The following is a 144179-nucleotide window of genomic DNA, read 5'->3' as shown; positions in this document are numbered from 1 at the left end:
TCCACGTCTGGTGGTGTGTTTTGGGGTGTCTGTGGCCTTATTATGATTTTAGGCAGCCTCTCTACTAATGGGTGGGGTTGTGTTCCTGTCTTGCTAGTTGTTTGGCATAGGATGTCCAGCACTGTAGCTTGCTGGTCGTTGAGTGAAGCTGGGTGCTGGTGTTGAGATGGAGATCTCTGGGAGATTTTCACCATTTGATATTATGTGGAGCTGGGAGGTCTCTTGTGGACCAGTGTCCTGAAGTTGGCTCTCCCACCTCAGAGGCACAGCACTGACTCCTGGCTGCAGCACCAATAGCCTTTCATCCACACAGCTCAGAATAAAAGGGAGAAAAAGTAGAAAGAAAGAATTAGTAGAAGTAGAGAGAAAGAAAGAAAGAAGGAAAGAGAGGAGGGAGGGAGGGAGGAAGGAAGGAAGGAGGGAAGGAAGGAAAAAAAGAAAGGAGATAAAGTAAAATAAAGTAAGATAAAATGTAATAAAGTTATTAAAATAAAAAAATAATTATTAAGAGATAAAAAAAGAAAAAAAATTAAAAAACCAAAAATAAAACTGACAGAACCCTAGGACAAATGGTGGAAGCAAAGCTATACAGACAAAATCTCACACAGAAGCATACACATACACACTCACAAAAAGAGGAAAAGGGGAAAAAATAACAAATCTTGCTCTCAAAGTCCACCTCCTTGATTTGGGATGATTGGTTGTCTGTTCATATATTCCACAGATGCAGGGTACATCAAGTTGATTGTGGAGCTTTAATCCGCTGCTCCTGAGGCTGCTGCGAGAGATTTCCCTTTCTCTTCTTTGTTCTCACAGCTCCCAGGGGCTCAGCTTTGGATTTTGCCCCGCCTCTGCGTGTACGTCGCCGGAGGGCGTCTGTTCTTCGCTCAGACAGGACGGGGTTAAAGGAGCCGCTGATTCGGGGTCTCTGGCTCACTCAGGCCGGGGGGAGGGAGGAGCACTGCGTGCGGGGCGGGCCTGCGGCGGCAGAGGCCACCGTGACGTTGCACCAGCCTGAGGCACGCCTTGCGTTCTCCTGGAGGAGTTGACCCTGGATTCCGGGACCCTGGCAGTGGCGGGCTGCACAGGCTCCCCAGAAAGGGGGTTTGGATAGTGACCTGTGCTCGCACACAGGCTTCTTGGTGGCGGCAGCAGCAGCTTTAGCGTCTCATGTCCGTCTCTGGGGTCCGCGCTTTTAGCCGCGGCTCGCGCCCGTCTCTGGAGCTCCTTTAAGCAGCGCGCTTAATCCCCTCTCCTCACGCACCAGGAAACAAAGAGGTAAGAAAAAGTCTCTCTCTTGCCTCTTCGTCAGGTCCAGACTTTTCCCCGGACTCCCTCCCGGCTAGCCGTGGTGCACTAACCCCCTGCAGGCTGTGTTCACGCCACCAACCCCAGTCCTCTCTCTGCCCTCCGCCGAAGCCCGAGCCTCAGCTCCCAGCCCCGCCCGCTCTGGCGGGTGAGCAGACAAGCCTCTCGGGCTGGTGAGTGCCGGTCGGCCCCGACTCTCTGTGCGGGAGTCTCGCCGCTTTGCCCCCCGCACCCCTGTTGCTGTGCTCTCCTTCGCGGCTCCGAAGCTTTCCCTCTCCGCCACCCGCAGTCTCCGCCCACGAAGGGACTTCCTAGTGTGTGGAAACATTTCCTCCTTCACAGCTCCCTCCCACTGGTGCAGGTCCCGTCCCTATTCTTTTGTCTCTGTTTATTCTTTTTTCTTTTGCCCTACCCAGGTACGTGGGAGGTTTCTTGCCTTTTGGGAGGTCTGAGGTCTTCTGCCAGCGTCCAGTAGGTGTTCTGTAGGAGTTGTTCCATGTGTAGATGTATTTCTGGTGTATCTGTGGGGAAGAAGGTGATCTCCGTGTCTTACTCTTCCGCCATCTTCCCGGAAGCCCTCCTATTTTAATTCTTAATAACTTAACACGTCAATAATCTCTTGGGATAGAAATTTCTGGATAAAAATGCAGATGTCTAAAAGTTTTGAGTATTTCCTTAAAGATGATAAGTACTCAATTCCATACCTAGTTTAGAGATTATTCTTTTTCATTTGGTATAGTTATGCTATGTGGTAGAACTAGAACAGTGCTTTTCTTTCCTTTTTTTTTTTTTGCGGTACGCGGGCCTCTCACTGTCATTGCCTCTCCCGTTGCGGAGCACAGGCTCCAGACGCGCAGGCTCAGCGGCCATGGCTCACGGGCCCAGCCGCTCCTAGGCATACGGTATCCTCCCGGACCAGGGCACGAACCTGTGTCCCCTGCATCAGCAGGCGGACTCTCAACCACTGTGCCACCAGGGAAGCCCAAGAACAGTGCTTTTCATATTTATTTTATTGAATCTCAGGACTCTTAGTATGTTGGCCAAGATTCATTGGTCAGGTCTATAGTCGTTAGTATTGAATACATCTTGTAACAGCTATTTTCAAGATAGTCCTAAATTCTCAGAGGATTATGTTAATTGTTTATCATCATACATAAGGGTTAATTTCTGATTTGTAATCTTAACGTAATAATGAAGGTTGGTAAAGTCCACAGTTACTGAGATGGAGCTTTTCCTTATGTTACATGTTTACCTGGGTCCTTACCAGTTACTGTATCTCATTTGATTTCATGAGTAGCTGATGTTTTCTTTCTGGTTGTGATTTTAGTGGGGTTTTTTTTGTTTTTGTTTTATGTGCGTTTTTTTTGGCCATGCTGTGCAGCATGTGGGATCTTAATTCCCCGACTAGGGATTGAACCCTCACCCCCTGCAGTGGAAGCATGGAGTTTTAACCACTGGACTGCCAGGAAAGTCCTGATTTTAGTGTTCTTGATTGCTGCCATACATATGTCTGTTAGCCTCACGCAATTGCTTGTGTTACTGTCAGGCTATAACCAGTGCATTTTAGGATGTAAACTGTACTTATGTCCAGTGATCAGTTTATAGAGGTAGTAATCACCCAGGTTTATACTTGACAGCCATATGAATGGCTCATGTGAACAATTCTTTTTTTACTTTATTATGTGATATGCAGAGTATTTTAGTTGTTAGGTTTAGATGTTGCAGAAGAAATGTTGCCATTTTTACACGGCCTCAGTACCTTTTAGAATTTGCTTGAAACTTTTAGAATGTAGTAAAATAGTAACATGGTTTATGTATTCCTTTAACTTCATTGCTTTAACTGAGAGGTTTTAATGTTATCTCCACAGGAAAACAAAATGTTTTTCAAGAAAATGATAATAATATTAGTAGCATTAGTATCAACAGTCATCATTGTTTTTGTAAAAGTTTAGTGGCCAACCCTAGCCATCTAATTTAGCACATTTTGTTGTAACATAAAAGAGAAACTATGAGGAAAAAAAATCTCAATAATTTATATGCAATAGATTTGTTTTACTATTCACCTCTGAGGTCTCTTGTAATTTGACCTCTGTGGTAACTATAAAATATTAGAGTAAAATAAGATCATACTAAGAATATTTACCTAAGGCAACACATAATTTTAGAATCAGTTTTAATGTATACATTATAATAATAAAATAAGAAAAATCTCCTTGTTATGGTGATGACTTCAAATGCTAATTACAAACATTAATTATTGTTAGCTGCCAATTAATTCTAGGATTTAACCTAAATTTTTCCACTTCATGTTCTTAAATGAAAACAACTGTCACTTTAAGGGATTCTATTCTGTCTCCATATGATTGTGATAGAATTTCCTAAAAGGAAAGCAAAAATTTTCTGAAAGGAAATTGATTGCTAAAATATACATTCAATAACATTGAATACTTATTTTCCCGGTCCTTGACAAATCATGAGGGAATGAATAATAACTGAATGTCTTCTCTGGGTCCAACCCTGCTCTAGGCATGGAGGCTGTAGTAGTAAACGAAGCAAAGTGGCTGCTTTTATGAGCTTCTGTTCTATAGCTAAATGGTTTACTGTCTAACACTTGCCAAAACTCCAACTGATGGAAGTGTTGTTTAAACTACTCTAATGAGCAGCTGTTTTCCCAAGGGGAAACTCTGACCAATGGCTGATTTCAAATTGCTGCATTTTTAATGACATGAAAGTTGCATTTGGAATTAGATCGCAACCCTGTGGTCATGATGGAGAGTCTCCATGGATCCCTATGGAATGAGTTTCTCATCAGAGCTCTAGATGGTCTACATCAGTGGTTCTTAAACTTTAGAATACATATGAAACAACTTTGGAACTTGTCAAATTCAGACCTCACCTGGAGAAATTCAGTTTCTTTAGATTTAGAGAGGTGCTTAAGAATCTGCATTTTTAACAAGCAGCAGGTGGTTGTGATGATGGTGGTACTACGATCATATTTTGAGAAACACTTGTATTTAGATTTTATATATGTGGCATTTACTAATATTATAAACTTAATCTAATTTTACTAATTACTACTAACATTACAAACTTATAGACAACCTTAGCTGTTCATTGGTGTAGATGAGATATATGACCCATGTGAGAAATTAATTTTAGCATGAGATGTAGGAAATGTTTATTTTCCCTGGAGAATTATTTTATCATAGTGGAGAATTATTTTATCATAGTGGATAATGTTAAATGTGTAACTTACCATGCTTCCTTTTCCATTTTGACATTCAGGTAGCTTTGTATTAAATTGATAACTGAAAAATAGTCATAAATTTGATCATCATAGGTATTCTGATTTCTCCACATCACCCTCCCTTAATGCCACCAGTTTCTAATTGTCTCTTCCAACTCTTCTCAGTGGTTCTGATGATAAATGTTTATTCATATTTAGCAATTACACTCCATAAGGAGCTGCAAATACTCTGTGATAAATGAGATATATTATAAGCAAGACACTTTGTAATTCAGACTTTTATTAATACAGACAAGTATTTCTTCCAATTTAGTTTAATTTATGTATTACTCTGCTAAAGAGAAAAGCTTGTTTATTCATTTTGCAGTAATTATATTTTTGAAATTTGTATTCATTTAGGAAATACTGAGAATGTGGATAATAAATATTAGCAATTTTAATAACAATCATGCCTGGGAATACTTGATTATGCAAAAGTGATATGAAACAGGCAGTACGCTGAAGTGGAGTCCTGGACCAAGAGTCAGGAGCATGGGATTTAGTCCTAGCTCTATTTATTTTAATGACATGAAAGCTGCATTTGGAATTAGATCACAACCATGTGGCCATTCTGATTATATAGTCATAATAATCACCTTATGACTCTGGAGAAATTGCAACCTCTTTGAACCTCTGTTTTTCCCTCCATGAAATCACATGGCTTTGAGTAAATAATCTCTGGGCTCTTTTAAGGCTTATTTGCAGATTATTATAATTTCCTTAAGATTTATATGATATAAATTCTCTTTAAGTATGGCTTTAAAAGAACAGATAAATGCAAATATCTAAATGGGATATTTTTTAAAGTTGGAAAATCCATCCTCAAGAATTGATTCTGACATTAAGAAATGGGCCAGACTCAATTTTGTGTAAGATGTTTCTTACACATGAGACTGAAAGTGCAGATAAACTGTTGGTGATACCCCCTCCTCCTTTCTTTTTCACAGTAGCTATACAAAGGAGGATATAGGTATGTGTACATATGCTATCAAGAAAATTAAATTATATTCAGACAAATGTAAAGTTTTCATCTCCAGATTTGTCTCAGTACCTTTCTGCCCACTTCCCCTATATCCTGTCTACCTTTCACGCACTTTATTCTCCTCACTCACGTGATTCTTCAGGATAGACCTGAGGTGGAGATGACAAACTACCGACATGGTGATTTTCTAATGCTAACTTCTGTAAAACTAAAATCAGGCTGGAGAATGTTTATCTCTCATAATTGCTCACTTAAAAGATTAGACTTTTAAAAACATTTTTGGATGACTAAAAAATACACTTCCATTTTGCAGTGTTATAGCCTTGATGAGAACCTCAAAGTATTGTAAAATTCAAGGCCTCCTGATAGAATTTGCTGAACACACGATGCAATCTTGTTGCCTAGAGAAGGAGAGAAAAGACATTTTCAGCACTTATAATGGCTGGAGCATCCTTTTGTTTGTTTCTTCTATGATAAACCTGCAGCAAGTTGAAGCTGTCAGAATATGTCCAGAAGCAGCACAGTTTTTAGACGTCTGGTGAGTAAGAATATCTCTAATCATGAACACACAAACCAGAACCAGCACTAATTAGTCTTTTTTTTCATTGCACTGGGACAACAGGAATTATCATCAACAAGAATGGCCATCAGATATTGTATTAACATGTGCATGTTCTTTGTCAAGCTTATAATTTTTAAGAAATGTTTGTCTTAATGTAGTCCTAGGGACCACATTAGAGGAGTACAAATAATAGTGGCTGAAATTTATGGCCCATTTTTTTCCATTTCATAAAAGATATTCATCAATGATTAGATAGCAGACTTTTCCTTAAAAACTGTCAGGAGTTGGCTTTTAGCGGACCAGCAGGGACAAACACAACTTTTATTCAAAAATTATTTTGAGCCTATGTATCCCCTATTGCACTGTGTACAAAGATTTGTAACACATGGTCTCAGCCCTTAGGGAACTGGGAAGACAAGGTATCAGTTCATAAAAGTGTGACTAGTTTGTTAAAAAGAAAACTACAAAGGATATCTTCAACAAAGATAGTGTAGGAAGTGCTAAAAGAATGGTTTAGACAATAAATCCTGAATGTACAGGATGGACAAATTACTGTGGGTAGGAGAAATCAGGAAGGCATTATTGAGGAAGGTGAACTTCAGCTGCTTGTGATTTTATGGCCATTGAGGAAGGAGTGCGACATTTCATACAAACAAATAGTTTGTGTAATATTAAAGTGAGGGCAAGTAGAACTCTAGGAAATAGATTAGACCCACTTATAGAATAGGGTTTGGTTACTGTAGATGGTTTCTGGCAGACAACATTGGAAAGATAGATTGATGTCAGAGAATGATATCTTCTTTAAAAGCTGGCTCAGTAGTTGGAACTCTGTAATATAGGTGATGGAGAACAATCAACAAGCAATCATTTAGGAAAACCTAATTGCAAGATACAGGAAGACTAAAGGAACAGTTTTCAAAGTATGGTCCACAGACCCCTGGACATCCCTCAGATTTTTTTAGGGATCTGTGAAGTGAAATCTAATGTTCATGATAATACTAAAATCTTGTTTACCTCTTTCACTATGTTGACATTTGCACTGATATTACAAAGCAGTGATGGGTAAGACAGAGGTGGGTGGCATCTTTGCACGAATCAAAGCAGTGACACCAAATAGTGCTAATAGTCAGTAGATTCTTTGTCACCACACACTTGCAGTGTGAATTTTGCTTAAGAATGTCCCTGACAAAGCTGTAAAAATGATTAATTTTATTGTCTCACTCTTGAGTACACATCTTTATGTTCTTTGTGACAAAATGGAAAGTATGCATAAAGCACTGCTGCATACTGAAATATGATGGTATTGTTAAGAAAAAGCACTTGCTTTGAGGTAAGCTGACCTAGCCACTTAAAAAAAAAAATAAAACATCATTTTCATTTGAGATAAAGGCAACCTATGGTCATTCAGAGGAGGTACTTGGTAGACATGTTCTCAGAGACAAAATGGATGGGTAGGTTAGTTAGCTTGATTGGCAGAATCATTTCACAATGTACATGTACTTCAAAACATCATGTTACATATCACGTTTGTTTGTAAATCATACCTCAGTAAAGCTGGAAAAAATAAAGTAAAATTGGTTAATCAAAACAAACAGACAAACAGAGTGAGCCTGTCATCTCAAAGAAGACAGCTGACAACATTTGTTGCCAATTACAGAATTTGACCTTTCAGGTGAAAATTAGACTTTGGAAAACTTTTGTCTGCCACACTGAGATCGACAGCTTCCCAATACTTGGACACATTTCTGTTGAGATCAGTATCGATATTAACTAGTGTGATTTATATTATGTAGAATGAAAATTGTCAATATTTGGAAGACCTTTATAACTCACTGAAGTAATACTTTCAGTGGCTAGTGCATGTTGTTACAAAATAATGCATGGGTAAAAAAAATCCATTTAAAGTTCAAGACAAACCAATGAAGTTTAGTGTATTCAAGTTAAAAAAATTGATATGATTTCAGATTCCACATTGCAACTAACCTTCAGGAAACTACCACTTTTTGAATTTTGCTGGTAGTATTAAGGTAGTATCCACAATTGCCTCCTTTTTTCAACTGCTTATCTGTGTGAGGATGGATTTTCTTCATATATTCAACCACAACAGCATATTGCAGCAGATTGAATGCAGAAGCAGACGGAAGTGTACAACTCTCTTTTGCTAAGTCATTCGCTATAGAGATTGGCAAAAATATAAAACAATAGCAATTAAGATATTTTTTTTGCTTGGAAAAAGTAATTATTTTCATAAAAGTATAATTTGTGTTTATATATAATAGATCTATTATTTTTTAAATGAATTAAATTTTTTTAAATGAAAATTTTATACAATTCTCAGTTTTAATTTCCTATATAATAAATATCAATAACTATCACCTAAATAGTAGGACGTACCCCAAAGAGTTATTGTAAGGGTTAAATGATTTAATATATGTAAAACCTTAAGAAAATGATGGTGCAGAGTAAAGACTTCATAAATGTTTTAAATTATTATTATGTCTCTTTTTACTACTTGATCAGCTCCTTAAGAAATGGGTAATTTGCAGACAAACTCTAAGGGATTCATGTCTTTCAATGGTCATGTATCTGCCCACATAAATAATAGAGTGAAACAGTTGCTTCTGTTTTTCTTTTGCCTTCTAAATGTCATGAGAGCATCTCTCCCTGGTGTATTATAACCCAGAACCATGCCAGCAAGGGATTCTGCGAAATATTGTTCCCTGGCCTTCAGACCCTGTTGTGTAGGAGAGTGGGGAATGGTGCTGAGTTGCTAACAGATAATATGAAGCACAAGGGTTAACAAAATTAAACACAATTAAAATAATTAATTTGGGATTTCTTAAAGTCTTAACTATGCTAATAGGCACTGTAAAACTCCAAAGGAGATTAGCTTAGGTTTTCCAAACATATTTGACACAGAGCTTTTTTCTCCAGATTACTTATTTTCCATGGAGTACCTGGGCCGGGAAGAGTCTATTGTTTTCTCTGAACATACTGGGCTCAATAAAGCATTATGACACATCTTGGCATTGATGAACTAGTCATTAAGGGCCAAATGTCATAGAATCAGTGCTTTAATTCTTGTGATGCTATCAGTTTCCTAGGAACATAGGACATTTCAACACTTGGAACCACTGGGAAACTGCCAGAGTTTGTAAATAACCTCCCATCCCCTGAAGTTTCTCAACTCCAAACTACCCTGTTCATCTTTGGTATGTCATGTGCAAATTTTAGAACAGTCAATAATAATATAGAAATAAATGAGAGTCAACTGATATAACCTTCATAAAATATGTTACTACAATTGTGAATTTTGAATAGTCAGAGGTGCTTTATCTAATTAGTGAGTTATCAGTATGAATCAATTATCAGTGTCTTCATCCTTTCAATCCTCAATTGATGTAATGCATACATACATGTTTGTATGTATGTGTGTGTGTATATAGAGAGATAGAGTCCAGATATGGTGCTAGACATGGAAACATCACATTAGTAATGAAAACTTATCTTTCTCTCAAGGACTGTACAGTAAAGTTTAGTGGATTTCCTTTTCTTTTTCTTTTTTAATTAAAAATTTTTAAAATTTAAGTATAGTTAATTTACAATGTCGTAATAGTTTCTGGTGTACAGCAAAGTGATTCAGTTATACATACACATATATATATTCTTTTTCATATTCTTTTACATTCTGGTTTATTACAGAATATTGAATATAGTTCCCTGTGCTATACAGTAGAACCTTGTTGTTTGTACCTGCTAATCCCAAACCCCTAATTTACCCCTCCCCCACCCCATTTCCCCTTTGGAAACCATAAGTTTGTTTTCTATATCTTTGTTTCTGTTTTGTAAAAAAGTTCATTTGTATTATATTTTAGATTCCACATATAAGTGAGATCATGTGGTATTTGTCTTTTTCTTTCTGACTTACTTCACTTAGTATGATAATTTCTAGGTCCATCCATGTTGCTGCAAATGGCATTATTTTATCCTTTTTTATTGCTGAGTAATATTCCACTGTATATATATACCACATCTTCTTTATCCATTCATCGGTCAATGGACATTTAGGTTGCTTCCATGTCTTGGCTATTGTAAATTATGCTGCTATGAACATTGAGGTGCATGTATCTTTTCGAATTACAGTTTTCTCTGGATATATGTTCAGGAGTGGGATTGCTGGATCATATGGCAACTCTATTTTTAGGTTTTTAAGGAACCTCCGTACTGTTTTTCACAGTGGCTGCACCGATTTACATTCCTACCAACAATGCAGGAGGGTTCCCTTTTCTTCATACCCTCTCCAGCATTTATTATTTGTAGACTTTGTAATGATGGCCATTCTGACCAGTGTGAGGTGACACCTCATTGTAGTTTTGATTTGCATTTCTCTAATAATTAACAATTTTGAGCATCTTCTCGTGTGCCTGTTGGCCATCTGTATGTCTTTAGAGAAATGTCTATTTAGGTCTTCTGCCCATTTTTTGATTGGGTTGTTTGTTTGTTTGATATTAAGCTGTATGAGATGTTTGTGTATTTTGAAAATTAAGCCCTTGTCAGTCTTATCATTTGTAAATATTTTCTCCCACTCTCTAGGTTTTCTTTCCATTTTGTTTATGGTTTCCTTTGCTGTGCAAAAGCTTATACGTTTGATTAGGTTCCACTTGTTTATTTTTCCTTTTATTTCTATTGCCTTGGGAGACTGACCTAAGAAAACACTGCTATGATTTATGTTAGAGAATGTTTTGCCTATGTTCTAGGAGATTTATGGTGTCGTGTCTGTGTCATGTCATTTCTTTTTTCTTTAAACACTGTTGATTTTGTTGTTTATTGAAAGTTTAGTGGGTGGACCAGAGGACTCTCAAAGTGTGACTAAAGTAAGATTCCTTATAACTTTTTTTTTTTATACGTGGAAAGATTAGCCATTTTCATTAAAGCAATATAGAAATCCATAGGGGAGACAATACAAAATTATTGAATGAAATAATTTTTTTGCTCCTTTATTATGTTACTTATCTGTGCTTTTCTTGTCTCCTGTTGCAACTGATATGAACTTCATTTTTTGAAAGAGTCAAACAGGTGCATTTTCTACTTTTTATTACATTAAAATTACTGTCATGAGTTAGTGCGTCTATGATAGCATGATAAATTCTGTTGGTGTTTGTACCAGTAAACTTAAAACTCAAGCTGTATGAATTATATTCCTTCTACAACTATATATCTACAACTATATGGGTGCACATCTGTAAGAAAATTTTATCAATGGGGCTGCTATGGACTGACTCGTGTCCTCGCAAAGTTCTTATGTTGCAACCTTAATCTCCAGTGAGACTGTATTTGGAATAAGGAAGCAATTAAAGTTAAATGAGGTTATGGGGTGGGGACTGGATCCAACAGAATTAGTGTCTTTGTAAGAGGAGACACCAGAGAGCTTGCTTTTTCTCTCTCCGCCATTGCCATGTGAGGACACAGTGAGAAGATGGCTGTTTGTAAACCAGGAGGAGAGATCTCACCAGAAATTAAATCTGCTAACATCTTGATCTTGCACTTACTAACCTCTAGCACTGTGAGAATAAATTTCTGTTGTTTAAGCCATTCAGTCTATTGTATTATGTTACGGCAGCCCTAGCTGGCTAATACAGATTTTGATAGTGAGAAGTGGAGGTGCTGCTGTAACAAATACCAGGGATGTGGAAGCAGCTTTGGAACAGGGTAATGGGTAGAGTTTGGAGAAGTTTTGAGGTGCATGCTAGAAAAAAAACTGGATTGCTGTGAAGGGACTGCTGGTAGGAATATGGATGTGAAAGGCATTCTGGTGAGGGTGCAGAAAGAAGAGAACTTCAGAGAAAGCCTCCATCTTTTTAGAGAATATGTAAATAATCATGAACAGAATGTTGGTAGCAATATGCATGGTAAAGATCATTCTGGTGAAATATCAGATGGAAATGAGGAACATATTGGAAACTGGAGGAAAGGTGATTCTTATATAGTGGCAAAGAACTTGGCTGAACTCTGCTGTAGTGTTTTGTGGAAGGTAGAACCTGCAACTGATGAAAGTGGATATTTAGCTGAGTAGATTTCTAAGAAAAGTGTTGAAAGAGGGGCTTGATTCCTCCTGCCTGCTTGTAGTAAAATGTGAGAGGAGAGAGGTGAATTGAAGAAACATGTGCTAACAAAAGGGAGCAGAAGTTAACGATTTGGAAAATTCTCAGCCTGTCTGTATTACAAAAAATGAGAAAGTATGTTCTAAAGAACAACAAGGTTGTAGCTGGATTATCCTAATGAAGAGCTCATAGGATTATGCAAACAGAAACACTGCCAGTTTGAGAAGGAGACAGAGAGGGGTACAGTGAAGGAAGGCTGTCAAACTTCTTGAATTATACAGGACAAGATTATAGAGCTATTTGGGTGTGAATGTGCACTATTCTTCAAAAAAAGGGAAAAATGATTCTGAAGACAATTTGGAAGTCATCAGGGCTACCACTCCCATCACAGGCCCAGGGGAGGCTTTCCTCTTCAGTTTCAGAAGACAAGGCCCTGGCAAAGCTGTATAGGTGGGGGGGCCCTTCCGAGTCAAAGGGGTGGGGCCACCCCAGTAAGCTGTAGAGGTGATGCTGTCACCCGGCAGGACTGGAAGGCAGGGCTTTGAGCCAAATAGGATTATTCTCAAGCCTTAAGATTTAACTGAATGTGATGTTCTAGGTTTTGAACTTACTTGGGACCTGTCATCCCTTCTTTCTCTATTTTTCTCTTTTAGTTTGGAGATGTCTATCCTATGCCTGTCCCACCATGGTATTTGGAAGCACGTAACTTGTCTGATTTCACAAGTTCATAGCTGGAGATGAATTTTGCCTCAGGATGAATAGTATCTCAAGTCTCTTTCATACCTGATTTAGATGATATTTGATAAGACTTTGGACTTTAGACTTCATAGAGTTAATGCAGGAATGAGTTAAGCCCTTTAGGGTTGTTGGGATAAAATGAACGTATTTTGCATTTGACAGGGACATGGATTTTTGAGGGCCAGGGCTGAATGCTATGGACTGAATTTTGTCCTCCCAGATTCATATGTTGAAGTCCTAACCTCTAATGTGATTGTATTTGGAATTAAGAAGTAATTAAGGTGAAATGAGGTTTTAAAGGTGGGGCCCTGATTCAATTGGATTAGTGTCCTTATATGAGGAGACATGAGAGAGATCACTCTTTCTCTTTTGACACGTGAGGACACAGTAAGAAGGCGCTTTGCAAACCAGCACCAGGAAGAGAGCTCTCACTGGTAACCAAATCCCCAGCTACCTTGATCTCTGACTTCCTAGCCTCCAGAATTGTGAGAAATAAAATTTGCTGTTTAAGTCACCCAGTTTATGGTGTTTGATTATAGCAGCCCTATCTGACTAATACAGGGGCCAAATAGATAAAATATTTACCTGTGAAGGTTGAAAACAAGGAAATCTATAATCTTGTTTATTCTAAGAGCCAATGCCAGTTTAAAAGGGATTATTATTATTTTTATTGTGGTAAAAAACACATAGTATTAAAATTACCAACTTAACCTTTTTTTTTTTTGTGGTACGCGGGCCTCTCACTGTTGTGGCCTCTCCCATTGCGGAGCACAGGCTCCGGAGGCGCAGTCTCAGCGGCCATGGCTCACGGGCCCAGCCTCTCTGTAGCATGTGGGATCTTCCTGGACCGGGGCACGAACCCATGTCCCCTGCATCGGCAGGCGGACTCTCAACCACTGCACCACCAGGGAAGCCCAACTTAACCATTTTTAAGTGTACAGTTTAGCAGTGTTAAGTATGTTCACACTGCTGTGCAAAAAATCTCTATAATTTTTTCATATTGCAAAACTGAAACTCTATACCTATTAAACACTAATTTTTCCTCCCCCCCAAGCCCTTGAAAACCATCTTTCTGTTTTCTGTTACTATGATTTTGACTACTTTAGGTATTTCATAAGAGTGGAATCATACAACATTTGTCCTTTTGTGACTGTCTTATTTTTTTTAACATAATGTCCTCAAGATTTATCCACATTGTAGTATGTGAAAGAATTTCTTTATCTTTAAAGGCTGCATAATATTCCATTACATGTGTACACCACATTTTCTTTATCCATTCATCTCTCAAAGGACATTTGGGTTGCTTCCACCTTTTGGCTATTGTGAATAATGCTGAATGCAAAGGGGATTATTTATCTCTTTATTCCATGAGATGATTTTGGAGAGTATGCTATTTCTAAGGGCAGTAGATTATTTTACGTTTTCATGTCAGTGATGATGATGTATAATAAATGCCTGTCAATACTATGATGACTAAATAATTGGAGGTGTGAAAGAGGACTTTAAAAACAAATATAGAGAAGAAACTGCAAAGATTGTATTTATTGGCATAATTGACATAAATCAATTATACATCAGTTCTTGTCATATAATTCATTTGAACTTTTGTAACTGTTGTCATAGACAAGCTCCCAATGTTTTTCTGTCAATGATAATATGATTACTATAATGTATAAAGTCATTTATACATTATAGTAATCATAGTTCTTTTCTGCTAGTTTTCTTTGGAGACATTAATTGGAAATGAAAGACTCAGTTATTTGCATTCTTTTGCTTCTCTCTCTGTCTCTCTCTCATCTTTGTTTTATCCTGTATTATACTCAAGTACATTTTTCTTATAGGGGTCCTTTTGCCATGATGGAATACTCCAGACCCAGTCTTTTTTTTTTTTTTCATCTTTATTGGAGTATAATTGCTTTACAATGTTGTGTTAGTTTCTGCTGCATAACAAAGTGACTCAGCTATATGTATACATATATCCCCATATCCCCTCCCTCTTGCGTCTCTCTCCCACCCTCCCTATCCCACCCCTCTAGCTGGTCACAAAGCACCGAGCAGATCTCTCTGTGCTATGTGGCTGCTTCCGACTAGCTATGTATACAGACCCAGTCTTTGCACCTCTTTTCCATCTTCACTTTCTCATCCAGTCCCATGGTTTTAAATATCATACATATGGTAATAACTTATATATCCTATTCCTGCCTCTCCCTTGAACTGATACCCCTGTATTAAATCTCTACCTCAGTTTCTGTAGCAACCTCCTAACTGGTGTCCTTGCTCCAAACTGTTGCCAGTTCAATCCTTTTTTAGTTTTTTTTTAAATAGACTTTATTTATTAAAGAAGTTTTAGGATCATAGCAAAATCAAGCGGAAGGTACAGAGATTTTCCATATATTTATTTTCCTGTTTGGAATCCCCCATATCATATATAGATTAAAAGCCACACTTCTCACCTACAAGGCTCTTCATGACCTGAACCCTGGCTACCTTTTCAACTTCCTTTCCTGTCATTTTTCCTTACTCTCGAGCTACTCCAGCTACATGACTAGCTATTTCTCAAACACACTAAGTCCATGCCTGTTCCTGGACTTTTTATTTGCTGTTTGTTTCGTGTGGACTGCTCATTTGCCAGAATTGTACATGGCCCCCTACCTCACTTATTCAGGTATCAGCTCATTTGTCACGTTGCTCATTTGTCATTCCTTGGCAATCTTCTCTAAAAGAGCAACCCCTGTCACTTTCTATCCTCTTCCCCTCACTACCTGACATTATATTATATGTTACTTTGTGTTTATCTGACTCCCCCAGTAGAATGTAAGCTACATGAGAGCAGAGACGTTTCCAGTTTGTTTTCAACTGAATCCTCAGTTGCCGAAAACAGTGCTTAGCACGTAGAAGGTTCTTTATACCAACTGGTTGAATGAATGAATATGGATAAATTTTGTGCTGTTGTTTGAATGTTGATTAGTTCCATGTTTTTATGCTCAACTGTTCTGTCTTTTGCTCTCCCTTTTTATTCTTATAACAAGTAGTTAGATTTTGCAGCAATGGGTTTTGGTTCATTGGAATATTTCTTTGTAATTTAACGGCATGCAATTTTGATATTCTTATAGTTATCTCTAATGACTTGCTATTTCATTCCCTCTTTCACTACCCATGATCAACACTTCCTACCTTTATATTTGTGGATTCCTTAACCCATCCAACACACTTCTTAGAATATTTTCTCACGTATCCAATGAGAATATAGGTGCTCTTATGTATGAATTCCCTCATGTTCTTTGTTCTTTTAAACCTCAAATTGTATTTACTCCTTATTTAAACTTTCTTCTTTTCCTCTTACAGCAGAGAAAGAGGGCTCCAAGCCTTTTTCGAAGTTTAAGCTTTCTTAATCCTTCTTTTAACTCTCTTTCTTGCCATCTCATCTCCACTGCTCTTTCCCTTGAGCTCAAATATGTTTACCAAACTTCTTTGTATCAACTCTTGTCTGTTTTCTTTTAAGCCACTGCCGTAGCTTACCTTCCTCATACCCATATTATTTTATCATAGGATATTGAATATAATTCCCTGTGCTGTACAGTAGGACCTTTTCGTTTATCCATTCTATATATACCAGTTTGCATCCGCTAATCCAAACTCTCAATCCAATCCTCTCCCACCTGCCTCCCCCTTGGCAACCACCAGTCTGTTCTTATGTCCCTGATTCTGTTTCTGTTTCATAGATAGGTTCATTTGTGTCATATTTTAGATTCCACATATAAGTGATATCATATGGTATTTGTCTTTCTCTTTCTGACTTACTTCACTTAGTGTGACATTTATACTGTTTTTTTATATCCACAACTTTTATCTCAAAATCAACTGTTATCTTCTAATTATCAACTTTAATCATTTCTTCTTCATCTTCATGTCATATGACCTTTCTTTGACATTTGACTTTTTTGATCCATCCTATATCTCACAATCCCATCTCATTTCATAACTTTCTTTAGCTTCATTGTTTCTCTTCACACATATTTGGCTATCATATGTAATTTATTTCACTGGTTCTTGTTTTTCATATTCAACAAAAAAATGGGTGCTACCTGAGGTTATATACTCAGATATTAGTGATAAAAACCCAACTCAGACCAGTCTAAGCAATAACAGATTGTGTAGATGTGGGCCTGACTACGGGCTCTAATATTGTCGTTAGAATCTCTCTATTCTGTATTCCTCCATTCTGTGGGCTCCACGTGGTGGCAAAGTTGACCACTGACAGCTCTAGCTTACAGTATTCTTATAGTTAACAATTATGGTGTAAAGAGAATGTCCCTTTTCTGATAACTTTTTATATATCTAAGATATGATACTTACTGGCCCAGCATGGATTCTGGGATTATCCCTGAATCAATCGCTACAGTCAAGGAAAGGAAGGACTGGAATTACTAGGCCTAGATCACAAACGCCTGTAAATTGGGATTTTTGTCATATGCCTGCCTGAAGCACATGGCGTAAGAATGGGAGAGAGAAATACTGAACATCTTCTCTTCCTATTCTTTACATTGTGTCCCTGTGCTATCATGTCCGCTGTTACAAATTCTGCTATCTTTATGCTGATACCTTGCAAATCTCATAATACAAATAAGCCTTTCCTGTAAAGCCATTGGAAAATTAAATGAAGCTGGAGTTACTGCTCTAAATGCAATGGCTGGTCCTGATGAAGAAAACTAAAGGCACAGCGTCCAAAGTGAATGCCACGTTCATGCCTGGTTTGTAAAGTATTGCTACCCGGATCTGGCAAATGAATTAAATAACTGAGTAGGTAGGTATTACTCAAATCTAGGTAGACTTGGAGGACTTCTTTCCAGTCTCATCAGGAAGCCCACCCAAGGCAGGTATGAAGCAGGATCTGACCCTGCAGCTGAGGGAAGACTGGCAGTAACCAGATGGGGCTTCAGGGCCCTACTCAAGCAGGTTGGTTTTCAGTATTACACCCTAGTGCTGAGGCAGACTAGCAAAGTATATAGATTCACTGGGAAGAGCATAGGATGGTGGCAAGCAGGAGTCTAATATGGATGGGACCCGTACAAGGCGGGGAGGGGAATTGGGAAAGCAGTGGCTTGGCATCTACACCCAGGTCTTATTCTTGTATAACAAGTACCAGGTGTGGTTGGAAATAAAACTTTGCTTTAAACCCAAAATATTGTGAATGCTCAAAGATAGGTTGTTTTTTTTTATTTGTTTGTTTGTTTGTTTTTGCGGTACGCGGGCCTCTCACTGCTGTGGCCTCTCCCGTTGCGGAGCACAGGCTCCGGACGCGCAGGCTCAGCGGCCATGGCCCTCGGGCCCAGCCGCTCCGCGGTATGTGGGATCCTCCTGGACCAGGGCACGAACCCGCGTCCCCTGCATCGGCCGGCGGACTTCCAACCACTGCGCCACCAGGGAAGCCCAAAGATAGGTTTTTGAGTACTTCTGTTCCTACCATTTGCATTTGTATTTTCCTCTTTGTAAATAATGAATTACAAATGAAACAACTAGGTTGAATGAACTAATCTCTATCTTCCCAACTATACAAGTATTGATATCTTCCCAACTATACAAGTCTATTATTCTAGGAGTATTCAAGAATATAATTAATAATTTAAGTAAAGGCAGAGATTTTGTCTGTTTTTTCCCCATTAATTCATTAACCTAGAACAGTACCTTGCAAAAAATGATAAATATTTATTGAATTTGAAAGAATGTTGTACATGGAAAAATAAAATGTAGTCTACTTCTTTCACTCTGTATCTTGGAATTGAAGAATATTAAAAAAATTTTTTTTTTGCAGTATGTGATGTGAAAGGGAGATGCTAACAATTTGACTGGAAACATGGAGAATTCATCACTATTATAAGAAAACTGTGGGGCTTCCCTGGTGGCGCAGTGGTTGAGAGTCCGCCTGCCGATGCAGGGGACTCTGCAGGGGACCGATGCAGGGGACTCTTCCCCTGTCTGGGAAGATCCCACATGCCGCGGAGCGGCTGGGCCGTGAGCCATGGCCGCTGAGCCTGCACGTCCGGAGCCTGTGCTCCGCAACAGAAGAGGCTACAATAGTGAGAGGCCCAAGTACAGCTTAAAAAAAAAAAAAAGAAAAAAAAAGAAAACTGTGATAGAGACAGGTCAATTCTTAATGTTGATTTTCAGACAGGTTTGCTTTCAATTTATTTGAATAGCTCTTGGACTTACCTTAAGGGAAGAAAGGAGGTAGTTAGATTCATAAAACAAAATGTTTTTGTTTTAATATTTATTTTCAATTAGCTTTAATTCTAAAAAATAAGACCTTTATCCAGTACCATTCTGTGGAAGACTTTTACCATATGATGGCATAAAGTGAGAAATTTCCTCAGAATCATTAATTTAGGTAGGAAACTAAGAATTTCAAGTTGTCTTTTTCAGAGCTGAAATCATTATTCTTGGTATTGTCAAGCTGTAAGACCAAATTATATCACTAGGTGGCATGAGTTGCAAATTGAAAAGCTGTAGTGTTACCAGATATGAAGTATAATAGCTGATATTTACCTGCACCCTAGCTTATCTTTGTGTGTAGGTATATTAATCTTGGAAACTCTCACCAGGGAGAATATACATTTTGTTTGGATCTTCACTTACGAGCTACATATAATAAAATAGAAAACAGGCATTAAGCTCTTAGTTTAAGAACAATTAAAGAATACAAGAGCTATAGTTTTTATTAATCAAAGTCATTCACTACTGAGTTAAAAAATGAGGGGGCACCATAGGGTAAGTAAAGTTATCCCCAGGCAAAACTGCAGAGTGGTGGATTAATCCCTCTCTCTGTATCCTGTAGGACCAAAATAGATAGTTCTCTTTTTTCCCCATTCGCTTTTGGAAAGTCCCTTCTCCCAGCTGCTGCTCTTCTTGCTGTCCCAGCTGCTCTATGTTCACCACTGTGGGCACTCAGCAAACTCATTTTACTCGTACATTTATCAAAACGTGCCTATTCTATGTCTCATCCTCTTAGAGTCAGAACTTTGAGTTCTTTCCATATATTTGCTAATCAAGAAACAAACCCATGCCCATGTATGAACGGGAATTAGGTTTTAATGGGAGAACTGGCTCAGCTTTGTTTCATTCTCCTCTCTTAGATAAAGTGTATTTTCATAGAGGTTCTAGTGGTCAAGATTTGAACGGGAAACAGAAGGCATACTCAAATGGGGTAAGTGGAGAGAACATCAAGTAGTGGTAGGGACCCACTCTGGGACTACTGACAGTGATAAAACTATTACTATTCCCTTTGCCATGGACTAGGGGCATCCCACAAGGAGCTGTGGACATAAATAAGACAGTCGCTATAAACTCGAGGCTCCAGGCTGCTGCTGCTGGTGTGTGTAGGGGGAGGGCCAGGATTAAATATTCGGGTTTTTCTTTCCTTTCATAGTCTAGTTTCCTGATGTTGCTTCCCACTGGGGAGATCTTAACCAGAAGCCAGAAGTCAAGGGAGCCTGTGAATGTGGTACATAGAGGTCAACATCTCAGGTCGCAGAATGGGGCAGAGAAATTGGAAAGTGATTGTGGAGTGGCAAATGAAAGCATCCAGCACAGGGGACTTCTGAAAACAGTACTTCTTTTTCTAGACAGGGTCTCCAGGTTGGGAATTTCAACTAATCAGCTTGTTGGCAAATGGGGCCTTAATGTATTACTCAAGTTCCACAAATATACCTTTTTTTAGTCGTGAACTATACTTGCTAAATGTCACATAGCTAATATCTATTTATTCATGATTGTCTTTGTACATCAACAAACAACTAGATAATTTATCAGGATATTTGATTCCCCAAAGAGATATTTTTGGAAGTGCTTTCTTCCACCTTCATTAGTGTTTCTTAGTATATCAAAGAACATAGTGCCATATACTCCCATCTTCTAAAAAATAGTCTTGAGAATACTAATACAAGCAAGTATTTTGTACCACAAAGATTTTACAGTTCCAGTTTTTATACAATATGCCCCCAACTTTTTCTAAAGTAAGAAACCTTTAGGCCAGAATATGTTTTATTTATATATGTATATATATATCAATACAGGCAATTTCTACTGTGCTAACTCAAGCTTGTTCAGGTGGCTGAGTTGTAGTTTGAGCCCCCTAATAGGTTAATTCTTTTTTCTCCCCATGCAAAATAGTCCTGGCACTTTTACAGTGAGGAAATAACATGGCCATGAGAGGGACTGAAGCAGGGAGGAATTTGCCTGGGACATCACCCAGGATTGATTTGGAAGATTCCATAAAGGATTGAGCCCAAACACAGTTCAATATTCTGCATACAACAGGCAGTTCTGCTCTGCTGGGTCTTAAATAAAAATAATTAAAACACAAAGTGAATTTTCTTGTTCTTTTTTCCCTCGCCCAGATTGCTTTTCTATGAGAAGAGATTAGAATGCCCCCAGAGAATCTGGTAGCAAAGATTTAGAAATGCTGTACCACCTCAGACTGCTAGTTTACTGAGGAGAAATTGTACAAATGATTAGGATTTTGGTCACCCTCTGACTTAGATCCTTAGATTCTCCTGGTACTTCGCTCCAGGTTGCTAAGCATCTGAGGTAAAACTAGGTCATCCTTGGCACTCTTATTCTTTTACTTTAAACATTCTCCAGGCAAATTTATGTGAGCCCATTGCCCCAGCTACCAAATATACACAGATGATCCTTAGCTAAAACATTCTCCTCAGATTCAAACACAACTGCTTTATAACCTACTTTCTAATCTTTTCAGATAATGCCACTACAATCTACCTGTGAGTAATCCTGCATGCCACCTCCTTCCTTGCTTCTCAGTAAGTCACTAATTTCCCTTGACTTCTTCAGTACTGCTGGAACAGTCTTTCCTCTCTCTACTCTTTGCCACTGCCCGTAGGTCAGATCATCATTTCCCCACATGGGTCCTGTGCTCTGGTCATTCTGAATTACTTGCTGTTCTCCAGACTAGCCACTAATAGTCTCTCATGCCTTTGTGTTGGCCTCTCAATCTTATTTTATCTGCTTTCATTAATTAGCTCAATTCTTCTGTGATAAGTGTCAGTTCCTCTGTGATATGAGGCCATGACTGAATTAGTTTCTTTCTCTTGGTTCTTATAGTGCTCTGTACATATTTCCAATATGTTATAGCAACTACTATTGCACTATACTTGCTTATTTCTATATATGTCTTCTCAAAATCCTGACACTCTTTGAGAGTTAGGACTTTGTCTTAATATCTAAGTATCTCTAATCATAATCAGCATTCAATAAATGTGAATTACTAAATAAATGATTATATGTGGTATAGAACCATCCCCTTGTCATGGAAATGAAACACTATATTCTATTGGTGAGATCTAGTCAAATGGCCTCACTTAACATAGGGGAGGGCTAGAAAATATAGTCCGACTGTAGTCCAACATTTGGTGAATAGCTGGCCTGTCTGCCATAGGAACAGTGTTATTGGGAGGATACATATTTGGAAATATTGGATGCTCCTTTATAATAAAAAAACTTATTATGTAGTGAATCTTGATTGTTCTTTTTACCTTAAGATCTCTCTTTGTCTGATATTAATATAGCCTTACTAGATTTCCTTTGAGTGATTTTTATCTGTAACATGTTCTTTATTATTAAAAAAGCTATATCTTTATGTTGATCATATATATATGTCTTGTAAACAACATCTAGCTGAACAATTTTTGTAAACCTAACATGACAATCTTTGTTGGTAAACTTAAATATTTATATATGAATTTTATACTTAATGTAATTTATGACATATTTGGATTTAATTCTTCCATGTTATTTTATAGTTTTTTTTTTTTGCGGTATGCGGGCCTCTCACTGTTGTGGCCTCTCCCGTCACGGAGCACAGGCTCCGGACGTGCAGGCCCAGCGGCCACGGCTCATGGGCCCAGCCGCTCCGCGGCATGTGGGATCTTCCCGGACCGGGGCATGAACCTGCGTCCCCTGCATCGGCAGGCGGACTCTCAACCACTGCACCACCCGGGAAGCCCTATTTTATAGTTTTTATTTGTCCCTTTTATATGATTCTTTTCTCTTTTCCTACCTTCTTTTGAATAGATCAAGATTTAAAAAATTCCACTTTCCTTTCAACCAGAGTATGTGCATCATTACTTTCCTAGCTGATGCCAAACTGTTTTCCAAAATGACTTTACCAATTATATTCCCACCAGCAGCACATGAGAATTTTCTTTGCTTCCATTCTCACCAGCACTTGATATTGTTCGGCTTCCTTTATTTTTGGTAATCTGGGAGGTATGCAATGGTATTTCAGGGTGCTTTAATTTGCATTTATCTGATGCTAGTGAGGCAGATTATCTTTTCATATATTTAGTGACCATTAAGATCCTTCTTTTCTAAAGTGCTTAATCTTTAGCCCATTTTTTCTATTAGGTAGTTTGTTTCTTTCACATAGATTAGTAGCAGTTCTTTATGTCTTCTTTATACTAGTCCTTTGTCAATTATATGTGTTGCAAATGTCGTTTTCCACTTTTTTGCTCATCTCCTCTTTCTGTGGTGTCTTTTAATGAAGAGTTTTTAGTGTTAATGTCATTAAATATATCATTCTTTTTTTTAATAGTAATTTTTGTATCTTTAGATGTCTTTCCGTCTCCTGAAATCTTGAGGATATTTTCCTATATTATCTTCTGAAATCTTTCTAGTTTGTTTTCCTCATAGGTCTCTAACTTACTGTGAGGTGACATTAGTCTGTGGCAGGAGGCAGAGCTTTTTTAAATGAAGGTACCCAGTTACCAGTACCCAGACCCTTTATTTATAATTTGTAAAACACCTCTGTCATATGACCCATTTCCCTCAATTGGTAATAACCTCTCCCTCAATTTGTAATAATGCCTCTGTCATTTATATATGTGTGTAATTTTTGGATACTCTTTTCTGTTCTATTGATAATCTAGTTATCTATACCTGCAGCATTACTAAACAGTCATATTTATCTAGCTATATAATAAAAGTTGTTGTCTTGTGGCAAATTTCTTTCTAATCCATCCAATGTAGCCTTAACACGTAAGGCTCTAGGTTCCAGGGGTCAGCACGTATCCTCAGGACCGAAATCATTTGAGTACTAGTTTATCACACTGTATTTCTGCTTACTTTTTGGATTTTTAGCTATGTATTTAAAAGAATCTTTAGTGCAAGTCATCTCGCATTGATGTTTCGTCTGGAAGGATTTCTCAGGATATCTTGTTCTCCATATTGCCAGAGGCCAAAGCCTCCTTCATTTGGCAAGGAGAAACAAAACCTGCTTTAAAGAGCATTTCCAGATTTTAAGAGGAAATATTGCTCAAAAATTTTTGTGTGAATATGAACAGGGAGAGGAGGATGGAAAAGAGAAGTTTAATTTTATGACTTATCCCCATCATCATGCAATCAGTTATTTTTAGGTCTCTATAGGCTCTATAAATTAAAATATTACATCTAGCATTAAATATTTTCATAGAAATATTTAGTAGCCTTAGTAGCCTACCATGACTTTTTTTTTCTATAACAAATACTTAGTAAATTCTTCTTGGTTGACTGATGGTAGTATCTCAGAAAACAACTTAAAAAAAACATTTATATAATCCTTAGCATGTGCCAGACACTATTTTAAATGGTTTATAAATATTAGCTCATTTTATACTCATACAACTTGGTGAAGTAGGTAGTGTTATAACAAACGAATTAACTAAGATACGGAGTAATTAGTTAGGTTGCCTCACATCAACAGCTGGCAAGTGGTGGAGCAGGGATTTGAATCCAGACAGTCTGGCTCCAGAGTCAGCACTTTTAACCACAATACTATGCAAAATTCAGCTCATGTTTCTATGGAGTTTGTTGTCTCTCACAGGTGATAGAAGTTTTAATGATAAAACATGATAGTAAACTCTGAAGAGAGAAATAAAAAATCATCTAAAGTTATTTCACTACCTATATTTGACATGATTTACAATAATTTGGCAGTGAGATGTCAAATGCAAGCATGATTTGGAAGTGGACCATAGCATATTTTATTTTTTAAATAAATGTATTTATTTATTTATTTATTTATTGGCTGCGTTGGGTCTTTGTTGCTGTGCGCGGGCTTTCTCTAGTTGCGGCGAGCGGGGGCTACTCTTCGTTGTGATGAGCGGGCTTCTCATTCCCGTGGCTTCTCTTGTTGCAGAGCATGGACTCTAGGTGTGTGGGCTTCAGTAGTTGTGGCACATGGGCTCAGTAGTTATGGCTCACGGGCTCTAGAGCACAGGCTCAGTAGTTGTGGCACGGGCTTAGTTGCTCCGTGGCATGTGGGATCTTCCCGGACCAGGGCTTGAACCCGTGTCCCCTGCATTGGTAGGTGGATTCTTAACCACTGGCATCAGGGAAGCCCCACATTATATTTTACTCATCAACATTTTTGAGTACCAATTATGTGGCAAGCATTTTGCTACATCCTGGGGTTAAAAATATGAATAAGATATGCCCTTCCTCTTTCAATTCTCACTTCTAGAATCTAGCAGCAATTTCTCCAGAATGGCAGAAATGGGTTTCAGTGAACAGAAGTACATCTCTGTAGGAACTTTCTTAGATAAGTACAGTTTGGGGTGGGAAGTGTAAGAGAAAAAGGTAAATATATATAAAAGAAACAAATAAATAAAAAGAAGCAAGCAAGAAGATGGATTGATGACCACTGACGGACTTGTTCCTATTTTACCTATACTAGTGGCCTATTTCTAGGTTTCTGAGACAGTACCCAAGGATTTTTTTCCTCTGCTTTGAACATTACAGATAAGATATGGATGTGCTAGGTAATTTTGAGCATGTTAGTTTCCTTCCATCTTAGTGAGGAAGGAAAAAGATGACACATCTCAGAGTTCACTAATTGTCATTTTTCCTGGAATGTGAAACAGGGAAAGCAAAATTGCAAAGTGTTATAAGGTACTAAGGCAAAAGATTATCTGCAATGTGATTGTGGCTGCTAAGACTTCTCATTCCAGTTGAGTAATCAACTTGTATGTGACCTTGAACAATTTGTGCTTGGGGATTTTTCACTACCTAATTCTCAGAACTGTAAAATAAAAGCAACACCAAAATGGAATTCAATCAAAGTATCAAAAACCAAAGTTGATAATTAAGTACAGTTTCTCTGAGTTTTTAAGTTATTGTTTAGTTGCAAATTTTGTATTTTTATACTGCTTTGTGAACACTTTCAAGTCATGTAAATACTTGCAGAAAAATCCACACAATATATTCTTTATATAGAGCTAGCTCTACTAGTCCATGATTGGTAATATAGTTTCTTGGGTTCCTCTTCAAGCAGGGGATAGTTCTATATTACTCTTTCCATTGTTTTCTTTCTCCTGGCTCCCTTCCCCTTTGTGACAAATACCATGTAGAAGACCATTTACCTGGTATTCTGGTGAGATAAAGCATTTATGTAAATTGATTTAATTAGAACATAATTACTTTATTGATTTTTGTACTAAAGAAAATGTTTTTATCATTGCGTTTGTTACATGTCATATTAGAAACCATGTAGAAAACTTCTAGAAAAATGAAGAATTAGGCCAAGGCTTTCAAAGAAATATATATTAAAATAGCAATTCTTTAGGGGATATTAGTAAGAAGATTTATAGGTGAGATGAAACAAAAAGAGATCAGTAGCATCTTAATAATCAGGACAGTGAATGGAACTCAGGTACACATCATTATAAAAGCCTTTTAAAGGGCTGGGAAGCTATCCCACTTGGAGCTTTGTGCTTGATTCCGAACCTTATATGATAGGTATAGTAACGAAACATCAATAAAGACCGCCATGATGATAAAGGATCTTTAGGTCATATGTCCTTGTGGAGACCAAAAAAATGAGATGAGTGTTCATTTTTGAGAAGGACATGAAAGGTGAACATGACTAATGCAGATAAAGTTTCATGTGTAGGGCTTCCCTGGTGGCGCAGTGGTTGAGCGTCCACCTGCCGATGCAGGGGATACGGGTTCGTGCCCCGGTCTGGGAAGATCCCACATGCCGCGGAGTGGCTAGGCCTGTGAGCCATGGCCACTGAGCCTGTGCATCCGGAGCCTGTGCTCCGCAACTGGAGAGGCCACAACAGTGAGAGGCCCGTGTACCGCAAAAAAAAAAGTTTCGTGTATAAAAAAGGTATATAAAAGGAAACTCTTCAAGGATATAATAGTTCAAAAGCAAGAGGGCATGAAATAGAGTACAAGGGACTGATGTTTGAAGAATGTTATTAAGACAGTGCAGTTCATATGTGGAAATAATGGCCAAAGGACCATGGAGTTTACCATTTAGGGAGAAGGAACTTATTAGATAGGTAATATCATGAAACAAATTGGAGGGTGTTGCAAGTATGACCTGGATGTTCTTTCATGAAGAATTTTTATTTTTTTAACCTCTTTACTGGAGTATAATTGTTTTACAATGGTGTATTGGTTTCTGCTTTATAACAAAGGGAATCAGCTATACATATACATATATCCCCATATCTCCTCCCTCTTGTGTCTCCCTCCCACACTCCCTATCCCACCCCTCTAAGTGGTCACAAAGCACCGAGCTGATCTCCCTGTACTATGCAGCTGTTTCCCACTAGCTATCTATTTTATATTTGTTAGTATATTTAAGTCCATGCCACTCTCTCACTTCGTCCCAGCTTACCCTTTCTTCTCCCCGTGTCCTCAAGTCCATTCTCTATGTCTGCATCTTTATTCCTGTTCTGCCCCTAGGTTCTTCAGAACCATTTTTTTTTTTTTAGATTCCATATATATGTGTTACCATATGGTATTTGTTTTTCTCTTTCTGACTTACTTCACTCCATATGACAGACTCTAGGTCCATCCACCTCACTACAAATAACTCAATTTCATTTCCTTTTATGGCTGAGTAATATTCCATTGTATACATGTGCCACATCTTCTTTATCCATTCACCTGTTGATGGACACTTAGGTTGCTTCCATGTCCTGGGTATTGTAAATAGAGCTTCAGTGAACATTGTGGTACATGACTCTTTTTGAATTATGGTTTTCTCAGGGTGTATGCCCAGTAGTGGGATTGTTGGGTCATATGGTAGTTCTATTTGTAGTTTTTTAAGGAACCTCCATACTGTTCTCCATAGTGGCTGTATCAATTTACATTCCCACCAACAGTGCAAGAGGGTACCCTTTTCTCCACACCCTCTCCAGCATTTATTGTTTGTAGATGTTTTGATGATGGCCATTCTGACTGGTGTGAGGTGATACCTCGTAGTTTTGATTTGCATTTCTCTAATGATTAGTGATGTTGAGCATCCTTTCATGTGTTTGTTGGCGATCTGTATTTCTTCTTTGGAGCAATGTCTATTTAGGTCTTCTGCCCATTTTTGGATTGGGTTGTTTGATTTTTTGATATTGAGCTGCATGTAAATTTTGGAGATTAATCCTTTGTCGGTTGCTTCATTTGCAACTATTTTCTCCCATTCTGAGGCTTGTCTTTTCATTTTGCTTATGGCTTCCTTTGCTGTGCAAATGCTTTTAAGTTTCATTAGGTCCCATTTGTTTATTTTTGTTTTTATTTCCATTTCTCTAGGAGGTGGGTCAAAAAGGATCTTGCTGTGATTTATGTCATAGAGTGTTCTGCCTATGTTTTCCTCTAAGAGCTTGATAGTGTCTGGCCTTCCATTTAGGTCTTTAATCCATTTTGAGTTTATTTTTGTGTATGGTGTTAGGGAGTGTTCTAATTTCATTCTTTTCCATGTAGCTGTCCAGTTTTCCCAGCACCACTTATTGAAGAGGCTGTCTTTTGTCCATTGTATATTCTTGCCTCCTTTATCAAAACTAAGGTGACCATATGTGCGTGGGTTTAACTCTGGGCTTTCTATCCTGTTCCATTGATCTATATTTCTCTTTATGTGACAGTGTCAGACTGTCTTGATTACTGTAGCTTTGTAGTATAGTCTGAAGTCTGGGAGCCTGATTCCTCCAGCTCTGTTTTTCTTTCTCAAGATTGCATTGGCTACTCGGGGTCTTTTGTGTTTCCATACAAATTGTGAAATTTTTTGTTCTAGTTCTGTGAAAAATGCCATTGGTAGTATGATAGGGATTGCATTGAATCTGTATATTGCTTTCAGTAGTGTAGTCATTTTCACAGTGTTGATTCTGCCAATCCAAGAACATGGTATATCTCTCCATCTGTTTGTATCATCTTTAATTTCTTTCATCAATGTCATAGTTTTCTGCATACAGGTCTTTTGTCTCCTTAGGTAGGTTTATTCCTAGGTATTTTATTCTTTTTGTTGCAATGGTAAATGCGAGTATTTCCTTAATTTCACTTTCAGATTTTTCATCATTAGTGTATAGGAATGTAAGAGATTTCTGTGCGTTCATTTTGTATCCTGCAACTTTACCAAATTCATTGATTAGCTCTAGTAGTTTTCTGGTGGCATCTTTAGGATTCTCTAAGTAGAGTATCATGTCATCTGCAAACAGTGACAGCTTTACTTCTTCTTTTCCGATTTGGATTCCTTTTATTTCTTTCTCTTCTATGATTGCTGTGGCTAAGACTTCCAAACTATGTTGAATAATAATGGTGAGAGTGGGCAATCTTGTCTTGTTCCTCATCTTAGTGGAAATGCTTTCAGTTTTTCACCCTTGAGAACGATGTTGGCTGTGGGTTTGTCATATATGGACTTTATTATGTTGAGGTAAGTTCCCTCTATGCCTACTTTCTGGAGGGTTTTTATCATAAATGGGTGTTGAATTTTGTCGAAAGCTTTTTCTGCATCTATTGAGATGATCATATGGTTTTTATCCTTCAATTTTTTAATATGGTGTATCACATTGATTGATTTACATATATTGAAGAATCCTTGCATTCCTGGGATAAACCCCACTTGATCATGTGTATGATCCTTTTTTTTGGTTTTTTTTTTGCGGTACGCGGGCCTTTGACTGTTGTGGCCTCTCCCGTTGCGGAGCACAGGCTCTGGACGCGCAGGCTCAGCGGCCATGGCTCACGGGTCCAGCTGCTCCGCGGCATGTGGGATCTTCCCGGACCGGGGCACGAACCTGCGTCCCCCCTGCATCGGCAGGCGGACTCTCAACCACTGCGCCACCAGGGAAGCCGTATGATCCTTTTAATGTGCTGTTGGATTCTGTTTGCTAGTATCTTGTTGAGGATTTTTGCATCTATGTTCATCAGTGATATTGCCCTGTAGTTTTCTTTCTTTGTGACATCTTTGTCTGGTTTTGATATCAGGGTGATGGTGGCCTTGTAGAATGAGTTTGGGAGTGTTCCTCCCTCTGCTGTATTTTGGAAGAGTTTGAGAAGGATAGGTGGTAGCTCTTCTCTAAATGTTTGGTAGAATTCACCTGTGAAGCCAACTGGTCCTGGGGTTTTGTTTGTTGGAAGATTTTTAAGCACAGTCTCAATTTCAGTGCTTGTGATTGGTCTGTTTATATTTTCTATTTCTTCCTGCTTCAGTCTCGGAAGGTTGTGCTTGTCTAAGAATTTGTCCATTTCTTCCAGGTTGTCCATTTTATTGGCATATAGTTGTTTGTAGTAATCTGTCTTGATACTTTGTATTTCTGCAGTGTCAGTTGTTACTTCTCCCTTTTCATTACTAATTATATTGATTTGAGTCTTCTCCCTTTTTTTCGTGATGAGTCTGGCTAATGGTTTATCAATTTTGTTTATCTTCTCAAAGAACCAGCTTTTAGTTTTATTGATCTTTGCTATTGTTTCCTTCATTTCTTTTTCATTTATTTCTGAACTGATTTTTACGGTTTCTTTCCTTCTGGCTAACTTTAGGGGTTTTTTTGTTCTTCTTTCTCTAATTGCTTTAGGTGTAAGGTTAGGTTGTTTATTTGAGATATTTCTTGTTTCTTGAGGTAGGATTGTATTGCTATAAACTTCCCTCTTAGACTGCTTTTGCTGAATCCCATAGGTTTTGGGTCGTCGTGTTTTCATTGTCATTTCTTTGTAGGTATTTTTTGATTTTCTCTTTGATTTCTTCAGTGATCTTTTGGTTATTAAGTAGTTTATTGTTTACCCTCCATGTGTTTGTATCTTTTACAGATTTTTTCCTGTAGTTGATATCCAGTCTCATAGCATTGTGGTCGGAAAAGATACATGATACGATTTCAGTTTTCTTAAATTTACCAAGACTTGATTTGTGACCCAAGATATGATCTGTCCTGGAGAATGTTCCATGAGCACTTGAGAAGAAAGTGTATTCTGTTGTTTTCACGTAGAATGTCCTATAAATATCAATTAAGTACATCTTGTTTAATGTATCTTTTAAAGGTTGTGTTTCCTTATTTACTTTCATTTTGGATGATATGTTCATTGATGAAAGTGGGGTGTTAACGTCCCCTACTGTGATTGTGTTACTGTTGATTTCCCCTTTTATGGCTGTTAGCATTTGCCTTATGTTTTGAGGTGCTCCTATGTTGGTTGCATAAATATTTACAATTGTTATATCTTCTTTTGGATTGATCCTTTGATCATTATATAGTGTCCTCCTTTGTCTCTTGTAGTAGTCTTTATTTTAAAGTCTATTTTGTCTGATATGAGAATTGCTACTCCAGCTTTCTTTTGATTTCCATTTGCATGGAATATCTTTTTCCATCCCCTCACTTTCAGTCTGTATGTGTTCCTAGGTCTGAAGCTCGTCTCTTGTAGATAGCATATACAGGTCTTGTTTTTATATCCATTCAGCCAGTCTATGTCTTTTGGTGGGAGCATTAAATCCATTTACACTTAAGGTAATTATCAATATGTATGTTCCTATTACCATTTTCTTAATTGTTTTGGGTTTGTTATTGTAGGTCTTTTCCTCCTCTTGTGTTTCCTGCATAGAGAAGTTCCTTTAGCATTTGTTGTAAAGCTGGTGTGGTGGTGCTGAATTCTCTTAGCTTTTGCTTGTCTGTAAAGATTTTAATTTCTCCATCGAATCTGAATGAGATCCTTGCGAGGTAGAGTAATCTTCATTGTAGGTTTTTCCCTTTCATCACTTTAAATATGTCCTGCTACTCCCTTCTGGCTCTCAGAGTTTCTCCTGAAAGATCAGCTGTTAACCTTATGGAGATTCCCTTGTATGTTATTTGTTGTTTTTCCCTTGCTGCTTTTAATATTTTTTCTTTGAATTTAATTTTTGCTAGTTTGATTAATATGTGTCTTGATGTGTTTCTCCTTGGATTTATCCTGTATGGAATCTCTGTGCTTCCTGGACTTGATTGACTATTTCCTTTCCCATATTAGGGAAGTTTTCAACTATAATCTCTTCAAATATTTTTTCAGTCCCTTTCTTTTTCTCTTCTTCTTCTGGGACCCCTATAATTTGAATGTTGGTGCCTTTAATGTTGTCCCAGAGATCTCTAAGACAGTACTCAATTCTTTTCATTCTTTTTTCTTTATTCTGCTCTGCAGTAGTTATTTCCACTATTTTATCTTCCAGGTCACTTATCTGTTCTTCTGCCTTAGTTATTCTGCTATTGATTCTTTCTAGAGAATTTTTAATTTCATTTATTGTGTTTTTCATCATTGTTTGTTTGCTCTTTAGTTCTTCTAGGTCCTTGTTAAATGTTTCTTATAGTTTCTCCATTCTATTTCCATGATTTTGGATCATCCTTACTATCATTACTCTGAATTCTTTTTCAGGTAGATTGCCTATTTCCTCTTCATTTGTTTGGTCTGGTGGGTTTTTACCTTGCTCCTTCATCTTCTGTGTGTTTCTCTGTCTTCTCATTTTGCTTAACTTACTGTGCTTGAGGTCTCCTTTTCGTAGGATGCAGGTTCGTAGCTCCCGTTGGTTTTGGTGTTTGCCCCCAGTGGCTAAGGTTGATTCAGTGTGTTGTGTAGGCTTCCTGGTGGAGGGGACTAGTGCCTTTGTTCTGGTGGATGAGGCTGGATCTTGCCTTTGTGGTGGGCTGGACCATGTCCAGTGGTGTGTTTTGTGGTGTCTGTGACCTTATTATGATTTTAGGCAGCCTCTCTGCTAATGGGTGGGGTTGTGTTCCAGTGTTGCTAGTAGTTTGGCATAGGTTGTCCAGCACTGTAGCTTCCTGGTTGTTGAGTAGAGCTGGGTCTTAGTGTTGAGATGGAGATCTCTGGGAGAGCTTTCGCCATTTGATATTACTTGGTGCCGCGAGGTCTCTGGTGGACCAATGTCCTGAACTTGACTCTCTCACCTCAGAGGCACAGGCCTGACACCCCACTGGAGCACCAAGACCCTGTCCAGGTACTGGGGAGTTTCTTGCCTTTTGGGAAATCTGAGGTCTTTGGCCAGCATTCAGTAGGTGTTTTGTAGGAGTTGTTCCACATGTAGATGTATTTCTGATGTATTTGTGGGGAGGAAGGTGATCTCCACGTCTTACTCCTCCGCCATCTTGAAGGTCTCTCAGAATTTTTATTTTATATTTTGGAGTATAGCTTATAGTTTGCTCAGAGGTAAAAGATCATGTCTATTGGGCAGCAGGTAGTATGTTACGTGCTGCATTTAATTCAATGCAATCAATTATTGTAATGTGAAATTACATTTTAAAGTTTTTATTTACAAGCACATTTATATGCTGGTATAAAAAGAAACCTGTCAGTGGAGAAAGCTTTAGCTTACTAACAATATAATTATAGGAAGACATACATAAGGGCTACTCAGGTAGATATGGGAGGAGACCGAGGTCAGTTTTTCCAATTAAGTAATACTGGATGTACATGAATCTTATCTTTTCCTGAGTTAATCCAGCTTAAGGGTATAAATGTACTTATGTTCATTACAGTAAATTGTGCTTTTTTTCTGGATATTTTACTATTTAGTATTCCATTGTTTACATAACCCCTCATATCTCTTCTATACATATCGAGGGTATATAGGTACATCAACAGGGGGTGTCTCCTGTGACCTCACAATTATTTCAATTATTTGTTTTAAGCAGTGCTACTTATGTAAGGTATTTAGCTAGTTGTTTCTGGTGCCCATGGCCTCCTACTCGGCACTGCCACTGGGCACCACCACCAGGTGCCACTGCTGCCCTGGGATGTCCTAAGGCAGCACCGTGCTATGTGAGACCTCAGTGAAATATAGGGCCCTCATCCACACTCAGCTTCCCCCTGCCAAAGTAAGAGGGTGTCTCTTTTCCATGTTGGGTTTGTTTCGTCATGTGGATGTCAAACTGGTGCTGCCTTGGTCTAGGTGCCTTACAAGTTTTAGTGAAAAGATTACACATTAATGTAAACATAACTGGGACTGAGTCAATGGGTCAGGGCAGATGACTTATGGTATACACTTTGCTTTCTCTTTGTTGGTGACTAAGGTTTTCTTATTGGACCAAATCATTTATGTTTTTTGAACATATTCCTACCCCAGGTGCTTGCTTCTCAGTCCTGAATGTAAATGGATTTCTATATTTCTCTCCTTCACCCATTTCCCCGTCTGTCAGAACCTTTAGTAATGCCTGCAGCCTAGAAATGAACCATTTAGGTAAGAGCTGGGAGATGGGGTTGAATGAGGAATCTTCAAAACAAAAAACAAACACACAAGAAACAATAAGGAGGAGAAGAGGTAGAGAAGTAGATGGAGAAGGAGAAAAGGGTAAAAAAGAAAAAAAATAAGAAGGTGAAGATACTCCATTTTTCCATACTTGGTCTTTCATTAATACTCTGACTCTGATGTTCCTTAGTTTAATATTCAACATTTCCCTTCTATTGATATTAAAATCTGATATTTCTTGTCAGATAGGATAAGTTAGATCCCACCAAAATCTTTACATTTTACACTTTAGAGAGTAGATGCAATTTCATGGTTCAAACGAAATTCAGTTTTAAGCATTGGCTACCTTACCAGCATCTAGCTTGATTCTCTTTTTATTTCTGAGAGAATGCCAGAAGTGTACCCCTTTGGTTACTGAAGAGAAATTCTCTTTACAGCTCTTTCCAATTCTCATTACCCCCTGCTTTATGCCAGAATATTTTCGTTGGTGGCTGGCTGCATCTTTTTAATTTTCCATGGCATAAAATATTTTTTCCTTGGAATGTAAGTCACCGTTTCAACCCAGTCAGACAGATCCTTTTCACAGATGTTTCAGTGACATCAATAAAGCTGTGAGCCATGGAACACTGGCAGGGCATGCCATGTGGACTTTGATTCTTTTGATCTCTGGAAGGTAGGGCTGCACAACCTTGCAGGCAAGGTGACGCAAGCCTCCAATACTGGGACACAGGCAATTTCTAAGGCCAGAATAGCTTTCTGTTCTCAAAGAGTAGAAGCATGTCCCGTTCATTTGCTGATGACTTTAGCTGCAGAGTCAACATTGACTGTAAACAGCAAAATTAAGAGGGTGATGGCAGGTTTCTATGGCGTTAGTAAAACCTGTTGGAGAATTTAAGGTAGTCCGGTTTTAAAATTGAGATAATTATAATTCACATGCAGTTGTAGTAAATAATACAGAGTGATCTCTTGCACATTTTGCCTATTTTCCCCCAGTGGAAAACTATAGTGGAATAACAACCAGGACATTGACATGGATACAATTTGACAATCTTAGATTTCCCCAGTTTTACTTATACTTGCACACAGCATGCTCTTGAATGAATGCGTGCATATTAAGTCCTATGTAGTTTTATCATCTGGTATCCACCACCACAGTCAAGACACTGAACAGTTCCAGCACCATAAACATCCCTCGTGTTGTCCTTTTATTACCACATCCACCTCCCTCCTGCCCCCATGTCCCCCTTAACCACTAATCTCTTCCTTATTTCTATATTTTGTCATTTAAATAATGTTATACAAATGGAATCATACACTAGGTAGCCTTTAAAAGAAATAGACTTTATTTTTTAGAACAGTTTTAGGTTCACAGCAAAATGGAGCAGAAAACACAGAGAGCTTCCATATACCCCCTGCTCTCCCACATGCACAGCCTCCCGCATTACCAACATCCCTCACCAGAGTGACACATATATTACAGTGGATGAACCTACACTGACATATTATCACCCAAAGTCCGTGGTTTATATATAAGTCCATAGTTTTTATATTTTACATAGCATTCACTTTTGGTAGTGTATATTCTATGGATTTGGACAAATGTATACTGACATATGTCTATTATTATAGTATCACACAAAATAGTTTCACTGTCCTAAAAATCCTCTGTGCTCTGCCTATTCATCCCTTCCTTTCCCCAGTTCCTGCAACCATGGATCTTTTTATTGTCTCTATAGTTCTGCCTTTTCCAGAACGTTATATAGTTGGAATCATAATATCATAGTTGGATTTTGTAGTTGGCTTTTTTTTCACACAGTGAAAGAGAGTCATCCAGGTTGTTGCATGTATGCATAGTTTCTGTTTTTTTTTTTTTTTTTTTTCGGTATGCGGGCCTCTTACTGATGTGGCCTCTCCCGTTGTGGAGCACAGACTCCGGACGCGCAGGCTCAGCGACCATGGCTCACGGGCCTAGCCGCTCCGCGGCATGTGGGATCTTCCTGGACTGGGGCACGAACCCGTGTCCCCTGCATCGGCAGGCGGACTCTCAACCACTGATCCACCAGGGAAGCCCTCTTTTTTTTTTAATTGCTGGTAGTATCCCACAATTTATTTGACCATTCATCCGCTGAAGGACATCTGGGCTGATGCCGTTTTTTGGCTGTTATGAATAAGGCAGCTAGGGATGTTCGTGTACAGGTTTTTATGCGACTGTGTTTTCCTTTCTCTGGGATAAAAGCCTAGGAGCACAATTATTGGATTGTATGATAGTTTAGTGTTTAGTTTTACAAGAAACTGCCAAATTGTTTTCCAAAATGTATGATTGTAATACCACCAGCTATGTATGAATGATCCAGTTTCTGAAAACAGCTTTGCTAGCCTTTGGTGTTGTCACTTTTTTATTTTAGCCATTGTGTCAGATGTGTAGTGAAATTACATTGTAGTTTTGTTTTGTTTTGTGTTTTTGGATGCTTCTGTTTTTTAAATTGAAGAATAGTTGATTTACAATGTTGTGTTAGTTTCAGGTGTACAGCAAAAGTGATTGCAAAAAGAATCTGAAAAAGAACATATATATTCTTTAACCATTATAGGTCATTGGTTATTACAAGACATTGAATATAGTTCCTTGTGCTATATAGTAGGTCCTTGTTATTTATCTATTTTATATATAGTAGTGTGTATCTGTTAACCCCAAACTCCTAATTTAAATTTGTATTTTCCTAATAGCTGATGATGTTGAACAACTTTTCATGTGCCTATTGCTGTCTGCTTATTCTCTTCTCATGGGCTTTCATAGAGAAAAATTTTAAATTTTGATGAGGTCCTATTTATCAGTTTTTCTTTTTAGGGATTGTGCTTTTGGCACCAATTCTAAGCCTACCTCTAGATTCCAAAGGATTTCTGTATATTTTTTCGTAAATGTTTTACAGTTTCAGGTATTATATTTAAGTCTATGATCTACTTTGAGTTAATTTTTGTATACTGTGATCTCCTTTGAGTTAATTTTTGTATAAGGTATAAATTTAAATCAAGGTTTATTTTTCTTTGCCTGTGGATGTCCAATTGCTGCATAATCATTTGTTGAAAAGGCAATCCACTGAATTGCTTTTGTAGCTTTGTCAAAAATCAGTTAAGCTTATTTATGTGGGAGCATTTTTGGGTCCTCCATTTTGTTTCATTGATCTATGTGTTTATTACCAAAGTAGTCTATTTTTGTCATCTAATTTAGAGATGAGTGCATGCACTTTAAATGAATTCACTCAGGTCATTCCAGGTTTTTCATGTTTTTAAAAACTAAACTGGTGAATCCAAAAGCTGAGAAAATGAAAATGACTAAAATTTACTGGGAGTGTATTATTTGCCAGGAACTACTCTAAGTAATTTTTTTCTTTTTTGTATTATTTAAGTTGCACAACAATGCTAAGCTGTAGGTACTATCTTTATTTTATAGATGAAGAAACTGAAGCAGAGAGGAGATAAAGGTTATACTGCTCTTAAGTCAGAATATGCCCTATGATTCTGGAGATAAGACGGTTATTCACAGTGTTTGACAAGTTCTTACAGAGGGTACGTATTTATACCTTGTAGGATCGCAGATGATATTTCTCATGAAAACTAGCTTTTAATGCCATTATGAAAATTTGCACCTATATTTTGCTAACAAGCTGACCTACCATAAGAATGAGGATGTAGTTTAAAAACAAAATGTGACTACCTGAATAATTTTCTGAAAGCCACCTTTGAATGACGTTTTAAAAACTTTGTTTACTTTCCCTTGCTATTTGATGACCTTTACTTTGATAATATCCACCCATAGTTATACTAATTATAATCAAAAGACATGAAGAAAAAGGTTATCATCTCTGGGACTCTAGGCAGTGTATTGCCCTACTGTGATTACTCCATGGCTTTATTTAAATTACGCCTTGTATACGTAGAAATTGTTACATTAATCTTTTTGTAAGTGAGGTTAGATTTTTTTTTTTTCTGTGGTACGCAGGCCTCTCACTGTTGTGGCTTCTCCCGTTGCGGAGCACAGGCTCCGGACGCGCAGGCTCAGCGGCCATGGCTCACGGGCCTAGCCGCTCCGCGGCATGTGGGATCTTCCTGGACCGGGGCACGAACCCGTGTCCCCTGCATCGGCAGGCGGACTCTCAACCACTGCGCCACCAGGGAAGCCCAGATTTTTTTTTTAATAGTGAAAAGAAAAGTGACTTTTCATGGAGCCCTTCCCACTTGGGTGTTTAAAGAAAAATTTATGAAACTCTTTAAATGTAGTCAAAGAATTGTATTGTCAATATTATGAAAATATTGTTATTTTCTTAAAAAATAACTCTTTTAATGACTGTTTTTGTTACCTTTTTATTGTGACTATAGTAGTTTCTTTCACTTTCATGGTGGTATTGACATATGGCATTTTTCTGTTATTATATACTAGGGGCTGTGGTAGGCCAAATAATTCCCGACCAAAGATATCCATGTCCTAATCCCTGGACCCTGTGACTGTCACCCTATATGGCAAAAGGGCCTCTGTAGATGTGATTAAGTCAAGGATCTCCAGATGCGAAGATTATTCTGGGTTATGTGGGTAGGCCCTAAATGTAATCACAAGAGACCTCATAAAAAGAAGGTGGAGAGGGTTTTGTGAAGAAGTAAATGCAATGATGGAAGCAAGAGATTGAAGTGATTCAAGGGACAAGTCATGAGCCAAGGAATGTAGATGGCCTCTAGGAGCTAGGAAAAAACAAGAAAATGAATTCTCCCCAGGGCCTCCAGAAGGAATCAGCCCTGCCAACACCTTGACTTTAGCCATGTGAAACTGATTTCAGACTTCTGGTCTCCAACACTGTCAGAGAATAAATTTATGTTGTTTTAAGTTATCAAGTTTATGGTTACAGTAACCATAGAAAACTATAATCATCTTACACACAGGTAGAGTGATGGAATATTGCAAGCATAGTCTGATTTGAAACACGTCGAAGCCAGAAATTCCTGAAATTTAGCTTAAGGTGGTTGGTTGATTGCACTCTTATTTCCCTTTTGATACAGATATCTTTAAAAAGGTGGTCTGCTCCACCTTTGAGTCCAGGAAAACCAGTGAGAGGAGAGCCTATGGGATGCTATCCAAGGGAAAAGTTGGCATGGCAGGGATCAGGACAAGCCAAGAAGGAACTTTCAAGATGCAGTTCAGGTGAAGAGTTCTTTATGACAAGTCAAAGTCTTAAGGAGGAAGAAACCTAAAGGGCAAGGTGAAGATGGAAGAGAAACACAAAAAAAGACTAACAGGATCAGTGGAGGGAAAAGCTGAGCTAGGCAAGGTTATGAAAGTTGGTGTTAGTTAAAGACCCACCAGAACCATGAAGGAAATGGCTCAAGGTTACTTTCACTTTGATTGCCTAGATGAACTATGTAAATTATGTCCACCAGAAAAGTACACAAATGAATGTATGCAATCACCTGATGCCTCCCTTGTTACTTAAGGATCTGCCACCTAGATCCTGTGATCAGTGCTGCCTATGGGGAATTTAAAAGCCACCAGTTTAGAGGAGATGAGAAACCTCAGGCCTTTCTCTGACTTTTAAACACTTAGTCTGGGTGTGGGGACACGAAGCATAAGTGGTCCACTTACTGCTGCTAAAGACATTCCTACCTGTACCTCAGTCACATATGTCTGTGTTTTATTTTTTGTTGTGTTTTGGGCCTCTAGCAGACCTGGACATGACCTGCCACATAAGATTTCCAAGTGTTAAAGAATAATATTTAATAAAATTTCCATTTCACAGTCTCATTTATTTTTTAGTAATTGAGTCTATGTTGTAACTTTCCTCCTTTATTTACCGATAAGGGAAAGAGGATCTGTTCACTTTTGAACTTGTCTGCAGTTCCTGTCAGATAAAAAAGGAAAGTTGAAAACCCTCTGTTATGGGTTGAGAGGGAGAGGAAGAGAGAGCAAGGGGTAAAACAAGAGTGTCTTGTTTCTTCCTTTTCAGGGTGTATATTAGGAAACTCTCAAGCCCCTTCTCGCATTCTGCGTGGTACCAAAATGACATGGCACTGTCATAGTGGGAGATTAGAGCTGGTTGAGGACGGTGTTGGGGGCTAAGGATGGAACATACTCAGAGAGAAGTCTGATGTTATCAGGCTTCATATGGGGGATAAGGAAGTCAGCTGTAGCCTAGAAGAGCCCTGTGGTTGAGGCAAAGAGGATGCAGTGTGGAGCCTAGAGATGCTATAGAAAAAGTCATATTTTATCAGATACCAGTGCAGCAGATGTAGCATATCATGTGAAATGAAGGACATTTTTCGAGGAGGTGAGGAAGATCTGAAAAGCAGAGACAAGAGTATATCAGACATCCCTGTACTGGTGCCACAATAATAAGTAAGGTCCCAAGATTTAGATCAAGCAGAAAAGGGAGGACCTAAACAAGTGATCCCTGAGATGACACCCCTGAAGACTAATCTGAAAGAGGCTGAATTATTCTAAAGACTGAGATAACTTAAGTGGTCAAATGAAAGTTTTTGTTTTGTTTTGTTTGGCTACTGTATAGGAATGGGGGATCAAAACAGAATAAAGTTAGTTATAAAAATAAATTTACATTAAATTTTTTCGTGCAGTTGAGTGGGAGGGTGCAAATTTTGACCCTTATCACCCAAGGTTAATCCTTTAATTTGTATTCTTAAATCCACTTTCTCTATCTGCTCCAGGACTGTATGCTTTACCTCTCTGCCTTCTTCCCCACAAACTCTAAGTACTTCTTAGTTATCTCAAGATTAGTCATCATTGACTTCATACTTGCCAAACCTAATGTTCTCTCTATGTCCTTTTCTATATAATTCCTGTGCTGGTCCAGGGACTATCTGTCCTCAGATTCCTTCTCGTTCATACCTGGTCTGTGTTGTAAGCTGGGGTCTGAACCCTATAGGCTGTTTTCTAGTCTCCCATAGGACTCATTTATGGCTGGGTTGAGACAAGGGGAGGTGATGTCTGAAGACTATAAGGGAACATTTCTGCTAATTCCAGTATCTGAATCATCCCTGGATCTGCTCTGATTGTGTTTTTTATTCTCTTGGTTTTCAGACACATTTTATTTTTTTTCCAAAGATCTATAAATTTTTATTGTTGCATTATGTTACAATGGACTATTCACTGTCTTCTCTATCCCCAACCTAAAAAGTATGTTTCTTAATGATTGCACAGCACTTCACTTATAGAGAACAGACTTTAAATGTTGATTGGCTGAGACATGGAAGCAACCTAAATGTCCATTGATAGATGAATAGGTAAAGCAGATGTGGTACATATATACAATGGAATACTACTCAGCCATAAAAAGGAATGAAATAATGCTATTTGCAACAACATGGTTGGACCTAGAGATTATCATACTAAGTGAAGTAAATCAGAAAGAGAAAGACAAATACCACATGATTTCACTTATATGTGGAATCTAAAATATGACACAAATGAACTTACTTACGAAACAGAAACAGACTCACAGACATAGAAAACAAACTATGGTTACCAAAAGAGAAAGGGGGTGGCGGAGGGATAAATCAGGAGTTTGGGATTAGCAGAACACACTACTATATATAAAATAGATAAACAACAAGGTCCTACTGTACAGCACAAAAAACTATATTCAATATCCTATAGTAAACCATAATGGAAAAGAATATGTATATATATGTATAAGTGAATCACTTTGCTATACACCAGAAATTAATACATTGTAAATCAATTATACTTCAATTAAAAAATACATGTTCATTGGCTAAATGAATAGGTAGAAGAATGGAATGAGATAATAGAGACACTCCCTCCCCCCTCCTGAGGGAATGATCAGTCAGCTATTTGCCAAGATTCTGACATCCTGCTGAGAATCACTCTCTATAAGTGTTACTTATGGAAGAGTGTCTTATCCCCAGGTGTATTCATGCAGAAAAAAGGTAAGAACCATTGCCCTATGGAAATGAGAGCTTCCTATATAGATCTGTTTCTTGACTCATTGGAAAGTAGTAGGACTGGACTGAAAATTAAATTCATCCCCAAATAGTACAAGTATGGAGATAGTACTTCTCAAAGTTTTCCTCCTAAGCATCCATCAGGGTAGAGGAAGGTAAATATATACATCTGGCACTTCCCTGGTGGCGCAGTGGTTGAGAGTCCGCCTGCCGATGCAGGGGACGCGGGTTTGTGCCCCGGTCCGGGAAGATCCCACATGCCGCGGAGTGGCTGGGCCCTTGAGCCATGGCCGCTGAGCCTGCGCGTCTGGAGCCTGCGCTCCGCAACGGGAGAGGCCACAACAGTGAGAGGCCCGCGTACCACAAAAAAAAAAAAAAAAAAAAAAAATATATATATATATATATATATATGCATCTGGACCTGACCTGGAGGTGGTATGGATCAGGAAGCCAATCTGCCCTGAACTGAGAGTTTATCTCTAGAATTAATTTTAAAGTAGATACTCTGCTTTTGTGTTTATTTTAATAGCAAAGTCTTCTACTTTGAATCAAGTTGACTTTCTCAATGCATGGCATGAGTTTTACTCTGAGAGTTTCTCTACCCATAGCTACATTGTTCCCCAGCAGCTGCTCCATGTTCTTTGTTGAAAAGTACAGATAGACAACTTGCTGGTAGCAGATCTCTTTCTAAGACAACATTTTGATAGAGAAAGAGAGCTGGAGGCCATTAGGTGCTTGTAATGAGGGGCAGGAGAGAAGAGTTTGTCATGGGGGTGGGAGAGGTCATTGAAAGGTTAGGGTGGATTCCCTTTGGGTTTTTTCTTAACCTAGTCCCGATGTCTTAGAATTGGGATATTGATTTTGATTAATACTAGTCACAACTTTTCCCTTCAGTAGTTCTAAATGCTCCATCATCCTGTTGAATATACTGCCAGTAAGAGAAAATCTTGCTAGATAACCTGTGTGTCCTGCCCCAAACAGCAACTGTGAATCTAACTGCAGCTTCACCATCTGCTTAAACACTGTTACTGTGATCCCAGAGGATGACAGAAAGTCACATATATGTTCCCTTTATTAAGGCTGACATTCCTTGCTGTGCACTTTACCTTTGCTCTTACCAGATATGTACAATCTCATTTAGGAGAGAAGTGCTGAGATGGGGGAAATAGAAGCTTTGAATACACGGTAAAATCTGATATGAAAATTTTATCACAGTTGCACTATTTACTAAAGTTCATTTTGAGGCACTCTGAGATGTGCCTGAAATTTTAAGGGGAAAACAGGATGTTGTCTACTGAATTTAGAGGCCCTGCAGAATAAATGAACCTGCTTGTTTTCTTATTACCAAGGGAATTTTAAATATAAAATGGAAGCATAACATAACAATTGTAGTATATTATTTGTACTGGGGCATAAACTATACTTGGAGATGAGCTACAGGGTAAATGGGTCTATTGCAGCATAGGTCAAGCTAATAAAATAAAAAGATGTTAAGTTCTGTCTATTTGTACTCTTCTGTACAAGAGTGCCTTGTACTTCTTGGAGAAAAGATTATCTTATTTCTTTCTATCTACCTACCTATGTATCTATCATCTATCTATCTATCTATCTATCTATCTATCTATCTTTTCAAACTCTTTGAGATTTCCCCAGCCATAGTTTACTACTTCCTTATCAAAACTCATATTCCATAAATCTGCAACAATTATTTGGCAATTGGTCTTATGTTATTTTAAAATTGATATTTAGATTATGTATTGATATTGTTGCACAGCTAGTATATTTTCTTCCTAACTGGATCATAAGCCTTCAGAGAGCAGGGACTATGATTTCCTTTTTGTATTACCCAAAGGTGCTAATGTAGTGCTCAGTGAATATTTTATTGAGTTTCAGTTATAGGCATACCTCATTTTATTGTGCTTTGCTTTATTGTACTTCACAGATACTGCGTGCTTTACAAATAGAAGGTTTGTGCCAACAAACCTTGCATTGAGCAAGTCTATCGGTGCCATTTTTCCAACAGCATTTGCTCACTTCATGTCTCTGTGTCACATATTGGTAATTCTTGCAATATTTCAAACCCTCCACCAGGAAAACGATTATGACTTGCTGAAGGCTCAGATGATGATTAACATTTGTTAGCAATAAAGTATGTTTAAATTAAGGTACCTATATATATTTTTTAGACATGATACTATTTGCACACTTAATAAACTACATTATAGTGTAACATATATGCACTCGGAAACCGAAGCATTTATGTGACTCATTTTATCGCGACATTTGTTTTATTACAGTAATCTAGAACTGAACCTGCAATAGCTAAGAGGTATGTATTGATATATGGCACATTTTTTAAACCAATAAAACAAAACAGAGTTTCTAAATATTTTGCAATTACTCAGTAGCCAGGTGTATGAAGTCAGATTATTTTCCTGTTCATGGATAACTACCCATGCCAATTCATTTCATGAATATTGCTGAGAATTTAGCTTTTAAGCACAGTTATGCATAGTGGCAGGTAGCATGGGTAATTTTTTTTTTTAGTTCATGAAATTATTTTATATTTACACTGGGCATACAGGAAGACATATTTCCCTTTATTTTCTTGACTCTAGGGACTGTGTCACCGAGCTCTTCCAATGGAGGGTGAGTGGAAATGATGTGCCACTTCCAGGCCTGGACATAAAAAGTCCCTATGCGATCTGCCTTGATTTTCCCCCCAACCATATAGTAGGAAAAGGAGACTTTTGAGATGGTGGAACACACAATAGAAATATCCTGAATCCTGAGTTGACTGCTTAAAGAAGCCGCCCAGGAGATCTCCTGGCCAGGAACTTCAGCTCTGGATTTTATAAGAGCAAGAATATTGTATTGTTGTATAAAGCTGCTGAGACACTGGGGTTAATGTTGAATAATACAGTAGAAAAATCAGTGATAGAGATTGAAAGGTTAAGGGCTGAAATTAAGGACTTCCCTGGCAGTCCAGTGGTTAAGACTCCATGCTTCCAATGCAGGGTGCCAGGGTTTGATCCCTGGTCAGGGAACTAAGATCCCACATGCCGTGCAGTGTGGCCAAAAGATTAAAACAAAAAAAGAGCTGGAATTAGAGGAAAGCAAATGAGAGGAGAGAGGGAGGGAGAATGGAACCAAATAAGGTGGTCTTCAGTTGGGCTCCATGGAAGGGATGATCAGAAATAAGACATTGCAGGGACTTCCCTGGTGGTCCAGTGGTTGAGACTCTGCACTCCCAATGCAGGGGGCCCAGGTTCGATCCCTGATCAAGGAGCTAGATCCGGCATGCATGCTGCAACTAAAAGATCCTGCAATCGGCAACGTAGATCCCATGTGCTGCAACTAAGACCTGGCACAGCCAAATAAATAAATTAATTTAAAAAAAAAAGAAATAATATATTGTTGGAGGTGTTAATGTCTGTAGGAACTTTAAGAATGGAGGTGCCAAATATTTAGTTAAAACGTTTTTAGAAAGTAATACTTGATACATATAAAAGAATATACATACAGTGATATATAGTTTAATTTTTGAAGGATAATAATAAAAGGAACACTTGTGGACCTATCACCCCCTGCCTAAGAATCAGAACATTATCATTATTGTTGAAGCGGCAACTGTATGGATACATTTTAGAAACATGAACTAAAAAAGCAAGTCTCAGAAGATTATATACTAGATAGTAACATTTTTTATAAAGCTCAAAAAGTATAACAAAATAATGAGATATTCAGGGATACATACATGTTTAGTTTTTAAGTTGCTATGCTGTGGTATTTTGCCCTAAACCTTCAGCAAAACCTTTTTGGAATTTTGTTGGTACATTGGGAGGATAAATTGTGAAATTTAATGAGGGAAGAGAGATACATAAACAACTGATTATGGTTTTATTTCTCAAAGTATGTTCTGTGGACCTGCAGCCTTGGCATAACTTTGGATCCATTAGAAATGGAGAATCTCAGCACCAATGAGACCTACTGAAACAATCTGCATTTTAACCAGGTCCTAGGTGATTTGTGTGCACATTATATTTGAGAAGCTCTGGACTACAGCACACTCTCCAGAGTCATCATTGTTTCCCTTCTTCTGAATTGGCTCCATATATGATGTTCATCAGATAGTTCCACAGGGCACAAAAGAATGGGGCAGGAGGAACTAATGTCTATTGAGTACTGATCTAGAAATACAGATATATCTAGGGTTATCCTTCTTTTCTCTTCCCCCACAGGCTGATTCTCTATTATAATCAGGCTTATGGTAGCAGGAGTCACTGACTCAAGTAAACCCCAAATCACTATAATTGCTGTTTAGCCATATGTCTGTGGCATGCCTACTTCCAGGGAAATAGCAGTTGGAGTACCTGTTATTGGTTATACTCCCACCGAATGACATACTCCTGAAGAGGATCATGTGTTACAACTTGGGTTAGGGTGCAGGAGTGATTGGGATGAAGCAGTAGTGTGTTCCCTTCTCAAGTGGCACCTCTGTCTATTTGAAATGCTTCGTGTATTTCAAACACTAGTGAATGACATTGCTGGCTGCTAATGAATGCCAGAAAGCATGAATTTGATCCAGTTTTTACCACGTGCTGATGGATCCTGTCAGGAATAGGGCTAAAAGATGAGATTAGACATTTCTTTAACTAGATTTTAAAAAAGGACACTCTCTTTAATTCTGTAAAATGAGTTGACATGTGACATTAAATTCATGGCTGTTATCTGTCATTGGGTTTTCTGAGAAGAATAATGAATGCTAAACTTTATTAGAAATATAGCTCAATCTTAATATCACAAATGTGTTGGTAGACCAGAAGGAATGTAATTGTTTTATCAGAGTAACTTTGGTTTGTGGAAGTATAATTAATGGAAGGGATAGTTTATACCATCAGAATTTCCCATTTAGGTTTTAAAAATCTAACAAAAACTAACAATGAAATATGCCAAAAATAAATCATACTTCAGAATATAAAAGAGATTGAAGAATAAATGAGGTAACTTATCATTAAGCATGTTAGATAGCATATATGCATTCACTACCACCTCCACTGAAAACTTTGTAGAGATTAAAAAAAAAAAAAGTTGTAATCCTAAGGACAAAAAGACTAAGAGAAGGGACAAGTACAACATAGTTTGGAAGTGAGAAGCAGATGGTTCTGGTTATCTATGTCTGCAAAATTAACTATCTCAAAAGTTAATGGATTAAAACAAAAACTATCTTGTACTTCACAATTTTCTATGGTCAAAAACTTGGGCAGAGTTAAGTTGGGTGATTCTTCCATTTCATACAGCATGACTATGAGACCTCAGGGCTATTTATCTGGCAGCAGGGCTGATCTGGACTATCCAAGATACTTTACTCATGCACCTTAGCAGAGGCAGCTGGGAGGCTGGGCTCAGCTGGATCTCTTTCCCTCTCCGTGAAGTCTCAGTCAGGGCCTTGCACATTGCCCCTCCTGCAGGGTGGTTGGATTGTTCAGCTGGCAGCTCAGGGCACCTACAATAAGTTTCCAAGAGATAGGATATGGAGGTGTCACACTGTTAAGGCCTGTGTTTGACAAGTGGCACAGCTCCACTTCTGCCATATTTTGTTAGTCGAAGTAGTAGTCTCAATAGAACAATGAGGCAAAACTTCATGACCATCTTTAATCTATTACCTAGATATATGAATAATAACAGACTTAGGAGACAAGAGGAATCTGAAACCCAAGGTAGCAGTGATGGAAACACAGGGTCAGCTGAGTCTGCCACAGAGCCCTAGAAAGGTTTAGGTATTTCAGGTACTTCTGAAAAGAGGAAAGGGGTACAAATAGGGTTGAAAATATAAGGATTGGTTGAAAGTCCATATAAAAACAGTTGGATCCCCTGATCCCCTCTCACAGTTTGCTGAGCCCCTTCTCCATGCTGATAGAAGACTAGAGGTTTAATTTCCAGAGAGGTTGGACCAGACTCTTGACTTGGGCACAACTTAAAGCAGAGGAAGCATACAGAAAACAAATACATTGAATTAAAATCTACATATTGTGCCATGACATTCCCTTCCTCTCATTTCCTAAATCAGCTCTGATAATACTGCCAGACTCTTAGGTGAACTGGAAGTTCCTCTCTGCTGAAATTTACCAGTCCAAGAGAAAATGTCTACAGATGTTGACGGTTGGAGGCCCAGTGAAATGGCACCATGAGATCCACATCAATGAAGCAGTCAACAAGTCCCATCTACACACAGACTGTCTATCAGCTTTTAGTGCCTCACTCTTAAAATGAGCAGGCAATCAAGGATTGATAGACATTTGAGGCAGCTCTTAACATGCAGAGCCCAAACCAAATAAGCAGAAATAAAGAACATAGGGTAAATAAAAAATGTAAAGAAGAAAGATAAGAAAACTGTAATATCCCAAAATAGGGGTCTTCCCTGGTGGTCCAGTGGCTGAGACTCTGTGCTCCCAATGCAGGGAGCCCGGGTTTGATCCCTGGTCAGGGAACTAGATCCCACATGCCTCAACTAAGACCCAACACTGCCAAATAAATAAAAAAATTCTTTAAATACATGACAAAATATATTCTATACATGAAACAAAAAGGGACATTGAGTAGACAAACTAGAATTCTTAGAAATAAAAACTATGGAATTAGAAATTAAAAATTCAATAGAGGGCTTCCCTGGTGGCACAGTGGTTGGGGGTTCGCCTGCTGATGCAGGGTACACGGGTTCGTACCCCGGTCTGGGAGGATCCCACATGCCGCGGAGCAGCTGGGCCCGTGAGCCATGGCCGCTGAGCCTGCGCGTCCGGAGCCTGTGCTCCGCAACGGGAGAGGCCGCAGCAGTGAGAGGCACGCGTACCGGAAAAAAAAAAAAAAATTCAATAGAATGATTGAAAGGTATATTTGAGGAAATTTTATGAGTAAAACAAAGAGGTGAGAAATAGTTGAGAAAGTATAAAAAAATTAAATAGTAAGTCCAAGGGGTTCCCTATCTAGATAATAGAAAAAACAGAACAGAGAAGACAGAGGGGAATAAACAATTGGGGAAATATATCAGGAAAATATATCTGAAGGATATGAATTGCCAGATTGAGAGGGACCACCAAGAGACCACAGAACAAAGGTTGAGGCAAAGATCCACATTATGGTACATCATCATGAAATTTCAGAAAACCAGGAATAAAGAGAAACTCCCAAAAGCTTACATGGAGGAAAAAAAATTGACCAGGATTCAAAATTGCACACTTCTCATGAGCAACACTTAGATGCTAAGAGGTAATGGAGTGGCATTCAAAATTCTGACTGAAATGATTTCCAATTTGGAATTCTATGTTCAGCTAAGCTATGAATCAAGTGGATAGAAAAAAGGCATAGTGCTTTTAGCTGGTTAAAATGTGATAGAATGTGTTCAGGATCCCTGAAAGTTGAGAGTAATTATTTCTCTTTAGTATGCATTCCCAGCCTCAATTAGACTCTACGGTTCCCAAGGCATAGAATTTTAATTTTTAATTTGCCCTGCATAACGTCTGTGTAAGGTAGGCATTTATGAATGGTGTTTATGAATACATGGACTCTGCTCTACTTTAAGTCATATTTTTTTGAAGTGCTGAATAAACAGCATTGCTTTGAAATGTATGAAAGTAACTTATTTCCTTAGTTGCCATTTTTGATATCATATCTATTATTTATTCTCAGATTTTTTTATCTCTGTTTAGGAAAAAAAAGATCTTTTGTTTTTTTATTCTCTCATTTGGTCCAATAGCTTAAAGGATTTTTTTGCTTGACTCTTCAGGAGGAGGAGTAGAATATGATGCTCATATTTGTTATAATGAAATACTTTCAGAGCCTTTTATTATGATCTTGACCTGAGAACAGCTAGTACCAATAAACTAAGGACAAAATATGAATTTTTCCCATTGTAATTACTATCCAGACCAGGAAAATCAGGTGTTTAATTACTCCCAGCATTATTGTTGTTATATATTGGTATATATACCAATAGGAATATATATAACCAATAAGAATAGGAGCTGGTAATGAATAAGGGAATAAACTGATTGGTTTATATAGTAGAGACAGATGGTTCTGGACCCTGAGAAATGGCTCAGAGAGAACGTGGGAATCTGTATGAGGACCTGGAAATCAAAAAAAAAAACATTAGCTAGAGTTGTCCAAGAGGGATAAGGAAAGGGAAAGTCAACCTGGATCAGATGTAGAAATATTTTGGGTTTTGAGAGACTGTGGACTTCAGAATGATAGGAAGTGAAACTGACCTCAGGTGGCTGAGCAGAATCAAAGGATATAGGAAATCACTCATTAACCAACACACACCCATTTGTTTTTATTCTGCATACAGGTAACTGTGTATGATTCTTTCTTTTTGTAGTAAAGTTATTTATTTTCCCTTGTGTGCTTTTAGGAAGCCTGACTTATGAATGTGGGATATTTGCTTCCCATTGAGATAATTATAGAGGATGTGGCAAGAATTTTACCAAGAGTCCAAAAGAGAGTCTTCTGTGACCTCACTTATTACTTACAATTCCAAGGCCATGCCAAGGCTGATTGTTAGCACTGTGTGTTCACCCCTGAGTTAATCATTGGCACATGCTTGGTGTGCTGAGACCTGTCCAAGTGCAAAGACTGGAACATGTGGGACGTGAAGAATGAATGCCTTTATGGTGGAGATGCCAATCATCCTTTCCCTACACACACCCCTTCCTTAGGGAATCTGGCTTCCTTTAATCCCTGGAAAGGGTAGCCTTCTGTACCACATGAGTTAATTCTCTATGCTGTGGCTGATTGGACCGTAGATGGACCTCTGACCCAGACTGAGCCTGGAATTTGGAGTTGAGCAACAGAGCTTGATTCAAATAGACAGTGGTAGGCACTGGACCCAGGAGATCTTGTAAACTTGGGACTTGTTGCCTTGTTGGCCACATGTAGTCATGGAGAGGGAGGGAGCAGAAGAAAGAAGGAAAGACTAAGCTAATGCTTGTGTGACTGCTGCCTGATGGAGTGTGTGATAGTGACTGGCTTTTCAAGTCCAGTTCTTATTCTTGGAATCCTGACCTACTTAGATACTTTGAGGATGTAAACTTAAAATACCCTCCAATCCCCATAGCTTGAGTGGGATCTGTCCTTTCAACAGTCAATTCACATTCATTATTCCATTCAATTTTTCTATCCCAGAAATAAGGCTGACTCACCTGCAGACCAGTTAATATATGTTTAGAGAATGCCCAGTTAATTGCAATCACACAATTTCATAATTACTTGGGTTTTATGTCTCATTTGGATGATTGTGAAGTTCTTGAATTGCTTCATATAATAGGGGGTAATTGCTTTTTGAAATTGGGCATTGATGAACTGTAGTAAACTTAGCTTATGAGAACATGCTTTCTCATAAGGGAACAATATTCCTAGCACTAACTATTGGCATGTTTTCAATAAATCCCCTTTAAAGTTTTATTTATAGGAAAAACTAAGGGTGTGTGTGTGTGTTGTGTGTGTTACAATGTGAACATCCTCTGACCCAAACTATTGACTGTATTAAGGATATCAGGTCCTTTGTGACTCAAGGAGGAATCAGTTCTGAGGTCATCAGCCTGCCTTTCAACAGCAGGAGTGAGGAGGTGAGCCTGGCAGTGTATAGCCAGAAGCCTTTGGTCATTATGGTTCCCAAAGAGCCGTTCTGATTCCAGATGGTGTGTATGGCAGATGGTGGGCTTCTCCAGCTTAAAGAACATTTGGGTAAGTATGTATCACTGTAGATATAATTATTTGGCAATTGTTGAGTAAAATCATATTTAGAAAATAAACTGTCTTTAGAGCTAGTTTTCGCATTTCCAAATTAAAAAAAATAGCCTAGACAGTAACACAAGTGTAATATCATTTAATTAGGCTGCCTATTGACTTTCCCAGGAGACTTTTTTCTGGCTTTTCCTGTAATACGTTATAACATTATCATAATGGGACTTTATTATTTATTTTCCACATACATTGCTCTTATAAGTGGAAAAAGTCAGAAAATTCAGCTATTGAAATAAGTGACCTTTACATTTGGAAAAGTAATTTGTTCGACATAAATATAGGAACTCTCATCATGCCACTTAAAATACATAGAATTAATGGTCAGTTTAATTTTTTTTTTGGTTTGTAATTACTAAATTTTAATCAATCAATTCCCCTGAGTATTCTGAGACTACTGTTAAAATACTTTTTGAATTTTATTTTATTATTTTATACAACAGGCTATTATTAGTTATCCATTTTATACACATCAGTGTATACCTGTCAATCCCAATCTCCCAACTCATCACACCACCCCCCCGCCACCGCCTTCCCCCGTTGATGTCCATACGTTTGTTCTCTACATCTGTGCCTCAATTTCTGCCCTGCAGACTGGTTCATCTGTACCATTTTTCTAGGTTCCACATATATGCGTTAATATACGATATATGTTTTTCTCTTTCTGACTTACTTCACCTTGTATGACAGTCTCTAGTCTCTTATAAAAGGAAATTGTTTACTTAGTCAAAATATGCATAACATATCTTTCTCTGTTTTCTTTCAGTCACTCATTCTATTTTTTTGTCTCCTCCTTCCCAAGTTTAATATGTTTTCGATATTTATTTTTGCATTTGAGATTTTAAAGATTCCAGATATAAGCAGTAATAATGTCCAGGAAATTAGCAGCAAATGGGTTATAATGGGTATAGGTTGGAGAGAGAACATGATTTATTCACCTTCTAACCCAAGTTCCTCCCAGACTTACCATCAAGAAGCACAGTCTTGGGCTTTAGGAGGTCTTGTTCTTTTCTTCTTCTTTTTTCTTTAAATTGCAAATTACATCAATTTGTACATTTAGAAAGCAATAGTGTCCTAGAACTGGTTCCTTAGTATTTCCTTACTTCTATTTTAGCCTCTCAGGCCCTAGGTTATTGCCTTGTTTAGTTTTCAGCCTAGTCCTTGGCTATTTTGATGAGGGGAAGATAGCATTTATCTATAAAAGGACAGCCAGACCTGAAGGCATTACTTCGACCTCTCCAGCTGTGGGCGGGAACCACTGAGAGCTCCTGGAAGCCAACGTCTCTTCCCATGGGCCTGAGCTGAAGGCTCCAGGAGTGCCAGGACTAGTTCCAACAAGCATTCCTGCTTACCTTCAGCTTTACCATTAAAAGATGAGGCCTCCCAGATTATCCATCATTTCAAAACAATTCTCCTCTTCTTCCTCAGGACATACCCTGGTTTGATGCCATCTCCTGCCTTTCCCTGTCCATCCAAACACTCCCACTCTTCCCTCAGGAACCCAGGGTCTATCATCTGGAAACTGCTCAACATCCTCCAGCCCTTGTCTGATTGTTCCTATCACATTCTTGTTCAAGTGACAACAGCTTGTACTTCCTCTGCAATCACTTCAGGAGCAACTGTGTTTTCTCTCATACTCAGTGTGAACTTTAGGGTCTGACAGTGAGTAGATGGCCTCTTATTCTTCATCACTGCCTGCAAACCTTCCTCTCTTTCTCATTTCCTTTTTAGCTCATGGCTTCAGATTTTACCATAGCCCTCCTTGCAGCTGCTTCCTCTCACTCCTGGATGAACATAACCATGGCTTACTCCTTTATGTCTTCCACTTCCCTTGTGGCTATGCTCAGTTGCTTTTGACTTTCTTAGCTCCAGGAATCTCTCCTTCCTCTCCAACTTCCTGACTCATGCATACAGTTATATGCACACCGGGTATCACTACTGACTTTATCACCTCCAACATCCCATTTTCCCCTCCGACTTTGCCTCCCAGCCTACTAACTCCCAACTCCTGTACTTCCACTTTGGTAATTCTACCCCTTAAAGATTTCTTATCAACTGACCCTCCACATTTTTGTTATTCATAACCCCTTAATGTCCTCCTTCCCCTTTTTACCCAACTTAGATTCCATATTTTGACACCATAACCATTCTGCTAAAATCTTTAATTCTCCTGACTTCCCTAATCCTTCCATTGTATGCACCTGACCAAACTTCAGCCCTCCTTAAGCCTGGTTATCTGTGCATCCTGGCCCTATACTGGAGCAGCTGAACAGTGCTGGCTAACAATCACAGTACAATGCTGGTTGGCCTCGCTGCAAATTTATGACCCCAGATCTCAAAACACTGAACACTGTCAGAAAATCCTGTTTTCCTTTTCTAGTAAATTCACCTTCATCCTCCTTAGGTGACTATTTGACACCTTCTCTTCTTCCCTCCAACCTCAAAACGTTGCTTATTCTTTGTTACTCTCAATTGATGACTTGGTCTTATCTTTCCTAGAGAAAATAGATGCGATCAACAAGAATTACCTATTTTTTCTACTACCTGCCTGTCTTTATATCCACATACTCTGCCTTCCTCCTCTATTACTCTTGGCTTGTATTCTTGATCAGTTTGCTTTCTCAAATTGTTCTTAGGTTTGTCATCTCCATTTCTTTAGCACATCTCTAAATGTTAGAGTGCCCCAGAGTTTATTATTTTTTTTTATTTTTTGCGGTACACGGGCCTCTCACTGCTGTGGCCTCATCCATTGTGGAGCACAGGCTCCGGACGTGCAGGCTCAGCGGCCATGGCTCACGGGCCCAGCCGCTCCGCGGCATGTGGGATCTTCCCGGACCAGGGCACGAACCCGTGTACCCTGTATTGGCAGGCGGACTCTCAACCACTGTGCCACCAGGGAAGCCCCCATGCACAACTTTGATAATACTTGACACCCACTGTTTCCAGTTATTATATCTCTTAGCCCAATGCTGTATGAACATACGTGTAATTTGGAATCTTATCTATCTGTATTTGTATAATTTTCTTTCAAGTTTTTTTTTTTCTTTTAGTTTGTGGTACTTTTTTCTCAGGCTGACCCTCATTTTGTATCACTTGATTGTACTCAATCATTGATTCTAGTAATCTCTTTAGCTCTCTTGAAATAAAGATCTTATCACTGTTGCTGCAGTGACTACAGTCCTAGATTTAACTAATTCTAGCCATGCTTATTCTCTGGTAACTGTGAAATTTAAGTGACAGTATCCTGCTGAAGTCTGACAATGTCTGTGATAACATCACCAGGATTGGGGAACACAGACAAAGATCCTGATCATCAATGTTCTGGTCTGACTTTTGCAATATAGTTGACACAAGAAGATTTCTCATGTTTGGGATTTCAGTTCACGTTTTCTCCTTGACTTCCAGTAAAAACTTTTGAGGAGGTGAGAGTGGCTTAGCAATTATATTTTTAGTTATTATCCAAGAGTTAGCAACTGTGCCACCTGACCCGTATAAAAAGAGTACATTTCCCCCAGTTTTGCTCCAAGTACCAGTAAGGTCAATGCATTTTAATGCATGTATGCTATTTATTACATGGATCACTCATATGTCAGAAATAAGCTGATATTTTTCAGAGGCAGTACCACACAGTAGAAAAGGCCCAGGCATTCAACTCACTTATTGTTAGTACGGTTTTTAACAATTACCTTGTACTTCAGTTTTTACATATTTAAGATGGGAAAATGTTCTCCTCACAAGCTTTTTGTGTTAAACGGGATACTAAATGTAAAGTTCCTAGTGTAGTGCTTGGGACAGAGTAGTATTTTTACTAAATTGTATTACTACTGGCTTGATGATGTCTACTATCATCATCATGCATCCTTATCACCACCACCACAACCACTACCCCTGCCTGGGAAAGCACTGTTCATCTTTACCATTCTTCCCCAAGGAAGAACCTAACACCATAGCAAAACCCCAAGTGGTTTATAACAGATCCCCAAAAAAGCTTTAGGCTCAGCTTTTGGGTACTCTTGTAACATGGACTGAGAAGGTTAATAGAAGTAGATATCTTTACTAGAATTGTCTCTCCTTATTTTATTTATCTCAAGGACCTTCCTATCTAAAAGCTAGTAGAAGGTATTCACCACACACACACACACACACACACACACACACACACACACACACCCCTACAATCTTTTTGTTCTGTCATTTCAAGTTGAACTTGTGCCCCTGAGAAGCTCTCCTGCTACAGACAATGTTTAGAAACTGTCCTGAATAATTGGCTCCAATCCTGGAGAAAAAAACCTTATAGTTCAGAAAAGATGGTCTAAATCATACATCTGTGTGTCCTAAATTATAAACTGATCTGTTTGTTGAATGTTCATGCAAACCTTTGAGCAGATTTATCATTATTGAGCTAATTTTGTTCTCTTTGAAAATTGAAACTTTTCCAAACTACTTTACACAGGAAGATTAGATTGGGGTGATGGGTATTTTGGAGGAAGACCACAGAGGTGATGTGCCATTTTCATCACATAATATCAGGAGTACCTACTATCAGCACGACTTATTACTGTTGACATCGGCCTTGACTACATGTCTAAGGTAGTATTTGTCAGGTTTCTACCCTGTAAAGTTGCTCTTTCTTCATCCCCCTTTCCATATGGTACTCTTTGAAGAAAGTCATTATGTCCATCCCACACTTGAGGAATGGACAGTTAGCCTCCATTGCCTCGAGGGCAGAGTATCTATGTACATTATTTGGAGTTTTTCTGCGTGGGAGATGTATCTAATTTCCCCCATTCATTTATTTATTCAATCGTTTCAGTTGTATTCATACTGGTACTCATGCATATTATATTGAATTTTTACATTATTGTGAAATAGAAGACCCAGGGTAAAGCAGGAAAGATGAAATTAAGAAATACCTAGTAGTCTCACTGCAAGTTTATTCTCACTTTAAGTACTAATGAGCAAAAGTTCAGAAATATTCTCTTTTTTCTCTACCAGTCAGGCAGATGTGTGTAGGTAATTTTCACTTTACAAAACTTAAAGTATATGTAGGGAGCTAGGATTTGTGTTTTAAAATAAAATACTTCTGAGGACTCATCTCCTTAGACATTCACTGTCAGAAAATATTGGGAGCATAAGACAACAGAATATAACAACTGTAATTTGTATCAGAATCTTTGATGTTATCTTAACAAAGACAGTAAGAAGTTTTGTATATCACCAGGTACAGTAGACATTTCCAAGCAAGGGCAATTTGCTTCACTACTCCTGAAACAAAAATCTAGTAATTGCTTCATAATTTCCCTTTCAAGTTAATTCTCAAAGGGGAGACTTATAGTTCTGATTTCATATTTTTTTTCACACATGCACACTGTATTTTATTTTTACAAGAGATAAATAAACTGACACCAAGCATTGTAAATGGATGGCCACAACAAAAGCAACGATTGCAATTACCAAACACGAAACACACTCATACTATATCATAATATTGACATTCAGTCCAGTAATCCTCCACTGTAACAGCTCCTTTACTTTGCAGTGAAAATTGATTTGTATATTTTTTGCCTCTGAGTCCTTGTGGGAGTTTTTTTTATTCAAACAGAAAGTCACAAAAATTATAATCATCCTCATCAGTTCACTCAGTCCCATGTAATTAATTTTTTTTATCTTGATCTTTTGTTAGCACTTTTGTGAATTCATCAGTTTCCCATTAGAGTTCTGAAAATGCTTATTCATTCAGTTCAGCAGTATAGTCAGTTACCAGAAACCTGTACTTGTCAGAGTCTTTTCCATGAATTCCTTGAAGCTGAAACCCTTTTATAGGAACATTTTTACAAAAGCATCAGAGTACACCCAGAACTGTCTGTAAATGACAAAAGACTTAAAAATGACCACGGTTAAAGATTTGATGAAAGTTCATAATAATGCAATTGACAAGGAAATTTAGTTATTTCTGAGATATACATTTTAAAGTAATAACTAGAATTATGACTTATAACATTATACCAGAACATATAAGAGTTTTAGAAATTTCATGTAATGTCTGAAACATTTATATTAACATATTTCCATACAAATAACCCAAAGAAAGTTTAGTATTAGTTGCTTTTTTGTTTGTTTGTTTATATTGCAGGTTCTTATTAGTCATCAATTTTATACACATCAGTGGATACATGTCAATCCCAATCGCCCAATTCAGCACACTACCATCCCCACCCCACCGCGGTTTTCCTCCCTTGGTGTCCATACATTTGTTCTCTACATCTGTGTCTCAATTTCTGCCCTGCAAACCGGTTCATCTGTACCATTTTTCTAGGTTCCACATACATGCGTTAATATACGATATTTGTTTTTCTCTTTCTGACTTACTTCACTCATATGATAATCTGTAGATCCATCCACATCTCAACAAATGACTCAATTTCGTTCCTTTTTATGGCTGAGTAATATTCCATTGTATATATGTACCAAATCTTCTTTATCCATTCGTCTGTTGATGGGCATTTAGGTTGCTTCCATGACCTGGCTATTGTAAATAGTGCTGCAACGAACATTGGGGTGCATGTGTCTTTTTGAATTATGGTATTCTCTGGGTATATGCCCAGTAGTGGGATTGCTGGACCATATGGTAATTCTAGTTTTAGTTTCTTAAGGAACCTGCATACTGTTCTCCATAGTGGCTGTATCAATTTACATTCCCACCAACAGTGCAAGAGGGTTCCCTTTCCTCCACACCCTCTCCAGCATTTGTTGTTTGGAGATTTTCTGATGATGCCCATTCTAACTGGTGTGAGGTGATACCTCATTGTAGTTTTGACTTGCATTACTCTAATAATTAGTGATGTTGAGCAGCTTTTCATGTGCTTCCTGGCCATCAGTATGTCTTCTTTGGAGAAATGTCTATTTAGGTCTTCTGCCCATTTTTGGATTGGGTTGTTTGTTTGTTTAATATTGAGCTGAATGAACTGTTTATATATTTTGGAGATTAATCCTTTGTCCATTGATTCGTTTGTAAATATTTTCTCCCATTCTGAGGGTTGTCTTTTTGTCTTTTTTATGGTTTCCTTTGCTGTGCAAAAGCATTGAAGTTTCATTAGGACCCATTTGTTTATTTTTGTTTTTATTTCCATTACTGTAGGAGGTGGATCAAAAAAGATCTTGCTGTGATTTATGTCAAAGAGTGATCTTCCTATGTTTTCCTCTAAGAGTTTTATACTGTCCGGTCTTACATTTAGATCTTGAATACATTTTGAGTTTATTTTTGTGTATGGTGTTAGGGAGTGTTTTAATTTCATTCTTTTACATGGAGCTGTCCAGTTTTCCCAGCATCACTTATTGAAGAGACTGTCTTTTCTCCATTGTATATCTTTGCCTCCTTTGTCATAGATTAGTTGATCATAAGTGCATGGGTTTATCTCTGGGATTTCTATCTTGTTCCTTTGATCTATGTTTCTGTTCTTGTGCCAGTACCATATTGTCTTGATTACTGTAGCTTTGTAGTATAGTCTGAAGTCAGGGAGTCTGATTCCTCCAGCTCCGTTTTTTCCCCTCAAGATTGCATTGGCTATTCGGGGTCTTTTGTGTCTTCATACAAATTTTAAGATGATTTGTTCTAGTTCCATAAAATATGCCATTGGTAATTTGAGAGCAATTGCATTGAATCTGTAGATTGCTTTGGGTAGTATAGTCATTTTCACAATGTTGATTCTTCCAATACAAGAACATGATATCTCTCCATCTGTTGGTATCATCTTTAATTTCTTTCATCAGTGTCTTATAGTTTTCTGCATACAGGTCTTTTGTCTCCCTAGGTAGGTTTATTCCTAGGTATTTTATTCTATTTGTCGCAATGGTAAATGCGAGTGTTTCCATAATTTCTCTTTCAGATTTTTCATCATTAGTGTATAGGAATGCAAGAGATTTCTGTGCATTAATTTTGTATCCTGCTACTTTACCAAATTCATTGATTAGCTCTAGTAGTTTTCTGGTGGCATCTTTAGGATTCTCTATGTATAGTATCATGTCATCTGCAAACAGTGACAGTTTTACTTCTTTTCCAATTTATATTCCTTTTATTTCTTTTTCTTTTCTGATTGCTGTGGCTAGGACTTCCAAAACTATGTTGAATAATAGTGGTGAGAGTGGACATCGTTGTCTCATTCCTGATCTTAGAGGAAATGCTTTCAGTTTTTCACCATTGAGAATGATGTTTGCTGTGGGTTTGTCGTATATGGCCTTTATTATGTAGAGGTAGGTTCCCTCTATGCCCACTTTCTGGAGAGTTTTTATCATAAATGGGTGTTGAATTTTGTCAGAAGCTTTTTCTGCATCTATTGAGATGATCATATGGTTTTTATTCTTTAATTTGTTAATACGGTGTATCACATTGATTGATTTGCGTATATTGAAGAATCCTTGCCTCTGTGGGACAAATCCCACTTGATCGTCGTGTATGATCCTTTTAATGTGTTGTTGGATTCTGTTTGCTAGTATTTTGTTGAGGATTTTTGCATTTATATTCATCAGTGATATTGGTCTATAATTTTCTTTTTTTTTAGTATCTTTGTCTGGTTTTGGTATCAGGGTGATGGTGGCCTCATAGAATGAGTTTGGGAGTGTTCCTTCCTCTGCAATTTTTTGGAAGAGTTTGAAAAGGATGGGTGTTAGCGCTTCTCTAAATGTTTGATAGAATTCACCTGTGAAGCCATCTGGTCCTGGACTTTTGTTTGTTGGAAGATTTTTAATCACAGTGTCAATTTCATTACTTGTGATAGGTCTGTTCATATTTTCTGTTTCTTTCTGGTTCAATCTTGGAAGGTTATACCTTTCTAAGAATTTGTCCATTTCCTCCAGGTTGTCCATTTTATTGCCATAGAGTTGCTTGTAGCAGTCTCTTAAGATGCTTTGTATTTCTGCAGTGTCTGTTGTAACTTCTCCTTTTTCATTTCTAATTTTATTGACTTGAGTCCTGTCCCTCCTTTTCTTGATGAGTCTGGCTAAAGGTTTATCCATTTTGTTTATCTTCTCAAAGAACCACCTTTTAGTTTTATTGATCTTTGCTCTTGTTTTCTTTGTTTCTATTTCATTTATTTCTGCTCTGATCTTTATGCTTTCTTTCCTTTTGGTAACTTTGGGTTTTGTTTGTTCTTCTTTCTCTAGTTCCTTTAGGTGTAAGGTTAGATTGTTTACTTGAGATTTTTCTTGTTTGTTGAGGTAGGCTTGTATTGCTATAAACTTCCCTCTTACAACTGCTTTTGCTGCATCCCATAGGTTTTGGATCGTTGTGTTTTCATTGTCATTTGTCTCTAGGTATTTTTTGATTTCCTCTTTTATTTCTTCAGTGATCACTTGGTTATTTAGTAATGTATTGTTTAGCCTCCAGGTGTTTGTGTTTTTTACGTTTTTTCCCCTGTAATTCATTTCTAATCTCATAACATTGTGGTCAGAAAAGATGCTTGATATGATTTCAATTTTCTTAAATTTACTGAGGCTTGATTTGTGACCCAAGGTGTGATCTATCTTGGAGAATGTTCCATGTGCACTTGAGAAGAAAGTGTAATCTGCTGTTTTTGGATGAAGTGTCCTGTAAATATCAATTAAATCTATCTGGTCTATTTTGTCATTTAAAGCTACTGTTTCCTTATTTATTTTCATTTCAGATGATCTGTCCATTGGTGTAAGTGAGGTGTTAAAGTCCCCCACTATTATTGTGTTACTGTCGATTTCCTCTTTTATAGCTGTTAGCAGTTGCCTTATGTATTGAGGTGCCCCTATGTTGGGTGCATATATATTTATAATGGTTATGTCTTCTTCTTGGATTGATCCCTTGATCTTTATGTAGTGTCCTTCCATGTCTCTTGTAACATTATTTTAAAGTCTGTTTTATCTGATATGAGTATAGCTACTCCAGCTTTCTTTTGATTTCCATTTGCATGGAATATCTTTTTCCATCCCCTCAGTTTCAGTCTGTCTGTGTCCCTAGGTCTGAAGTGGGTCTCTTGTAGACAGCATATAGTTGAGTCTTGTTTTTGTATCCATTCAGCCAGCCTGTGTCTTTTGGTTGGAGCATTTAATCCATTCACGTTTAAGGTAATTATCGATATGTATGTTCCTATGACCATTTTCTTAATTTTTTTGGGTTTGTTTTTGTAGGTCCTTTTCTTCTCTTGTTTTTCCCACTTAGATAAGTTCCTTTAGCATTTGTTGTAGAGCTGGTTTGGTGGTGCTGAGTTCTCTTAGCTTTTGGTTTTCTGTAAAGCTTTTGATTTCTCCATTGAATCTGAATGAGATCCTTGCCAGGTAGAGTAATCTTGGTTGTAGGTTCTTCCCTTTCGTCACTTTAAGTATATCATGCCACTTCCTTCTGGCTTGTATAGCTTCTGCTGAGAAATCAGCCGTTAACCTTATGGGAGTTCCTTTGTATGTTATTTGTCTTTTTTCCCTTGCTGCTTTCAATAATTTTTCTTTGTCTTTAATTTTTGCCAATTTGATTACTATGTTTCTCGGTGTGTTTCTCCTTGGATTTATCCTGTATGGGACTTGCTGCACTTCCTGGACTTGGGTGGCTCTTTCCTTTCCCATGTTAGGGAAGTTTTCGACTATAATCTCTTCAAATATTTTCTCTGGTCCTGTCTCTCTCTCTTCTCCTTCTGGGACCCCTATAATGTGAATGTTGTTGTGTTTAGTGTTGTCCCAGAGGTCTCTTAGACTGTCTTCATTTCTTTTCATTCTTTTTTCTTTATTTTGTTCCACAGCAGTGAATTCCATCATTCTGTCTTCCAGGTCACTTATCCGTTCTTCTGCCTCAGTTATTCTGCATTGATTCCTTCTAGTGTAGTTTCCATTTCAGTTATTGTATTATTCATCTCTGTTTGTTTGTTTTTTAATTCTTCTAGGTCTTAAACATTTCTTGCATATTCTCGATCATTGCCTCCATTCTTTTTCTGAGGTCCTGGATCATCTTCACTATCATTATTCTGAATTCTTTTTCTGGAAGGTTGCCTATCTCCACTTCATTTAGTTGTTTTTCTGGGGTTTTATCTTGTTCCTTCATCTGGTACATAGCCCTCGGCCTTTTCATCTTGTCTATCTTTCTGTGAATGTGGTTTTTGTTCCACAGGCTGCAGGATTGTAGTTCTTGCTTCTGCTCTCTACCCTCTGGTGGATGAGGCTATCTAAGGGGCTTGATGGGAGGGACTGGTGGTGGGTAGAGCTGACTGTTGCTCTGGTGGGCAGAGCTCAGTGAAACTTTAATCCACTTGACTGTTGATGGGTGGGGCTGGGTTCCCTCCCTGTTGGTTGTTTGGCCTGAGGCAACCCAACACTGGAGCCTACCTGGGCTCTTTGGTGGGGCTAATGACAGACTCTGAGAGGGCTTACACCAAGGAGTACTTCCCAGAACTTCTGCTGCCAGTGTCCTTGTCCCCCCGGTGAAACAGAGCCACCCCCCTTCTCTGTAGGAGACCTTCCAACACTAGCAAGTAGGTCTGGTTCAGTCTCCCCTGGGGTCACTGCTCCTTTCCCTGGGTCCCAATGCGCACACTACTTTGTGTGTGCCCTCCAAGAGTGGAGTCTCTTTTTCCCCCAGTCCTGTCAAAGTCCTGCAATCAATTCCCACTAGCCCTCAAAATCTGATTCTCTAGGAATTCCTCCTCCCGTTGCTGGACCACCAGGTTGGGAAGCCTGACGTGGGGCTCAGAAACTTCACTCCAGTGGGTGGACTTCTGTGATGTAAGTGTTCTCCAGTCTGTGAGTCACCTACCCAGCAGTTATGGGATTTGATTTTTACTGTGATTGCACCCCTCCCACCATCTCATTGTGGCTTCTCCTTTGTCTTTGGCTGTGGGGTATCTTTTTTGGTGAGTTCCAGTGTCTTCCTGTCGATGATTGTCCAGCAGCTAGTTGTGATTCTGGTGTTCTCGCAACAGTGAGTGAGAGCACATCCTTCTTCTCTGCCATCTTGGTTCCTCTCCTGATTTCATATTTTCTATCTCAATTAGGTGGCTTATGCTACTGTGATTCCATGATGATGACCAAGAGTAATTGTATCTGTTCCCAAATCTGTTTATGCTGGTTAAACTTGTGCTTTTAAATTCTATACTTTAATTAAATATTATAAAAATCTATCTGAGTGTATTGAAACAGTAGTTGTTCTTATGAAAACTAAACTTAATACCGTGGAAAGACTTGTTAAATGTAATTTGCTGAATTAGGTAAAAGATTAAGCTGCATAAAAGACTGAGAAGAAAACTGTCAAATGAATTTATAATTCATGAATTGTGAAAAAATTATGAATTCAGATTACTTAGCAAGTATTTAACTTTTTACTCTGTTTAAAAAACCCTCAAATTGAAAATCACAGACATCATATTATAGATAGGATGACTACACATCCTGTCTTGTCTGGAACCGTTTGTTTTATGGTTGGTGATCCAGCATCCTATTTAATTCAGCATTTTTACTGAAACTAAGTATTATCATTAATATTTGCATTGAAGTAAGCCAGGGTGGGTCAGACCTCTGTTTTGTATTGGAAGCTTCTGCCATGGCCTTTTTACTGGTGTGTGAGATGCATGTGCAGTAAACAGAGATGACTTGTTTAACAAGTTTTGTCTTATATAAATACTTACTGAAGAAAGGCACCCTGAACGTAGGTAAAAAAGCAATATTCTGAATATATTGTGTTGAAATATTTACAGATTTCTAAGTGAAAAATTACTGTGTGTAGGGAGTAAATATTTTTTAATTTAAAAAACATTATGCCTTCACAGAAAAGTTCATTGAAAGTGTCAGTATTTTAAAGTTTATTGGCTATAAAATGCAATCTTGAAGATGATTGTAGGCAATTTTGTGGGAAAAAAACAAGAAAACAAATCATTAAAAGCATATTAGAAAAATTACATCAGAAAAATACCAGTGACCTAGTATTAGACAGATATGGCTAAGAAACTGATTAAAGCATGTGAATGCATATCAAGACTACTTAATTATTCTGCTTATTGTATTTTAAAATATTCAGATAATTAATATGAAGATTTTTAAACATTTGTTTTAATACTTGTATACATACATTATTTTTTAGCAAGAAATAAAATTTTTTAAAAAGCTGTTTGTCAATAAGTAAATATTTCAAAAAATTATACAACTTTAATTACTTTAGTGACCTCTTTCACTCTCAAGAGTCCTAATTTGGATGATAAATAATATGGTCACACACAATATTGATTTGAACTCCAGTAAGTGATTTCATAATCAAGGAAAAGTCCTTTGGTCCTCATTTCACAGATTGGTGAAAAATTGTACAATTCTATTTCTAAACAAGTATACAATGTTTAATATATCTCTGCATCCTTTTTTTTTTTTGCTTGTAATTATCTGTTTCATTGATTAATGGACTCAGTTGGGATTAGTTTTAATTGCATAGAACAAAACCAGTTAGAAGAAACTAGCTAGAAGTTTATTTGAATCTCAGTATAAAAAGTAGTACATGGTAAAGATAGGATTTGATTCAAAATCTGTGCTCTTGTCCATTGCATGGTGTATAGCAGTTACAATGTGTTCAACTGTAAGTAAGCCATGTTACCACACATGCAAAATGAGTCTTCTATGGGAATATATACAGTTGTGTTTGAGCTTCTTTTCAAAATAGTCTCAATTCTCTTGTATAAGTTAGATACATGCTCTACTTCCATAGTGTTAATTTAAGTAAGTATTGATGCATACCTAATATATGAAAAGTAATCCATGAATTATAGTGGGATATAGAATGAATAAAGTATGATTTCTGTCTTTAAGTATCTTAGATTATAATAAGCTTAAAGATAATTATCATCATTTAAGCCTGTGACATAATTTTATTTTGTAAGTAGAATAAGTTTCAAGAAGCACCTAGATCTATCAGCCAGTAATTCTCCTAGGGAGAGAAACACCAATTACATGAAAATTTAAAAATTTCCAATAGTGTATGTCCTTTTTTACAGTTAAAATAAAATCCCAGTCCAAGTTTATTTAATAAAGATGCTGTCCTAATTGGCAATCTGTGTGGAAGAAGACAAAGTTAGATCCCTTCCTCACAACGTGTATCAAATTCCAGGTGGACCAAAATTTTTTAAAAAGGAAATATTAAAGAAAACAGGAAACATGGCAGAAAGCAAGATAGGAAACTTAAGCGCATAAAGGGAAAGGCAAATGTAATTCATCATAGAAAAATAAATATAAGTTAATATGACAAAAGACAACAGAAATGAAGTCAAAAACACAAACGGTAGTGTGAAAAAACAATAATGGAAATCACAGATCAAGGGTTATATCCCCAATATAAAAAGATTCCTATAAATTGTTACATGTGCAAGTGCTCTTATGCACTATACAACCAACATGTACGGATGCTTAGAAAGTTTTCAAGTCCTTGTTTAATTAGCTCAGTTTGGGGAGGAGGTGTCTATCTCTGTACATACAGAGCAGGTTAGCTTCCTGTCTAGGCAAAACACCAGGCATGCTGGTACATTTTTCACAACATAACGAATAGTTTACCAACTTTATCTCTGATATCTAAAGCACATATTTTGAACCTCAGCTGACATTACAGTCTAGATACAATACAAATGCAGTTAGAGAAAGCAACTTATACTGACCAGAAAGCTGCTTTGCATAAAGTTCCCTTAAGACATCTGATGTTTGAGAAAGAGTTCATTCCATTCTTTGGTGAAATCATCAAGCAGCAGCATTTCTAGGCCACAGTATCTCATCCTAGTATCCTTTTAAGTTTTGCTATGTCTTTATTGAGAGGGTTTATAATTGAAACCTGCATGTGAGTGTCATTTCTATGCCATTTATAAAGCTGTAATTGATTAAATGACACATTTTTACAATGTTAGCCAGACTATTATAGTACAGAGATGAATTAGTTCCTATTTATTTCCAGGAATAAGTTTGTTTTTGCTGATGAATTCTTTTTTCTTTCAAAATAAACATTCTCACCATGAAACTTTTTATCAAATACAGTATCCCAATCTAGCAATTAGTTTCTTTCAGAAATCCTGTAACAGCTAATCCCATTTATCTTTTTAGATGGTCAACCTTTGACTTTGAATTTTTTTAAACTAGAATTCTCAAGTTTTACAATATTTTAAATTTATAAAGTCATGCAAATCATTTCAGAAGCAGAAAGCACAAATCCCTCATCTTATAGCAACAAAACTGAGGTTCAGAAATGCTAATTGGCTGGTCTATTCTACTGTTAATTTACAGTTGAACAAGGGCTAGAGACCCAGTCCCTTGACTATCAGTATAGAACTCATCTCAGGTTGCTTTCTAATTTTCTGGCCAAGCTTTCATGAGATATTATTCTTCCAGAATCAAGCCAATTGGAGATTCTAAGGTTTAACAGCAAATCTCAATTTCTAAGTGGGTCTTAGAAGACATTTTTAATTTTTAAAAAGCAGTTCCTAATGTGGTTTAATATCTTTTTAAAGGTATATAATAAGAGCAAGTAGAAATACATTTAGATTTCTAATTGTATTTTTATGATTTTGACTTTGAAAAACCTAAATGTAATATGTGCTTATAATTGTAATATATAGAATGTCACATAACATTTCTCCTAAAATAACTCGTGAATCCTATTTTGTAAGTGTTCCTACCCAGAAAAAACACCACTCGATATATAACCATTGGAATATGTTTTAGGTTTTTTCTTTGTAACCTCTTCAGCTTCATCTCCATTTGATTCTCAGACTAAGAATTCTTAAAAGTGGCAGATGTTCTCCAGATTTTCATAATGCTCTATTCAAAACAACCAATTTTCTATAATTTCCTTTTTAATGGTACTGCATACCATATGACCTAACCTCTGATATCTGGGTTACTAGTCTCCCAAAGGCTGTTGGAGCTACATACAGCATCCAAGTATTTGCCGAGTAAAAAAAGTGTTTCCGTCTGAGGATTGCACAAAAGGAAGCCCTGCTTAGCCATAGCTGCCAAACTGTCTGACCATTTCTCCCTGGTACTTTCTACTGCAGATGAAGAATGTGCACGGTTGCCTTTCCCCAAAGGGAAAAAAAAAAGACTTTTCAACTAAAGTACATCGCTAAAATAAACATTCTTGAAAAAACAAAAGCCAAATTATCGGGGAGTATCTTTTTCTTTGTATTGAGCCCCTCGAAGTCACTGGAAACTATGTGCAGAAGAATTGAACGAGGGTGGGCAGTGGTGAAACGCTGCCAAGTTTGTAGTGAGTTATCATAACCACCACCAACACATGTTTCCTAGAGCTTTCCACAAGTCTGGATGGCACCAGGGTGGTTGCTATGGGAATTATGTTTTCGTTTCATACTGTTATGCAGGGTTATGGGTGACAGCAGGTCACGGGTTTGTGGCAGGAAGAGTGGCTGCCTCTCCACTCCCAACCTCAGCACAAGTACCAGATTTTCAGCTGTGAGGCAAGTGAGAAAGGTGATCATAAAGTCTTGCCTTTTTATTTGCTTTTTGTTCTAAAAGGTAGAAGCTGTCTGTGGTTATACTCAATATTTCAAAAAGGTCATTTAAGTGAGAGAATGTGTAGTTAATAGACCTGAGAAAAAAGGTGACCACTAAAAATCATTAGGGATAAAGATTAGCAGGCAAGATTACAGAGTTAGGCAAATAACAGGAGGAAGAAAAAAAAAACTGTAAGCAATCCTGATTCTAGGTAGGCAGGTTAAATTTGGAGGGTCTCCATGGTAAGCAATATTTAGGCAGGTTAGGTAGGTCTAGACAATGATTATCCAAATGTGGCAATGTGACCTGAGGCACAGATTCTGTGACATAGATATTCCAAATATTCTTGCCAAAAGGGAGACCAGTATGATAGCCAAGATATAGAAGTATATGAAAGGTGGAGGACAAAGTGAGACTTAACAAATTAAAGTGAAGAAGATTTTCATGTGAACAGAATCAGCCAGTGTATCAGAGACAAGAGGAACTTTAATAGTGTTATAAAACATTACCCCAGAAAGAACTCTGTTTTGCTCTTCCAGCCATATCATGCATGAGCCTATCTAGATTTCTAGAGATGGGGACGCAACTGGTTACTGCAGTGCTACTCCTCACTCCTCACAAGGCCTAGAAAATTCATTTTATGTTACAGAGATATCATTTTCTATAAACTTTATTAGGTAATCTGCTTTATCATTCATTGTGGAAAATTTACAATAAAAGCAGAAGAGAGAATATAAAGAACTATCAACCAGCTTCAACAATTGCCAACATATGGCCAACTTTATTTCAACTATAATCTTTATATTCTCCAACTTGCTGCCCTCTCCCCATGGATTATGTTGAAGCAAACCTCAGCTAGCCTATTATTTTACCTGCTAAAATTCAGTACGTATTGTAAAAAACTAAGGACTGTTTATAACATCATCACACCCATCATAATTAACAGGCATTTCTTTTTTTAAAAAATAAATTTATTTATTTATTTTTGGCTACATTGGTCTTTGTTGCTGTGTGCGGGCTTGCTGCACGTGGGCTTTCTCTATTTGCAGCGAGTGGGGGCTACTCTTCATTGTGGTGCACGGGCTTCTCATTCTGTGGCTTCTCTTGTGGAGCACAGGCTCTAGGCGCGTGGCATTCAGTAGTTGCAGCACACTGGCTCAGTAGTTGCAGCTTGTGGGCTCTAGAGCGCAGGCTCAGTAGTTGTGGCACATGGGCTTAGCTGCTCCGCGGCATCTTCCCGGACCAGGGCTTGAACCTGTGTCCCCTGCATTGGCAGGCAGATTCTTAACTACTGAGCCACCAGGGAAGCCCAGCATTTCTTAATGTCACTAAATATTTCTTAATGTCACTAAATATTCATTCAGTATCCAAATTTCCCTGATTATCTCATAAATTTCTGTTTATGGTTGGTATTATTTGAATTGAGTCCCAAACAAGGTCCACATTAAGAGCACATATAAAGCGCAAATTAAGACTCTTTAATAACAGTTCTTCCTGTTTATTTTGCCATTTACTTGTTGAATAAAACAGGTCACTCGTGTTTAGAATTTCCTACATCCTGGTTTTAGTTGATTGAATTCCAGTATGTGTCATTTACCATGTTCCTCTCATTCCCTGGACTTTACGTGAAAGAGTGGGTAGGTCTAGAATCTTGATCAGATTCACGTTTGCTTTTGTAGCAAGAACACTTCATTACTGGTACTATGTATTTTTTATTGAATCATATCAGAAAACTCATAATGTCTTGGTTATCTCTTGTGATAAGATCGATTGGTGGGTTCAAATGTTGTCAGCTGATCTACCATTATAATTTCCAAAATAGCCCTTCATCTAATTGTTTCAGTAGCCACTGATGATTATTGCTTAGATTATTTCATTAGAGTTCCAAAAGGGTTATACTCTAATCCTATCATCCTATCTGTATTTATTACCTAGAATTTATCCATAAAAACATTCTAAAGTCTAGAAAAGTTTGTATAGCAAAGGCAAGGCAACTATTTGATTTTTTATCTTCTGTTTTCATTTTATTTATTTACCTCATTATAACTTTGAGGAAATTATTAAGCCCTCATCCTAATACATTATAAGAAGGTACACACAAACCAGAGAAGCGGCATAATACAATGGGAAAACCAGGGGTATAGACACATGAGAACTAAGGACCCTTATCTTGCTATCGTATGGTGTGTTGAGGTTGGTTTGTACGTGTGACATTTCTGATATATGCAGTTCCTCTGTAGGCTAAAGAAATATCTTTAATTATGAAGTTCATGTTTCTACAAAGAAATTTAATTCTTTCATTCTCATAATTTCCAGCATTATCAGGACCTCTGTCTGCTGCCTTTATTGATACATGCATTCTTAGTTCTGATAAATATATTTGTAATCCCTCTTGTTGCTCATTCTGTTTCCTGTCATCTTCTGTTGTTTATTATAGAAGCATCCACTGAATATCTGGCTCCATTTTATAGAAATAAATTTCCTATTTTGTGTTTTTTATCTCACTTTTCAACTTAATCCATCCAGTCATACTACTTTTATTGAGTTATCAAGCACTTATTTCTGACAGAATACTTATGTATTTACCTACTATGTTTTTCACTTTGATTCTGCTTCTTATTAGTTATGAGAAATTGGGCAACTCACTCCTCTAGACTAAGTTTCCTCATTAGTAAAATTGAGATCAAGAAATCGAACTCCAGGGGTGTTCTGAAGATTAACAAAGATAATTTATAAGAAATTATCAATCAAAGGACCATTCTTACATTCTGATCTGATGAGTACTTGGTGAGCTCTTTTTGTAGTAGCCACTGTGCTAAGTTCCAAGGATTTGCCAACTAAAGCAGATATGGGTCTTGCTCTCATAGAACTCCAACTAATGGTTCTATGACGTTGGAATACCAATATCAAAATATAATTGCATTTATTCCATAGATGTTCTGCAAATGTTGCTGAATTTGACTATTTTGTCTATTGGTGATTTATTTCTATGTATTCCCAATTATTAGAAGTTGATGTTTAGTTCTGGTTCACTGCTATTTTCACTGTGCTGATGTCATCTTGGTTTTCTTTACTGGGTTCCAAAGATTAATATACTACTAAGTCTTACTGTAGAACTTCCTAAGTATTAAATATGTAAATATTATGTAGGGAAGCAGGGAATTTCCATTTCATTCATGCATTCATCCATTTATCAAATATTCAATTAGACTAAAATATGCAGAATGATTTCAGAGAAGATAGAGATGCTCCGACCAAATTGTTTTATAAGGCAACAGAAATGAGTTAATCAGAATTAGACAATGTCTCTTCTGTGTTTGACTGGCCATTACTGCCTGCAAATTGAATCAAATATTTGAGATGAAAGATTTGGATCAATATGTCTGATTTAATACACTAGTAAGGCACTAATAACTTGACATAGATTGACCATACTTTAAAAAATAATTTCCTTTAAAATATAGGTAGGACTATGAGATAAGGAAATGAATAGGGAATGTCACCTGCCAGAACTGAACCATGGCTTCCTGTCTGTCCCTTTATAAGCAAAGTTGTTCAGTCTTTTTCTCATTGTCCCCACCCTCACCCCTATTTCCATTTAAAAAATTTTTATTAATTGACAAACATATCTTTGGCTAGCTTGTTCTGTGCCCTCAGTAATATATTCTCTGTGTTGATATGAGTTATTCTACAACCTGTAGTTTAAAATATCTAAATGTGTGTGTGCATGTGTGTATGTGTGTTTAAGATATTCATTGAGATGATTCAGAAATCTAATTTCTATTCATGTGTGCTAATGGGATTCAGGTCATATCTTTTCATTGAATTCTTAGCTTTATTACATTTTTTGGTGGTGATCAAGGAGAGTATATAATCTCATCGATACTTTGGTTCTTTTACTCTTTTCCATGATTTGGCTACAATTTATTTCCTTTTAAATTTGTCATAACTTTCTCATAATATTCTCTTAACATTTAGTTTCCAAGAGTGAGGTATTCAAATATATTATTTTTCTCAATTATTTTTTCCCCTTTTCTGTTTGAACATTATACTTTCTGACCCCACTGATATCAGATTTGTTCAGTTGACTTGCTGGGCCAATGGGATGCAAGTGGAAGTAACATTTAAGGGCCATCATTTAGTTCTACCGTTATAGGCATATCTCAGTTTATTGTGCTTCACTTTATTGCGCTTCTTACAAATTGAAGATTGTGGCAACCCTGTGTTGAGCAAGGCTATCAGCACCATTTTTCTAACAGCATTTGCTCATTTTGTATCTCTGTGTCACATTTTGGTAATTCTTGCAATATTTCAAACTTTTTCATTATTATTACATTTGTTTTGGTGATCTGTGATCAGTAATGTTTGATGTTTACTATTATGACTCACTGAAGTCTCAGATGATGGTTAGCATTTTTTAGCAATAAAGCATTTTAAAATTAAAGTATGTACATTGTTTTTTAGACATAATGCTATTTCACACTTAATAGGCTACAGGATGGTATAAACATAACTTTTATATGCACTGGGAAACGAGAAAATTTGTGTGAGTCACTTTATTGAGATATTTGCTTTATCATGGTGGTCTGGAACTGAATCCACAATATCTCTGAGGTATACCTGTATTCTTTTCCTTCTGCTATGACATCAAAATAAGGGCTGCTCCTTCAGCTTGGGCCCCAGGATGAAGAAGTCATTCAGCAGGAACTGAGGCTGACACAGACATAAATGATGTTATTATTAAAAAGCTCAGATTTTCAGGGTCATTTGTTACTGCAGTATATAACTAAGCTGATTAACACAAAGGAACATGGTAGTTTTATTACTATTAAGAAGTAGGGGGATGAACTGTTAGTGTAACACAGAGGACTGAACATATGTTTTGGAGTTTGAGAGTTATGGGTTTGACCCAGGTTTGAATGTAATTAGTTGTGACTACTTGGAGTAGTTATTAAACTATTTGAACTTCAGTATTTTCACTTCTAAAATGGGATCAACCCACATAAACTTACAACTTTGCTGTGAAGATTAAATAACTGCATTTAAGGTAATGCTTACTGCTGTAACTAACAATCGAATGCAAAACTGCATAATGACTCAGAATGTATAGAAGTTTGTTTCTAACTCACTTAAACTGCAAAATTCGTGATCCTGATTATCCAATGTTTTCTCTCCAAGCAATGATTCAGGGACTTGGCTCCTTCCTTCCATTTTGTGGCTCTGCTATCTGCAAAACACGGTGACCAAGGTTGCTTGGGAACTATCTCCATTCCTGTCATCCAGAAATGGCAAAGGAACATGGAGGATCTCAAGAGGGAGGTTTTCATAGACTAGGTGTGGAAGTGCTAACACATTGCTTCTGCTCATTTTCCAATGGTTAGAACCCAGTTACATGGTCACACCCAATGTAAGCTGGAAATGTAGTCAGCTATGTGCTTAAGAAGAAAAGGAAATAGATTTGATGAACAGTTAGCAGTCTCTGCCACAGTGATATATGTTAAGGGCAAGATTACCTACAAGAACCTAGTAGATGCTTAATAAACATTCTTTCCTGTTTGCTTTCTCTAGGTTTCTTCAAGCCTTATGTAACTATCAAAAAATTTTTATCTACTGGGCATCAAACACACGGCTTTAAGATGGAATATATAAATCTTGCAGCCATGAAAAAATGATTAGTTCAGGAGTTTTTCTTGCCTGATAATTCTTTTTTTTTAAACATCTTTATTGGAGTATAATTGCTTTACAATGGTGTGTTATTTTCTGTTTTATAACAAAGTGAATCAGCTAGACTTATACATATATCCCCATATCTCCTCCCTCTTGCATCTCTCTCCCACCCTCCCTATCTCACCTCTCCAGATGGTCACAAAGCACGGAGCTGATCTCCCTGTGCTATGCGGCCTGCTTCCCACTAGCTATTTTACATTTGTAGTATATATAAGTCCATGCCACTCTCTTACTTCACCCCAGCTTACCCTTCCCCCTCCCCGTGTCCTCAAGTCCATTCTCTACATCTGCATCTTTACTCCTGTCCTACCCCTAGGTTCTTCAGAACCTTCATTCTTTTTTTTTTAGATTCCATATATATGTGTTACCATATGGTATTTGTTTTTCTCTTTCTGACTTACTTCACTCTGTATGACAGACTCTAGGTCCATCCACCTCACTACAAATAACTCAATTTTGTTTCTTTTTATTTGCCTGATAATTCTTGATATTCATAAAGCAACATGCTTAGTGAAAGTATCTTGGTTCATTGCCTGTCAGAACTAGAGGTAAAGCTAGAAGCATTCAATAAATGTTTGTTGAATGCCTAACTGAGTAAATATGCCTCTTTTGATTTAATAAAATATCATGACTGAACAAGTGTTATACCCTTCTGTAAGGCATATGGTAAAATATGAGAACTAAACTGGCTCTCCAGGGACTTTGCCAACGGAGAATTGGTATCTGACTTTTATTTACTATGGAAAATGCTTGTATTTCTAACATAAAATTAAAAGACTTTACACAAATTTTCAGTTTTTTATTATGTTATTGAATAATTCCTTTGGGTTTACACTTTCATGACTCTGGATACATGTGAAAGCTACTGGTGATTTCTGCTAGTCGAAATCAGTTTTGTAAGTCTTTGCAGACATATGAAGATGGGCGTGCCCCTCAATTTTTCTTTACCTCTTCCTAGGTACTTGACTTTGGGCAACTTACATTACCTATATGGGCCTCAATATTTTCATCCAAAGCAACAGGATGAAGATAAATCTAGGTTATATATTTATAGTGAGTTTTAAAAGAGGTGTAAGACATAAAACAATGAATACATTTTCTGTAATATAGTAAATACTCAGTAAATGGCAACTTTTCTATTAATATTAATAGCAGTGATGATATTAGTAATATCATAAATAATAATAATAGAATAATAACAAACTATTACCATGGAAAGGTATATCTTTCTCAGAAGTACACTATATATGTGAAATAAGAATGATGTTTAAAAATATTTTCCTTTAAAAGCCATCATCCCTAGAGAAAACATGGAATGAGGTTGGAATATACATCCTATAATGCCCAGACCAGGCTTTTGTTCTCACCTGAGTATTTTGACATTGCGTAATTGCATAGTAAACAATATGTCACGTGCTTGGCATGTACTTCTTAATAATTTTGAAAAGCCACTAGAGGGTGCTACTTTGTTAGGAAAATAAAAGCACTTCCCAACAGTAGTGTTCAGTCTGCAGCAGGGACGTCTGATGTTAGGGGCCAGAACTGAGCTCTCTGCTGTGAGTATCCGGATACAATTTATTCATTTATCGTTTATGTCGGAAGTAAATAGCAATAGTTTAGGCAAGCTACAAAAGTTGATACAGATAAAATCCTAGTCTTTTCTTTCAGTAAATATTTATACCAGTTCTGTTATGCAAAAGCTGTGAATATTTCTTACCAAACAAAATTCTGAGGCTATATGACTTTCTTATGGGAGATAAGCTGGCTTTAATTATGTGTGTTGGGTTTTGACTAGATATCTGTTGCTCTAAGTTTGGTGTAATGATTTTCTTCTGTCTTTGGTAGTTTTTATCATAAAGATTGGTGAAAATGAAGATCCTGTATTATTTTTGCCCTCTGAAAAATAACATTTCAGTGATCCAAAGGTCACAGATATGTTCAGGTGGGTGAGCTGCAGATAAACTAAGTATATGACCTTCGTTTTTGTAACTCTGAGTTTAAAGTGAATGTTATGCTGATGAGAGATTGTATGAAGTGTCAGCCTCAATAATGAATAAAGCCTTTAGTCTGTAGTTCTTATTCAGTGGCAAAAGCATCTTTGTGAAGCCAATTACCTAAGGATGAAACACAGTCAACATGGGTTTAGTAAAAAGATTTCTGCAGATTAACTTTTGTCTTTTCAGCCAACCATGAAGTAATGATAGAGATGGAGAAAGATTGTCAGTAGTTGGAGGAGAGGAAGAAATAAATGGGGAAACCTAAAAAAACCCTAATTCTCCAGTAGAAGTGAACTGCACAAAAACTGGGTGTTCTCAGTGTGCACATTTTTGATCCCTGATAGAGGAGTTAACTTCCTGAGGGATTTTTTCCTACTACATATTACTTCTGAAATATGAGTGGGGGGAAAGGGTTTTGGTTTGACTTGCATTAATAAAAGGAACAACTAAAAAATCTCAGAGAAAATTATCTGGAAGAGTCTAGCTCCTCAAGTCTTCCGAGATTCCCCAGAGCCAAAGTAACTGCTCATTAGTCCGGATTGGACTTGATGATTACACAGAATATATTCAGGTTACTGGCTCATGGTGTGTGTGTGTGTGTGTGTGTGTGTGTGTACGCACTCCATACACACACATACACTTTATCACAACTCTAAGAGGTCATGTCAGTCAAGAGCTCACTCTTACCCTACTCTAATTTTTAATGTTAATTCAGCTTCTATAGCTTGTTTCTCTTTTGGAACAGCTGACCCCTCCCCGTGGTGGGAGCTGGGAGGGGTCAGGAGGCTCTGATTATTATTCACTGTTGAGATGTTTTAAATCCACCTTCAAATCTTTTCCAGAGAATTTGAGACTGGGAACACATGGGTGGCACTAGAATATGAAAAAACTATTTTTCATCTCTCTTTTTCATTAGTGTCGATCATGTGTTTCTTTTTGTAAGTGCACTGGAGAATAGTGATGAAATGGAATGGGGTTATCCCATTGTCCATGTTAGGGGTGTAAGGAAACTCTAATTCACCCTTCTCTGATCAGAAAGGGCTGAATTTTTACTGAGAAGTATACCTCTGCTTTAATTTGCCAGCTGTGTGAAAGCATGGATTACAGAAAATAATATGGAACTAGAAGGGAGATGTCTGTTTTAAGCCCTCTGCTTCTGATCTGCTATTCTTAGTTGTGGCAAGTGGGTTTATCTTAAACCATGAACATGACTAAGCTTTAGTTTAGTTTTTAAATTAAAATCTTTTTTTTTTGGTAAGAAAGAATATTGTCTATTTGGTTTGCGACAGAAAAGTGCCCTCAAACTATAGAGGCCAATAGAAGTGTTGTCATGGTCTGTGACAATATGGTAAAAATTAGGCTTTACTAGATTAATTGAACACTATTAAGAAAATACCCTGTTTGCTTTCCCATTCCTTGATTTTCTTTAGCGTTCCAATTTCTCATTCTGTATACTGCTATCTTGCAAATGACTATATTGAATGGTTCAGCCTGAGAGCAGATGTTAAAGGTGTAATGATGAGGGAAGTAGAAAAGGTAGTTTATCTTCTCATGTAATACACAGTGTCACTGCCAACAGCTGTGCTTTTGCTTTTGTTATAACTTTTCTATGACCCAGTTCCTGCTTTAAGGCATATTGTACTCTTGTCCTTTTAAGTGTAGATGTTCAAATAATTCCATGGAATCCCCTTTACTGACTTAAAACCTGAGTGGATGTGAAATTTGAAATACTGTACTTGAAAGTTTTTTTTTTTTTGCTCAATTTTCTCATTTGGAAACTTGAGGGGAGCAAGTTTTTTCAGTAGCTTTCTTTGGTATAGCTCCATGATTCTCAAACCCTAGATTGAGGCTTCCCTTCAGTCCCTCACTAGACTGAATTTTGTGAGGGAGTCCTCTTCTTTTGCTTTGTACATCCCTAAACAAACCTTGTTTAAGTAAAAAATAAGTGAAAGTCTTGGTTTCCCTGCTTAAGTTAATAACACACATACCTATATGTATATATGTCAGTCTTACCCATAAGGATTGGGTAAGACAGATGGAGATCAAAGAGATCAAAATATCACCTTTATCCTTTATGATTGATAAAACTAATATTGGAGACTGTGATTTGGAGAAGTGGCAATAATGACATCTTAATACCAAACTCCAAGCTCAGCCAGAGGCAGGCAGCTGGGAAGATACTGGGTGGAAGTCTGCCTTTGTTCCACCTAAAGGCAGGTAGAGTGTGTATACTCTCTCAGGGCAGCTAGCTCCCTCCAGGATGTAGGGAACAGAGACTGAGCTGGGTCTACCTAGTTCTTCTCCCAAAAACTCATCAATCAGCTCCCTGACTTTCTGAGGTGAGAAACCTTGGAAATGCCTCATTACAGAAACCTGAGGGGAGGAAAGAATGTCCCAACCCCACTACCCCTCAAAATATTCTCCAGGGCTTTGTTTTCTTACTTTATGGAGCTTAACCATTAAGCTGATGAAAAGCAAGATTACTGCTGTTGTCTTAGTGGAGAAACTCTGCGGTCTGTCAAGACAGCCTGCCCCTACCACCGTGAGGCTGTTGTCCAACCACTGATCTCTGACTTGTTGTAGATCTGCCTGGGAAACCGGTGAGAGAGACACCTTATTCCCCTAGAAGTGTCCAAAAGGGTCAGTCTGTACTACAGCTGAAAACTCCTCTTTTTGTTCCGAACCCAAATTACTATCTAGCTACATTGTCCAAGTTTATTAGAGCTTTTGCAATAATATCCAGTGACCACATGGAGCTATTCCAATAATAATCTGTCAAAAAGCTAGATGTCCCAAATATAAATATAAATCTCTGTCCACTATTAAATTCCTCAACAAAAATTAAAGCGCAAATTTAAACTCCCTTGAATTTTACAGTTCAAATGAATTAGAGCCCAGAATCAAATTATCTTACCTTTGTGATTTCAAAGAAATTAGTGAAAAAAAAATCATCCTTGCCAATTTCTTAGTCTAATCAGCCTCAACAGAGACTTCTTAGTGGCTGGAGAGGATGAGTTTCCCTCAGCAGCTGCAGCATAGCTTTTTTCTCATGGAAATAGATGTAATTCCTTCACAACTTTCAGAAATAGCATTAATTCATTGCCAAGTTTCTGATGTACCTAATTTTTTAGAAAAGTGTTCACAAGATTATTATAGCACTGGCCCCATTCTCACCAAATTTAGAAAAAAAATTAATAATTAATACTTAGTTCCTAGAGTAGTTTTTATGTTCCCCAAACTCAGTTTTCAGTGATGTTAAAGATTCTAGAAGAGACTTATTGAGATCTGAGAACAGGGTGGACAGTCTAGATTTTAGTCTGACTGAGATGCCAGACTTAGAGAATCAATGATTTGGGAACTTGAATTCAACTGGGAGAAATCACCTGTAAATACATTACTTTTGGCCCTGGGGAATTACCAGATCTTGAGAGAAAATGAATTTATGAACACAATCTCTTCTCCAAGAAAGGAACATTTGAGATGTGCTGGGCAAGCTTAGGACTTTGTCCAGGTTTCTACATTCTTATTTGGCATGCTTTTGGGCCTTTTTGGGAGGCATCCTGATGGTGATTTAGTGTGGATTCTGTCTAGTGACAAGTCCCCCACTCTTTTTCCGTGGTGGTTGGTTCCATTACTCTGGCTATAAAATTGCTAGAAATGAAATGAAATATCCTACAGAAACTTTCTTTCTCCTCTTCATCCTTCCTCCAGCTGGGGAAATATCTTCAGCAGATTCCTGAACTCACAATGTCATTGATATTTCTTAAAGCTTGTAGCCTTAGAAGGGTTTAGTGAGAACAGGTATCTCCCTGTGTCCTTCAAGAAAATGTTACCTGGCACAAAAATTTTAAACTAGGACCTCACCCATGTGTGCTCTGAAAGCACTCATAGAACTTAGGCATGCAATTAAAGACAATGCCTACATACATGGTTGAGAAACAGTCAAATAAAAATTGATTCACCTATTGTCCACACACAATAGATAGTTTAAGGTCATGTTGTAGCAGCCTAGTTCTGAAGGTCTCTGTGCCCCATATGACATTATTTAAGGTGTGGGAAGCCCTGCTTGTGTAAAAACAGCCTCTCGCTCTATAAAAATAGACACACATCTGCGGACAAGCCACTGTAAGCTGCAGTCCTCCACCAAATGCAAAATCCCATAGTGACCTATTCCTTTAAAGTACAAGATCTAAAGATGCTACTTAGGCTGCAGTGATTGTAAGCACACCACAAAACTGTGAAAGCCAGTTGCAAGATACAACATAAGCCCCTGCAAACCACCAAAGTCAACCACAGGCAGAGCCTGACTTCATCCAGTGCCTCATGATTCAATATTATTTTTGCTCTCCAACTTCCACTCCATGTCTATTTCTCAATATTCCTGGCTCAAGGCGCCATATCCTAACAATCCCTTGAATTGAACTTCCAGATCTTGGGCAGAGGCAGAATCTGCCCTGTAAAACATGGGATTTGGAATAACAGAACTGAATGCCTACACTCCATAGTTACCTGGATCACAAGGGAGGGGAAGGCAGAAGGAGCTGGGCTACTCATGTCCAGTTCTTTTCTAAAATCCACCAGTCAGGTAACTCACTGTTCTTTGTGCACGAGTAGCTGGTGGTATTTAGAACATTTAGGGCATTTCGCCTCATAGAAAGCAGAGGACTAGAAAAGTTCTTTCCCCCTTAACAGAATTTGATTGGATGTTCCCCCTGTGGCCTCCTTTGATAGCTTGTTCTTAAAACCACTTCCACTCTCCAGAATAAAAAACCCAAACCGAACAAATAAGTACAAAAGACTTAGGTCTTCTAAGTAATTGAGCAGCTCAACAGCTAAATGGCTCAACTGATGCATCATCAATTTCAATTCTGCTGCAGGTTTTCCCATGTGTTTTACATATGTTAGCTGTAACTGATCTCTTCAAACACTCAATGTAACACATTTCTGGAAATGCTTGGTTAAGTCTGGTTTTCCAAAAGTAGGTTGGAAAGATTTCAAATAACACAAATGGGAAAAAAAATGGAATGAATAGGAAAATGATTCACAGTGCCCATTGATACAGGGAGATGTAATTACATTAAGTTAAATGAGGTAATAGTTGTGAAAGCACTTGGCAAACTTGTAAAATACCATATGAAGTTAAAATCTTAGCTGTTACATTCTGTGCAAATGGATTGCAATTTGAAGTCCACAGTTCCTATGGTAAGAATTTTGGTAGGAACTTTAAAATCAAGTTCCGCTCTCTCTTAAAGAAACAGAGGCCTTGAAGTGGTCAATTTCTCTAAGCCTTAGAGTCTATGGTCATGGTCACCCATTTAATGAATGGCCCAATGGGACCAGAAGACCATTTGGTTCTCTTAATGATTGGCGCCAGAGCTGGTGTTTGCCTAGATTAGTGTGAAATGCAAGCTGCCAGGGCGTGAGATGCCAACAAAGATAAAAACTTGACCATAAATAATGTTGGTAACATCAACTCTAGATATGAAGGAAAAGAGATATGTATATTTTGGAACCTAACAGGAATTAATTCCCTTTGTTTTCCTTTTTTTATAATGTCAGGAAATTATGTGATCAGTAGTAGTTTCTTTAAAATGTAGTAAAACAGTATTACAAAGACCCCAATCTATGTCCTACTTCTATATAAGTTTAGTGTACATAAAGATTTTATCCAGAGGACTTGTTATTTTGCATTTTATTTAAATGATTAGTTCAATGATGTATTCTTTTATGTCTTAATGAAATATTCCCTTTCAATTAACAAAAAATCCTTATGGATCTTACAACGTACAGTAAATTCTGCTATAATGCATGTTTTGAAAACGTGAAATTGTTCCAACACAACTGATATTTTAGGGAACTTTGAGCATGACACAAATTTTGTCTTTGCCTCTGCACAGTTTTGTTTATAAGAAACTCTAGGTGAATGCAGTGACCTGCAGCCGGCTGAACCCAGCTGCAGAGGAATTTGCATAACACACATGCATGCATCTCAAATTCTACCAGGTATCTCCTTTCACCCCATGTATTATAAGCCTCGCCCACCCACATCTGGTGTTAGAACTTTCAGACCCATTTCAGGTAACCCTCCTTTCATCATTTTACAATGACTTACAAGGTGCAACCCTTCTGTAAACTTCAGGTCTTTTTCAAGGTAAAGTGCCACTCTTATTGTAATATTTATATATTTTGTAACTATTTCACATGTGTAAAACTGTGCTACCATTTTTATTAGGTTCCTACCTTTAAAAAAAAAGTCACTGATGAGATTTCTAAGTGTTGTGTCCCCAAACCCATTTTCTCGTAAGCCCTGTGGTTTTTATTGTGTGATTTTGCAAAGCATGGTAATTTTGAGGAATGCAGATGTCGTGTTCTAGCAGAACTGACTGGATTTTAAATTCAGTTTTTCACTTTTATTTATATTTTGGAACAACAAGTAATACAATTATCTATTTCTCTTCTTCCCTCCCCCCAACTTTTTTGGTAGTGCTGTTAGTTTATTGCAAGATCCCTGCAAAGTGTCTGCAGGCTAGTTTCTGTGGGAAGCAAGCATGTCTTCATTTGCATGGACTGTGAACAATTTTGTGCAAATATACACCTTTGAAACTTTAGGCTCAGAGATATTGACAACATGCATTCTTGTTTTTTCATGCTCTGAAATTGAGACAAACTTTGGCTGTCAAAAACTTCCATATATGATATTTAATAAATATGTATGAAATATACATAAGGAAAAAACACTTTTGCAGCATTTTATTTTTATTTTGTGCATCTGCCACATGAGTACTATCACATATATGGTGTATGCATCTACTCTACTCTGATATTTATTGTTGTATTTGTCTTTAGAAGCCCCTTTTTCTTTTCTTTTTTAAACTTTACAAGGTATAATTGACAAGTAAAATTGTAACATATTTAAAGTGTACATCACGATAATTTGATATATGTATACATTATAAAAGGCTTCTTCCCATCTAGTTAATTAACACATCAATCACATCACATATTTATCTTTTTTTTTTTAGAAACTCCTTTGCTTTTCTATACTCCCTTTCCCGTTCATCATGTGATGTACCCTATGCACAGCCACAGTGCATAAAACATAAGTTTTAGACTAGAAGTTCAATGATGTGAAAGAAATGTACTTGTTCATAAAAGCTGAAAAGAGATATTAATATTTATTAACTTCCTTCTATGTTCCAGGAAGTTGGCTACCTTGTTCACTGATGATATATCTCATTCAATCTTCACAACATCCCATACAGTTTTTACTCTCCATTTTAACAGATGGAGAAACTGAAGATCATGCAAGGGCATTAGTTATGCTAATATCAAGTGGTGTTAGAGTCATGTGTCCTTTTGGGTCCCCTGATAAGTGAACACAAAGATGGGATTAGATTTGTAAGAGATTTATTGAGGGAACTGCCTGTGAAAGATAAAGGAGGGAGCAGGAGAGTCTTCAGACAATGATGCAGGTCTGAAACCCAGGAAAGGAGAGAAAAGAAAGGAAAAGCCACAAATTGAATGGAGTTCTGAGAAAGTCTCAGCCAGGCCAGTGCCTCAGGGAATCCCTGAACAAAAGATGTCCATTAGAGGAGTCCTGCACTGGGAAGAAGTGGCCCATTTCTAGTACTCCTGCCATATCAGTCATTGGTTGGGAGCAGCCCAAGGGAAGCATGGACTCTCTAAGCTCTATGTTGGGTCCAAAGGTGTGGACAGCAAGAGGCTGCCAGTCAGCTGTGATCCCATGCACAGATTCTCCTGAAAGATCTGAGCAGTGCACCTCTATGGCCACCCACAGTCATAACTCAAGAAGAGACATGCCTGAGTACAAAGTTCTTCTCTACATGGGTAGCACACAGGGTTAGTGGCAGGGGTCGTTTCCCGCCAAGCAAAATAACACCCTCACTCACCTCTAAATAATATAACCTAAGTAAAATTTGTCGGTTTGATAAGCAGACACAGCTTCAGGATATGTTTCTCAGTCCCCTAGCTTTTAACGGCTTGTTTCATCCAAGTCCCTCCTAAAATTTTGTAGCTGCCACTGAAGAGCCAAGAACAGAGAAGCAGTTTTCTAGAGCAAAGGTTCTAATGTTGGCAGCACATTAGAATCAGGGTGAGGGGATGATTAACCTTTCCTATGGCCAATCTGCACCTCCAGCCAATTAAATTGAATCTCTCAGGGTAGAGTCTAGCGATCAGTATTTTTTAAAGGTTTGCAGGTGATTTCAGTGTGTATTCAAGGTTGAGAGTTACTGTTGTAAAGAATATCTGCCTGAGGTAGAAGAATAGCTGTATCTTTGAACATTCTTCTAAATACTCAGTCTCTCTACCAGTTCCACTCATATCCACCCCAGGGATTTACCTAATTAGTTCAAGAATGTTCCTAGAGGCCATTAAGTTCAAAATTTTTTTTAGTCTTTGTGACAGTTATCCTATACAAAATTTTCCTATCCTTAAGTTATACTTGCATTCTCATTTCTGTTTTCACCATACTATAACTTGAGCACATCTGTATATTTTTATACAAAAGTATGATACAAATCATAACAAGAAGGAATCCTGGTTCTCTGGCTACACTTAGCAGTGTAGCTTTCAAAAGTGCTCAGAACTCTAAGAAATTCTGGAGGTAGAGGTAGAGAGAAGCCTTTTTGTCTTAACATGGGAAAGACATTGCCACATTTTCTCAAAATTTGAAAGGAAAACAGGAAGAGAGTTAAGAGTGTGGACTGAACCAAATGGAGAGTTCAGATTGGGTGTGTTTTATTTATACTCTTATTTTTATGTTAAATGAGTATCAGTGAAAGTAATATGTTCATTGTAAAACTTTGGAAAAAGACAATGTAGACAGATGAAAGTAGTATGTTTAATACTAATATTAGTTATTTGTTCAGAAATCCAAGTTGGTCAATATATTTGCCTCCAGTGAGCTCTACTTGTTAGATTAGGATGAATTGATCAAGGTGTAGCTGTTGGTACCTGACCTCCACTGTGGGATTAATTTTTCTCTGTTATCAAGAAAAAACAAAAAGCAAACAAACAAACCACCCCACTGTATGTCTATTCATCTGCAGTGGCAGATCAAGAGTAGAGTTGGAGCAGTGGAAATTACCAGAAACAGGCAATAAGGGGAGGCATGGTCTGTAGAAAAGTTAAAAACAGTAATAAAACTAACTTAAAATTGATTTTTAAAATTATCATCATGCATTGGCAACTCTAAAATGATGTCAGTGATAAAAGTACTCCTCTCTAAAAAAATATATTTTCTTGGTCTAAGTTCTAAATTTCAAATCAACACTTTTTAAAAACTTATTTTAAAATAAACATTGTATTCTTCATTGTATTCTCCATGGAATATTCCCATTTATATTATTGACCTCTGACATGTGAAATCATTTCATACCTTGCTTCCAGAGCTTATTTGTAAAGGTTTGGCCTCCTTCTGGCTTGCTTAAGGCATCGCTTGTCTCCAACCTTTTGACAACATATAGTCCGGCATTTAAACAATAGATTAAAAATAACAATAGTGACACAGAATGTGTAAAGATGATGAACTAGAACTTGAGTTACTTCAATTTTGTCTTTCTTTGTGACTAGTTGGAGTTTTCATATGCATTTAAAGTTTAAACAGTGAAATAATGCAGACTGAGAGATGTAATATTTTTGTTTGGTAAGTGCAAATTTTAGTGCTTACATGAACTATTTTACTGAATTCTTCTTTTTATATATGTTAATTGCTTTAAAACTAAAGAACTACAAGGGAGTAAAACATTGCATCAATATGATTTAGTAGGTTTAGCCATTTTGGTTTTATTAAAATTCACTTAAAAAACTGGCATGATTATATATACATAGAATTTAATAAAAGGAAAAAGTCACTATCTTCATATCTCTTCTGGTTATTACTCATTCTATTTCATATTATTACTGAAAATAATTTTGCTGTATAGAGTAGGATAGCACTGAGAAATGCTCCGCTCTCAGTGCCAAATAATCCAGGTATGGCACTGCTCAACTGCTTTTTCAAAGAGCTTGAAAGTCACTTAATGGGCCTTGTATTTTTTCCTTCATAGTGTCAGTTTTCCCCTTTTCTCCGTTCCTATGTCCTTTGCTTGCTCTTAACATCCAATCTCCTAGGGCAGGAAATATCTCCTAGAAAAGTAGAAAGAAGTCATTAATTATATTTACAGTTCTGGCTTTCCTGTATTGTCAAAGAGGGTTAAAGTAATCCTGTCACAGACCTGGTCAAAGATTAGCTGAGAAAGCCTGAAGAAATCAATGAGATTTGTTGTCCAACCCTAAGGGAAGTGTGATGAGTATTCTATTGAGAAAAGTAATCTAATTTGGGTGGTCCAAAGGAGACTGCTCAGATTAAATGGTCACTATATACTACGAGTTCTCTTCAGCAGAAATGTTCAAACATTTAATTGCTCTTTAGTGGGTAAGCAAAGCTGACAACCTCTTCTTGAGGTGCATTTTGAGGGTGAAAGGAAAAAAAGGGTCTCCATAGATTTAGGCTATTAAAGTATGGAAGTAAAAGAAGTATAAGATTGGCAGAGTTATTTCCCCTGTACTCCTGGTTCCAAACAGAACGAGGTGCAGGAGTGTGTGTGGCTAAAATGAGTGGCCAAAGCCCCCAAAGGCAAGTTATGCCAAGAGGATCTGAATTGTCTGAAATGCCTAACAGGTGTCTGATGTAATTTCTATGGACTTGAGATGCAAAGCAGGGAGCAGAGCTAAAGCCACTGTCTACTAGGCTTAGATTTGGAAGCAGACAGTGACCTCCATCACATATGACAATGATAATCGCAAAATCCAGGCTGGTGTTTACTCCTAGGGAAAAAGGGAGAGGAAACAGGATCAGGAAGAAGTAAACCGGGATTCAACAGTAGCCATCATTCTTTATCTCTTCAAAAGAGCTCTGAGGGGAAAATGGCAAAATATTACACTTGTGTAAAATTGAGCATTGGGTACATGAGTATTTGCTATATTATTCTCTTAACTTTTTGTATATTTGAAGAATAGCTTAATAAATAAAATTCAATAAATTAAAATAGATATTATCAAAGTGATACTGATAATGATACAGGAATGTGTTATAGGTATTTGAGTCCTAAAGTCATATGTTTTAGTTGAAGATATTCCCCTCTAGTTTATTTTTGTAAAAATTCAGTGTGATTTCAAGAATTATTTCTTGTTGACAAACATTAAAGGAAACAGTATACTTTTTTGTAGTACTTTTATAGCTCAAGTCAATCTTTAAGACACCATTAAAAGTAATCCAATCCATCTCTATTTTGACTCCCAAGAATGCATAGCCTTGGGCAAAGGCTAACTATTAGGTAGTAAAATCCCATGGAAAAAAATTAAGGGAAAGAGGAATGAGACATAGAAGAAGGAAAAACCAGTTCAAGGTATTTAGCATGACTGATAGACCATCTCATAAAACTGTCTTCTGAGAGGCTATATAAACAACTTCCCAATCCATGGAAAAAAAAGGAAGAATTTATCTGTAGGCTTCCATCTCCCGTTGGTTAAAGCTTTACTACACAGGTGTTTAACTCTTTCCCATCCACCACTCTCACACACATAATTCTCTGTTGTACATGCTTGGGACCATAGCATCACCTGCCTGTTATGAATGAGGATTAGCCGGGGAGGAGATAAGAGTGTGCACAGTGAGTGCTTTTTACTTGCATATGTTTGAAGGTTTTTGGCTTCTCCAAAGAAGACTAATTGATTATATAAGTGTGGGTTTTTTTTCTGGGCTCTCTATTCTGTTTTGTGGATATATGTGTTTTGGGGCCAGTACAATACTGTTTTGATTACTATTGCTTTGTAGTGTAGTTTGAAATCAGGTAGTGTGATACCACCAGCTTTGTTCTTCTTTCTTAAGTTTGCTTTGACTATTTGGAGTCTTTGGTGGTTCCATACAAATTTTAGGATTGTTTGTTCTAGTTTTGTGTAGAATGTCATGGGTATTTTGATAGAGATTATATTGAATCTGTAGGTTGCCTTGGGTAGTATGATCATTTTAACAATATTAATCCTTCCAATCCATGAATATGGAATATCTTTCCATTTATTTGTGTTGTCTTCTATTTATTTATTTAAGTTGAAGTACAGTTGATTTACTATGTTGTACCAATCTCTGCCGTATGTGTTGTCTTCAGTTGCTTTCCTCAACATCTTATAGTTTTCTGAGTACAGGTCTTTTACCTCCATGGTTAGGTTTATTCCTAGATATTTTATTCTTTTTGATTTAATTGTAAACTGGATTGTTTTCTTAATTTATCTTCCTGCTAGTTCATTATTAGTGTATAGAAATGTAATAGACTTCTGTATATTAGTTTTGTATCCTGAAACTACTGAGTTCATTTATTCTAACAGTGTTTTGGTGGTATCTCTAGGATTTTCTATATATAGTATCACATTATCTGAAAACAGTGACATTTTAATTTTTCCTTTCCAACTTTGATTCTTTTTCTTTCTCCTTCTGGTTTGATTACTGTGTCTAGGCCTTCCAATACTATATTGAATAAAAGTGGCAAGATCAGGCATCCTTGTCTTGTTCCTGATCTTAAAACAATTTTTTTAGCTTTTCACCATTGAGTATAATGTTGGCTGTAGGTTTGTCATAGATGACCTTTATTATGTTGAGGTATGTTCCCTCTATACCCACTTTGTTGAGAGTTTTTATCACAAATCAATGTTGAATTTTGTCAAATGCTTTTTCTACATCTATTGAGACAATCATATGATTTTTATTCTTCAATTTATTAATGTGGGGACTTCCCTGGAAGTCCAGTGGTTGGGACTTGGCGCTTTCACTATTGGTGGCCTGGGTTCAAGCCTTGGTTGGGGAACTAAGATCCTGCAAGCCATGAGGAGTGGCCAAAAAATAAATGATCAGTGTGGTGTATCACACTGATTGATTTGTGGATGTTGAACTATTCATGCATCCTCAGAATAAATCCCATGGTGTATATGTATTGTTGAATTTGTTTTACTAATATGTTGTTGAGGATTTTTGCATCTATGTTTATCAGTGATATTGGCTTGTAATTTTCTTTTTTTGTAGTGTCTTTGTCTGGTTTTGATATCAGGGTGAGGCTGGCCTCACAGAGTGAATTCAGAAGCATTCCTTCTTTTGTAATTTTTGGAATAGTTTGAGAAGATAAGTGTTAATTTTTCTTTAAATGTTTTGTAGAATTCACCTGTGAGGTTCTGGACTTTTGTTTGCTGGGAGCTTTTTGATTACCAGTTCAATTTCATTACTGGTAATCTGCTTGATCATATTTTCCATTTCATCCTGATTAAGTCTTGGGAGATTGCATGTTTCTAGTAATTTATCGATTTCTTCAATGTTGTCCATTTTATTTGAGTTTTATTTGTTCATAGTAATATCTTAGGATCCTTTGTATTTCTGTGATGTTGGTTGTAACTTCTCTTTCATTTCCAACTTTATTGATTTGGGCCCTCTGTTTGTTTTTCTTGATGAGTCTGGCTAAAGGTTTATAAATTTTGTTTGTCTTTGCAGAAAAGTAGCTCTCAGTTTCATTGATCTTTTCTATTTTTTCAAGCCTCTACTTCATTTATTTCTTCTCTAAATTTTATGATTTCTTTCCTTCTACTGATTTTGGGCTTTGTTCATTTTTTTCTAGTTCCTTTAGGTGTAAGATTAGGTTGTTTGTTTGATATTTTTCTTGTTTTCTGTGGTAGGCTTGTAGCACTATAATCTTCCTTCTTATAGCTGCTTTTGTTGCATCCCATAGATTTTGGGTCATTGTTTTTTGCTTATTTTTCCATGGGTATTTTTTTACTTCCTCTTTTTTTTCACTAGTGATCGATTGGTTGTTTAGTAGCATATTATTTAGCCTCTACATGTTTGTGTGCTTTTGCAGTTTTTTAAAGTGCAGTTGATTTCTAGTCTCATAACACTGTGGTTGGAAAAGATGCTTGATATGATTTCAGTTTTCTTAAATTTACTGACTTGTTTTGTGGCCTAGCATGTGATCCAGCCTGGAGAATGTTACATGTGCACTTGAAAAGAATGTGTATTCTGGTGTTTTTGGATGGAATTTTCTAAATACACCTATTAAGTCCATCTGTTCTAATGTATCATTTAAGGCCAGTGTCTCCTTATTGATTTTCTATCTGGATGATTTCTCCATTGATGTAAATGGGGTGTTAAAGTCCCCTACTATTATTATATTGTATTATTGTCAGTTTTTTCCTTTATGTCTGCTAAAATTTTCTTTAAATATTTAAGTGTTCCTATGTTGGGTGCATATATATTTACGATTGTTATATCTTCTTCTTGGATTGATCCCTGGAACATTATGTAATGTCCTTCTTTGTCTCTTGTTAGAGTCTTTGTTAAAGTCTATTTTGTCTGATATAAGTATTGCTACCCTGGCTTTCTTTTGATTTCCATTTTCATGGAATACCTTTTTCACTTTCAGTCTCTGTATGCCTTTAGAGGTGAAGTGAGTCTTGTAGGCAGCATATAGATGGGTCTTTAAAAAAAAAATCTATTGAGCCACTCTATGTCTTTTGATTGGAACATTTACATTTAAAATAATAATTATTATTATTTTTAACATGTTTATTGGAGTATAATTGCTTTACAATGGTGTGTTAGTTTCTGCTGTATAACAAAGTGAATCAGCTATACATAAACATATATCCCCATATTCCCTCCCTCTTGCATCTCCTTCCCCCCTCCCTATCCCTCCTCTCTAGGTGGTCACAAAGCACAGAGTTGATGTCCCTGTGCTATGCGGCTACTTCCCACTAACTATCTATTTTACATTTGGTAGTGTATATGTGTCCATGCCACTCTCTCACTTCATCCCATCTTACCCTTCCCCCTCCACATGTCCTCAAGTCCATTCTCTACATCTGTGTCTTTATTCCTGTCCTGCCCTAGGTTCTTCAGAACCATTTTTTTCTTTTTATATTCCATATGTACATGTTAGCATATGGTATTTGTTTTTCTCTTTCTGACTTACTTCACTCTGTATGACAGACTCTAGGTCCATCCACCTCATTACAAATACCTCAATTTCATTTCTTTTTATGGGTGAGTAATATTCTAAAGTAATTATTGATAGGTATGTACTTATTGCCATTTTGTTAATTGTTTTGGAGTTCTTTTTGTAGATATTTTTGGTTCCTTATTTTTTGCTCTCTTCTCTTGTGATTTGATGACTATCATTAGTGTTATGTTTAGATTTCTTTCTCTTTTTCTGTGTGTATCTGTTATAGATTTTTGGTTAGTGGTTACCATGAGGTTCATATATAACAACATATATATGATATATATGATTATTTTAAGTTGATGATTTCTTAAATTTGAATGCATTCTAACAACTTTGCTTTTTTACTGTACCCCCTGTATTTACTGTTTTTGACATCATATTTTGCATCTTTTTATTTTGTATATTCCTTAACTACTTATTTTGGATATTTACCACCTATATAAACCACCTACTAGCTTTATAAGTGGTTGATCTGATTGATCATGCTTTTACTATGTATTTGCCTTTACCAATGAGATTTTCCTTTTGTAATTTACATATGTCTAGTTGTGGCCTTTTCTTTTCCACTTAGAGAAGCCCCTTTAACATCTCTTGTAGAGCTGGTTTAGTGGTGCTGAACTCTTTTAGCTTTTGCTTGTCTGTAAAAGTCTTGATCTCTTCTTCAAATCTGAATGATAGCCTTTCCAGGTAGAGCATTCTTGGTTGTAGGTTTTTTCCTTTTATCATTTTGAATACATTGTGTCACTCCATTCTGACCTGCAAAGTTTCTGCTGAAGCTGATTGTCTTATGCAAGTTTCCTTGTATGTAACTGGTTGCTTTTCTCTTGGTGTTTTTCATACTCTTTCTTTATCTTTAATTTTTGCCATTTTAATTATAATGTGTCTTGGAGTGGACCTCTTTGGGTTGATCTTGTTTAAGACTCTCTGTGTTTCCTGGAACTAGATGTCTGTTTCCTTCCCCAGGTTAGGGAAGTTTTTAGCTATTATTTCTTTAAATAAGTTTTCTGTCCCTTTCTCTCTCTGTCCTCCTTCTGGGATCCCTATAATGCAAATATTACCATGTTTGATGTTGTCCCAGAGGTCTCTTAAACTGTCTTCATTTTTAAAAATTCTTTTTTCTGTTCATCTTGGGTAATTTTCACTACTGTGTCTTCCAGTTTGCTTATCTGTTCCTCTGTGTCATGTAATCTACTCTTGTTTCCTTCTAGTGTATTTTTAAAATTTCAGTTCTTGTATTCTTCAGCTGTGTTTGGTTCTTCTTTATATTTTCTAACTCTCTGTTAAACTCCTCAGTGTGTTCCTCCATTCTTCTCCCAAGTTCATTAAGCATATTTGTGATCATTACCTGAATTCTTTATCTGGTAGACTGCTTATCTTCACTTTGCTTAGTTTTTCTTCTGGGGTTTTGTACTGTTTCTATGTTTTGGACATATTCTTCTGCCTCCTCATTTTGCCTAATTCTTTGTGTTTATTTCTATGTAGTAGGTAGATCAGTTATGTTTCTTGATCTTGAAGAAGTAGCCTAATGAGGAGATATCTATGGGATCCAGCATCAGACTCCCCTCTGGTCATGAGAGCTGTATGCTCTTGTGGTGCCCCCTATTGGGATGCATGCACCCTTCTATTTTGGCAGGCCAACTACTGTGGGCATGCTGGTCCCTGGCCTGATTGGATCCCAGACCCTGCACTGTGTTGTGGTGGTCACTAGCCTGGCCCAGCTGGTTATGGGGGTCTGGGCAGGTGCTGCCTGATGGTGGGTGGGGCCTGGTCCTGGGGTAGCTAGCTCTGGTGACTGGGGCATCCTGGGACTGGTGCTGGCCTGAAGTTGTGTGGATAAGCCTGTTGTACTAATAGGCTAAGGGGAGGACTCCAAAATGGAGCTTGCCAGCAACAGTGTTCTCATGGTAGAATGAGCTGCCACAAATGGCTGCTGCCAGTGTCTGTGTCTCCAGGGGGAGTCCCATTTGCCTCTTACTTCCCCAGAAGATGCTCCAAGGTCAGCAAGTGGGTCTGACTCAGGCTCCTTTCAGATTACTGCCTCTGTTCTGGGTCTTGGAGCATGTGAGATTTTGCATGTGTCCTTTAAGAGTGAAGTCTCTGTTTCCTACAGTCTTCTGGCTTTCCAGTACATAAGACCTGGTGGACTTCAATGCCAGATATTCTGAAGATTCATCTTCTCAGGGCAGGACCCCCGGGCTGGGGATCCTGATGTGGAGCTCAGACTCCTTGCTCCCTGAGGAGAACTTCTGCAATTGGGATCATCCTCTTTTTTTGTGGGTTGCCTCCTGTGGGGTGTGAGTCTTGATTACACTGTGTTCCTCCCCTCCTACCTTTCTTGTTGTGGTTCCTTTTTTGTATCTTTAGTTGTGGAAAATCTTTTCTGTTAGTCTTCAGGTTATTCTCATCAATAGTTGCTCTGTAAATAGGTGTAATTTTGGTGTGCCTGTAGGAGTAGATGAGCTCAGGTCTTATTACTCTGCCATCTTTGCCACACTTCTCTTTGCAGTTTTTCTTACTGAAAGACATCAACATTACTTTTATAGTTACCAAGAAATCTTCAGCATCAGTTATTCATACTTTTCCTGTTACATATAAAGCAATATGAACAAACTTTTAGCAGAGAGCCTAACATAGACAAGGAACAGGATGAATATTAATTCCATTCCTGTACCTTTTTCTAAAATGTTATTCCCAAAGGTCCCAGAACTTGGACAACATTTCCTATGCTTTGTAATTGTTTGCACTACAATAGATACCTCATGTTGGATTTTTTAAAAAAAATATATGTCTTTCTCTCAAGACTATGAACTTGAAGGCAGGAATTATATCTCATTCGTCTTTGTGAACAGCACAGTGGTTGGCCCAGTTGACTCTCAGTTAATGGTAGTCAAACAGACCTGACATTTGGTGTGTACATACGTAAGCAGGCATAAACATTTTGGGTATTTAATTGCTTCTCTCTTGATTTCTTCTCTGAACATAGAAAACTGTCAGTAGATTGTTGGGAGTTCACTGTGGGGATGGCATGTGTGATTCCTGCTGCTGTGTGCAGCTGTTGGAGCAAATGTACTCACTGATATGATAGTTTACCTGGAAAAGGGAATACTCTACAAACAGCATACTCCCAGACAAAACTTATAATGAGGATTCTATAATATCATAAGTGTCTCATTAGCAATAAAAACTATTAAAGCCACTGTTCTTAATGAAGAATTAAAATAGCATCCTTCATTAGAAAGGGTAAGAGTAATGCAATCAACGTCGTGGATGGAGAGTTGGTGAATGTTTGGATGTTGAGGGAGAAAAATAGCTACAACAGAAAATGATCCCAAGGTTTAGAATATTGAGAGTATGAAAGAATGACTGTGTTATTTTATGAGTCAGAGAAATAGGAATAAAGAAAGATGTTTAAGGAAAGTAGATGAGCTTGATTTTTAACTGGCTTTAATATTAAGGAATGTCCATTATTTCAGGAATTAATACATTCCATTTATATTGAATACCTATTATTACCACACATTGTTGTAAGCTCTGAGCACAGAAATAATATTGTCTGTCAGGAATCTCATTAAAGAACTGTTTGTCAACAGATTTTCAAGTGACTCAAATACAGGTGGAATAACAATTCTGCTAGAAGAAATAATATGAATTTAAAATTCATATTATGAATTGGCAATGATGGTACAAAATTAAAGAGATGAAACTTAATAAAAGTAATTTTGTGTGAAAAAAACTTGGTGTCTGTTAGTAGTATGAAATGGCTACCCTCCAAAATCAAATATATTCTTAAGCTGTATTAATACAAATGTACAATAAAACAAGGGGTATAGTACATGCTTGTAAAATAAAAGATGTATAAGTGATAATCCATTGTGAACTTCTCAGATCACATCTAGGGTACTGCGTTCAACTCCAGGTGCTACATTTTAAGGACTAGTCAGCGAGATGAGCTTATTTCTGTTATGTGAAGGGGCATTAAAGGACCTAATCAGAACTAAGAGAAAAATTGCTTTGCAGTGTTTGGCTTGTCTACCCAATGTCAATGTCAAAACTGAGGCCATTTAGGTAGAAATGCTAGGCAGGAAGATTTGACACATTATCAGATGTAACAGTCTAATACCTGGAGTTATCTGGTGTGAATGAGAGCTGTTCACACCACAGATGGATGAAGGAGAAGTAGTAGAAGGCACTGCTGCTAACAGGCAGTAGACTTTATTTATTGTTGCATGAAGTTTAAAGCTATGCATTAACAGCTTAGCAGCCCACTGTCTACTCTAAGTCTAAAGAAAAAGAAACAAAAGTGTTCAATATTTTAAAAAATCAACCTAAAGACTAAAATAGGAGGAAGTAGATCTATAAAATGACTTTGTGATCCAATTCTCTGGGCATTTTTTTGTCAGTTTTTCTGTGAGGTGACATTATCATAGAAGAGGAAAATAAAAAGTATCTTAATTTACAAGATTGGTTGGAGAAGATGCTGTTATGGTTGCATACAGATAAAAAGGTCACATTTAAAGATTCTTCTGTCCCAGGATGTTAAAAAAACATGGAATTCCTTTAAGAAGAGTCTATTAGGGGAACAAAATGGTATATACATTTTAAGTCTTTGTATTCCAGTTGAATTTGCAAATCTAAATAAATAATTGTTTGTGGTTGGGTACTGCTGATGTTGCAATTGTTCATAATTATTCATTCATCTGTTCATCCATTCATTTATCAAACATCTACTCAGGTGCTACCAGAAAATAAGGAATAAATTCAAAAAGTAATGTCTGCAAAATAACTGAGACTGTAGTGAGGCAGACAGGAAGTAATCAAATGATTGAATGCAATGTGATGGGTCATATATTAGGGGCAGTGGTATCCCTAAGTAAGCATGATCAACTTTGCATGTGTATTGAAGAATGTAATTCAGATGGAGGGAAGAACATTTGCGCATAAGAAAGCAATATATGTTAGTATACCAAGATACAATACACTACTATCTGTTTTTCAGGGTTCTGTAAGCAATTCAACACAACAACAACAATAATGATACCTAACAATTATTTTGTGTGTATTATGTCCAAAGTACCAGTCTAAACATGTTATATGTATTAACTAATCTAATCTTCATAGCAATTTAGAATAGTCTGGCTCCAAAATCGTCACCTTTAACTTCCATGTTATATATACTTTCTTGAAGAGATGGTTTTGACAATATGGGAGATTAGATACCTTAAAACTAAGTGGAAATAGGAATCTGGGGGCATAGCTGGATTATGTGTATGCTGCTTCTGGGAGGGTAAATTGTTGTAAACACTTTGGAAAAGAATTTGCTATTGTTTTGTAAAATTGCTTTGGTTCAATCCTAGTTTAAACACAAAAATTTCACTCCTGGATATATTCCTTAGAGAAGCTCTTGAATATGTGCTGCAGGAGACAAGTAGAAAGAGTGTTCATGTCAGCATGTTTGTAATGGCACACACACAAAAAGCAAGCACCCAAAGGTTCATCATCAGCACATCATAAGTAACAGCAGAGTAGATAGAAACATTGTGGTAAATGTACATAATGGAACACTACTGGCAGTAAAAATCAATGAGTTATAGTGCCAAAATGGATGAACATCAGGAAGATTATACTAAGTAACAATAGCACATTTCAGAATACATAAAGCACACATTTGTATAAAGTTCAAAATATGCTAAAATAACATACTGGTTAGAGATAAAAGATATGTAGTAAAATATATAAAAGCAAGGGATGATTCTTTAAAAAAGTCAAAATAGTGTTTCTTCTAAAGGGAGAACAGAGGAATAAAATATGATAAAAGTGTAAATGTAGATGTCACAGTAAAGTTCAATTCACCGTGTTGTTATTCTTCATATCTTATACATATTTTATAAATATTGTTTGTATCTACTCAATGATCACCATATTTCATAAATTTTTTTAAAGGAATTTTGCCTTTTTAAAAAAAAATTTAATTTATTTATGGCTGTGTTGGTTCTTTGTTTCTGTGTGAGGGCTTTCTCTAGTTGCGGCAGGTGGGGGCCACTCCTCATCGCGGTGCGTGGGCCTCTCACTATCGCGGCCTCTCTTGTTGTGGAGCACAGGCTCCAGGTGCGGAGGCTCAGTAATTGTGGCTCACAGGGCTAGTTGCTCCGCGGCATGTGGGATCTTCCCAGAACAGGGCTCGAACTCGTGTCCCCTGCATTGGCAGGCAGATTCTCAACCACTGCGCCACCAGGGAAGCCCCATAAATTTTTAAGCCAATATTTTTTCATGTTTTAATATTTCTTAAACTGAGATGCATCTTAAAATTGAAGCATTTTTCTTTCTTAGTTGTTTGCAGAAAATAATGCAGTACCTTATAATTGAGGACATCTGAGATCTAGTGAAAAACAAAACTGTGGGAATAATTCTGATAAATGCCCTTGAGACTGTGTGGAGAATATGCAGAAATATGGTAGGGTATGAGACCATAGTGGTAGGTGGGGGCCAGATCATTGGAGTGGCTGCATGTCATTGCTGAAGTTGTAAATTCCATAAGAGATTGGAAGCTATTAAAGGGTTTCATGAAGGAAAATAACATGACAAATTTATACAAATTTGGGGGACTTAATTATGATATTGGTTTAAACTGATTCTTTGCATTCTTGCTTCAACTTTTAAACAGTAAAGATTATCCTAAAAAACAATGAACTTGAGTAACAATGAATGCAACAATGATTTTTAAAAATAATATCCCATGTGACAGCAAAGAGGTGCCACTCCCTCCTTTCTGGGGTGGTATCAGAGAAGGCCTAGTGAAGAGTCAAGACTTTCACCATTGCCCAGTGGTAATGAGGCCACTTCCATTGCAGTGTCAGTGTAGACCATATGGGGTGTTGTAACTCCCATCCTGCCTAGCAATAATGAAGAGCTGTCCTCCTCTCCTTTAATGTCAATGAAGGCTAAGTGATAACCTGGACTTCTGCGTCTACCTAGCAATAACAAGGCAGTGCCTCCCCTCTCCTCCCAATAGAGTGGCGTTATAGAAAGCTAACTAAAACAGAAGGTTTAAATAAGATCTAGAGTTTCACAACATATTATGAAAATATGCAGCTTTCAAGTAAGAAAAATACTCATAATATTAAGAACCAAGAAGATCTCAAACTAAATGAAAGGAGGCAATCAAAAGCTATAATATCAATATGGCAGTGATGTTAGAATTATCTGAAAAAGCCACTCTAATAAGAATGCTTCAGCAAGCAATTATAAATAGACTTGAAACAAATGAAAAAACAGAAGACATCAGCAAAGAAAGAGAAGGTATAATAAAGAAGCAGGTGGAAACTTTACAACTTAAAAGCACAGTATCTGAAAAGAAAACTCACTGGTTGGGCTCAATATCAGAATGGAAGGAAAAGGGAAAAGAATCAGTGAACTACAAGATATTAATAGAAGAATAGAAACAAACCTAATCTGAATGACAGAGAGAAAATAGACTGGGAAAAACCAAATAAACAACCAACTAACAAAGCCTAGGTATCTGTGAGACTCTAACAAGAGTTCTGACATTCATATCTTTAGAATCCCCAAAGGAGAGAAGGAAGAGGATGGGGTTGAAAAAGTACTCTAAGAAATAATAGTTAAAACTTTCCAAATTTGGCAAGAGACATAAACCTATGGATTCAAGAAGTTGAGTGAATCCCCAAAAGGATAAAACAAACAAACAAACAAAAAGCTAGACACATCATAGTTAAAATTCTGAAAACCAAGGCAATAAAAAGTCCTGAAAGTAGCCAAAGTAAAATGATTTCTATCTTTAGGAAAACAAGCAAACAAAAATGATAGTAGATTTTTTATCACAAACCATGGAGGCCAAATGGTCAAGGCATAATATTTTTCAAGTTGTGAAAGAAAAGAAATTTCAACCCAGCATTTTATACCCAGCCAAAAAACAACAACAACAACAAAAAACCCTGAATAAAGAGAATTCATCACCAGCAGACCTACCTTGGCTTAAGGAAGTTCTCTAAAGAGAAAGGAAACAATAAAAGGAGATAACAATAAAAGGAGATATGGAAGATCATAAAGGAATAATGAACATGATAATCAAGAATATTGCTAAGTAAAATAGCCTTTCCTTCTCCTCTTGAGTTTTCTAAATTTTATGATTGAAGCAAAAACTCTAATATGTATGTCTGATGTGATTTTAAATGTATGTAGAGGAAATATTTAAAATAATTGTAGTATAAGAAGGGGGAAGAAATGAATGTAAAGGTACATAAGGTCTCTGTACTTGGAATTATAAAATGACACCACCAACAGACTGTGAAAAGTTATGCATAAGTAACATAATATCTAGAGCAACCAGTACAAAAGCTATATAAAAAGATACACTTAAAAACACTATGGAAAATCAGAATAGAATTCTAAAAAAATGTTGAAATAACCAACAGAAATCTATGAAAAAGGATACAAATGAAAAACAGGGAGAACAGTCAACAAAAAATAAAACAGTAGAGCTAATCCTTAAGATATCAATAATTATATTAAATGCAAATATGCTAAATAAACCAATTAAAAGACAGAGATTGGTAGAATGGGTTAAAAAATGACAAAACTATATGCTATCAATAAGAAACTCACTCCAAATATATGATATAGGAAAGTTGAAAGTAAAAGGATGGAAAAAGATACATCTTGGAAACATTAGGCAAAGTAAAGTTGGAGTGACTGCATTAATATAAGTTCAAATAGACTTGAGAGAAAGAAAACTATTAGAAACAGAGGGTCAATCCACTAAAAGACCCAGAAATGCTAAATGTGAATGTACCAAACAGTAGAGCTGCATATTAGGTGGGAAAAAAACTCATAGAACTGAGAGATAGACAACATCACTATTATAGCTGGTGACTTCAAGACACCTCTCATTAATTGATAGATAAGACAAGACAAAATCAGCAAAGGTATAGAAGAACTCAACAACACCATCACCTAACAGGATCTATAGAACATTCCATTCAACAACAGCAGAATACACATTCTTTTCAAGTGCTTATGGAACATATACTAAGATAGACCATATCTTGGACCATAAAATAAACTTCAACAAATTTAAAACAATTGAAATCATGGAGATTGTGTTCTCTAACTACGATGAAGCCAAACTAGAAATCAGTAACAGAAAGATGGCAGGAAAATCTCCAAACACTCGGAAACTAAATAATACACTTCTAAATAATCCATGGGTCAAAGAGGAAGTCTCAAGGGAGATAAAAAATACATTGAAGTGAATGACATTGAAAATATAGTATATCAAAAATTGTGGGACACAGCTAAAGCAGTGCTAAAAGGGAAATTTATAGCAATAAATGCATGCATTAGACAAGGGGAAAATTCTTAAGTCAATAATTTTAAGATCTCCTCTCGAGAACCTAGAAAAAGAAGAGCAAAATAACCCCAAAACAAGCAGAAAAAAATAAGAGCAGAAATCATTGAAGGAACAAGGAACTGTTTATAAACATCTAAATGCAGTAGTATCGTTTATTAAAATGGCAGTATGTTCTCCATTGAGTTTCATTCTCACCTTTGTCAAAAATCAATTGGGTATATTTACATGTGTCTATTTTTGGGTCTCTGTTCTTTGACCCTCAGTTCTCTTCTGATTGTTCCTTAATACTCATTATGTGGGAATTAAATTAACCTCTTACAGATAGTAATGGTTATAAAGATAAATACAAAAGATTGTAAAGGATAATATATAGCTTTGGTAAAAATAGGTGATTTATTTTCTAGGCATTGTTTTCTGACTCCCTTCTACGTCTTATGTAAAATGCCTGTAGATACAGGGGACCCTTTTCTCCTTTTTTAATACAGAATGCCAGTTCTATAATAAGCTTTGAATGTTGGTCATATGGTTGTTAGACATCAACCAGCCCATCACTCTTTCTAGAGGGGCCTCTGATGGGTTAGAATAGTTAATCCTCATGAACCATAAATCAGGTGACCTCCAGAGAGAAGGAGAGGCACTAAAGATATTTCACCCTCTATCTGAAGCCAGAGGCCTGAAGTTCTCCTGGTACGTTCAACTCTCATCTTCTTCTGTGGGATCACTATCTGAACTATGCTCAATGAATGTACAAGGATAATATTCTATGTGTGAAAGCATTCTGGAGCCCTGCCTTCAATTCAGATCTTCTTCATCTCTTTGCTAAAGAATGACTCTTTTCTTTTCCAGGAACTTAGTCAATTTTTTTTTTCTTTTTTTTGTGGTACATGGGTCTCTCACTGTTGTGGCCTCTCCCATTGTGGAACACAGGCTCCGGACGCTCAGGCTCAGTGGCCATGGCTCACGGGCCCAGCTGCCCTGCGGCATGTGGGATCTTCCCGGACCGGGGCATGAACCCGTGTCCCCTGCATCAGCAGGCGGACTCTCAACCACTGTGCCACCAGGGAAGCCCAGTCAATATTTTTTGAAACCAGTTTTTTTTAAGAACTATTTTCTAATGTTTTTCTTTAAAAGGCTTAAGCCATTTTGTAAGTAGGCAAGATGGAAAACTTGTTTGGATTGGATTGATAGATGACATAAAAATTTACGGGGGATTCATTTTTACCTTTGGTATCTACAAATTAAATTACCTTTCAGCCAGGGAATTTCACACCCTGTCTTCTAATGTTTGCTAGTGTGATATTGTTTTCCCTTGTGGTAAATGCCCACACAAGGAACAGGAGTCATGTGGATTACTCTCTCTCACTCTCTCTTTCTAGACAGACAGACAGACAGATGACACTCATTTGTACCTAGGTCCATTTTACATGTCTACCTGACAAGGAGATATATACGACAGCTACTGTATTTAAAAAGAAACAAATCTAGGGCTTCCCTGGTGGCGCAGTGGTTGAGAGTCCGCCTGCTGATGAAGGGGACGCGGGTTCGTGCCCCGGTCTGGGGAGATCCCACATACCACGGAGCGGCTGGGCCCGTGAGCCATGGCCACTGAGCCTGCGCGTCCGGAGTCTGTGTTCCGCAACGGGAGAGGCCACAACAGTGAGAGGCCCGCGTACCGCAAAAAAAAAAAAAAAAAAAAAAAATCTAATAATACAATCTGCTTTATGTCCTTTAATAAAAACCAATCCATTTGGAAAGAAGAGAAAGTCTTAAAAAGTAGCATAACATCCCCTTTCAGTTTATCATTAATTCATCCTCTCAATCTTTCTTAGTAAGTTTAGAAGCCTTCATTTCTTAGTCTTGTCCATCTCTGATAGATATCAGTATTTTTTGTCTCAACTATTGCAGTTAGAAAAGACCACACAAATAGCCACAGCTTCTCTGAGTGCTGACAGACACTAGTAAATAAATCAAATGGTATTAATTTTATTTCCCAGGGTGCATAATCACAGACTGCTTCTCTTATTTTAAATTACTTGGCTGGCATAGGTATAAACTATTGGCTAAAAGAGAGTCCAGCTGAGAGTGTGCAGATAACTGTACACAAATTTGTTAACACTGTCAGAAAAAGAACTGAAAATGAATATGTAATAGTCATATGGGGCAGTAGTGTCACATCTCATAAAACAAATAATTATCTTCTATGTTCCCAAAATCAATGCTTAGTTTTATTTCCCCTAAAGTTGCATAGTAGGGAGAGAGAAATGTGTCTTTGGATACCCTGTAATTTATACTACTAAATTAACAATTTATAGTATAAAGTAATTTTTAACAAGTGGAAAAATCAAATTCTTAAAGGTGAAGTTAATATTAACCATAAAAACAAATGAAATAATGCCATTTGCAGCAACATGGATGGACCTAGAGATTTTCATACTAAGTGAAGTAAGTCAGACAAAGACAGATATCATATGATATCACTTATATGTGAAATCTAAAAAAATGATACAGATGAACTTATTTACAAAATAGAAACAGACTCATAGACATAGAAAATAAACTTATGGTTACCAAAGGGGAAGGGGGGAGGGGTAAATTGGGAGTATGGGATTAACAGATGCACATTACCACATTACATTACCATATATAAAATAGTTAAACAACAAGGATTTACTGTATAGCACAGGTAACTATATTCAATATCTTATAGTATACTATAATGGAAACAAATAAAAAAAGAATTTAGATATATACATATATATGAATAACGGAATCACTGCTGTATCTTTAAAACTAACACAACATTGTAAATCAACTATACTTCAGTTTAGAAAAAAGGTAAAGTTAATTTGGCTTTAAATTTCTTATATTAACATAGTGACTTTTCTGGTCAGCTTAGATTTGACTGAAGGGTGTTTGGGTTTTTAAAAATGCAAAGTGAGTGAGTCAATATAGTGATTCATTTTGTACTTTACATATTAAGCCTTTAGTAAGAACACCCACACATTTTTATTGAGTGCCTGTCTTGAGTTAAAAACGGTGCTTATTGTGGTGGAGAGAGGGAGCTGTGTGTTACAGCTGCCCTCTCCTGATAGCTATGTGCAGGAGAAGAAAAGTTGTGATGTGTTAAAGCTTTGTCTATGGTCCTGTCTTACTGTGTTATCTCTTGGTTACCTGGACGCTTGGTCTCCTGGTGTGCCCAAGCTCTGGGTGGTTTCAGTTCTTACACCCACACTCTCATCATCAAAAACTACCTGTCCCATACCCTATCTCAACTGGTCGCTTTCCTCATTATCCAAAATGGCAGCCAACTATGTGATCAAAGGGTATGTATACACAAGCCTTCCTATGAAGGCTTCCTATGATTCTTATCTATTATATGTATTTTACAAGTCATCTTTGGGAAGCAAAACTTAAACCCAGGGAGTAATGGTAACATAGGAATTTCAAGTGTTGTGGAAGATACACAGGTTGGTGATTCCATGTGGCTTTCCTGACATCATACTCTGTGAATAGCTGCCTACATTTTCATAGGATTCAGTCTATACATGATAGACGAACATGTTTGTTATACTAGATTTTTATTGCAACAATTAAGTGCACAATCCTGAGATTAAAACATAATAATTGATGACATGTTCATTTTTTTTTTTTGCAGTTCTAATATAAGGGTGGTAAATATATTACAACTAGAAATGCATGTAAGATAGGTTATGCTTTACAATTAGACCCTCAGTTTTGTGTAATATTCATTAGTACACTGGCAATTTTTAAATAATCTGAATCATTTAAATATTTGGAATAGACAGTTATTATTTGTACATGTTCCTAGGTTTTTAAACATTCATTTATTTATAAATTCAGGCACATTCCTTGAATTCGTATTGTGTTGCAAACTCTGAGTTAGTCTAGGGAACATGAACATTTTCATGAAGAGAAAAAGCACACTGATCATTTGGGATGTATGAGTGGTAACTAGGCATTATACAAATCTTATGCAACTTACGTGTTATTGAAATGAAAAAATAGAAAAAAACAAGCACCCACACACAAACAACAAAAACAAAACAAGCATCAGGAAAAATTTAACTCAGAGTGTATAGTCATCAGCTTTCCAAACTCCAAATCCCAAGCCGATCCTCTTACAGATGCCTACCTCTGCTGCACTGCTTCCTCATTTACAAGATCACCTTATGTACCTTTTAAAACAAGGTTTTCTCAACGTGTTCAAACTATTGCTCACCAACTCTGCAAGGCAGATGGCAAATTTGCATTTAACTACACTCTGGAAAGCAGTTTTTTTTTTTGGTATCAAGTCAATGGTTTCATTTTATTAGTGAAACAGCATGGAGAACCTCTTAACTACAATGAAGTATTAACCCACTTTTAATTATTTTCCCTTTAGAAGTAGATTTCGTAATTTTTACCTGGAACATTGTGAAGGATTTCAACTTAGTGGTTGCTTGCAACTACAATATATAAATTTCTTATTTTCCATGTAATGTTGTATGAAACGTAAATCTCCAAGGAATTCTAGCCCTTAAATGAGCCAAATTTGTTTTCTTCTCTAAAGTCAAAGACCATGAGAAAATACATGTCTAGACAAATATGTTATCTAATTTAGAATAAAGTTAGGCTAAGAAATATAAAAATATTGCTGAGTCTACAAAATCTTCACCACCTTCCTGCAGTTACCAACTATATATATATATATATATATATATATATATATATATATATATTTTTTTTTTTTTTTTTTTTTTTTTTTGCGGTACCTGGGCCTCTCACTGTTGTGGCCTCTCCCGTTGCGGAGCACAGGCTCTGGACGCGCAGGCTCAGTGGCCATGGCTCACGGGCCCAGCCGCTCCGCGGCATGTGGGATCTTCCTGGACTGGGGCACGAACCCTTGTCCCCTGCATTGGCAGGTGGACTCTCAACCACTGCGCCACCAGGGAAGCCCAAACAATATAGTTTTAAAATTTGTTTTCCTTGTGGTATTAATGCTATTCCAATGATCCTTTACTTATAGTCAGTTTAGAACTTTCACAGATATGTACAGAGCTGTTTTCCAGAGCAAATTATTTTAGTTCTGCTCTCCATCAACACACAGTATTTAATAGCGTTCTATAGTCTTTTTAGTGTTGGCTGTGTGTTGTTGGTTACTGTAAGGCGTTAGTCATAAATTGGTGTCCCTTGGACAGCAAACCATTTTATTTTGCCAACTCAGTGCTTTTATTTTTATTTTTTGTTCAGTTTGTGTTCTTTTAGGTGAACAGGCACTTTTCAATTTTGCTGTAAACCCCAGTAAACCCTTTTATATGTAGCCTATTTATTTTAAATGCCTGTACTTAGCTGGCATTTAAGTTTGTCATATTGGCTGTGTATGTGCTCATAAGACGAGGGATAAATGGTAAAATTGAAAGTGGCAAAAATAAAAGGTAAACATTGCATATAAATATAGCATATAGGATGAATTATTTCACAGCAGAAACAGAAAGAATAAGAATTGGTCATCTATTTTTGAGAAAAGTGTTGGGTGGACCTGTGCAATGATAATAGGAAAACTGATTGACAAAATTGAAAATCTTTGATTGAGAAGCTAGAGGATCAAAGTTGAATGTTTACTAGCATAATGTGCATTCAGAAGATGTCTAGGAGTTTGTTGGAAGAACTAAAATCCAAGCATGGTGAAAATGAGGTTAATGAGATTATTGCTGAAAGCTATGGCTAGTTCTATAGGTTCCAGGCCCATTTGAATCTGCACAACATCAAAGTGAAGCGAGAGGCTGCAACTGCTGATAAGGTAATTTTTTAGAAGAAGGAGAATTCTTTATCCAATAGAGATGAGATTGTTCAATTTTGGGAAAAAGAGACCAATAGAATATATATGTAATGAGGTGGTGAATAGTATGCAGGATTTTAAAACTTCGAAGGACCAATGCAAACCTCCATTGGGAGAATGCATCCTGGGATTGCAAATTTAAGCCTCCCTTATTTCAAACGGCTTTTCAGATTAGGACTATTTCATAATTCACAGAGTTTAAGTCCGGGGGAATGGAGGAATAGATTTGTCCATTGCTATCGCCCTAGTATTATCACATATGAAAGCAAAAATGAACATCTATAACTTAATGTTATGAATGATACAGTTATGTTTTTGGTATAGGTTAAAATTTATTTTTTATTTTTAAAATTGTGACTCAATTATATGTAACATGAAATTTACCATTTTAACCATGTTTAAGTGTACAATTCTGTGGCATTAAGTACATTCACATAGTTGTGCAACAATTGCCACCATCCATTTTCCGAACTTTTTCATCTTTCCCAACTGAAACTCTGTACCCGTTATACACTAACTCCCTATTTCTGCCTCCCCTCAGCTCCTGACAACCACCATTTTACTTTCTGTCTTTATGGATTTGACTATTTTAGGTACCTCATATAAGTGGAATCACATAATATTTGTTCTTTTATGAGTGGCTTATTTAATTTAGCGTTAACGTCCTCAAGGTCCATCCATATTATAGCATGTGTCAGAATTTCCTTCCTTCTTAAGGCTGAATAGTATTCTATTGTATGTATATACCACATTTTGTTTATCCATTTATCTTTCCATGAACACTAGGATTGCTTCCATCTTTTGGCTATTCTGAATAATTGTGCTATGAACACGGGTGTACAAATATCTATTTGAGTCTCTGCTTTCAGTTCTTTTCGTATATACCCAGAAGTGAATTGCTGGATCATATCATAATTCTATTTTCAACTTTTTGAGGAATAACCATATCATTTGCCACAGCAGCTGCACCATTTTACATTCCTACCAGAAATGCAAAAGTTTCCAATTTCTGTACATCCTTGCCAACACTTGCTTTAATTTCTTTTTCTTCCCCCCACTTTTCTTTTTTTTTGGATAATGGCTATCCAAATGGGTATGATACCTCATTTTGGTTTTGATTTGCATTTCCCTAAAAATTAGTGATGTTAAACATTTTTTTCATGTACTTATTGTCCATTTGCATATCTTCTTTGGAAAAATATTTAAGTCCTTTGCCTATTTTTGAATCCTTTGTCTTTGTTGTTAAGTTGTAGGAATTCTTCATATATTTTGGATACTGATCTCTTATCATCTATCTGATTTGCAAATATTTTCTCCAATTCTGTTGGCTGCCTGTTCACTCTGTTGATAGTGTCTTTTGGTGCACAAAAGTTTATAATTATTTTTTTAATGGTAACTTTTTAATATATATATATTTAAAATTAACATTTATTTTTGGCTGCATTGGGTCTTTGTTGCTGCACACAGCCTTCTCATTGCGGTGGCTTCTCTTGTGGTGGAGCAGGGTTCTAGGCGCACGGGCTTCAGTAGCTGTGGCATGCGGGCTCAGTAGTTGTGGCTTGTGAGCTCTAGAGTGCAGGCTCAGTAGTTGTGGTGCATGGGCTGAGTTGCTCTGCAGCATGTGGGATGTTCCTGGACCAGGGATTGAACCAGTGTCCCCTGCATTGGCAGGCGGATCCTTAACCACTGCATCACCAGGAAAGTCCCAAGTTTATAATTTTGATGTAGTCCATTTATCTATTTTTTCTTTTGTTACCTGTGCCTTTGATGTTATCTGCAAGAAAGCACTGTTATATGTAATGCTATGAAGGTTTTCCCCTTGATTTTCCTCTTAGAGTTTTATAATTTTATTTATTACTTTTGGGTCTTTGATTCATTTTGAGTTAATTTTTGTATAGGGTGTGAGGTCAGCATTCAACTTTATTTTTTTTTTGCATGTGGATATCTAGTTTTTCCAACAATATCTACTGAATAATTTTTATTTTTAATGGAAAATTCTGAGTTTTATCATGCTGTTTGGTCTATAATTAACCTTTGCTTATGTTCATCACTTTTTTCTATTAGTTTAATGTGAAAAGAGCTTAGTACATCTACTGCAGGAATGTCTGGATAGACGCACACCACAGATACACACACAGACACATGCACATCAGTAAATTATAAACTATATGAGCTGTGTTTGCATGAGACCCCACTAGGCTGCTTGGGAAAATTATAGCAAATAAGACATTGTGGGACATATAGACACCACTGAATTTTAAAGAAAGGCTTTTGCAACATTTTGAAGAAAACTAAAGATAAGTTCCTTGCCTTATGGTTTAATCTCTACTGTATATTTTTGTGATTATCAGAGAAAATGATTAGTTAATCACAATATTCTTCAGATATTTAAGTAACAATGGTGGTGGGACATGTATAATGTAACAGCATAAGTCTAACCACCGCCAACTCTGATGTACACAATTTATGATTAATATATTATTTATTTGAAATAAATTCATGATAATTATACCTTTGACAGTTTTTCTTTAATAATTTCATGTATACTTTTTTAAATTAATAAATTAATTTATTTTTGGCTGTGTTGGGTCTTCGTTTCTGTGCGAGGGCTTTATCTAGTTGCGGCGAGTGGGGGGCCACTCTTCATCGCGGTTCGCGGGCCTCTCACTGTCGTAGCCTTCTCTTGTTGCGGAGCACAGGCTCCAGACGCGCAGGCTCAGTAGCTGTGGCGCACGGGCTTAGTTGCTCCGCGGCATGTGGGATCTTCCCAGACCAGGGCTCGAACCCGTGTCCCCTGCATTGGCAGGCAGATTCTCAACCACTGCGCCACCAGGGAAGCCCTCATGTATACTTTTGATTAAAATTTTTATCAATAGAATATAATTTAGTTATGAATAAGTATTTTGATAGATTAGGTATTCTGTAAATATTTTATGAATGTAAACTTCTAGTGAGACACTTCAGGGCTTCCCTGGTGGCACAGTGGTTGAGAGTCCGCCTGCCGATTCAGGGGATACGGGTTCATGCCCTGGTCTGGGAAGATCCCACATGCCGCGGAGCGGCTAGGCCCGTGAGCCGTGGCCGCTGAGCCTGCGCGTCCGGAGCCTGTGCTCCGCAACGGGAGAGGCCACAACAGTGAGAGGCCTGCGTACTGCAAAAAAAAAAAAAAAAAAAAAGAGAAAAAAGAAACTTCAGATGAAATATAATCAGGTTTGCTATTATGTTGGTTTCCTATGGAGGATGAAATTTCTAGACTTAATCATTTATTAAGAAATTTTTTTATTTGCTAGGATTTTTATCATTATATATACTTAAAACATTTAAATAATTTAATAGAAAAATACCAGAGTCATAGAATAGGAGGTTTCTCTTTTGACTTTATAGAATTATAAGTAATTTATTCCTATTTCAAGAGAGATGGACTATGAACTTTGAATGTGAAGGGCTGAAAAAAGTTATAAATGAAGGATGTGATATGTATTGACCTTTATTTGGAGTCAAATTTTGGAAAAAATAGAACAAGCCTATATAATTTCATAGTTCGGATTTCAGATTTTCTGTCATATCCTTCCACTTACGTGTTGTATAAAATTTGTGAATAATAAAATATCAGGAAAAGTATCAATCAATCTAGAGAATTAAACCATTTAAGTATAATATTTACCTTGAATATTTCTGTTGAAAAGTCAAACCAACTTCTGAGTTCAGGAAAAAAAAGTGAATGAAAATATTTTGAAGATTTTTTTCACTGGCATCTGCTAGGAGCCTTTGGGTTCCCTTTATTTTCAACAGATACTTGCTGTGATACTTCATTTAAATATTGAACGGTTGACTATTTCTAGCAGAATGAAATATTCAGTTGCTTTTAATAGGAATAGCACTTCATATTTGCCAAGTTTCAGCCACATTTCTTTATTATTTCTCAACACATTAAAACATGTCTACTTAATGTTTGGTTATTTTTGTTGTTCCTACAAAGTCTTGTTGAATTATAACAGTTTCTAAACAAAATTTTAAGCTCATAAATAAATGCAAAAAGAAAACTCCTCACTAAGTTATAAGCTACCACTAGACTATGTCTAGCACAAGCAATTAATTTGTTAAACATCTATATGCCAGACACTGTAAGTCTTTGGTATATAATGGTGAGAAACTTGGAACTTAAGAGATGAAGACAAGAAAGTAGGCAATTAAAATATGTTGTAATATGTTATTAAGGTTTTTAAAAACATTTTAAAGGATGTCTCATAGTTTCTTAATGTTTGACCCAAATCATATCCATACCCATGCATGTATTGGATGGCAAAGAACAATTTTTGACTCTAAAAAATTAAAGTCAAAGTTTGTAAGGTAAACATTTCATTTTTAATAGGATTACATGTCTGTCTTTGATTAAGTGAGTTCTGCTCAAGAGCTGTATTTGGCTATTTGTGAAGAGGTCAGAATAAGGACTTTTGTTTTGTAATGTTTTTGTATTTTTTTAGGATATTGGTTTTAGCTAGTTTTAATAGTTTTCCTTTTGTACTTTTCAGGAGTATAAAGAAAATTAAAATGGAGTGTTGAAAATTCCTTATACTTTCTAGTAATTACATAGCCAATCTAGGTTCACAATTTAAAGAAAGAAAAGAATAGACAAATAAGTCAAGGACCAGCTTGTTTTGTTTTCTTTAAAATAAGTAAAGTTATTTTTACGTTAACTCCAGGACTCCAAGTAAAAAGATAAGCCAGATACCTAACAGCAAAAACAAGCATATAACGAAAAAATTTTGTAATCCTAGACAGTAATCAAATTACTTGAAATAGAAGAAATATTTGAATTTTTAAAATTCAGAGCAATGAAAGAATAAACCAGTGTTTTAGGATCTCATAACTGAGGCAACAAGATAGAAATCTGGATTATAAATTTAAAGATTATGAAATCTGATTTAAAGGTTATGAAGTTTCTGGTTGTGCTATAGGAAAACAGTGTGATCTTGTTTTCCCCCAGTTGAGTCATTTATAAAGTAAAGATAATACCTACCGTGGCTGCTAAGAAATGAAAATAAAAAGTCCAGTCAATTCTTGGTCTAAGTAAGGCATTACCTTAAGGACTGGGGAATTTTCCTCTTCTTTTGTTTCATTTTCACTTAATCTACACTACCCATCTTCTGACTATATTGCCATTTGTTATTGATTATATTAATATGGTCATTAATGAAAAGAAATAGAATGTAAAAGCATTTTTCCTCATTTTATCTTTACCTGTTTTTGTGTAGGTTATCAAAAAGCATTGATTAAAATAAGATTTGAGGTTGTTGGTTGAATGCAACAGTCTAGGGCTGTTTCTTGGGGCTGTACAATGGGCAATATCAGAGGGAACTGGCCTAAGTTAGTTGTAGAACCCAGGTTAGAGGCTACTTACATCTTCTACAGATGAAACCTTTTTCCTGACTTAACTGGTTTGGAAATTTATACATTCAATTTATTTTATTTTAGTGATTATTACTTTATAACATTTACATGTAACAAATTAAAATTGAGTCAAGAGCTCTACCCTTCTTCCAAACAATATAAAGAAATTAATTGCTTTAACTCTGAACTTCCATCTTTCAGCTTCAGTGCTATTGTTGTTGTGTATTTTAGTTGCATCTTGTTCTCTGACCCACCATAATCAGTGATAATTATTATTATTTTAACAATTAATATTTATTTAAATTTCCATCAATTAAATAATATCTTTATTTAGTCTTGGTTCTTGCATCCAAAGCCTGCCTTCTTGATTCAATTTTCTTATTGCTGAGTTACTTACTTGGTAGTTATTTCAGCAAAGGTCTGTGAGTGACAAATATTTAAGACATTGTGCAGGAAAATGTTTTAATTTCACTGTTACCTGTGAATGATCGTTTAGCTGAATATAGGTTGACAGTAATTTTTCCTCAGCACTTTGAAATTGTCTTCTGGCAAGTATTAGTGCTTATGGTTTGCTATCAATATAGTTGTGCTTTTGTAGATAATTTGTATTTTCTCTCAGATATTTTGTAAAATGTTCTCTTTGTTTTGATAGCTTGCATTCCATTAGATGGAGATCTATATTTGTTTATCCTGTTTGGAACTTGTTGTGCTTCTTCAATCTGAGAATAACTCATGTCTTTATTTAATTCAGGACAATTTTCAGTTTTTTAAAATAAAATTTTTTGCCATTCTTTATCCTCTATTTTTTATTTTCATTTTTATTGAAGTGTAGTTGATGTACAATGTTTCAGGTATACAGCAAAGTGATTCTGTTATACATATATTCTTTATCCTCATTTTATTGGAAATTTCTGTCATACATATCTTGGAGCTACTCATTCTATCATCTATGCCACTTAAATAGTCTGTCATATTTCCCATCTGTTTTACCTCTGTTTTGTATTTTGGGTAATTACTTTCAATCCATTCCAATTCATTAATTTTTTTCCAGCTATTTCTAGTCAACTCTTCAACCTATCCATTGAATTTTTTAGTTCGATGACTCTAATTTTTGCTTCTAGCATAAAAAGTGTTTTTCAAATCTGTTTTTTTCCCTACCTTTCTGTTGTTACCTCATGGCTTCTACTTTTCTCTTTTATAGATTACTATATTCAGTTTTGAAGTGCACATTCCACCATTGCTTTAGGTGACTACTTCAAAGAGACTTATTTTCTTGTGTGGTTTGTAATCTTGTGAGCTAGTCTTCACAAGAAGCTGTTTTTCATGAGAATCAAGAGTATTCTGCACAATGGAAGTATGTCATCAGTTGTTTCAATTTTGTCTCTGTAGAGGTGCCAATAGCATTGTAGACAAGTTCACCCTGATGTCTCACAGATTCTTAAAATTCAGTTTCTCCACAAAGACTACATCATTTCCTCTACCCCAAACTTGCTTCTCCTGTTGTGTATTCCCTTTCTCAATGAAGGGGACTGTATTAGTTTGCTAGGGCTGCTCATAACAAAGCATCACAGACAGGGTGTATTAAGCCACAAAAATTTATTTTCTTACAGTTGTGGAGACTAGAAGTTGGAGATCAAGGTGTCAGCAGGGTTGATTCGTCTGAGGCCTCACATTGGCTTGTAGGTGGCCACCTTCTCCCTTTGTCTTCACATAGTCTTCCTTCTGTGTGACTGTGTCCTAATCTCTTCTTCTTATGAGGACACCTGTCATACTGGATTAGGGCTTACACTAACGACCTCATTTTGACTTAATTACCTCTTTGAAGGCCTTATCTCTAAATACAGCACTTTCTGAGGTACTAGGGGTTAGAACTTCAACATATAAATTTTTGGGGAGGGGAACAGAATTCCGGACACAACAGGTATCAACCAGTTACTCAAGCTAGAAATCTGGACATTGTGCTTTACTACTCCCTATTTACCCTCTTGCTTCAAGCAGTCACCATTGATTCTATTTCCTAAATATCTTACAAATTTATCCAATTCTAAGAATTTCACTGCCACTTGCCAACTTTTGGCCATAATTATTTTTTCCCCGGGATAATAGCAATAATTTCTTTGCTGATTTCTTTCCCCCCAATATTGCATTCTTGTACTCTTTCTTCCACATGATTATAGAATAATTTTTTTAAAAAAGGAAATACTTATGATTATAGCTTTGTCTATCCCTGCTGAAAATTCTTTAGAAGTCCAAAATCTTTTCTGTGGTTAAGGAATCTTTGATGAATGGAGTCTACATTTCTTTCTATGTGTTTAGAAACATTTTTTGTCTTATGCTTTTTTTGTTGTTGTTGTGGCCTCTCCCGTTGCGGAGCACAGGCTCCGACGCGCGGGCTCAGTGGCCATGGCTCGCTGGCCCAGCCGCTCCGTGGCCTGTGGGATCTTCCCGGACCAGGGCATGAAACCGTGTCCCCTGTATCTGCAGGTGGACTCTCAACCACTGCACCACCAGGGAAGCCCCTGTCTTATGCTTTTTACTAAACCGTTTTAAATTCCCTGCACAAGATATATACTCTCCAGCCTCTGGCCATTTGCATCTTGTTCTTCATACTTGGAGCAGTCTCCTCCCTCCCCTTCACCTCACTTTTGAACTCCTACTTATCTTTTAGATTTTGGCATAAAAGTTTTTTTTTTTTTTTTTTTTATGAGGAAGAATTTCACCACCCTCTAAGTCAGGTAAGGGGCTCCTTAAATTGTCCCCCCATCATAGTGCACACCATGTTGCAATTGCTTATTTCCTGGCTGTATTATCCTCTATTCTGGAAGCTCCATTAGAGCAGGGATTATTTGTATGTAGTTCACAACTGTGTCAGTACTGCCTAACCCATAGTAGGCGCTTAGTAAATACTGACACTTGGCATACTCCATATTATTTTTTTGAAATAGTGGATTGAATGGTACCTCATTTTCCCGACCATCCTATTTAAAAGTTCAACCCTATTGTCCTTTCATGCTTTATTTTATAGAGAAGTATCCATATCTGATTTTCTATCTATCTATATCTATCTATCTATTGTCTTTCTCCTCCCTGTCTTTACAAGTGTAAAGCTTGTACTACAGACTAAACATACATGAGAACTGAAAAGTTTACTTATGCTTTTATATGTCTGATGATTGAAGAAATTTTATACAAACTAATTTCCTGCTTCTTACATTTCAAACCTTGGTGCCTTCCATAAGACATGTTCACATCACTATACTACCTCTGGCCCTACACCTTTGTGTCACGATGCTAGGTGAGTTGGCACAGTGAATGATGGGAGGATCCTGGAAGCCATCCCTGCACTGGGGTAGCTAGCAATAACTCAGCCATACACAGGCATGACTGTGACGCTCATAATATATCCCGTGCCACCCCCAACAAAATCTGTCTTCAAATTTCTCTTTAACTTCATCCCCCAAAATGCCTGTGACCACTCCAGTGCCATATAATATCAAGGGAAATTAGAATGAAAAGAGATAGTGGCCTTAACTAATTGTGTCTGTTTGTTTTTTACTTTTGCAAGTTTTACAAAACATTCAACCATGTGAACACATCGCTAGGGGACTTGGAAAGGTCTGTGCAAGTGAGGGTCCTTGAAGCTTAACTTCATTCTGTTCAAGATAAACGTGCTACTGAAGGCAATGCTGCTCTGGTTAGAGTGAGGACATAGGTGGGATTGGGGGCTGGAGCCAGACCCTGTGAAATCAACTAATTCCTCCCTTCCCACTGCTAGGAAGACTCTAAGAGCCCCCCTAAATTATTTCTGATCACAGATGAAAACAACTGCCCTGTACCATCTTACTTTCCAGTGTCAATTCCTTGAACTTGCTTAAGAACCAGACTTGGAGTAAGAAACATTAATTTTTCAAACATGGAGATAAAGGACAATTTCTTTCAGCCGAAAAGCTCTTTCATATTGTTAAGACTGGTTCTGTCATTTACTATCAAAAGGATAATTCAAATCTCTACTCCTGATCTCTTAGAAAATAGCCAGACTTTCGAGATCATATCAAAACAAGTGGCAAATACCCTCTTTTGAAGGGGAAATGAAGAATCAGTGCAGAGAGCTGCTGTGAAGGCAGTGAGGGGTAGTTCAATCAGACTTTGATTATAGGTATATTACCTCTGTCAGCTGAGCCATCAAACCAGCCGTAGTGATTAAGGTGCACAATATAAATGCCTGCCCATATGAACACAATTTTGTAGGTAGCACATGAAAGTTTCCAGCCATAACCAAGTAATATTATTCAAGAAGAGATGACTTCAAGACTCTCCATGCATGCTATTGGCCCCTTACATGGAAACCGTTTTTAGATTCAGTGATATTCAGCCTCCTGCTGTGAACTCGCAGGCACACAGAGAAAAAATTTAGAATGCAGCTATCATCCAAGAAATGAAGGTGGTATGTAGTTTTGTAACCAAACTGTGGCAAGTGGTATGTAGTTTAATCCCTGAAAAGACAATCCCTGCTCTTTTGTTTTTAATAAAATGGAAACTGAAGTCTAATGTTTGTGAACATTGATAGAGATGATGACAAAGCACAAGTATATGGTTAATTTATATAGTGTAGAAAACTGAACTTTATTCCTGGTGTCAGGATAGGGGAACCCAATGAAGTATCTTCCAAGGACTCAAAAATTTCGATTGTCTACTAAGAGTTAAATTAATCAAGTCCAAATATAATAGATGTTATTATCTGTAAGAGTAAATATGTGGCCAACGAGTAAGGGAACAACTAAAATACCAACAAAGGTGAACTGGACGGAGTCATTTATAGGAGAAAGTAGGGGAATGAGATTACATTTGGGGAGAGGAAACATCACCAATTATTTCATGGTCAGTTTGGAGAATGTGTGACAGTGATGGGCCTTGGAGGCACTGATGGGGAATACTCAGAAGAGCCAATGTTGACAGTGTCCATCTAAATACTATCCAGTGGTGAGAAAGACTTGGCCAAGTAGATATGTGTCTCTCAAGATAAACTCCATGAGAGCAGGAACACTGCATTTCTTGTTTACTGGCACACAGTAGTCACCCAATAAATACATGTTAAATGAAGTTGTGAAGAAATAATGGTGGCAAGCCTGTCCTTTCATTGAGTGCTGTATCTTATCAACTAACTCGCGTTGTTCTGAATCTATGCAAATTTATGATAATTTGTATTCTTATGTAGCTTGTTTATAGGGGAAAATCTTCTGATTTGGTCAAATTGTCATTCTAGTATCTGAGAGTTTAGTTAATGTTGTCTACTCCTGAGAACTTTATTATTCTCATTTGTGTTCACAAATTTAGGTATCTCTCCTGCACAGTTTATGCCTACAATGAACTTACAGTGGATAACAACCACCTTGGGAGTCTTTTCTGGGAGTTGCTGGTCTTCTTAGGTGACATTCCATTTCACTGACATCTTCTGAGAATGTGCGTTACCTTCTATTAATATTAGCTTTTGGGAGACCTTTTGTTATTTTTAAAGACATAGGCTTTATGATTACAAGGAATATTTTCATTTTGTGTTCATCAGATATAAAGCATTTCCTAAGTAGAATCAATTATGCTCTTGCAACAGGACCATGAAGAGGTGGCTCGAGGCTACTTTCTACAACATAAATAGCTTAAGGATTTAAAAAGTTGTAATAGAGCCTATTTGTTATTCCTCTGCTTATTAAAAGAAAAGACATCTTTCATCACTACTTTATGTTAAAGATGTGGTAGAAATATCAACAAGCCAGGACAAATAAATGTGCTAGCAAGATGTCCAGGCTAGGAAAGTATCACTATTAGCAGGAAACCACTGCTCCTGATCATGATTGCACTATCAAAGTAGAAAGATTATGTTACTGTTCTTACTAATCACATTTGCCAAGATGCTCACAACATAATCCCAGAGCCCTGGTGGTGCTGGGAGAATTGGCAGCAGTGGCAGAGGAGACCATTAATGCCTCTTGCCTTATACAGGGTTTTGTAATTAGAGAATATGCAAGGTGACACATTATCTTAGTGGACATCAAAGGTTATTATTTAATTATTGCTCAAGTGTAAAAACATTGTTAAGATTGCTGTCATGATTTTATTTTTTCACATTGCAAATTAAATAAACAATGACTAAGAGACACTTTATTTCCTCATAGGAATTCAGGATTGAGTATTATTTTTATTTGCAATGAATTGTGAAGGCCACTTCTCTAGTTTAATATTCAGTTCATGTTCAGTTATATAGATTCTCATGCTGTAGTTTTTTGGTGTAGTTACAAATTGACTTGAGAGTTTTGACTACGTTTGAATTCATTCATATAATTCAGAACAGAGATACCACTTAGTGATTTGGATCAGAGAAAGTAAATGTAGTTGAACTCTGGGATACACAAAGAATCTCCATATCAAAAAATGATGTAATTATAGCATTTAATAAATATTTGTTCTGGAGTTTAGCATGACTCACTTCTAAGTGGGAGGAATAAATGTACTGAACTTCTAAAGTTATTGTTCTTTTTATCAGTTAATATTTTTATTTTTAAAATAAAATACGAGTTTACTTTCATTGAAATGCACATTATAAATTCAATGAATTTGATAAATGCATACTCCACTGTAACAACACTTTTATCAAGATAAAGACCATTTTAGGTTTGTACAATTATAAATAAAACTGCTGAAAGCAGTCGTGTACAAGTCTTTTTGTGGACATACATTTTTATTCTATTGGTAAATACTTAGAAATGGAATTACTGGGTCATAGCTTGGGAATATATTTAACTTTACAAGAAACTGCTAAACTGTTTTCCAAAATTATTGTCCATTTTATATTTATATATCCACAAGCAATGTATGAGAGTTCTGGGTGCTCCACATCCTGGTCAACATTTGACACTGTCATTTTTAAATTTTTCTCCCCATTCTAGTGGGTGTGTGTTTATGTCTCACTGTGCTTTTAATTTGCATTTCCCTATAATTAATACTGCTGAACATATACTCATGTCTCTATTGTCTATTAATATAACTTCTTTTGTGAGGTGACTGTACAAATCTTTTGCTCATATTTAACTGGGGTAAATGGAAATTTATCATTGAAATTTTCTTTCATTTCACAGGAAGAGATACAAGGTTGTGATAAGTTAAAAATTAATATTGTAATCTCTAAAGCAATCAAATAACAAAAAAGTAAAGCTAAAAAAACCAAGAGAGGAGATAAAATGGAATAGTAAACTATACTTTCTTCATCCAAAAGAAAACAGGAAAGGGAGGAAAAAGAAACAAAACAGAAAGAACAAATGGAAAAGGAATATCAAGATAATGGACTTAAACCCAACCATATCAATCAATTGCATCATCATTTATTTATTTTGACCTATTTTCTCTTTCTGAAAGTAAAATTACATGTATATTAATCTGCTTGATATTTTTCCACATATGTTTAATTTTTTAACTTTTTTTCCTTGGTTTTCTAATACCTTCCACTTCTGTGTGTCCTCCAGATTATCAATTGAGCTTGAAACACCTCACTAGCACTTCTCTTCTGAGCCTCTGCTAAACCTGCCTATCCATAGCTTAAAATACAGCTAAATCTCAAGATGACTATGCTCTTGCCTGTATCTCCTTTTCTGGATACAACATAGTCTTAAATGATTTCTTTTTAATATCCTTTAAAATATTATTTTAAGGGTAAGCAAGAGATAGAATAAGGAGTATCAGAATAATTTTACATAAATAGGGAGAAGCAGAGGAGTCACAAAATGATTGGAATTGCTGCAGGAAATACTGCAGTGGAAAAAAAAACGATTTTAATCCATTGTTTGTGATTGTTATAATTTTTTTGTTATCTGAACTCAATTCCTTCAAAAGTGGAATTTACTAATACTAGTTACTGAAATTCAGCAGCATATGCTGGTACGGCTGTGGTAGTTGTTAAAACACTGATAGCTTCTGTATATGACAGAATATAGCTGCTGCCTCCAAGCCCTCTGAATGCCTCTGCTGCCCCAGCTGCCCCAGTCACCACAGCCCCTCATCTCAGGAGTCTCTATAACTACCCATAATCCATGAATTTAAGGGTTAAGATTTAGACATTTTTCACAGAATGAAAAAAAAATCCTAAAATTTGTGTGTAATCACAAAAGACTCTGAATATTCAAAGCAATCTTGAGAAAAAATAACAAAGCTGGAGGTGTCATGCTCCTTGATTTCAGACTATAGCACAAAGTTACAGTAATAAAAACAGCATGGTACTGGCACAAAAACAGACACACACAGATCAGTGGAACAGAATGGACAGTCCAGAAATAAACCCACATGCTTATGGTCAATTAATCTACAACAAAGAAAGAAAGGATATACAATGGGGAAATGACAGTCTCTTCAATAAATGGTGTTGGGAAATTGGAATGCTACTTGTAAAAGAATAAAACTAGAACATTTTCTCATACCATATACAAAAATAAACTCAAAATGGATTAAAGACTTAAATGTAAGACCTGAAATCACAAAACTCCTAGAAGAAAACATAGGTAGTACACTTTTGACATTGGTCTTAGTAATATTTTTTTGAATCTGTCTCCTTAGGCAAGGGAAACAAAAGCAAAGATAAAGAAATGGGACTACATCAAACTAAAAAGCTTTTGCACAGTGAAGGAAACCATCAACAAGATGAAAAGGCAACCTACTGAATGAGAGAAAATGTTTGTAAATTATAGGTCTGATAAGGGTTGATATCGAAACTATATAAAGATCTCATACTTAATATCAAAAAAACAAGCAACACAATTTAAAAATGGGCAGAATAGGCATTTCTCCAAAGAAGACATACAGATGGCCAATAGGCATGTGAAAAGATTCTGAACATCACTAATCATCAGGTAAATGAAAATCAAAACCACAATGAGGTACCACCTCATACCAGTCAGAATGGCTATTAACAACAACAACAAAGAAACAACAGGTGTTGTCAAGGATGTAGAGAAAAGGGAACACTTGTGCACTGTTGGTGGGAATATAAATTGGTACAGCCACTATAGAAAACACTGTGGAGGTTCTTCAAAAAGTGAAAAACAGAACTACCATTCGTTCCAGCCATTCCACTCCTGGGTATTTATCAGAAGAATACAAAAATGCTATCTTAAAAAGATATATACACCCAATGTTCATAGCAACATTATTTGAAATAGCCAAGATATGAAAACAACCTATGTGTACACCAAGAGATGACTAAAGAAAATATGGTATATATATGCAATGGAATATTACTCAACCATAAAAAGAATGAAAATTTGCCATTTGCTACAACATGGATGGACTTGGAAACTATTATGTTCAGTGAAATAAGTCAGGCAGAGAAAGATAAATACTGTATGCTTTCACTTATATGCAAGATCTAAAAAATAAAACATGAATAAATACTAAAAAAACAGAAATAGACACAGATACAGAGAACAAACTAGTGGTTACCAAAGCGGAGAGGGATTGAGGGAGGATCAAAATAGGTGAAGGGGATTAAGAGGTACAAATTACCAGGTATAAAATAAATAAGTTACAAAGATGTAATGTGCAGCACAGGGAATAAACTTTGTATGGTGTATAATCTATAAGAATATCAATTGGTATATTGGACACCTGAAACTAATAAGTCAATTATACTTCAATTAAAAAAAAGATTTGGCTTAGTAGGGGGACTACTGTGACATATTCCAAACTATTGGTGTCTTATGCTATACTATTAGTGGTTAAATATTTCTAAGATCACCCTTACTTATATATACATTGTGATTAAGCTTCGCCATATTCATGGAATTGTATTAAGCTTTCAGCTGGGTGAGCTGATTGGAAAAATATAATAGCTGCAGTCCAAGTATTTGTCAGAGAATATTATCTTGATTTTAATGCCATGCAGTGCTTTTTGGAAGTTGATATTAGCCATCTCCTTAGCCTAAGGATTACATGAGTGATATGCAATCCATCCATTCCCCATTTTAGACATGAAAATTTATCCCTAGAAATTATCATACTAAGTGAAGTAAACCAGACAAAGACAAATACATGGTATTGTTTTTATGTGGAAACTAAAAAAAATGATACAAATGAACTTATATACAAAACAGAAATAGACCCATGGACATAGAAAACAAATGTATGGTTACCAAAGGGGAAAGGTGAGGAGGAGGAATAAATTGGGAGTTTGGGATTAACATACACACACTACTATATATGAAATAGATAACCAACGAGGACCTACTTTATAGCACAGTGAACTATACTCAGTATTTTGTAATAATCTATAAAGGAAAAGAATCTGAAAAGAAATATATATGTTTGTATAACTGAATCACTTCGCTGTACACCTCAGACTAACACAACATTGTAAGTCAACTATACTTCAGTAAAAAAATTAAAAATATAAAAGTTTATCCTTGAATTAGATTTCAGCAAGATCTGTATTTTAGAGTGAATTGTTTTATCCCTTTCTTGAATTGCTTTAACTAAATTGCAGTTGGTAATATACCATTAGTCTGCACTGAAAGATGTTTTGAGAAATAACATTCAGAATTTTCTTTCTATTGAAATGTATTCTTTATAAGAATTCAGGGGAGAAACTCTTCCCAGGGCCTAGTAGGGGAGAAATAATTTTGCTTCTTCACAGTTACTGTTTGTTTTCATGTAAGGAAAACTGTCTTTTGAGTAACAAATTGGGTTTCCCTTACTGGATCAAGCATTAACAATCTCAGATCCAAATTTGTTTTCTACCTTTAACAATTCTTCATTCTATCTTTATTTCTATTAAAAAATCTTATATGGCAGATACTTTTATAAATTTACATCAGTTTTAAGCAAGGGTGAGTACAATTAAGTAAGCAAAACATGCAAATGAAACACAATAAGCTTTCCACTAAAATATTTCTTTGTGTCCATGAAGCTGGAACCCAACAGCTAGATTGCAAGGGCAGGAGGCTCCAATATTTCTGTGACGTTTCATTGTCATCTGAGGCCTTCATGTTGTGTGTGTGTCATTGATGCAAAGATGCACATCTTTTCCACATTTTATAGTGAAAAATCTAGATGCACTTTACAATTGATAGTGCCTGAATTAGAGGGAATATGATATTTGTATGTATTTGTGGATGGTAAGGAAAAAGAGAGAAGTTGTCTTCATTTTCCCTTTAATAAACTAGCTGAAGCCTTGCCTTTTCTATTATGTATCACAACCTGCATCCCTCTTTCCCCATCCTCTGTCTGGCAAACCTGACGCACTTTTCAAAGCTAAGCACAAATATCCTGTTCCCTAGGAGACCTTCCTTGATGCTTCTGTTAAGGTTAGGGTACTTTTTTCATGCTTTTAGTATCCAGTTCCTCTTTGCACTTACTATACTCTTATAATTCTCTGTTCAGGTGTTTGTGAAGCAACATAGCAGAATAGTTAAGCACTTGGCCTCTGGAAGTAGACAACTTTGGATTTAATTTTACTATATTAACTTTTGGGTGAGTTGCTTAAACTCTGCTGCTCAGTTTGTTCATCTGTAAAATGGAATTATCGTTGTAACCTATCTCATGGGATTATTTCAAAGGTTAAATGAATTAACACATTGAGAGCACTGTTTGGAACAGTAAATGTTTCTCTTCTTCCTCCTCCTCCATCTTGTCTTTCTTCTCCTTTTTTTTTCTTATTGTTATTACTATTTTTGTTGTCCTCACTGTAATGTGAGCTTGGGAAGCAGGAACTGCCTAAACTCCCTCTAAGTTTTTTATTTCTAATTTCATTTTCATTTCTAATTTCCCAGAACCTACAAGAATGCTTGGTACAAGGAAGTCCTTACTAGATGTTACCAGTAAATAAAATCCTGTATTAGAGATGAATTTTGAGTGATATGTCATATTTTAGTGAAAACTGAACTGTGTTTATGAAAATGCTTTATGAAATTGAGCTAGTGTAACTATCAGAGTATCTTTCTAGATGGTATAAAATCATTCCCTTTATTGGGAAGGATTCAATTACCTATTTAATAAACAGTAAGTGAGTGCCACCTGTGTAAGAAACTGTCCTAGCTACATGGGAATGCAGAGGCGAAAAGAACCTCTGCCTTCAAGGAACTAATTTTCTAATGTAAAGAAGTGAGAGCATATGTTTTTTTTAACTGGACATTTTGTTTGTTATGAAAATGCCCTTAAATCTAGCAGCTTGTGATAGTATATACAAAAATAAGAAAATTTATTATTCCATAAATTTATTTTGTCCCTCAGGATAATATTGAGAATAATAGTTTCTTCCCCAAAGTTTAAAAAAATTACTATTTCCTTATCTATTCTCTGATACATTAAAAAACCAGAATTGAGAGGCTAGCTGTTGATTTCTGTGATGTATTCTTTAGATTGAGGACCATTTATGGCGTTAGATATTGTCCTTGAAAAACCTTTTGCATTTCTTGGCTTCTTTTAGTAAGTTATGTTTGATCTTACTTAGAACCACTACAAGTTGTTATATTGAAATTTGGGCCCTTAGTTTCAAGTTTTTCCACTGGTATCCATTTAACTCAATTGCCCAGTACATAAAAGTAGCTCATTAAAATAAACCCAGCTCTCTTATGTTTATGTTGTGCTTCTAAAACAGCAGTAGCTTATGAATCCTTTTTTTTTCAGTTGCTTGTTTCTTTTTAAAGAAAGTGCTTGGGCACCATTGACTTGTACAGTGAAAAATATTTTCTTGAGAGATATTCTTACACAGTCTCTCTTTCGTGAGAATTTTCTTTTTAACCTTTAGTTATTCCATGTGTTTTAGTGCCTACTCCCAAATTCTAGCTGATGTAATTTCTCCTATGGTACATATCTCGACAGATGATTCCTCCAAAATTTATGAGTACTATATAGCAATCCTTAATTCTGGGGCAGGATTCCATCTCCTGAATGTGGTTATCACTTATAGTCTTGCCAGTTTTGCTTCTTTTTACTTATTTTGTCCATCTGGCAGTATACTCCCAAGCCTTTACAATTTATGAATCACTGGCAATATTCACACCCAATTGTCTATGACTCACTAGGAATCTTTGCCAGATTTCTCAGCATTTAAAGGATATATTCCTATTTTATGTTCTCTTGTTTTAACAGGAACGGTTGGCACATATGCTTCTTTATACTGTAATTTCAAAAATGGATGCTAGGTTGAAAATCGTTCCCATATTTAAATCATTTACACATGTAGCCTCTTGTTCTAAAAACTCACAAATTAAGACCTCTTTAGGGGCTGCTTTTAACAAGTGTGGATGTCAGACTTAATGTGAACTTCTCTAGGTGAGACATTAGAGTGAATAAATTATTTCAGTTCTGTAGGAAAATTGGGAATGTTAACTCTCTTTAGATGAATTATAATTTCCAAGGATTTCGTCCTTGTTTCCAATAATGATAAAAGCATAGGCTCTGTTACTCACTAGCTGTGTGATTTTAAAGATATTAATAGCTTTTCACGTTTCCTCATTTGTAAATATTTGTGTCAATATCTATGAGGTTACCTTTTCAGCACTTTAAGAAATTCTTTACATGGAATTTGTTCCTTGGAAAATATTTTTATTAATTAGAAGTAGTTTAGAAGATACTTACATAAAAGATGAATATATGGAAAGAACTTAATATATTTTTTTTCAGACATGGGTATACCCACATATAATCATCTCACCTTGTTTTTTTTTTTTGTGGGGGGCAGAGGTGAATAACTCATTATTATCTTAAGTATATGAAGATAGCATATAACTTAACAGAGAACAATACCATATCACTATAAAAATCCTAAAGATATGAACTAATAATTCATGTATGTACAAACACAAAAAAATTACAATTTGATTAAAAACATGGGTAAAATATTCAGTCTCTATAGTGATCAAAGAAACACCAAGTAAACAGTAAAATTTCATTTTGAATCCATGAATTGATAAAGATTTAAAATCATAATAGGTAAGGGTGCATGGTTTTAGAAAATGGATGTTCTTTTTTAAAAAATTTCATTGAAGAAAGAATATCTCAATACCTGTGATTTATTCCAGGAGTTATGATACAAGGAAATGGACATTCTTATACATTTTTGGTAGAACTGTAATTATATTATTTCTAGAAGTCAACTTGGCATCATGTCTCAAAAGCCTTAATATATTTCTAATGCACTGTGAACCTACAATTTATTTATAGAAATGTATTCTATATAACCAGAAAAGCCCCCACACACATATGTATAATATATGCACATATGCATATTAATTGAATATTGTCATTAACAGTGGGAAATCAAAATAATCTAAATCTCCATCAATAGATTTCTCATGTCACCAACAAAACTGTTCCTCCCTTGGTTTTCCCCATTTCAGTCAGGGGACTTGCTTAGATAAAAAACTTGTTTCTTCTCCTTCTCTCACTTTCCATATAGGGTGAGTCCCAAGTCCACTTTTTGACATCCCAGAAAATAACAAGGGTTATAATGTATAAACTCATTTAAAACAATACATGGCTTTATGTTAACAGCATCAGAAAAGTAAAAAGAAGGACCATATACATCTGTACATTTACATTAGCTCAGAGAGAAGAAATACAGAGCAGAGAGGCTGGATATAACTTCTTTTTGGATGCTCGACTGTGTAAATAATTCTCTTCTCAACTACAAGTGTTTTTATATACCAACTTTAGACTTTGGGTGATAGCCTATTCCTTGAAAGTACCTTAGCTTAGGAGAGACCTTTCTATAAGGCACAAAAACAAGGAAGATGAAGCTCTATCTAATATACTTATTTACCTTCTGAAATAGTTAGAATAATCACTTCCCATTGTTTTTATTACTTTATTGTTGTTTTTATTATATTTGGATTTGAGTACATTTTGAACCGTCATATAAGACCTGTTCTTTAACAGCAATTGTCTTTAACAGCAATTGGAAGACATGTGACTTTCTTTCTTTCTACTGATATATGCTCTCTTGATAAAAGTTCCTTCTAGATGTTTTGGAATATTTTAAACAGAATTTTAAATTCTTGTGAAATATCACATACTAGCATTAATTACCTATATTTTTCCAATTGGAAAGATGTGGTGAAGTGAGTGCATTGGCTAAGTTTATTTAGCAAGAAAATCAATATATAAAAAAATGAAAGCAGATATACTGAATATATTGTGGTATTTGTCCAACTGGTCTTCCCCTAACTTTATATTTTCACTCAGCTTACATAAAATGGAGGCTGCAAGCAAAACACAGTGCTGTCTAAACGTAGTTGTCATTGTGGCCTAACAAGTTTGATTAGCTCCATTAGCAAGAATACCCTGCAGGGAACTTTAGGTAAAAAACATTAAAAACTTGTATTATCAACAAATTCTTAATCCTAGCTGAGTCTGGTAGCCAATTTAGAAATTGGTTGTCTCAAGCAGTTGGATTTACCGGGGTTACTGTATCAGTATCATATCTGATACTTCTTTTTTGTTAAGATACAAGTAATAGACTTCTGCTGCCTTCCTCATTATTCCATTTCCATGGGATAATCTGGATTGCCATTGAAAGCATTGTTCGGCAATGTGAAAAAGCATTCATTATAAGGCACTGGATATAGCCAACAGGAGTCCTTTTAATTTTTATTATTAGTTGAATTTATGAAAACTTCACAGGGAAAAGGGAATAAAATATCTCTGCTCATAGTTAGTGCCATATTCTCATTTTTATATTGGTTATATTTTTTAAAAGTTAATGCTTTATAGGTTAATGTGCTTTATATAGAAGTCAAAAAGAATCAGACTGGTTTTGGAGAAGAAGTAATATTGCCTTCTTTGTACCATTGCCTTCTTTGTACCATTCTCTGGTAAAAACATTTCAGAGATTTTATAGGTCATAATTTCAGATTCACATATTTAGGGAAAAATATTATTTTTCCCTAAAAGTTCTATTTGATTTATAAAGTCAATATGATCCTACCCAGATTCAGCCAGAGGTTTTCTCCTGGTCTTCAACATTCAGATTTCTCATCACACTAGTGGCAGATAACAACTTATCTTCCATAGAGTTCTTGAATGGACTAAATTAAATGAATATATGTTAATCACCTGGAACAGAAAAGGTGCTCAATTCTAAAAAGAAAAGAAAAAAGAGAGAGAGAGAGAGATGCCCATTTATCACCAACCCTTTCCCCCGACATTGAACCAGTTCTCCTTTCCTCTGAACTACTATGGCACTGGGGACTGTGCCATTTCTTTGCTATGTCATTTACTACCTCGTACTAATGTTCTTAGCATTAATAGTTTGAATTCATCATGTTTCACACCAAATCTGTTCCTCATCCGGGATTTCTATCATGGTGAGTGGTAGAACACCATCCAAAGAGGTGTTTAAGCACAAACTGGACACCATGTGTGACTCTCCCATCTGATTCCTCAACAGTAAATGTGAAGTTCTGTGCCATCTCAATATCTCTGTTCTCTGCCACTTTTTGACGTCTTTCATTAGCTCAAGGTTTGATCACCTCTTGCCTGGATTACTGCTACAACTTTCCACAGCTGGTTGGATTCCAGCATTGTTCACATTTAATCCATTCTCCCTCATGCAGCCAAAAATATATTTGCTAAAATGCAAATATGACCTTATCACTTTCCTGCTTAAAATTTTTCATTGGTTCTGAAATACTTTTAAAGTCCAAATTTCCTACCATGGCATACGAAATATTTTATGATCTAACACCTACTTAGTTATCTAGCTTTATATCTGGGAACTCTTTCCACTGTCCACTCTAATTTCCTCCCATACTGAGGTGAACACAGATATTAACTATGTTGATGAATGTGGAATGGGACTTTTCCTTTTGTCTTAGAATTTCTGCTAAAGCCTCAAAGTTAAGGGCAGTAGGCAATAGGTATTTACGACTTCTAAAGAGAGCTGCTAGACATTTCTATAGAACAGCCTAAAACATAATAATGTAAGTTTGTGACTTATCATTTTCTATCACCCACATCCAACTTATACAAAAGAAAATTAGAAATGCAAAAGACAGTTTATTGGAAAGTAGGAGAATTACTAGTGGCGATGGTGCTATGGTATTTCCCTTCCTCTCACCATGGAAATCCGATGGACTTCATCCACTTCCCCCAAACGCATGAGGAGTCATCAGAAGTATCACTTACAGAGGTTGGAGTTGTCTGAAAGAGGGGAATTCATATCTCTTGTTGTATGTGTACTGTACTGTGTATTGCTAGCTTGGACTCTGGTATGTACTGGAGCAGAGAGTTGAGAGAATTCTTGGAAGAATTCTCCCCTAGGGATTTGAAACATATGAACACAGAGCCTTGTGATTGCCTTCCCCTGGTGAATTTGAAGTCAGGAAGCTGACTGGAGTACCAATGTGAAGAAGACAAGGCAACAACTGGTAGAAGAAACATTTGTCAGAGCAAGAATATGGGAGTTTCCCATAGGCCAAGTGGATGTTATAGAGGGAGCACTGAACTGCAGGGGTGAAGAGAAGCCTGCTATATGTTCTGCATGAAAGTGTACCTCCAGCAGCAGGAGTTTGGAGGGTTTGCCAAAGATCTGTGGAGTATGTGTCTGTTTGGAACAAATGCAGTGCACAGGACCCTGCAGAGGCCAGGGATGGTCTCTAGAGAACATCCAAGCATCTCATGAAGCAACCAGCATTTGAACGCTCTCCATAGTGCAGGGCCTGATATCCAGCTGGGGTCAGCCAAGAGAGAACTACAAGCATACCTGCCAAATATGAAAACCTCTGCCATCTGTCTTCTAATCCTTTCTCCCCTTATTCCCTATGTTGGGGAAGCTTGGAGGGATGGAGAGGAGATAGAGCAGGAAGAGTGAAGAAATGGACCAAGCTCCCTACCCACCACAGGTCTGGGGGATTAAGCTGGGGAGAGGAGAGAAAGTATGCTTAACTCATTCCTTCAATAAATATTTATTGAGAATTTATTGTGTACCTGCCACTTTTCTAGGCACACGGAATACAACAGTGAACAAAAAAAGAATGATCTTTGTCTTTATGGACCTTATAACCTAATATAGGAAGAGAAATGATCAAATTAAAATGATAAAAATAAGTTAAATGTATAGAAGGTAATATGCGCTACAGAAAAAGGACATATTGGGAGGGGGAGAGGGTTAAGAGTGGAAGAGATGAGAAATGTTTGCTAACCAACCAAGACAACCACATTTGCTGAGGATTAGATGTGGGGTATGAGAGGCAGGGCAGACTAGCGTGATTTTTGGCATGAGCAACTAAAGGATGAAACTCTCATTAACTGGGAAGTGTTCTGCTATAGGAGGAACAGGTTGGGAGCAGGCTGCTTTGAGACATCCAAGTGCAGATGTCATGGCAGGCAGTTGCAAGGGAGAAGTTAGTGTTAGAGAGAGAAATGTTGACACAGTCAGTGTGTGGATATCATTTAGATGAGACTGAAGTTTTGATTTATATGGCTCTGGAATTTTTAATACCTGAAATTAAAACTATTTTTAGAGCTGAAAGTGACTGGAAAGCTATCAGGTTGGCCCAGGGTGGTATTAAGGGGCTGGCATTTGAGAAAAAATCCAAAGAAGTGCATTAAACTCAGTGATAGAAGAACGATAAAAGTTTCCTGTTTGTGTTCCGTCAAAAGCAGCACATTCAACAAACCCGTTACATCCTCAATGTACCTTGCTGTCTCAAATCTTCCCACATTTACACATGACTTTCTCTGCCTGGGTATTCTCCACAGTACCTTTACTTATCTTTGCCCGGAGAGCTAAAGTACATTTTTCTAAAGTGCACTTTTCTAATGCTTTATGGGAAGTGTTTTCCTATTCTTCTGGTTGAATCCATTTCCTTCCTGTGAAAGCTAAGACCCTTCCCTTTATGACACTGTTTCCTTGTTCTTTGTCCCATTCTAAACTGTAAGTTCCTTGAGGGCAGGGCACCTGTCTTATTACCCTTTCTGTCTCTTGTGTCTAATATAGGATCCTGAATAGTATATGCCCAATATATCATTATGAAACGTAAGCAAGCAGGTTAAGGGAAGAGATCATGCCTTATATGTTGTATTGTTTCCTATGGCACTTGAGTAACTTGTATCACACTTAGGAATAAGTCTGTCAGCATCAGTGTAGTGTAAGGAAGGCTGCTGGTCTGTTTTTCTTGTAATGGGTACTACACACTTGATAGTGTTAGACAGGCAGTGTCCCAGTTCCTTTAAATACTGGGGAGTTTCTCTCTAAACTTTATGAAGATGACAAAAAGATTTGTTGAGAATGACTGAACCAATGTTCTGAAATAAAACTGTATACATTTATCTTATGTGTAAATTACGATGCCTGTGAATTCTATATTTAGGTATTTCTCACCGACAACAATATATACCCAAGTTAACATCTTTTTTCTGGTCTGTGCTCTTCTTTTCCTCAACCATTTCCAATGGTGTTCACTTCTGGCATTAATGTCATACAGGTTCTGTGCTGGGATTGTTGTGATATAGTTCAGGATTAGGTGTAGTTGAATAGTACAGAACACCTAAACTAACAGTTACTTAAATAACATAATTGTTTATTATTATTTTTTTTAATGAAAATGAATCCAGAGGTAGATAGTACAGGGTGGATTTGATGTTCCCATAGTCACTAGGGACTCAGGTTTTTTTCTTAATTTCTGCTTCTCCATGTGTCTAGCATGTGCCTCCAACTTCGAGGCCACCTCATAGTCTAAGAAGGTTTTTGATGCTCTAGTCATTGTGTCCCAGTTACAGACCACAGGAAGAAGGTGGGAGAAAAAGAATGATAACAGGGAATTTCCTTCCAAAGGAGGCAGCTACCCTTAGGCTTTCCTGGAGTCCCACTCAACATTTCTGTTTACATCTTATTTTTCAGAAGTAGTCACATGGCAACTGCTTGCTCTAACAGAGGCTAGGAAATGCTGTCTTTTAGCTAGAACTGGGGTTCTATTCTATACAAAAATGGAGATTCGTGGCAACTGGAAAATACAGTCTCTACCATGGCTGTATGCTTGTATCAGGTTTACTGTTTACTACTTTGTCCCTTATTTTACTCCATGTCTTCTTAAATACAAAATCTTTACTTATTGATTTCCACAAAATGCCACATTTCTCTCTAATCTGCTCTGAAAATCCTGGCTGACTGCTTTGCTTGTTCTCAGAGGAGTAGCTTTGGTTGGCCTACCTGGCCCTGCTGCTCTCTTTCTAACCTCAATGCTCTGTCTTATATCTGTGTTCTCAGAGCCAGCTGTGTTCTCCCTGGAGGGCAGGGACAAACAGCAGGACTTTATTCTGCTCTCTTTCTATTCAAATAATCTCTTTCTTGTCAGAATCTGAGCTGAAAATTGCACCTTGGCTTTGCAGTATTTTAATACTTCCTGTGGCCAAAGGATGAGTAAGTGGAGGGTCTCATTGTGACCTGAAGTGGCAGCAGACTGTTGCTCATTTGTGTCAGGTGCCCTTCCATGCTGCTTCCGATTCCTAGGTTGGCCACCTCTTCCTTCCCTACTCGTCCCATTCTGGCACCTGAAGTGGCAGCAGACTGTTGTGACCTGAAGTGACCTGAAGTGGCAGCAGACTGTTGCTCATTTGTGTCAGGTGCCCTTCCATGCTGCTTTTGATTCCTAGGTCGGCCACCTCTTCCTTCCCTACTCGTCCCATTCTGGCACATCTAGGCACAGTCCCTTCAGTAGTTGCTGCTGCCTCAGTGAAGGGTCCCTTAGAAAGACAAGCTCTTGATACTCCACATCAGCATCACATAAAGCTCTATGAGCTTATAAGATTTTAATCAAAGATTTGGGGAACTATGTTGAATTCCAGTGTAGATGGTGGGCAACGGAAACTATTTTATAGACAGGACTTTTCCATAGTCAAGAGAGGACCATCACAGCCATTCAGTCTTTCAGAGGATGCCCTTCTCTATTGCTCCTGTGTATTAAGTTCTTTCTAAGTGAGAGTGCCTTTTCTCTGAACACCTTTGAAATAACCTCCTCTCCTAACCATAGGGACTGATTTCACACCAGAACCTAGTCCTACCCTGATTCCCCCAGCAGTTTATTTCTCCTTGTCTCAGTTACTTGGAAAAGGATAACACCCAGGAGAGTTCATAGTCACCCATTACATTCCAAGTCCCACAAAATAATCCAGAGTAGATACTTCAAGTTTCCCCACTAGTGTGAATTTATTTTGATTATGTAGTAGGTACTTGTACCCTTTCTTCCAGACACACACTCACACACATACAGACACATATGCATATATACACATCTCTCTACCAAAGAGGAACAGTATGAATCTACCCATAAGATGGTAAGCAAATTACCTGATATTTTCATGCCACAACAGGATTCACTGAGAAAGGCTTTGGGGAACTTTACCACTGTGGACCATGTGTCCATTTTTCATTCTGATATAGAGTTGCCATATGTTTTAAATGGTGAGCAGCACTGGAAGAAATCTATGTATGTGCCGGCTCTGTGGCCCAGCCATTTGTTTGTTTTGTTGATTTTGTGGCATGCTTGTTTGGAAATGAAGGTGTACTGATCTATAAATGGGAAATATTCTCAGAAAAGGCAGTTTTGGAAGGTTTTGTAGCTTAAAGTAGAATGTAAGCATCTGAAGACCTCAAATGGGAGAGATAGGATTGAATTATTATAAATAGTTTAACCATCCTATGGATTTGTTTGCATTGTTGAATAACATTTTATTCACACCACAAAATAACATCTTGATAAAATAAAACTTGATAGTTAACTTTTCTTAAATAGGCTTTATATTTTAGACCAGTTTTAAGTTCAAAGCAAAACTGAGCAGAAGGTACAGACCTCCTATATACCCCTGTATGGTTAACATTGAATGTGAAGTATTGATTCCTGTTCCTGCCACCTAATTATAGTGAAATTCACTTCTCTGTTGGATTTTAGTACTATTGAACTTAACTTACTAGTGATCACTGGGGATAATCATTAACTTCTAGGACATAGAATGACTTCAGCATAACAGTATTCTCTTCTGTTCAATGTTTATTATTTGATAGCTTAAAATGCTGTTTTTGTATCATCTTTAATTTCTTTCATCAGTTTCTTATAATTTTCTGCATACAGGTCTTTTGTCTCCTTAGGTAGGTTTGTGCCTAGATATTTTATTCTTTTTGTTGCAAAATGTTCATTGCAGCTCTATTTATAATAGCCCGGAGATGGAAACAACCTAAGTGTCCATCAACAGATGAATGGATAAAGAAGATGTGGCACATATATACAATGGAATATTACTCAGCCATAAAAAGAAATGAAATTGAACTATTTGTCATGAGGTGGATAGACCTAGAGTCTGTCATACAGAGTGAAGTAAGTCAGAAAGAGAAAGACAAATACCGTATGCTAGCACATATATGGAATTTAAGGAAAAAAAATGTCATGAAGAACCTAGGGGTAAGACAGGAATAAAGACACAGACCTACTAGAGAATGGACTTGAGGATATGGGGAGGGGGAAGGGTGGGCTGTGACAAAGCGAGGGAGAGGCATGGACATATATACACTACCAAACGTAAGGTAGATAGCTAGTGGGAAGCAGCCGCATAGCACAGGGAGATCAGCTCGGTGCTTCATGACCGTGCTTCGTGACTGCCTGGGGGGGTGGGATAGGGAGGGTGGGAGGGAGGGAGATGCAAGAGGGAAGAGACATGGGAACATATGTATATGTATAACTGATTCACTTTGTTATGAAGCAGAAACTAACACACCATTGTAAAGCAATTATACTCCAATAAAGATGTAAAAAAAAATGCTGTTTTTGGATTGAAATGATGCACTTATAATTTACATAGAAATGGCTTCATTCATATGCAATCCCTTTATCCATTTGGTGAGTGAATATTTTAAAGTGAAAGTAATTTAGTTGTCTTTACATTGTTACACATCAATTAAAATAATCAGGTATTTAATGAAAGGGAATACTATGACTTTGCTATTGTGGAAGGTACCTGTTACCTGAACCACTCTTGAAGTAGTGACTATAATCTTGATACTGCTTTATCTACCTAAATAAAGGTAGATAGAGAACTAGCTCTGCTACTGTAAAATGTACTTGGGCTGATGATTTTTCTGAAGATGTCCTAGAGGTTCCACTTATCACTAGGAAGTAAATGTTATGGCCAGTGCTCCTTGGTGAGTTCTAAAGCTTGCTCTGAGAGCTCAGAAACTTCCACTCCACCATTTTTTCATGCATGGGATGATGAGTTTGCTCTAGGGAACAGTTTTTTTAATCTAATAAAGTGGTGATTTGCATTTTTCATACTTTTCTCCTTGAAGCTTCTAATTCTCTTGAGTGTTATATTGTGTTTCTGTGACTGAGGGGAGGAATGTACATAAAGATTATTTTTTAAAATATTCTGCCTTATTATCTTTTTGTGCTCATTTTCCCCTTTTGAGCTGTTATATTAAAATTTCTGGACTTCATATGTATAAATTAAAATTTTCTTTCTTTCTCTACCCTTTCTAAAATCTTCATAAAGATTCTTCTCATATCCCTTAAATGTTATCTTCTTAGGAGGAAGAAACTTGGCCTAAACTGTCACATACATTTTTCATGAATGTTTGCCTGGTGTGGAGAATGCCTTGCAAAGTCTAAGAATTTTGCCAAAGGTGACACATGCATTATATCCCTTCTTTCAACAATTCATTCACCAGCTCTGTATTGAAGAATACATTTTCCAGGCACTGTTCTAGACACTGGTAAGATAAGTGAGACAGATATGGTTGAGGCCTGAAGGAATTTACAGTCTAATAGGGGAGACAGATTTGTGAGTCAGCTACAGGCATATGTTGGAGATATTGTGAGTTTGGTTCCAGACCACTGCAATTAGGTGAATATTACAATAAAGCAAGTCACACAAATATTTTGGTTTCCTAGTGCCTATAAAAGTTATGTTCACACTATACTGTAGTCTATTAAGTGTGAAATAGTATTTTGTCTAAAAAACAAAATACATACCTTAATTTAAAAAATACTGTATTACTAAAACATGCTAACCATCATCTGAGCCTTCAACAAATCATAATCTTTTTGCTGGTGAAAGTTCTTGCCTCAGTGTTGATGCTGCTGACTGATCAGGGTGGTGGTTGCTGAAGTTAGGTGGCTGAGGCAGTCTCTTGAATAAGACAGCAAGGAGGTCTGCCACATTGATGGTCCCTTCTTTCATGAAGGATTTCTCTGTAGCATGCAAGGCTGTTTGACAGCACTTTACGCTGCTCAGTAGAAGTTCTTTCAAAATCGGAGTCAATTCTCTCAAACCCTGCTGCTGCTGTGTCAACTAAGTTTATGTAATATTATACATCCTTTGTTGTTATTTTAACAATCTTCACAGCATCTTCACCAGGAGTAGATTCCATCTCAAGAAACCACTTTCTTTGTTCCTCCATAAAAGCCAACTACTCATCCATGAAAGTTTTATCATGAGATGGCAACAGTAAATTCCTGTCTTCAGGCTCCACTTCTAATTCTAGTTCTCTTCCTATTTCCACCATATCTAGTTACTTCCCCCACTGAAGTTTTGAACCCCTCAGAGTCATCCATGAAGTTTGTAGTAATCAACTTCTTCCAAACTCCTGTTAATGTTGATATTTTGACCTCTTTCCATGAATCATGAATGTTCTTAATGGCATCTAGAATTTTAAACCCTTTCTAGAGGTTTTTAGTTCAGTTTGCCCAGATCCATCAGAGGAATCACTATTTGTGGCAGCTATAACCTTATGAAATGTGTTTCTTTATTTCAATAAGAAAATCTATTGAAGACAAGAATAATCTATTTTTATACTTTGGTGATTTCCATATAAAAACAGTAAATATTTATTTTGTTATAATGATTGACTAAATTATAATTCTCCTCTCTGTCATTGTCATTTAGAAGTGTGTCCAATATGCAACATATAATTCCTTGAAATTCTGCTTTTATTTTTTGTTGTGACTTCAAATGTAGTACTTAGAAGGATTTAAGAGTAGATAATCTGGTTGTATCTAGGTCTTGCAGCTCAAAGGTCTTGCCGATAAAGAACAGCAGCACATCTGCTGCTGGTAGAAATGCAAAATCTCATGCCCCATCCCAGATCTACTGATTCAGAATGTGCATTTTAACAAGATTCCTAAGGGAATCACATTTATGAAATGTGTTTCTTAAATAATAAAACTTGAAAGTGGAAATTATTCCTTGATCCATGGGGTGCAGAATGGATGTTGTGTTAGCAGGCATGAAAACATGAATCTCATTGTACATCTTCATTGGAGCTCTTGTTTGACTAGGTGCATTGTCAATGAGTAGTAATATTTTGAAAGGAATCTCTCTCTTTTTTTTTTTTTTTCTGAGCAGTAGGTCTCAACAGAAGGCATAAAATATTCAGAAAACCATGTTGTAAACAAATGTGCTGTCATCCAGGCTTTGTTGTTCCATTTGTAAAACACAGGTAGATTTAGCATAATTCTTAAGGGCCATAGGGTTTTCAGAATGGTAAATGAGCATTGGCTTCAATTGAAAGTCACCAGTTGCATTAGCCCCTACCAAGAGAGTCAGCCTGTCCTTTGAAGCTTTTGTCAGTCATTAACTTCTCCTCTATAGCTATGAAAGTCCTAAATGGCATCTTTCTCCAATAGGAAACTGTGTTGTCTGTATTGAAAATCTATTGTTTAGTGTAACCACCTTTATTCATTATTTTAGTTGTATCTTCTGGATAACTTGCTGCAGCTTCTACATCAGCACTTGTTGCTTCATCTTGCACTTTTATGTTATGGAGGCACCTTCTTTCCTTAAACCTCATAAGCCAACCTCTGCTACCTTCAAAATTTTCTTCTGCAGTTTCCTCACGTCTCTCAGCCTTCATAGAATTGAAGAGAGTTAGGGCCTTGTTCTGGATTAGGCTTTGGCTCACAGGCACGTTGAGGCTGGTTTGATCTTCTATCTAGACCACTAAAACTTTCTTTGTATTAGCAATAAGGCTGTTTCACTCTCTTATCATCCGTGTGTTCATTGAAGTAGCATTTTAAATTTCTTTCAAGAACATGTCCTTTGCATTCAGATTTGGCTAACTGTTTGGTGCAAGAGATCTAGCATTTGGCCTAACTTGGCTTTGGACGTGCTTTCCTCACTAAGGTTAATAATTTTTAGCTCTTGATTTAAAGTGAGAGACATGTGACTCTGCCTTTCATTTGAACACTTAGAAGCCATTGTAGGGTTGTCAATTGGCCTAATTTCAATATTGTTGTGTCTCAGGAAATAGAGAGGCCTGAGGAGAGGGAGAGACTTAAGGAAACATCTAGTCAGTGGAGTAATCAGGACAAGTACAGTATTTATTGATTAAGCTCTCCGTCTTATATGGGCAGGGTTCATGGTGTTCCAAAGCAATGACAATAGTGACATCAAAGATCACTGATCACAAATCACCATAACAAATATAACAAAAATGAAAAAGTTTGAAATATTGTGAGAATTACCAAAATATGACCCAGAGACGCGAAGTGAGCACGTGTTGTTGGAAAAATGGTACTGATAAACTTGCTAGATGCAGTGTTGCCAGAAACCTTCAATTTATAAAAAAAAATTGTGTGTGCTTGTATTATAGTCCTGTGGGATAAATGCTATGATTTCAGAAATAGGCTGCCTTTGAGTTGAGTTTTGAAAGGGTAAGTAAGAATTAGCTTGAAAACAGAAAGAAAAAAAGGCATTTGAATGGAGGAGGGTCTGAAACAGTCTTTATGTTTAAAGCATTTTAAATCCATAGATGTGGACTAAGAGGAAGAAGCATGGGAAGGAGTGATAGAAGAAGTTACAGTAGGTAGGTGCCTGGTCATGAAGAGTTTGTGTGCAAGCGAAGAAATTTACCTCTAATGTGAAAATTATGGGGATATACAAAAGGATTTTTTTTTACATCTTTATTGCAGTATACTTGCAATACAATGGTGTGTTAGTTTCTGCTTCATAACAAAGTGAATCAGTTATACATATACATATGTTCCCATATCCCTTCCCTCTTGCGTCTCCCTCCCTCCCACCCTCCCTATCCAACCCCTCCAGGTGGTCACAAAGCACCGAGCTGATCTCCCTGTGCTATGTGGCTGCTTCCCACTAGCTATTACGTTTGGTAGTGTATATATGTCCATGCCTCTCTCTCGCTTTGTCACAGCTTACCCTTCCTGCTCCCCATATCCTCAAGTCCATTCTCTAGTAGGTCTGTGTCTTTATTCCTGTCTTACCCCTAGGTTCTTCATGACATTTTTTTCCCTTAAATTCCATATATATGTGTTAGCATACGATATTTGTTTTTCTCTTTCTGACTTCCTTCACTCTGTATGACAGACTCTAGGTCCATCCACCTCACTACAAATAACTAAATTTCGTTTCATTTTATGGCTGAGTAATATTCCATTGTATATATGTGCCACATCTTCTTTATCCATTCATCTGTTGATGGACACTTAGGTTGTTTCCATCTCCGGGCTATTGTAAATAGAGCTGCAATGAACATCTTGGTACATGACTCTTTTTGAATTATGGTTTTCCCAGGGAATATGCCCAGTAGTGGTATTGCTGGGTCATATGGTAGTTCTATTTGTAGATTTTTAAGGAACCTCCATACTGTTCTCCATAGAGGCTTTACCAATTCACATTCCCACCAGCAGTGCAAGAGTGTTCCATTTTATCCACACCCTCTCCAACATTTATTGTTTCTAGATTTTTGATGATGGACGTTCTGACTGGTGTGAGATGATATCTCATTGTAGTTTTGATTCACATTTCTCTAATGATTAATGATGTTGAGCATTCTTTCATGTGTTGTTGGCAGTCTGTGTATCTTCTTTGGAGAAATGTCTGTTTAGGTCTTCTGCCCATTTTTGGATTGGGTTGTTTGGTTTTTTGTTATTGAGCTGCATGAGCTTCTTATAAATTTTGGAGATTAATCCTTTGTCAGTTGCTTCATTTGCAAATATTTTCTCCCATTCTGAGGATTGTCTTTTGGTCTTGTTTATGGTTTCCTTTGCTGTGCCAAAGCTTTGAAGTTTCATTAGGTCCCATTTGTTTATTTTTGTTTTTATTTCCATTTCTCTAGGAGGTGGGTCAAAAAGGATCTTGCTGTGATTTATGTCATAGAGTGTTCTGCCTATGTTTCCCTCTAAGAGTTTGATAATTTCTGGCCTTCCATTTAGGTCTTTAATCCATTTTGAGCTTATTTTTGTGTATGGTGTTAGGGAGTGATCTAATCTCATACTTTTACATGTACCTGTCCAGTTTTCCCAGCACCACTTATTGAAGAGGCTGTCCTTTTTCCACTGTACATTCCTGCCTCCTTTATCAAAGATAAGATGACCATATGTGCGTGGTTTTATCTCTGGGTTTTTATCCTGTTCCATTGATCTATCTTTCTGTTCTTGTGCCAGTACCATACTGTCTTGATTACTGTAGCTTTGTAGTATATTCTGAAGTCAGGGAGCCTGATTCCTCCAGCTCCATTTTTTTTTCTGAAGATTGCTTTGGCTGTTCGGAGTCTTTTGTGTTTCCATACAAATTGTAAAATTTTTTGTTCTAGTTCTGTGAAAAATGCCAGTGGTGGTTTGATAGGGATTGCATTGAAACTGTAGATTGCTTTGGGCAGTAGAGTCATTTTCACAATGTTGATTCTTCCAATCCAAGAACATGGTATATCTCTCCATCTATTTGTATCATCTTTAATTTCTTTCATCAGTGTCTTATAATTTTCTGCATACAGGTCTTCTGTCTCCTTAGGTAGGTTTATTCCTAGATATTTTATTCTTTTTGTTGCAATGGTAAATGGGAGTGTTTTCTTGATTTCACTTTCAGATTTTTCATCATTAGTGTACAGGAATGCCAGAGATTTCTGTGCATTAATTTTGTATCCTGCTACTTTACCAAATTCATTGATTAGTTCTAGTAGTTTTCTGGTAGCATCTTTAGAATTCTCTATTTGTAGTATCATGTCATCTGCAAACAGTGACAGCTTTACTTCTTCTTTTCCGATTTGGATTCCTTTTATTTCCTTTTCTTCTCTGATTGCTGTGGCTAAAACTTCCAAAACTATGTTGAATAAGAGTGGTGAGAGTGCGCAACCTTATCTTGTTCCTGATCTTAGTGGAAATGCTTTCAGTTTTTCACCATTGAGAATGATGTTGGCTGTGGGTTTGTCATATATGGCCTTTATTATGTCGAGGAAAGTTCCCTCTATGCCTACTTTCTGCAGGGTTTTTATCATAAATGGGTGTTGAATTTTGTTGAAAGCTTTCTCTGCATCTATTGAGTTGATCATGTGGTTTTTCTCCTTCAGTTTGTTAATATGGTGTATCACGTTGATTGATTTGCGTATATTGAAGAATCCTTGCATTCCTGGAATAAACCCCACTTGATCATGGTGTATGATCCTTTTAATGTGCTGTTGGATTCTGTTTGCTAGTATTTTGTTGAGGATTTTTGCATCTATGTTCGTCAGTGATATTGGCCTGTAGTTTTCTTTCTTTGTGACAACCTTGTCTGGTTTTGGTATCAAGGTGATGGTGGCCTCGCAGAATGAGTTTGGGAGTGTTCCTCCCTCTGCTATATTTTGGAAGAGTTTGAGAAGGATAGGTGTGAGCTCTTCTCTAAATGTTTGATAGAATTCGCCTGTGAAGCCATCTGGTCCTGGGCTTTCTTTGTTGGAAGATTTTTAATCACAGTTTCAATTTCAGTGCTTGTGATTGGCCTGTTCATATTTTCTATTTCTTCCTGATTCAGTCTCAGCATGTTGTGCATTTCTAAGAATTTGTCCATTTCTTCCAGGTTGTCCATTTTATGGGCATAGAGTTGCTTGTAGTAATCTCTCATGATCTTTTGTATTTCTGCAGTGTCAGTTGTTACTTCTCCTTTTTCATTTCTAATTCTATTGGTTTGAGTCTTTCCCTTTTTTTCTTGATGAGTGTGGCTAATGGTTTATGAATTTTTTTTATCTTTTCAAAGAACCAGGTTTTAGTTTTATTGATCTTTGCTATTGTTTCCTTCATTTCTTTTTCATTTATTTCGGATCTGATTTTTATGATTTGTTTCCTTCTGCTAACTTTGGGGTTTTTTTGTTCTTCTTTCTCTAATTGCTTTAGGTGCAAGGTTAGGTTGTTTATTCAAGATGTTTCCTGTTTCTTATTGTAGGATTGTATTGCTATAAACTTCCCTCTTAGAACTGCTTTTGTTGCATCCCATAGGTTTTGGGTCGTCGTTTCTCCATTGTCATTTGTTTCTAGGTAGTTTTTGATTTCCTCTTTGATTTCTACAGTGATCACCTCATTATTAAGTAGTTTATTGTTTAGCCTCCATGTGTTTGTAATTTTTACAGATCTTTTCCTGTAATTGATATCTAGTCTCATAGTATTATGGTGGGAAAAGATACTTGATACAATTTCAATTTTCTTAAATTTACCAAGGCTTGATTTGTGACCCAAGATATGATCTATCCTGGAGAATGTTCCATGAGCACTTGAGAAAAATGTGTATTCTGTTGTTTTTGGATGGAATGTCCTATAAATATCAATTAAGTCCATCTTGTTTAATGTAGAATTTAAAGCTTGTGCTTCCGTATTTATTTTCATTTTGGATGATACGTCCTTTGGTGAAAGTGGGGTGTTAAAGTCTCCAACTATGAATGTGTTACTGTTGATTTCCCCTTTTATGGCTGTTAGTATTTGCCTTATGTATTGAGGTGCTCCTATGTTGGGTGCATAAATATTTACAATTGTTATATCTTCTTCTTGGATTGATCCCTTGATCATTATGTAGTGTCCTTCTTTGTCTCTTCTAATAGTCTTTATTTTAAAGTCTATTTTTTCTGATATGAGTATTGCTAGTCCAGCTTTCTTTTGATTTCCATTTGCATGGAATATCTTTTTCCATCCCCTTACTTTCAGTGTGTATGTGTCTCTATGTCTGAAGTGGGTCTCTTGTAGAAAGCATATATATGGGTCTTGTTTTTGTATCCATTCAGCCAATCTGTGTCTTTTGGTGGGAGCATTTAATCCATTTACATTTAAGGTAATTGTTGATATGTATGTTCCTATTCCCATTTTCTTAATAGTTTTGGGTTCGTTATTGTAGGTCTTTTCCTCCTCTTGTTTTTCTTGCCTAGAGAAGTTCCTTTAGCATTTGTTGTAAAGCTGGTTTGGTGGTGCTGAACTCTCTCAGCTTTTGCTTGACTGTAAAGGTTTTAATTTCTCCATCAAATCTGAATGAGATCCTTGCTGGGTAGAGTAATCTTCATTGTAGGTTTTTCTCCTTCATCACTTTAAATATGTCCTGGCAGTCCCTTCTGGCTTGCAGAGTTTCTGCTGAAAGATCAGCTGTTAACCTTATGGGGATTCCCTTGTGTGTTATTTGTTGTTTTTCCCTTGATGCTTTTAATATGTTTTCCTTGTATTTAATGTTTGACAGTTTGATTAATATGTGTCTTGGCATATTTCTCCTTGGATTTATCCTGTATGGGACTCTCTGTGCTTCCTGGACTTGATTAACTATTTCCTTGACCATATTAGGGAAGTTTTCATCTATAATCTCTTCAAATATTTTCTCAGTCCCTTTCTTTTTCTCTTCTTCTTCTGGAACGCCTATAATTTGAATGTTGGTGCCTTTAATGTTGTCCCAGAGGTCTCTGAGACTGTCCTCAGTTCTTTTCATTCTTTTTTCTTTATTCTGCTCTGCAGTAGTTATTTCCACTATTTTATCTTCCAGGTCACTTATCCATTCTTCTGCCTCAGTTATTCTGCTATTGTTTCCATCTAGAGTATTTTAAATATCATTTATTGTGTTGTTCATCGTTGCTTGTTTCATCTTTAGTTCTTCTAGGTCCTTGTTAAATGTTTCTTGCATTTTGTCTATTCTATTTCCAAGATTTTGGATCATCTTTACTATCATTATTCTGAATTCTTTTTCAGGTAGACTGCCTATTTCCTCTTCATTTGTTAGGTGTGGTGGGTTTTTATCTTGCTCCTTCATCTGCTGTGTGTTTTTCTGTCTTTTCATTTTGCTTATCTTACTGTATGGGGTTTCCTTTTTGCAGGCTGCAGGTTCGTAGTTGCCGTTGTTTTTGGTGTCTGTCCCCAGTGGCTAAAGTT

This window comes from Orcinus orca, chromosome 4 (genome assembly GCF_937001465.1).
Source record: "Orcinus orca chromosome 4, mOrcOrc1.1, whole genome shotgun sequence".
Taxonomy (NCBI): Eukaryota; Metazoa; Chordata; class Mammalia; order Artiodactyla; family Delphinidae; genus Orcinus; species Orcinus orca.
The sequence above is the reverse complement of the archived record's forward strand: the minus strand, read 5'-3'. Positions refer to the sequence as shown.